This window comes from Gorilla gorilla, chromosome 6, assembly GCF_029281585.2.
Source record: "Gorilla gorilla gorilla isolate KB3781 chromosome 6, NHGRI_mGorGor1-v2.1_pri, whole genome shotgun sequence".
Classification (NCBI taxonomy): Eukaryota; Metazoa; Chordata; class Mammalia; order Primates; family Hominidae; genus Gorilla; species Gorilla gorilla.
In genome coordinates, this window is record NC_073230.2 from 139,346,172 (window position 1) to 139,462,038 (window position 115,867).

Below are 115,867 nucleotides of genomic sequence, written 5' to 3' on the forward strand. Positions count from 1 at the left end.
CCTGTTTGGGAAATTGCCTGTTATCTCTTTCTCCTGATTTCTGAGGTCAGTTAACAACCTATCTTGGGTCCTTAGCATGGGTGGCTCTGCTTTGATTTTTAATCTGGTCTGCTGGGGTCTGGTATGGAAGCTTAGTCCAAAACAATGGCCTTCTATAATTTTTATTTGACACATCCATCCAGGGAATGTTTATTTTTCTCACTCAGGCATCATCTTTGAGTCCTTTGGACTCAGGAGTGATGTGGGGGCGAGGCATCTTTTGGACCCCCATTATAGCTCTAGGCTCAACACCCCCTTCCATTGTTCTTCCCAGCAAGGAAAGAGAGCTATCATGTTCCTAGCACTGAGAGTGGATTCAATCATTGAGTAGCACTTCTCAGCAGAAATTCCTTTTTGAAAGCTTAACAGTAGGGGAGATAATCAAAACAAATTCTTACAGTGGAACTTCACCCAGTGTCACAATGGATGGGGAGATGTTGTGGGGGCAGCCATGGAGGTGGCTACCTGTCCCTCCTTTAACACGGGCTGGAACTTCCTTTCCCCACCTTCTCCTTCTATATCCAGTCATGCACCAATTACTCACCACAGGCTTGTGTTTCTTCTGCTGAAATCTCTCTTCAAGCCCATCTCAGACATTTCCTCTGCCATCCACAAGTCCAGATGTATCATCCTAAATCTCGGTTTCCCCAAGAGGCTCATATTTGGCTCCCTGCTTAGAGGATCTCTGCCAGGCACCATCCTGCAAGGTTCACCATTTTCAGCATTGCCCTCATCAATCAGTTACCTGCTTAGAAACCTTCCAAGGCTCTCCATATCATCTGGTGTGTACTCCTCTGTTTGGATTGTGAGATCCTTTGCCCTCTAGCCCACCTTCTGGTATTTTACCTTCCCCACCACTCCCAGGGTCAAGTCTCTGCTCTGCTGGGCTAAGTTTCCTCCTTAACCCAGCTGTGTATCATGTGCTCTCCCCTGGTTCCCTGTCTAGCTTATATTTTCTTACCACCAGAAATCCAGGCTCTTTTCACATTTGCCTTGGCACAAAGGCTCAGCTCAAACTCCATTTTTTTTTTTTTTTTGAGACGGAGTCTCACTCTGTTGCCTAGGCTGGAGCGCAGTGGTGCTATCTGGGCTCACTGCAAGCTCTGCCTCCCGGGTTCACACCATTCTCCTGCCTCAGCCTCCTGAGTAGCTGGGACTACACGCTCCCACCACCACACCCGGCTAATTTTTTGTATTTTTAGTAGAGACGGAGTTTCACCATGCTAGCCAGGATGGTCTCGATCTCCTGACCTCGTGATCCACCTGCCTTGGCCTCCCAAAGTGCTGGGATTACAGGCGTGAGCCACTGCGCCCAGCCTGAAACTTGATTTTTTCCAGGAAGCTTTTATTGATTCTCCAAGTACATACTTCCAGTTTATTGAACTACTGTTTATTTCATAGGTGCTGGAGACATGAGGATGAATTATGGCCTCTGCCTTTTGGTTTCTGTCTTCTCTCTGACTCCCAGGAGAATGAAAAACCAAGTTAATCCAGTCATTCTTAAAATCAGAAACACTGTGTATATACCTTTCCCCTTAAAGCAGATATCTGAGAATGCGAACCCAGAGATTTCAAGTGTGTGCTGATAAATTTGACACACAAAGGACAGACGAAAATTTCCTTGCTGCTTGTTGTGGTTGAGGTTTTCTAGGCTTAATATAACATGTATGAACAACTAAAATTAAATAAACTATGGTTTCTAAAAATAAGCAGTTATATTTTCTTCTTAAGCAATGAAGAACAAAGTCAGATTAATGTAGATCTATGTTTATGAACAAGAAAAGATCACCTTTTTTTAAAGAACAGTATAGGCGATATGGTCTAATCTTTGTTTAAGAAAAAAACTCGAAAGCAGAGAAAGAAATTTGGAAATACATATGCCAAATGGTTTTCTTTGGATGGAAGAATTATTGATGGTTAAAGAAAACACTTTCTTTTAATTCACACTTTTTATAACAAGCAACTTCATTGTTGCTTGTTATAGGAAATGTCATCAGAAAGACATTTTCATTTTGGGAAAAAGCACAGAAAGAGGGATATCAATTTGGTGTAAATGCAGATGGATCACTTTCGAGACAGTGCAAAATTGAATATTAAAAGGCCTTCTGTTTTGTTTTAATATAGAGTGAGGATTGGAATGGGCCACATCTACAGGGACACTCAGCAGATGTGGACTGAGTGATTGCAGTGTTTCAAGGTAAACATTATAAAAATAAACAAATGAGCAAACTAATGGAATGTGATAGACAGGATGCCTGAGTAATTACTATAAATGCTCTGGCCTTTTTTTTGTGTGTGTGTCAGAGACCCAGAAAAGACTTTAACCTCTAGGTCTATTAATCTGGCTTCTATCACAGGGTAGCTAGTGGCGTTTTATGGTCTCAGTCATAACTATACTGCCCTTGGTATGCTCTAGCAATTTTGTTCTCTTTCCATCAAAGTTTGTTATCTTATCCTAGGAATGGAACATGTACACATTGGTGATATCACACAGGTGGATGTCTACAACCTTGAGAATTTCACATGCAGGTGGGAATTTTCCCATGTGGGAATTCACGTGAGTTCTCAGAGGGCCAGCAGATCACCCTCAGCTGCCATCCCTACAAATAAAGTTCAGGAAGGACTCTGAATTCTGGACTCCAGGAAAACCCATGGCCATGAGGTTGATCCTGTTTTTTGGTGCCCTTTTTGGGCATATCTACTGTCTAGAAACATTTGTGGGGTAAGTTATGCTTTCTGGTGCTTCTTTGAATTTTACTTACCTGATTGATGGAGGCTTTGATTGTTACAGAGTAAATGGGTATAAGTGTTCAGTGTTTTCAGAGAAGTTCTCTTAGATTTGGGGATAAGTCAATAGTGTGAAAAAAGGAGTGGATGATCAAAAAGGAGGTGAATGACATTTAAAGGAAAAGACAAAAGTGAAAACTGAACACACATAACCCTATTTCTCTCTGTCCTTACTCATTTTTCCCTCCAGTGATCAGACTGTAGGGATGATAGACATCAGGGAAAATACAGCTGTGTGGCCATTTGTTTCAGGCAACTCAGCGGGTGTCAATGCTACTCTCCCACCTCCTCCTGCTCTTCTGGGCTTTACCATCCACGTTAGCCCTTGTGCCCTAACCCCCGATCTTTAGATTCAGCACCTAGGTGGTGGAACCTCATGAAGTAGAAAGGCCAGGGCTATAGATTTCAGCTCAACTCCTCCTCTCCTGGCTTTGGAGGACTCATCTTTGCTCCAAAGTACTTTGCTTCATGATTCTATGAAGGGTTTCAGGCAGCATTTTTTGAAGAGTGGTCCAGGGAACTAAGAAAGCAGTCAAATAAGTTTGGTCCCAAAAAGCCACTGGTCAAATAAATGTGGGAGTCAGAGGATTAAACAAACTATAGGATTTCTAGGAGCCTTGGCTAAATCAGTGTGCATTATAAATCTATAAGAGGGGATCTAGGTTGCAGCATGTACTCTTTTTTTTAATCATAAACTACCTACTGCTCCCAGCTTGCCCTTTCTTTCTTTCTCTTTCTTTCTTTCTTTCTTTCTTTCTTTCTTTCTTTCTTTCTTTCTTTCTTTCTTTCTTTCTTTCTCTTTCTTTCTCTTTCTTTCTTTCTTTCTTTCTTTCTTTCTTTCTTTCTTTCTTTCTTTCTTTCTTTCTTTCTTTCTTTCTCTGAGTAACTCAAAGAACTACTGTTCTTTAGAACACACACCAGGAAATATGACCCTGTTGTATTACTTTTCTCAGTGCCTTCCCATTTTAAAGGAGGACTCCTGGGAGTCCATGCATTAACCAAAAATAATGAGACTTAAATGGAAGAATTTTCAGACCATTTGTGGCAGGTGAGCCTCGAAGAGCTCACATTCCATCACTTCTGTATTCCACTGGAGTTCGTAGGAAATTGCACGGAGCTTGGTTTCAGAAGACCCATATTCTGGTCCCTGTACATGGCTCATTGTATTGATTCCTTCCCCACTGCACAGACAGTTGGGGCAGTGACTTAGGAAGTCTGCCTACCTGGAGAAAGGCTAGAAGGGGAAACTCTGTCACCAAGGGAACTCTTCCTAAAGAGATGTGCTTGATTGTTTTGAGATTTCTCTTTCCTGTTCATCCTTCATTCCCTATTAAGGGTGTGTGTGTGTGTGTGTGTGTGTGTGTGTGTGTGTGTGTTTGTAAAGAGAGGCACGGCACATAATTTGTCAGGGTCCCAACTATCTCTGGCCATGCCCCATGTTTGGGCCCCATGAATGGGGTCTGGGGATAGAACCTTGACACATTTTCGGTTGACAAAAACAAAGAACAAACAAAACCCCCAAAACCATTAAAAACAAAATCTTAGGTCTACCCACATATGAATTGTTTCCTCTTACAAGCACCAAATTATTCCACTTTTTAAAAACTTACTTCTGAACAACAGGAACAGGCAAGTATTAAAAGCTATAACACTCCACAAGCAGCAGGTGTTATTTGACTCATTAGCTACGGGAAAGGTAACTTTAATGGCAGGCTTCCTGCTAGGAGCAGGTACACCTATTCATTATTGTTTAGATAACATTTCCTGGGAGGAAATAACGCCATTCTGTCACCTTCTCATTCTGGCGATGTGGGTTTAGTGTACTATTTATTAGTTTCTGGATTGTCACAGAGATTATTGACTGTTGCATTAATCTGTTATACGCAGAGACTAACAGGTGCAGAAAGCAGCAGGAAACAGTGTCCAGGTTTTGCATTTAAGGTCATATTTGTGGTTAATTTTCTTTAGAGACCAAGTTCTTGAGATTATACCAAGCAATGAAGAACAAATTAAAAATCTGCTACGATTGGAGGCTCAAGAACATCTCCAGGTATTTGATCTAGTGGGAGTTGCTGTTCCCAGAACGAATACAGTTAAACATGATTGAGCTCTATTTTCGACTGTATTCTGACTCCCATGACATAGTGTGAAATGCTAACTCATGCAGCTGGGTTTCTGAAAACCTGGGCTCTAGTCCCAACTACAGGACATTGGGCAAGCCACCTACCTTCCCTGTGTCTCATTTTCTCACTCAGAGTAATGGCGATAAATATGCCGTTCTTCTATCTCTCAGGTTTATTGTAAGAATGAAAAGAGATATCAAATGTGAAAGTTACTTTCAAAAATTAAACACCTTTAGTGCATATTTCCCTTATAAAATAATTTATAGCATTTATATCCCATTATTAAATGAATTGGATTGCTAGAATCCCAGCTTAAAAAAACTGCCATTGTTTTAATAATCTTTTCCTTCTGCCAGTTTTAGTATCTAGCCATAGGGGCAGGGGAAACAATATAATGGATTTGCTGACACATGGATATGTAAAAGCCCTTGTTGCAATATCATAGTGATTCCACAATGATTCCAAAACTTGTGGGCTCAAGATAAAGTGGATGCAAATTGATTTCTAGAAATCTATCAGTGCTGAACTGTCCATTCCCCAGAACAGCCCATTCATTTCCTTGGCTTGGACTTTTATCCCTTTCAGCTTGATTTTTGGAAATCACCCACCACCCCAGGGGAGACAGCCCACGTCCGAGTTCCCTTCGTCAACGTCCAGGCAGTCAAAGTGTTCTTGGAGTCCCAGGGAATTGCCTATTCCATCATGATTGAAGACGTGCAGGTAATTATGCCATGGACTCGCCTTCCTGCAGCTTGCTGGGCCACACAAACGTCAGTTCAGTTCCATGTTCTTTTATGCTTGAGTACTCTCTGCAGGGAAGGGACCTGTGGGTGCCACTAGGACCTTCCAGCAGTCTGGGCTCCCCTTGCAAGGTGGGTAGGAGGGCACTGTCTCTCTCTCTTTTGCATTTGGCACATGCAGAATATGGTAACAAAGAATTTAAGGGAAAGGGCAAAAGACAGGCTACAGCATGAAATATAAAGTGCAAACCAAAGGGTGTTAGGCAGAAGAAGGAGGAGAAGGAGTCTCACTGTGTTGCCCAGGCTGGAATGCAGTGGCACGATCTTGGCTCACTGCAACCTCTGTCTCCCAGGCTCAAGCGATTCTCCAGCCTCAGCCTCTCCAGTAGCTGGGACTACAGGCACGCACCATCACGCCCAGCTAGTTTTTGTATTTTTAGTAGAGGCGGGGTTTCACCTTGTTGCCCAGGCTGATCTCAAACTCCTGGCCTCAAGTGATCTGCCCGCCTCGGCCTCCCAAAGTGCTGGGATTACAGTTGTGAGCCACCAACTCTGGCCTGATTTAGTTTTTGTTTAGAGGTTAACTCTTAACACAGGCCCTGAGCTCCCAGAAAGGTAGGATGAGCCATAAGACTGTGCCTGCAAACCTACCCTGGCACACCTGCAGCATCTGGCTGGTAGGAAGTCCCCATGAATGCTCCATCCCCTTTCACAGTGGGGCCAGAATAAGGGAAAGTCATGACCTCAAAGCCTACAGGACAAGAAGAGGAAAGCTTGGTACTGGGGCCCGAGTGTTACCCTTTCCTTCACAATTACAGACTGAAATGCATTGTTGTAAATCAGTCATAGATAGAATTGTTTTATCTTAGGTCCTGTTGGACAAAGAGAATGAAGAAATGCTTTTTAATAGGAGAAGAGAACGGAGTGGTAACTTCAATTTTGGGGCCTACCATACCCTGGAAGAGGTAGGTGTTTCAAAATGAACATCACGGAGACGGGCCATTCTCTCCTCTAAGGACAAAGCTCATACTTCCACGTGGTGATTTAATGGCCTAGAAATTATTCTATTATTTTCTAACTTCTCCAAGTTTCCTTAGGATTTCACAGCCAGTACCAGTGTCATTGGCTTCACACCTACTCCTGCTTCATGTAGGACCTGAAGTCCACTTGCCCATCTCAACAGCCACCCACTGTGGAGTGTCTAAAGGGTACCCACAAGCAGCCCCCTCAGGCTGGTGCTCTTGCCCTAAGCCGCCTTGCTAACTTCTGACCTGTGCTGCCCACAAAGCCAGGGAAGCCATCATGGCTGCCACTGACGATGCAATCGGGGCACAGAGCCAGGTGAGAGATGTGCTTCCGGGCTGCCACTGATGATGGAATCAGGGACCACCTTGACGCCTCTGACTTCCATCCAAGTGTTACTGGTGGAGGGTGTCCAGGTTCTTGGCGTCTTGAACAAATAATTGGACAAAATGCACAAACAAAACAAGGAAGGAATGAAGCAACAAAAGCATATATTTATTGAAAACAAAAGTACGCTCCACAGGTTGGGAGCAGCCCGAGCATAGGGGCCCGAGAGCCTATTACAGAATTTTCTGGGATTTAAATACCCTTTAGAGGTTTCCCATTGGTTACTTGGTGTACACCCTACGTAAATGAAGCAGTAGCCTGCAATCAGTGTGATTGGTTGCAGAAAGTGGCCAGTCAGAGGCTGAAGTGAAGTTACAAAAGTATACTCCTATGCAAATGAAGACTTGGCTTGCAACCAATCTGATTGGTTGCAGGAGGGGACCAATCAGAGGTACTTTCAATTTTTCATCTGCCATGCCAAAAAGCAGGGGTTGGTGCAAAGGGAGTAGCCTCTGGTCCTTTTGTTACTTGGGAGTGAAAAGTTGGGGTTTTCTTTTTGATTTAGTACTAGGGAGTCAGCCTGAATTGGCCTTGGGTTCCCTGCCTCCAGACCCTTTTCTTCTGCCTCACAGGGATGTGCTCTCTAAGACCTCATGGCAGCAAAGCCTCATGAAGTCTCTGCTGTCTTTTCTGGGCTTTGTTGTTTCTGTGGAGACTATCCCCTTCCTGCATCTGCTACTCCATGCTGCTGTGGGGATCCTGGGCAGTGCTGCATTTACTTCTGTGGCACAGAGCTCTTCTCCAGGCCCACGGGAATCTATCTGCACTGACTTAAGAGTCGAGGGATGGAAAGGGGCCGGAGGGGATGGAGGTTGTAGGGCCAAGGGGTGGCATGGGGAGTACGAAAGAGCCAGAGAAGAGGTATCTGGTAGGCACCAAGTCTCCAAGTTGGCAGTTTTTAAATGCAAAAAGCTTTAAACATTTTTTTCTCCTAATTTATTTGATGGGAAAACCTGATTTGACCTAAACTCATTTGGGAGCAAAATCTGACCTGAATTGCCTCACTGCTCATTTGTTTCACTGCCAGAAATAATATTAATGTGCTTGAATACGGAGCAATGTCCCGTGTGTAATACATAATATATACTTCCTATTACCTTTCTAAAATTCTCCCCTGAAAAAAATATCTTATTTGAAATATATATGGCCTCAAGGGTTTCAGATAGGGGACTGTGGACCAGCACAGAGAATAAGAAAGAAAAGGAAGTGAAGCAAACAAGACGCCCTCCTGCTCTCCCAGACAAACTGATGTCTGTCTCCTACAGAGTGCAAATACTGGCAACAGCTGGAGGGACTGACTTCCTCCCGCTAGCTCTCCAGACGCGCCCGGACACGTCTCAATCCCAGCAATGGACACAGCTTGGGTTCTCCAGATGCACAAAATTTCAATCGCCTTGAAAATAGGAGCTGGAGTAGCCGGTGGCCTTAGTGCGTCTGCAGCAGAAACCCCATTGTCCCTGGGCCTGATTTAGCCGGGAGACATTTTGTAGCGATCGCCTCTACATCCATTTTGGGGTTGAGGGGGCACTACCGTTTGTGTTCCTCTGCTAACAAGGGCGAGAAACCCCACCTCAGGGCTGGGGTCTCCAAAAGCCACAAGTACCTCAGGGAAGTGTGCCATTTTGCTTTGCACAAAACTGCAAAGAGCCGGCTGGGCTGCAGCCCCTGCAGACACCGACGGACTCAGCAGCACTCAGCTGGATCCAAACCCTTCGACCCTACAGCTCGGGCCGCGCTGCCCCCTCCGCTGTGTCCCAAGGGAATGGGGAAAATCACCAGGGGATCAGATCTCATGCAACAGATGGTTCACTCGCAAATGTCTATTTATTCACTTGAAACATTTCAGATTTCCCAAGAAATGGATAACCTCGTGGCTGAGCACCCTGGTCTAGTGAGCAAAGTGAATATTGGCTCTTCTTTTGAGAACCGGCCTATGAACGTGCTCAAGGTACACGGTGCAGGGACGGTTCTTCCTCTCGATGTTTCTAGAATCTCCCTCCTCCCAGGCTAGCCGGCAGTCCCAGCTTGTGCTACAGAGAGGCTCCTTTTTATTACTTTTTTTTTTCTTTTCCTCCTAACCGGTCCTTGCTGGTTTTGAGTATCCACTCCCCCACCCCCGCCCCCTTCTTTTTCTTTCTCTCTGTTCCTGAGCAAGCTGACGCAGGTCTGCAGGAGTGAATTAATGCTCGCGTCCTGAGAGATGAGCTCCTGGGGAACCGGGGCAAATGCGCCAATAGGAGCCGAGGAAGGGGGAGGTGCGGGCCGGGGGAGGTTGGGGGCTGGGGGCTGTAATTCATCAAGCTGGGAGTTCTCTGCCTCCCCTCCCCTTCTCTTTTTTTTCTTTCCTCTTTAAACACACACACACACAAACACACACACATACACGCGCACACACACACGCACACCAGTTAAAAAAGAAAAAGCACTAATTGCCTAAGCTGCATTTTTTTTCTTTTTCTTTTTTCTTTTTTGTTTTTTAAAGAAGAGTTCTGGTCGTATGCAGAAGGATGATGGACAACTAAACCCTAAACCGCAAAGACAAACGCCCTGAACGAAGATCTTTTGAAAAAGGATATAGATGAAAAAAGGTTAGGGTTTTACGCCATCTCGTAACCTCTGACAGTCTTTGTGCACATAATTTCAAGCTTTGCACTTTGTCCTCAAAAACAGTGAAAATTATTTCCCCAGATTTCCTAGAAAGAGTTTGTTAAGAGAAAAAAAAAATCAAAAAGAGGTAATGTCACAACTCCTCGCTAAATTTGGAAACATTATGGCTGGGAACCAACTGACTAACTGGGACAGATGGATTTCTCCAGAGCGTTTTTCCCAAAGCAGGCCTGAGAGGAGTGATTTGCCTACTTTATACCACTAGGATACATTTGCTAATGTTTACCTCCCTTCTTTCTTTTTATTTCCTCTACCCGCACCCCCCCTCCCCGCGTCGAGTTGGATCAGAAAACCCCAGATTCTCTTCCACCTTGGTCTTCCCTGGCCTTCCCTTTTCCTGCGTGGTTCGGCGGTGGAGGATGTTGTGTTTTTGAAAGTTCCCTGCTTTTTACATCTGAGCTCTTTGGAGGAAAAGGCACAAAACATTTTTAACTAAAACTCCTACAACCCATGAACTGTAATTTTTAGCAAGGATCTGCATTTCTCATTTACCTTATCTGCTGTGTTTAGAATGCTGCACAGAGATAGAAGTTGATGGTGCAAAAATAATCTTTTCCTCTCCATTTACTGATCCAATTGGCAAAGCCACTGTTTCAAATAAAACTAAGTCACTTAGATCATAAAATTTAAACTCTGGAAAGTACCTCCAGAGGCTTGCTATCCTGTTTTTATGAAGGTCTCAAAAGGTTATCACAAGCATTTTTATAACAAAACACTATTATTGCATACATTTGGAAAATAGAGAAAAGAAAAAAGAAAAAAAAATCCTCATAATTCTAATTCCACAACTATAGGATAATAGCTATTAACAATCTGTTGTATATTTTTCTACTTTTTTCTCTTTTCTTTTTCCTTTTCTCTCTTCCTCCTTCTCCTTTTCCTTTTTTCTCATATGTATGTGTATGTATAAATGAACTAGTTTCTTTAAAAATAAAAATGAAATCTTGTAATCCATTTTTTTCCAATTTTCAGCATATGAAGATATTTTCATGTCATCATCTACAACAATTTTTTACAAACATCAGAGGAGAATTGTCTATGCCCCTCAGTCTGTGTTTACACTTGCATTCGAAGAAGGGGACAAAAGAAAATTCTCCTTAAATGAGAGTTAGTCGACAGCATCACTGTCTGTATTTCCTTCTCTGTCAGTCACATCAAGAATAGAGAGAGGGACAGAGAAGGATGGTCTAGGGTAGAAAGGAGGCAACCAGGTGCCACGGCAGTGGAGCCGTTCACATTGCCACACTTGCTTTTGCAGTTCAGCACCGGAGGAGACAAGCCAGCTATCTGGCTGGATGCTGGGATCCATGCTCGAGAGTGGGTTACACAAGCTACGGCACTTTGGACAGCAAATAAGGTCATTTTGCCTAATATTCCTTGCTTATTTTGCCTTTCTGGGGTCAGGCCCACCAAAATCCATGACAGTCCCAGTGGTCCTGATGGCTGGCGCTCTCAGCCAAAACCCTTCTCTTGTCACACGGGCTGGCAGTCAACCCATCCAGACTTTTTTGGTATTGCCCCATCCAGCACCCCAGGCTCCTCCCCCTGGGCAGGCCACTGTGCGCTGTGTTAAAAGACACCACGATGTGATGATTGCTGTTGAGTGAGAGAGAGGGAAAAAAAAAAAAAAGACTGAGTAAGCTAAAGAGATTGAACGGGTGGCCAGGGAGGACCCTTGGGAGCCAGATTTCAGCGTAAGAACCGACTAGAGAAAAATCACTTTGCTGCCTGGAACCCTGAGGGCTGAGGTGTGATATGCTAGAAATTTACAAAATCATGAAAGGGGGTCACCTGGAAAATACAAACAGGTGCAAGAAGAGTTAACTCACAGATCCAAAGTGGAGTTGGCTAAGGGTGTTTGGGTTGTTCTGAAAATTTCCCAAATTTGATTTTGAAGGTAGGGTGTAGTAAGATCTCTCTTCCACAAGTTTGTTGGCATTAGAGTCAGGACATGGGGCTGGGTATGACCTAGTCTGGTATTTCTTAGGTAATTCAAAAATGACATGCTATAAATCAGAATGTTAATTCACGAGCAGAGGAAATCAATCCACATCAGATCATTCAAGCATGTGCAACCACGTGCATACCGACTGATACATTTTTCCCTTCAATTAAAATGCGGTTACCTTTAGGGTATTATGAAATGGATATTTAACAGTTGAATAATAATGCCTTAGGATGGCTGAGCACAGGAAATGAATAAATTTTAATCCAGCAGAAACTTCAACTCAACTGCGGTTAATGGCAAGTAAAAATGTAATTCCCCAAATGGAATTTAACTTGTTCTCTGTGTCTTTAGCAATGTCTCTGCATATTTAAGTAATCTGATGTTGGTTGTGAGTTCTTTTGGAAAGTTATCTCATGTAGGGATTAAGGAATACCAAACAAAATTTCTTTGGTGCATAGGTCCACATAAGTCACATATATCACTGCTCACTATTGCAAAATGTCTCACTGGGATGGATAGGAAGAATGTTACTGCTTTTGAAAGAGTAGATATATGATATCTGATTTTTACTCAATAGAAGTAAATTATTCTGATTAGAAATAAAAGTATAGACGCTAGCATATTCAGCACATTAACATTGCAGGAGACCAGACTGCTGGATGCCTAGAAGACTTTCCTTGATCAATAGTGATCCCTGGTTCACATCTGGAAAAAACACACTACCTTACTATTCTGTCCTGTGTTCCCGACAAAAGCGGTGTGTGAGGTTGACATGTATCTTGTCTTTGCTCAGATTGTTTCTGATTATGCAAAGGACCCATCCATCACTTCCATTCTGGACACCCTGGATATCTTCCTCCTGCCAGTCACAAACCCTGATGGATACGTGTTCTCTCAAACCAAAGTAAGCCTGGATTTTGTTCCCTTCTTCAACGAGGACCTAAGGAGATGTGTAGGAACTTCAAAAGCAAAATAAAAGTACTCATTCTTTTCTTGATTTACTCTAAATGGAATGTCTAATTTCTCAGTAGTCACCCGGAAATGAGGGTTAGAGAAGTGGTTATAATCACTTCTTATTCCAACACATGATGTCTTTATATGTTGCCTCAGCCAGAGCCCATTTCAGCTGTTAGGCTGGGCTATTAGAGCTCAGTGTTCACCGTGAGTCATCTAGGAGATTTGTTCCAATTATCTCTGCATTTTTTTGTGGTAGGATTGATAGAAAAGAGGAGGCGGATGTTACCTGCTGACAATTAGATTGCAGTAGGATTTAGGTGGGCAGTACAGTGCATCTAGCATTTTACTTAAAATCTGTGGGAGAAATCCTCCATAATATCACTAAAAAGAGTTACATGTTTTTTTTTTCCCTTAAAATCTCATTACAATACACTATTGTAGCAACCATGACCCCACATATATTCAAGATGAATGACAGCTTCAAGTTTATTTTTAGAGAGAGCTAACTACGGTAGCGTTTTCAAAGACATTTTCAAAGAAACTGATACTAATACTAGTACTCATCCCATGAGATACCATATGAATCAAGGGTTCCATTGTCAAGACCAGGAAACACCGCCCACCATATCCGTTTCTTAGAGGTTTATAAAAAACAAGGCATTACCAATCCTTAGAAGTTCTGAAGTAAGTTTACCAAGTTAGCTCCATATTTTCCCCAAATAGTCTCATTGCAGAACCCTCTCTTCTGCTTTTGGTTCTTGCTGTTGGCCTTGGACAGAACTAGGGTTCCATGGCACGTGTTTGGCAGGCATTCATTTGAGGAGATGGGGGCGTATTCATGTCTCACTTTGGTGAGATGGCAGAGAAACTCCTAGCAGAACCTGTATGAGGACTGTCCAACACCTCCCCAAGCCAAGGGAAAGAAGTGTCCCAGAGAACTAGGGAAATTGACAGAATTCTAAAGGAACCTTCTGATCAGGCTGAATGACCCTCTTTCTTTTTTTCCATGTGCTTTTTTGGGTGGGATCTGAAAGAATCGTATGTGGCGGAAGACCCGGTCCAAGGTATCTGGAAGCCTCTGTGTTGGTGTGGATCCTAACCGGAACTGGGATGCAGGTTTTGGAGGTGAGCGCAGGGACTTGCCCCCAGGGATGGTCAGCCCGTGGTCTGGCCCACAAGCTGGTTCAAATGGCCCTGCAGTGCATCAGCTGGCTAAGCCCATCCAGGATTTAAGCCATTTAAAAACCTCTTTGAAAAACACTTAACTTAAATTCCCTTCACAGGAGCACAGTGCTGTCACAGAGCTCTGAGCAGCATTTAATATATTTTGTCTCACATCTTGGTTTTCCCACAAGCTGTCGCCCGGTTAGCCTTCTGTGCAGTGGGAGCAAGACTTTGCGCAGTGGCGGGAGGACTCGGGAAGCCCTGAGCCAGCCACTAGAGGGGGATAGGATCTATTCCAAGGAGAAGCATTACGTCATCTATGGATGCTTCGAGAAAGAAAACTAAAAAGAAGTACATACACACAGGATGGAGAAACTGACTTTCAAAACAGATTCAAATATAAAATGTGAGCTTGCTGCCCTGGCTTTGTGACAGTGCTTATGTTTTGGAGTTGCGTGTCAGGCTAGTTAGGGGCTCCTTTACGGCCTCAGCCACTGGTGAAAACCCCTTATGTTTCAGTAATCATAGAATTAAATTTTTTCCCCCTCACTAGGCTGTGATAAAATTGAGGTCAGGAGCTGTGTCTTTTTCACTGTAGTATTCCTAACACCTAGCACAGTGTCTGCAACGCAGAAGGTAATCACTATGTATTTGTAAGACAAATTAATTAATTAGAGTTATGGAACTAAGACAGGACTGTAGAGAACTGCTACAGGATATGGATGAGTGGCAACTTCATTCATTGCTTTTACAATTCTTCTTCTTTTTTTTTAGTGTAGTGGAAAAATAATTAAAGCACAATACTGAGCAATGGCCCACAGTTCAATGTCAATCCCCCCGATATTATTTTCATTAAATAATTTTAAAATAAGGTGACGTTTTGTCTGTATCACATGGGGAGACTAGGGAATCCTGACCCCTACTCATCCCCTGGAAGTTTCTCTAGCAGTGAGAGCCCTGGCCAGGCCTACAATGGACCCATTTCAGTGGTCTTGAGCCACTCTAGTTGCTGAGAAAATCAAGGCCAAAGGTGGCCTTGTTGTCAAATGTAGTCATGATTTCCTCACTGCAGAAAGGGTGTCAGAGGTTCCTTGCATTTGTGGCTTTGTGCCTTGGAATTACAGATGCATAGAATCTTCTACTGTTGGACTCTAAGAATTGGATGAGATCCCAGAAAATGAACTTGCTAAACTCCCACCCAATGCAGGAATTCCATCCATAATATTAAATCTAGCTTTTCTTCCAATAACTCCTACAGAGAGGAGATGATCTAATTAGATGGCTCTTTCTACTGTATAGAGGAACCATATTTTTTGAAGAAGAGATGTGTCCAGAATCACTTCAGTTAGGCTTTCTGACTAACCTTTGGAAGAGACTTGATCTAACACAATGACAATCTTGCCCCGACTTCCAGAGGAGAAAATTAGTGATGCATGGTGACCTCCTCCCTACAGTGTCTTCTTAGAGCTCACTGTCCTCACTGGGCTACTTCTGCATCTCCCCAGGACCTGGAGCCAGCAGCAACCCTTGCTCTGATTCATACCATGGACCCAGTGCCAACTCTGAAGTTGAAGTGAAATCCATAGTGGACTTCATCAAGAGTCATGGAAAAGTCAAGGCCTTCATTACCCTCCACAGCTATTCCCAGCTGCTGATGTTCCCCTTTGGGTACAAATGTACCAAGTTAGATGACTTTGATGAGCTGGTGAGTTTCTGAAACTTAATTTCAGCCCAGCAACAAACATCCGTTGTGTGGTCAAGTAAGTTTCAGGCATAAAGTCATGCCCTAAGGTGGAGGTGTACCATTACAGCAATGAATGAAACATAAGTTCAACCACCGAGAAGATTATGATGCAGCCAAAGGTTTGAAAGACTGATTTTGAACTTTCCTATATTAAGTTTCTTTGGGAAATAGAATTCATGAAGTTATTGTTACCTTAATCTAGATGAGCAGGAGCCTGGTTTGAGCATAAATTCCCAGAACATGCTTTTCTGTTGCATATGGGGGAAAAAACCCTTGGATTTGGATATGAGGCTCTTGGATTGGTAGTCAAACGCTCCAAGCTGAGCAATTCTGCTTCTCAGCAACTTGTCTTATACTTTTCTGGGATCTTTGGCTCTGTGATCTACCATGACGATGCACTGGTGTATGATGTTGGGGGTAAAACACTCACTTCCCTAACTTGATACCTTCTGTCACCCTTCCTGTTTCAGGAATAAGCCAACTGGCCCCAGCCTTAGATCAGATGGTGACATCTCAGGAGGCTGTTCACAACTGAGCAAGAGCTATCCCCAGCTAAAAAGAATGTGCAAATTATTTCCAATTTGGCTTTTAGGCTTGGTTTGTGAAACCCATATGTTAGAAATAAGCCCAGAGTTGGGATCTTTTCGTCAATTTACCTTCAAGTAGATTATTGTCAGCAGCCTCATGCAGAAATAGACTAGATTATTCCAATTCAAGTATGCCTTTCATCTCATCAGTTAGATTTGAGCGCTGTGAGGTTTTGATGGTGAGTATTACCATTCAAGGTCATATCAGGGAAAAAGAATGTTCTAAAATGTTCTTTTTTTAGACCTAGATGACCTTAAATTATCTAAACCTGGTGCTCAAACCTCTAGCAGATAGTCAATCTAGGCTATGATTAGATGGCTTCCTGCCTTCAGGGGAGCCTATTCTGTGTTGGGGAAGGTTGTTAGTGTTCTTTATAGAGAGCGAAATCTTTGTATGGTTTTCACCTATCAGCCCTGGTTTATCATCTGGTTCTACTGAGCAAGTTTATTTCCCTTTGAGAGGTGAATCCACTAATTACTTGAAGACCACCAGCCTGCTTCTCCTAGCTCTTACTCCTTCTAAATAACCTCAGTTCCTTCAAGCATTCATATTATGGGCTCAAGTTCCCTTTCTATTCGGTCGCTGTTTTCTGAATATGCTTCTTCAAGGGTAGTGTCTTAATCTGTTTGCATTGCTGTAAAGAAATACCTAAGACTAGGTAATTTATTAAGGAAAAAGTTTTATTTGGATTATGATTCTGCTGGCTGGAAGACTGGGCATCTGGTGAGAGCTTCAGGCTGCTTCCCACTCATGGAAGGCAAATGGGAGCTGGCGTGTGCAGAGATCACACGGTGAGAGAGGAAGCAAGAGAGAGAGTCGGGAGGTGCCGGACTCTTTAACAACCAGCTTTCGAGAGAACTAATAGAGCAAGTACTCACTCCTAACTGTGAGGACTGCACCAAGCCATTCATGAGGGATCTATTCCCATGATCCAGACACCTCCCATTAGGCCTCACCGCCAATCTTGGGGATCAGATTTCAACATGAGGCTTGAGGGGAATACATATCCAAACTATAGCAGGTAGCTCCCAGAAGTGAATGTGAAATGTGTATTGTGGGTTACCCAGCACAGAGCAGGGTGTGACCATAACTACCCTCAGCCAGACCGTGCACTTCTGCAAATTCAGTTGAGGATCACATTAGTTTTTTGGCAGTAGCCCTGTGATGTTGACTCATGTTGGGCTCATTGACAAGAGTAACCCCCAGGCTCTCCAAGGATTCTACCAAGCCAGGTTTCCCCCATCTGGTAATTGTACAGTTGTTTTCCTGGACCCAAGTTCAAGACCTTACATTTATCCCTGACAAGGACAGTAAAGCCTCAATCAGTCAAAATTGGAACCCTCAAATAATGGAAAATATTTTTCTGAGCTCTACTTCTTGGAAAAAGAGACAGCCATAGGGAAATAAGCCAATGTAGGGATCTAGTAAAAGAAAAGTCAACTTCCCACATATGTCCTGGGGTCAGTCCACATTCTCTTTAGACCCCTTAAATCTACCCTATTTCTAGCCACACCCCTGAACAAGGAGAACTGGTGGCAAAATAATGAATCCTTGAGTGTTGCAAACACCAGGATGATCAAATAGACAATGAGGACCTTCACGTTGTATTTTCAAAGCCAATAGAAGTGAACTTACTTCTATTGGAGAAGTAAGCTTACTTCACAGTGAAAATGGTTCAAATAAAAAGGGTATTGTGCCTTCACCTCAATTAACTAGACAGTCTAGTTAGAGCATTCTATGTTCTGCTGTTGGGCAACTGATCTCCCAAGAGACAAGTGTTATCTGTCTACCTTTCTTTGGTTCTCTTACTCTAGAGTGAAGTGGCCCAAAAGGCTGCCCAATCTCTGAGAAGCCTGCATGGCACCAAGTACAAAGTGGGACCAATCTGCTCTGTCATCTGTAAGTATCCAATGTGCTGGAAGTTTTTACAAATGACCCACTAAGATGGCAGGCACCATGTGAGTTTGAGCCAAAACTTTTAAATGCCTTTATTGAAAGGGATAGGTCTTCATGCATGGAACCCAACCTTCCCCAATTTCCCTCAGTGAATCTAGTCTCCTCCATGAGATACTTACTGTGTGATGGCCGGAACAAAGAACTCCCTAAGTATATGCTTTGTGCCCTCTCCTGTGCTTGTTCAGATCCTTACAGCTCACTCTCATTCTGTAGAATTTGTTTATCTAAAAATAAGCCTTTATCAAGACCTGGCTCTTTTTTTTTTCTTTGAGATGGAGTCTCGCTCTGTTGCCCAGGCTGGAATGCAGTGGCTTGATCTCAGCTCACTGCAACCTCCACCTCCTGGGTTCAAGCACTTCTCCTGTCTCAGCCTCCCAAGTAGCTGGGACTACAGGTGCGTGCCACCATGCCCAGCTAATTTTTGTATTTTTAATAGAGACGGAGTTTCACTACATTGGTCAGGCTGGTCTCGAACTTCTGACCTCAGGTGATCTGCCCACCTCGGCCTCCCAAAGTGCTGGGATTACAGGCATGAGCCGCTGTGCCTGGCCTAAGACCTGGCTCTTTTATTATCTTCCCGTTCCAGGCTAAGAGGGGCTCATGCCCTGAGAATTCCATGGACTGCGGGGGCAGAATGGGTGTGACTCTTGAAGAGGACCCACGTGGTTCCGTGGATAGACTCTGCTGCAGCCATGTGTTGATGCAGAGTATGTGGAGATGGAGAAGGAGAAGTCAGGAATAGCGGCAGTGTGAGGAATAAGTCTGGGGAGCCTGCCGTCAGACTTTCTAGGCCCTCCTCTTCCCCAGTTGATTTAGATAAAAACAAGAAACTACTACAGTGCTTTGGGAAATCCCAGTGCACCCTTGTGCAGGTTCTGAATCCTTCAAAGGCATGGTCCTTTCCTTATGGACAAAGCTGGAAACTCAGGACCACACAGTTCCATGCCCAGGAGTTCCCTAGTGCTTCCATGCCCAAGGATCCTTTGGAAACCAATGCCTTTAATAGGCACCCATTCTGTTTTTCTTTTTTTTTTCTTGGAAATGGAGTTTTGCTCTGTCACCCAGGTTGGAGTGCAGTAGCACCATCTCGGCTCACTGCAATCTCCAACTCCCAGGTTCAAGGGATTCTTGTGCCTTAGCCTCTGGAGTAGCTGGGATTACAGGTGCCCGCTACCACACCCAGCTTATTTATTTATTTATTTATTTATTTATTTATTTATTTATTTATTTGTATTTTTAGTAGAGAGAGGGTTTCACCACATTGGCCAGACTGGTCTCGAATTCCTGACCTCAAGTGATCTGTCCGCCTCTGCCTCCTAAAGTGCCGGGATTACAGACGTGAGCCACCGTGCCTGGCCACCCATTCTAACAGACTTTTAAATTAAGTATCTATTATATGTTAAGCATTATGCCAAGCACTGGAGACATAATGTGCCCACACAGAACTCTTTAATGGAAGAGATGAACAGGAAGGCAAATGAACTTTTGTATGATGTGTGCAATAGTAGGCTATACATGGTACAGAAGTATTAGAAAGTCGGGGGATTCGATGGAAGTGGAGTCAGGAAAAACTTCATGTAAGAGGAGGGTAGGGTTGTAAAGACTGGTTGCCAGGTAGCTAGAGAAGGAGAAAAAGGATGGGGCATTCTCATAGCCAACAGCATATGCAAAGGCATAGAAGTATAAAATTGCATGATGGGTTCTGGGAGCTACAAGTAGGTTGAGATCGCTGAAATGAAAGAGGGAGAAAAGGGAGTTGGGGAAGTTCAGGGTTTTCTGTGCTGTGGTAAGGAGTTTAGGTTTAATCCAGAGGATTCTAAAAGCCATCGGGGGGTTTTCAGCAGGACGGTGAGGGAATTGAGGCATTTTGTTTAGCTAAAACATAGCAGCAGTGTGGATGGAGTGATGAGGGACTGCAGTAGAGACATCCCATAGGAAGAGGAGGAGGAGTTCAGGTGAGAGACAATGGCCCAAACTACAGCAGGGCCAGTGATGATGGAAGGGATTTAGGAGATAAAGCCAAGAAGCTTTGTCATTTATTGGATGGGGAGAGGTCCTCACTGAAAGTCATTGGTGCCACTCACTGAGGGAGAAGTCCAGGAAGGTGAAAGAGGGGTGAGGTTGCAAACATAATGAATTCAGCTGTGGACATATTGAGGCTGCGCTCGTTGTAGGGTATTCAAATGGAGATGGTCTGTAGGTTTTGGACTACATGCCCTGGGATTCTGTGCAGAGAGAGATTTGGGAAGAGCTGGCATAGAGTGGGTGGTTGGACCAGTAGAGCAGGGGGAACATTTGGAGTGAGAGGAACCCTGGGCAAAGCAGGGAGCAAGGTGTTAGGCAGCAGAAGGGGTTAGCAGCAAGGGCTAGGCAGAACGGCAGAGAACCCTGGATGTCAGAAACCAGGGGAGAAGTAATTATTAAAAAGGAGGCAGGCCGGGCGCGGTGGCTCACGCCTGTAATCCCAACACTTTGGGAGGCTGAGGCGGGTGGATCACGAGGTCAGGAGATCAAGACCATCCCGGCTAACACAGTGAAACCCCGTCTCTACTAAAAATACAAAAAATTAGCGGGGCGAGGTGGCGGGCGCCTGTAGTCCCAGCTACAGGCTGAGTTAGGAGAATGGCGGGAACCCCGGGGGGCGGAGCCTGCAGTGAGCCAAGATCGTACCACTGCACTCCAGCCTGGGCGACAGCGAGACTCCGTCTCAAAAAAAAAAAAATAAAAAGAAATAAAAAAAATAAAAAGGAGGCAGCGGTCAACAATGGTGAAGGCCATGAAAAGTCAACTAAGATAAGGACAAGACATTTTCCAGTGAATTTTCATCACTAGCTTATTGGTGACCTTAACCCAGAGCAGTTTCAGAAGAGTGGATAAGGGAAGGAGAGCAGAATGGAAGCCTTTTTTCTTTTTGAGATAAGAGATATATTTATTGACTGTGGGAAAGAACAAATAAAGAGGGAGAGGTGGAACATACAGGAGAGAGAAGAAATGACCAGTGCAGTGAGGGTCCAGAGCTGGGGACAGGAGGACGAGCAGAGGTGGGCAGAAGCTGTGGCTTAGGATGGAATGAGAGGAGCATGTCTTTGAAAGTGTTGTGGGCATGGATATAGCCACAGCCATAGGAGGGGTGATGGCGGGAATCACGGGAATGCACCCGTGCTAGTCATGATTTTCTTTTTTTGAGACTGAGTCTCACTCTGTCACCCAGGCTGGAGTGCAGTGGCGCAATCTTGGCTCACTGCCACCTCCGCCTCCTGGCTTCAAGAGATTCTCCTGCCTCAGATTCCCAAGTAGCTGAGATTACAGGTGTGTGCCACCACGCGAGGCTAATTTTTGTATTTTTAGTATAGATGGGGTTTTGCCATGCTGGCCAGGCTGGTGTTGAACTCCCGGCCTCAAGCGATCCACCCACCTCGGCCTCCCAGAGTGCTGGGATTACCGGTATGTTCAGCTTTTTAAAATTAACATCATTTCCTGTAAAGTTTTATGAATTTACATTCCAGTTTTTTGTTATTCCATGATGTTGCTATATCCCAGTTATTGAGTCTTTGGATTGTTTCATCTTTATGCTAAACAGTGCTACTATAAACATGTTTGTACCAAATCCTTTTTCTCTTAGATGATCTTTTTGGAATATATTCCTGAGGCAAGATTGTCAAGTTAAATGGAATGAACAGCTTTGGCGCTCATGTTGCTTTTTTTTTTTTTTGAGACGGAGTCTTGCTCTGTCGCCCGAGCTGGAGTGCAGTGGCGTGATCTTGGCTCACTGTAACCTCCGCCTCCTGGGTTCAAGCAGTTCTCCTGCCTCAGCCTCCCGAGTAGCTGGGATTACAGGCACGTGCCACCACGCCTGGCTAATTTTTGTATTTTTAGTAGAGGCAGGGTTTCACTATGTTGGTCAGGCTGGTCTCAAACTCCTGACCTTGTAATCTGCCCTCTTTGGCCTCCCGAAGTGCTGGGATTACAGGCATGAGGCACCGTGCCCGGCCTCTTGTTACATATTTTTTAGGCGGTTCTCTGGGAAGACTGATCTGCTCACAGTTGCTGAGACTTTTTAAACCACGTTCCACATGGGATTGTCCTCACTTTCATCAGGGATACCCCCAGGGAGAAGGGCCTTCTGAGTGGTGGCAGTGGGGACAGAGGATGGACCTAGCTTGAGACATGATGGCAGCTTAATACTGAGGAATGAATGCTTTTGCTTGGCAGCCTTTGAGTGGAGGCTCGAGTTCAGAGTGTCAGCCGAATAGCATTGTGTATCCCCGAGACCCCTGCATAGGTCTCAGCCATTTTAGTACAAGGAATCTAGCTTTTCATCCACCTTATCTGGAGGTATTTACTAGTAAGATAGACCTTGGAAGGCTGAGGTTTGGTATGTTTTCTTTGGTGAGGTCACAGAAATGGAAGAGATTTCCAATAAGCAGGTGTAGGATTTGCTGTACGATCTTTTGGAGCCCGACTGTGAATGGCCCACCAAGTCCTAGCCACATCATTGTCCACAGCTGACTCTTATCCTGGCCTCGTTCCAGCTTGGACAAGCTCTACCTCTAAGGACTAGTTTTAACTCAGCACTTTTTGCTTCCTGCCCCAGGTCAGTATGCAGCTCTGGGCAGAACACCTGCCTCACTCCACCCAAGAGATGGCTGTATGGTTGTAGTGGCTGAGACATTTCCTGGGCAGCTTCCCATCTGGAAAGGGCTTTGAGGAGCTGTGCTACAGTAGGTGTTTGGTTCAGAAGTTGTTCTTTTTTTTAAAAAAAAATTTTTTTTTTTTTGAAACAGAGTCTTGCTCTGTCACTAGGCTGGAGTGCAATGGGGCTATCTTGGCTCACTGCAACCTCCACCTCCCGGGTTCAAGCAGTTCTCCTGCCTCAGCCCCCTGAGTAGCCGGGATTACAGGTGCATGCCATCATGACTGGCTAATTTTTGTATTTTTAGTAGAGACGGGGTTTCACCATGTTGGCCGGGCTGGTCTTGAACTCCTAACCTCAGGTGATTCGCCCGCCTTGGCCTCCCTAAGTGCTGGGATTACAGGAATGAGCCACCACACCTGGCCCAGAAGTTAGTTATTCTTTGAATTCTTTCTCAGAGAGGCATAGGGGGGCAAAAAAAAAAAAACCCACAAAAAACAAAAAACAAAACAAAAAAAACCCACATAGCTTGGGTACAGAGCCCTGGGTTTGAGTTATAGCACTGCCACTTTGGAACCAAGTAGCCATGGTCCAGTCACTTATTCTCCCTTGGTTTCTTATATCTGTGAAATAGGTTGCTGAGAGGCTCAAAAGATATTATGTGGAATACAAGTGTTCCCTAATTCTAAAGCACTATATAAACGTTGATTGTTAGTTTCCTGGTGAATGCTCTTCCACAGATAACTCTAGTCCTTAACGTGGCCTAACTTTTTTTTATTGGATCCTGGTCATTTATTGACAATGATAGTTACAAACATAACTGACATTTATTGAATGCTTATTCTACATACATTATCCTAGCTCCTTCACTTAATATCCCTGTTTTTATTTTATTATTTTATTTAGTTTTTTAGAGACAGGGTCTCACTCTGCTGCCCAGGCTGGAGTACAGTGACAGGATCATGGCTCACTGTAGCCTGGACCTCCTGTGCTCCAGCAGCCCTCCCGCCTCAGCCTCCTGAGTAGCTGGGACCACAGGCATGTGCCACCACATCTAGTTCATTTAAAAAAAAATTTTTTTTGTAGCAACAGGGTCTCGCTATGTTGCCCAGGCTGGTCTCAAACTCCTGGGCTCAAGTGATCCTCCTGACTTGGTCCCCAAAGTGTTGGCAGAGAGCCACGATGCCTTGCCACTTAATCTCTTAATCTCAGTTTCCTCATCTGTAAAATGGGAATAATGCTAGTACCTACCTAGAGATTCACAACCAGTTTAACATAGTGCCTAGCACATTGACACAGCCAATAGTGTCATCACAACCATTATGCCATTTAATTCTCACTCCCCTGTGAAAAAAGTAGTAATATCATCCCTATGTGACAGGCGAAGCATCTGGAAATAAATGACTTGCTTTAGGTCACCCAGATAATGATTTATAGGGTTGGGATTCTATCTGAGACCAGTATTCTGTCTACAGTTGACCTCTTAGTGTGATTGGCTGTGTCATGTAGCCACACCAAAAGGTATGAGTTGGTAATTTTGGTCCAGGGAAGATTCAGTTCAAATCAGCAACCATTTAGTATTTATTATTTACCAGGCATTAATTTCCAAGCTGCTCTGCTGGGTGAAGGCAAAGACAAAAATCATGGGAGTTGACAATATTAATTCACAATATTAACCTCTAGCCCTACTCTTTTCTGGTACAACCTCCCTGGTCTTTCCAGCCCCATTCTTAGGGACTAGGTAGCTTCCGACATCTGTGCCTCAGCCGAGTCCTCCTGTGACTTCTAACTGCCCTTCCTGGGAGGGGCCACAGGGCTGGTCCATTGCTCGGCTTTTCTGAGTCATGACTGACTTGTAAGTTAATGCCATCTTCCTTCATCATCTGTCACATCAGCGGCCACACAGATCTCAGGTGCACATTACTGTGTTGGCTGAACCCACCGCACAGAGGTGCTGTACATGCAATTTGATAGCAGAGCAGAGAGTGCTCCACCCTTAATGCTCAAAGTCCCCTGAGGGTAGGGACCAAATCTCTTACTGCATTTGTAATCCCTCCACTCCCACTAGAGAAAACCATGTCTGTACCTTCTAAAGAAGGAAGTGGTGTGGCCTACCTAAGGTGGAGAAGAGGCCACTTAGGATGGCGTGGGCTCCTAAGAGCACCGAAGGAAGGCTCAGTTCAGTGTCCGCTGAATAATACCTTTTGCTTTTCAAATTATTGTGTTTTTTCATAAATGTGACCCTCTACTAAACTCTCCCCCCTCTTACAGTTCACACCTAGGGGCCTGGCTTACCTATGATAGTAGAATTTAATACAGAGGTTCCATTGCGTGAAGGCTAGTGGTAGTCGTGTAACCAAACTTTATTCTCATTTGCCCTTCAGACCAAGCCAGTGGAGGAAGCATTGACTGGTCCTATGATTATGGCATCAAGTACTCATTTGCCTTTGAACTGAGAGACACAGGGCGCTACGGCTTCCTCTTGCCAGCCCGTCTGATCCTGCCCACAGCCGAGGAGACCTGGCTTGGCTTGAAGGCAATCATGGAGCATGTGCAAGACCACCCCTATTAGGGCCCTGGGGAAGAAACAAGAGCCATTAAAATCTCTTTGGTTTGAAGCAAAGTTGGGTTGTGTTGTTTATTTTTCTAAGCCTGATCTGGCAGCACCGTTTCTCCAGTTTCTGCTGCCCTCAAACACAGCAAGTCATGGCATTGTACCCCTTCCTCTTTTAAAAAATCCATCCTGGGGCCAGGCGTGGTGGCTCACCTGAAATCCCAGCACTTTGGGAGGCTGAGGTGGGATGACTGCTTGAGCCCAGGAGTTTGAGATCAGCCTGGGCAACATGGGGAGACCCCATCTCTAAAAAGAATAATATTAAAAAAAAAAATCCATCCGGAGCAGAGTGCTCCCAACATCATTTGACAGTTTTTATTTTTGTTTTCCTTTTGAGACAGAGTCTCACTCTGTCACCCAGGCTGGAGTGCAATGGCGTGATCTCGGCTCACTGCAACTTCTGCCTCCCAGGTTCAAGCAATTCTCCTGCCTCAGCCTCTCAAGTAGCTGGGATTACAGGCACCTGCTACCATGCCTGGCTAATTTTTGTAGTTGTAGTAGAGACAGGGTTTCACCATTTTGGCCAGGCTGGTCTTGAACTCCTGACCTGAAATGATCCACTCGCCTCTGCCTCCCAAAGTGCTGGGATTACAGGCGTGAGCCACCATGCCTGGCCCCATTTGACAGTTTTTTATTGTGTTAAATTATACACAAAACTTACAATTTTGACCATTTTTAAGTGTACAATTCATTGGCATTAAGTACATTCACAACGTTATGCCACCATCACCATCATCCATCTCCAGAACTTTCCTATCATCCCAAACTGAAACTCTTCCCCATTAAACCATAACTCCCCATTCCTCTTGCCCTTCAGCCCCTGGCAACTACTAGCTACTTTCTGTCTCTATGAATTAGCCTATTCTAGGTATTTCATATAAGTGGAATTAAACAGTATTTGCCCTTTTGTGGCTAGCATTTTTTTTTTTAGTTAATATAATGTTTTCAAGGTTCATCCATGGTGTAGCATGTGTCACTGCTTCATCGTAAGAGTGCAGCATTTTAGGGCTAGCAATGGACTTTCAAGTTCATGTATTCAATAAATACTCATGAAGCAACTGCACTGTGCCAGGCCTCGTGCCAGGTGCTATACCTGGTTCCATTGTTGCCTTTGGTTTTTCTTTTCCTGGTGTGCTGCTTTATGAAGACTTGTGGGGCAGGGCATGGTGACTCAGGCCCGTGATCCCAGCACTTTGGGAGGCTGAGGTGGGAGGATCAGGAGTTTGAGATCAGCCTGAGCAACACAGTGAGACCCCGTCTGTACAAAAACAAAACAAAACACCTGTCATGGTGGCAAACATCTTTAGTCTCAGCTACTTGGGAGGCTAAGTTGGGAGGATGTTAGCCTCCCAAATTAGCCAAGAGTTTGAGACTTCAGTGAGCTATGATCGCACCACTGTACTGCAGCCTGGTCGACAGAGTGAAACTCTGTCTCAAAAAAACAAACACACAAATGGTGGGGACCCAAGCCAACGACATTCCTTTTTCCTGGTTGCCCTATCAAGCCTTGGTCTCAGGTTGCACACAGTTTCTCTTTAGATATTGACTCCCATTAGGGATTTAGGTTTTCTTCATGTGGATGATTTTCCCTGGGAGAAAAGGTAGGAACTAAATTTCAGCTTGCGTAGAATGCTGGGTCCTTGATTCTCCCACTTCACATGTCTTACAGATTGGGTCTCAGTTGTTCTTGTTGCTGACTTCAAAGCTGACATCGATCTCAGTGATGCTGAGCCCACGCTTTGTGGTGGACAGGGTGGGTGTAGGAATTCAGTTTAAGTGTTGAGAGGACAAAAGGACCCTGAGGGAGCAAGGGGAGATGATGGCCCCTAGCTCCACAGCTCCTAACAAAGGCTCTCTCTGGGACCACACTTGAGATTCTGCACCCTCCTTTTGACTAGGCTGGTTCTTGAGCCCTGGCTAAGCCAGCCTGAGCAAAGATCCTGCGAAGTCATCCCTCCCACCTTGATATCTGATCAAGTTCCTCATCCCCACCTTTGATGGGGACTTTGATGTATAAGTCCTTGGCCTGCTTTTAGCAAGAATCCCCCTACCTTGATGTCTTCTCTTAGTAATCCCACTGATCGTCTCTGTTTTCTTTGCCGTATTCAGTGTTAAGCACAGTAAGTCTTTCTTACTGAAATAGCCATGGTCCTAATCATAATAATCTTGAATTAGGTCTTACATTTTAACACGTGTCAGGATAGTTTTTCTTTAACTCTCTCAACTATGACCCTTGGTTGTGTCCACTCCCTTTGAGTGGGTGTGGAAAGCATGTAGACCGTAGGGAGGGTGGGATGGGAAAGGCTGTGGGAACTGGGGCTCCCAGGACAGACTCAAAGGTCCCAGAGCCCCTGAAGGCATTATGGAGATCATGAGTGTCTTCCATTTATTCAGCTGTGACTTGGCGGAAAGGACACCAGACCCACAGTCTAGGAAGTAAAAGAAAATCTTATTATTTATTTATTTATTTATTTGAGATGGAGTCTCACTCTGTTGCCCAGGCTGGAGTGCAGTGGTGCGATCTTGGCTCACTGCAAGCTCCGCCTCCCAGGTTCACGCCATTCTCCTGAGTAGCTGGGACTACAGGCGTCCGCCACCACGCCCGGCTAATTTTTTGTATTTTTAGTAGAGACGAGGTTTCACTGTGTTAGCCAGGATGGTCTCAATCTCCTGACCTCGTGATCCGCCCACCTCGGCCTCCCAAAGTGCTAGGATTACAGGCATGAGCCACCTCGCCCGGCTGAAAATCTTATTATTGATAAAACCATTAAGCCTTCCCCATAGATTAGACCCCAAGAAACACTGATAATTTATTCAGACTAAAACATCCTTTCTATATCATTTGCCTGATACATTTCTATTTCCTTACTGGAGTCAGAAGAATTAGGCTTCAGATACATAAAAGAGGCCCAAACCTCTTTCCTCATCCTGACCTGCCCCGGTGAAATTCTCTGGCAGGGCTTATCAAGCATGTGGTCTTGGAGCCAGCTCAGTCTTGCTTTGATAGTCTTAACTTTTTTATTATTATTCTAGAGGTAATTCTATGCCAGGTTTATAATCTGACCTCTCCTATCAGGATAAATTCCATTCAACACCGTGGAACTTTCTTATTCACTGAAAAAACACTATTTAAATGCCAAGTGATGAGCAATATGGTACCCTTGGCACAGACTTTTTCAGCTCCTGGAGCAAGTTCCTGACCTTGTAAATAGAGAGGCTCAACCTTTATCACTTGAAAGGAATGGGAGAGGCATTGGTAGGGCCTGCCTGTCACAGTCAGAGTTGCAAGGGTGCTTGGGAATCACATTAGCATTTTTGAGGACTTGAGTCACTCTCAGACTCTTTATAAATACAGCTTGACTCAGCCACTGTATGACTGACTCCCCGGGGACATGAGGTGGATACTGTTCATTGGGGCCCTTATTGGGTCCAGCATCTGTGGCCAAGAAAAATTTTTTGGGTAAGTTCCTTTTGGACTTCTTATTATTTGGTTATTTCAGAAATATGGGAGCCAAATGGAACTGAAAATGAATGGCTGATAATAGCTCATATGGAGGAAGGAGACCAGGCTGTTGTTCCAGCTTCGCCCCTGTGTCATCCTGGACAAGTCCACTCTCTTCTCTGAGACCCGATTTCATCTGTGAAATCAGGACTAGATGATCATTGCAGTCTCTCCCCAGCTCCCTCACCTCCTGCCAGTTCTTTTTCTGCCTAGTTCTTATTTATAAGGTCAGTTCCAGGCATCTACTTTCTTACTCCTACCTTATTAATTACTAAGAGTTACTGGTTACTAAGAGCTACGTTATTAATTACTAGGAGTTACTGGTTACCAGAAATGGTTTGTTTCCAATTTCCGCCATGCGTAAAGGGAAACCCTGGGTCTCAAGCTTGTTGGTTTCACTTCTTTGTTAATGGCGAAGGCTTTGCAGAGCTGGTGCCTTCTCTTGATCTGCAGTTTAATGCTCTACCCCTGAGCTATACCCTCTTCTGAGCTGGTGCTTTCTTACTGGCTTCTGGGACATGGAGATTTCACAGGTCTTGCCTAGACACAGCTATGAAAATGACATGCAGAGACACATGCCTGTACACCGTGTGTGTGTGCGCATGTGTGTGTGCACACTCACACGTGTTCAACACGCTCCATGCAGAATACTTTGAGGTTTGCAGGGGAGAGGACATTTGGGTGGTAGGAGAGATAAAAGGGATACCATGGTGCCCTGTTAGAAGACTGAATTATAATAACTCATTACTGCATAATACTTTACCATTTGCAAAGAGCTTTCATGTACATTATCTTTTTGATCACACAACAACTTTGCCAGGCAGGGGTGTTATTTTCTTCCACTTAAACATGAAAAAAATCAGCCTTAGAATGTTAAGGAACGCGCTCAAGGCCACTTAGCTGGGAAGCAGGGGAGCTGGAACTCTGAACGTAAAACTCGTACCCTTTTGCTATAACACAAGTTCATCTCCAAATAAAATCCTGTATCTCTTGGATCTATCTCTTAGTTTTCTTTCTATTTTACTATCTGGCTAATGAGACTTTGGGGTTGTTTTTTGAGGTAATTACTTATACGAGATTGACTAAGTTTTATGATGATGACTTCTGTTCACACCTGTGTCTCTGTTGCCAAATAGCTCAGAGGGGTTAGGCGTAGCAGGTGGCCAGGGAAGATTTTCCCACAGGCGGCTCAGCAGTAGGTGTGTAGTGACTAGACTTGCTGCCGTGTGGGCTGACGCATGGAACTGTCAGGCTCCCACTGCAGCTATTCATGTGGCTGAAAAATCTCTATTTTGCAAGATACAGACCTCTCTTGCAATGTGGTGGGCACCTGGGCTGTGACAGCTGGGCCAGGCCCTAGAATGCTCTCTGCAGGAATTTTGCACAGAAAAAGCTGTGTGCCTGAGCTGACTGCAGATGGTTTTAACTGATAGTGTCATTCTCATCCCCAAATCCATTCTCACGCCATAGTAGGAAACCTAGCAAAGGTAGTGGAATTCTTCCTGGGCTCTCTAGAGGTGTCCCAGACACGCAGCTTTTAGAGCAAGGGGAACGTTTAGAGCAAGGGGAAGCTGGCCTCTGAGCATTCAAGTGGTTGGGAAGCCAGGCTCTGGATTGGCTGCTGAAGATGAGGATGATGGTTTCTCCCCACCACCCACCACCCATTCCCCTCCCTTCCATCTGCCTCACCTATCTCCCCAGTCTCTCTTGCTCTACTGGAGTCCTCTGCCCTGGTCTTCAGAGATCTTCAGGATGGGACAATGGCCAGGATGCCTAGAGGCACCAGGCAGGCAGAGAACAGGAACCAGTTGCAGAGCTGGTTATAGCATCAACAGTAGCTGGCAGGCATCTAAGAGTTCTATGAAACCATCTCTTAATATTCTTTGTGGTGGCTGCTAAGCCTGGCTAGGGAGGCAGATGAGAAAGGCACAAAGGACGGGCCACTTGGCTGCCACCATGATGAAAGGGGAGGGATAGATGCTCAGTCACCAAAGTGGGTATTGACTGTCCAAAGCACAGATGCCTGTGAGGGTGAGGGAGTGGGAGTGCCAGCCATTGCAATGGCAGCAGCTGGACACCCTGGCTATTGGAGAGGATCAAGTTAAGAGGAGCTGTGAGAACACCTGTGTGGAGCAGGAGGGGCAGACATGGCCACCTGTAAATCCCAACACGTCCCCCTCCCAGGCCAATTTCCATCTTCAGAAAGAGCTCAAGGTCTTTGAGTGAATTTCTAGATAGTGGAGATAGGATGTGCTCCACCATCTTGAGTCTCATGAACTGATGAGGGCATTTTTCAAATACAGACAAGGACAGTGAGGGCAAGAAAAAGGCTGCCCTTCGCATCGCACCCCGCAATGTCCTCCCTGCTTTCGGGTGTTACCGTGCTTCTGTTCATAAGGATAATGCTACCGCTGGGTGCAGTGGCTCACACCTATAATCCTAGCACTTTGGGAGGCTGAGGCAGGTGGATTACCTGAGGTTGGGAGTTCGAGACCAGCCTGACCAACATAGAGAAACCCCGCCTCTACTAAAAATACAAAATTAGCTGGGCGTGGAGGTGCATGCCTGCAATCCCAGCTACTTGGGAGGCTGAGGCAGGAGAATCACTTGAACCCCGGAGGCGGAGATTGCAGTGAGCTGAGATCGTGCTATTGCACTCCAGCCTGGGCAACAAGAGCAAAAACTCCATCTGAAAAAAAAAGATAATGCTACCCACTACCACAACCGCCAATGTTCAGCACTATCTGAAGACTGTGAGGACTTTGCTTCCTCTGGTCAGGAAAAGCTTCATGGGTGATGTGAGTTGGTCCTAAAGATTAGATGGGACTAGATGGGCCTGACAGATGAGAAAAGGGATGGATTGCAGGCAGTGGGAACAGCGTGTACAAAAGCATACAAAAGTACACAGTGAGTTTGTGCTGGGTCCGAGATGGGGCAGAAGGGAGAGGTGAAGAAGAGACAGATGGAATGGGCTTCACTCTGCACCCGCTCTTCTGCCCTGCCGCTTTGCATGCTACAGATATTTCGTTGACCTCTGTAGCTTGGCTGATTAGAGCAGGATGAAATGGGTTTGTGGATTTAATCATCCTCAGGGCCAGTCAGAGACACGGTGTCCCATTGTCCTGGGACTGCGCCCAGGAATGTCCACAAGTTCTGTTGTGAAGTCACCACTTTGGAAAAACTAAAACGCGTGCGTTGGGTGAATGCGTAACATGATTTTCATACTCAAAGAGCTTCTTATTCTTATGTCCTTTTTTTCTCCTCCTGTCCCTTCTTCCTCCTTTTCCTCTTTGTGATTGCTGTAGCCAGTGCTGCATTTTACACACGCTGAACTGTGCTAATAAATATGTCACCACACAAGATCTTTCTAGAAGCTCCCCTCACTTTTTTTTTTTTTTTTTTTTTGAGACAGGGTCTTGTTCTGTCAACCAGACTGGAGTGCGGTGATGCAATCATAGCTCACTGCAGCTTTTGAACTCCTGGGCTCAGGCAATCCTCCTGCCTTAGCCTCCCAAGTATAGAATCCCCACTTTAAAGATACCCCCTCTTTGGAGTGTTGGAGGTAGGTTATGATAGGGCATGAGTTCAGCGGACGGGCCCTTGTCCCCATCCAGGAGTAAAGATTTCCTTTCTGTTTTTAAAATTTATTTATTTTTAATTTTAATTTTTTGAGATGGGAGTCTTGCTCTATTGCCCAGGTTAGAGTGCAGAGGTGTGATCATAGCTCACTGCAGCATTCAACTCCTGGGCTCCAGCGATCCTCCTGCCTCAGCCTCCTGAGTAGCTGGCCTACAGGTGTGAACCACCACACCCAGCTAATTGTTTTTCATTTTTTTGTAGAGGCGAAGTCTCACGATTTCGTCCAGGATGATCTTGACCTCCTGGCCTCAAGCAATCCTCTCACCTTGGTTTCCTGAAGCACTGGGATCACAAGTGTGAGCCACGGTGCCTGGCTCCATTCTGTCTTACATCGGTCCCTTTTTTTCAATGGTGCTTGCCAAGGTCAGGGAAAGATCAGGTTTGATGCCTCATCTTCCCAGGGCGGTAGGTCCAACTCTTGGCAAGCCTGTTGGGTTCAGACTGAGACCTGCCCACCCAGTGGTATCTCTTCAGGGCCCTCGGCAGTGCCCACAGGGTGCAGTTACCCACTGACCTCCAGGACCCTTTGGGGACCAGGTGGGTTGGGAGAAAGGGAACCTTCAGCACTGTCATCTCCTCCAGACCAGCCACCTGCAGCAGGAGTGGCTCTGCAGTGGACCTTGACTCCTTAAGGCTGGCCTAGACCCACTGGAGAGCCCCTAGAACCTTCCAGAACCCAGCAAAACCCTGAAGGGCCATCTGGATGAAACCAGTTTTCTGATGAGGAGCTGCCCCATGAGGCTGCACACTCAGCTCCCTGTGACAGCCATTCACTCTCAACAGGTCCTTGAGCCCACAGCAGCTCTCTTTGCATTCACTTGTGTCAAAGAGATGACGCAGTGACAACATCGAGTGCGGATTCTTTGGAGCTGTCACCTAGCAACAGCCTAATGGCTCCCATCTCCCCCAGCCAGCTGAGAGCATAAAGGCAGCATTTCAGGCCCTGCTTTCTCCCACCCACACACAGGACTTCGGGGGCCACTACCCCTGCTGCCGCTGCAGAAGCTAAATCACGTATATGAAGCAAGCTCAGGACAAACGACAAAGGGGACTGAGACTGGCCGGCCCCGTCTGTGTCCTTTAAGGGTCCCCTCTCACCCCGTGGGGAGGAGTGGATCCTACATCCAGCCTCAGCACCATGGGCCATAGTCAGTTTCCACCCAAACGAGCCTTTGTGTGGGGTTCTGGAGCTGGAAGGGACTGAGCAAGCACCCAGCCTCGCCTGTTTTAAGACGGCACAGCTCACCCTCCCAGCATGGAGATGCTGTTTTCTTTCCAGCACGGAGGTTCCGTCAGGGTTTCAGTCCTCAGCCCTGACAGTGAAGAAGTGCTTCTTTATGTCTTGAGTTAGCTTTGCGTGTAACTCAGGCACATTCCTTCCTGTAAAATATATGTGTTTTTCATTATAAAGTAATATGACCACATTACAGAAAACAGATACAAGGGGGAAAAAAGTAAGTCATCCATAATCCCATGACCCGAACATAAGGGCTGTCAGCATTTGGTATATTTCCGCTGTCTGTTTTTCTTCCAATGCATCTGCTTTTTCCATACTTATAATCATGGCATACATACAATTTTGTGTCCTGCTCTTTCACTTAATATTTCCCTTACAGTTATGCCATAAGCACTTTTTCATAGTTGCCATGTAGCCTCATTTTTAATGGCCATACATTAAAACCAAAGACTAGACCATTTCCTTTCTTTCGGCCTGGTTACATCTGGGATAGGAGGCTTGGGGGTTTCTTTGCCAGCTGAAAGCTCATCATTATCTTTTGCTCTTTTTTTCTTTTTGCTTCTTCCCCAGGGACCAAGTTTTTAGGATTAATGTCAGAAATGGAGACGAGATCAGCAAATTGAGTCAACTAGTGAATTCAAACAACTTGAAGGTACCTGGTTCTTTTTAGCTCTCCTGAGTGTTTTCTAACTTTGGTGGGAGAAGACTCTTGCTCAACTGGTATTATTATTTTTATTTCTGAGGAGTCTCTGAATATAATCCTGTGGGAGTCCACTTGCCATTTATACAATTGAGGGGGCCGATGGGACAGAGGGAGCACATCACAACAGCTGTGGTGTCCTGGGAGAGGGGATGCTTGAACAGTATAGGCTCCATCCTTCTAGCTGCCATCCACTTATGACTCTTGGTCTCTGCCAGATACTGCTTGCTGGGCAGGTCCAACCAGACACAATTGTGAAATGGGCAAACTTTGCCCTTGGGCAGAGCCTAGCCTCTCAGGGATCACTCTGGCTTTTGGCAGTGTTCTAGAAGAATAACCTCATTGTACATTTTGCCTGAACGGTCCTTTAACCTGGTTTCATTTCTGTTCCCTTCAGCTCAATTTCTGGAAATCTCCCTCCTCCTTCAATCGGCCTGTGGATGTCCTGGTCCCATCTGTCAGTCTGCAGGCATTTAAATCCTTCCTGAGATCCCAGGGCTTAGAGTACGCAGTGACAATTGAGGACCTGCAGGTAGGTAGACTATGCCCCCTGCCTCCTGGTCTTGCATAGGACCAGGCAGCCAGTCCAGAGGAGACCGGAGCGATTTGCAAGTTCTGGTTTTATCCTTTTCTATTTTATAGACCAGGAAATGGAGGCAAATGGAAATAAAGTGCAGTGACTTGTTAGAGGAACAACATTTTGTAGTAGAAAGGGCATAAATAGGCCAGGGAACCACACAGATTTGGATCCAAATCCTGATTTTGCTAACTACTAGTGCTGTGTGCTGTGTCTTTGGACAAATTACTAACCTGCTGAGCCTCCGTTTCTTCATCGGTAAAATGGTGATAGTGAGACCTTCGTCATGTGATTTGTTGAGAAGACTCAGGATTAAATGTATGTAAAATGTCTAACAGTGCCTGGCATATCCTACGTCTGCCATTAAGTCATAAGTCCCTCTTTCTTTCCTTCTTTGAAGTCCTTCCAGGTGGCAAGAGCAGAGCTGAGGGAGGGTGTTGGGGACCAGCCACAGAGGCACCCTTTGAGACAGGGGGAATGTCATGGATAGCCCCAGCAGAGGGAATGCCGTCCTCTGGCCTCACGACCTGTATCTGAACATCAGGACAGGGTCTGGCTCATGCTCTCTCCTTCACCGAGGTGGGTTATGGACTAACGGGTGATCTGGCCTTGGAGTTTTCTGACGGCGTTAGCAGCTATGAGCTTATTAATCATCCTCACATGTCACAGACATCTGCCAGGAACCTTCAAAGCATGAGTGGTTATAAGAATTTCTTTGTTTCTGAATGGTTTCCCAAGCTGTGTATTTCAGAGGCACTGGATACCAGATGCAGGCTGATGTCTACAGAGTTCATACTACAGGATAGCCAAAGAGCGCATATGTTGCTTCCAGGGAGTAAGTGGGTTTTGAATGAGGCCATGTAAATTGGGCCCCAAGAAGTAAACTTTTTTTTTTTTTTTTTGAGATGGAGTCTCTCTCTTTCGCCAGGCTACAGTATAATGGTGCAATCTCGGCTCACTGCAACCTCTGACTCCCTGGTTCAAGCGATTCTCCTGCCTCAGCCTCCCAAGTAGCTGGGACTACAGGCACGCACCACCATGCCCAGCAAATTTTTGTGTTTTTAGTAGAGACAGGGTCTCACCATGTTGGCCAGGATGGTCTCGATCTCCTGACCTCGTGATCCGCCCGCCTCAGCCTCCCAAAGTGCTGGGATTACAGACATGAGCCACCGTGCCCAGCCAAGAAATAAAATTGTATAAAGATATGAAAGAAATCTAACCCCCTTTTAAACCTTGACATTTGTGCTGCTTGATATGCTGAAAGGGCCGCCATCTTGGCTGACCCATATGCAAAGATATGGCAGAAAAAACATAAACCTGCGTCTGCGATGGATCACTTCACAACATTGCTGTGTGTTTTCAGGCCCTTTTAGACAATGAAGATGATGAAATGCAACAGAATGAAGGGCAAGAACGGAGCAGTAATAACTTCAACTACGGGGCTTACCATTCCCTGGAAGCTGTAAGTGTTTCAGAGTGGGTTAAGATCAAGGTTCTCTGCCTCCTGAATTTTGTAACCTCTCTCCTTACTTCCAGGAGACATTAGTCTTCAGCACAATATCCCCTCACTGAGGTGCTAAAATGTGTACACTTCAATTCCTTTCTAATTCTTGGATTGCTTAACTCCTACCAGCACCTCAGAGTGTCATGAAATACAGCCTGGCTATTTCCTCCCTCAACCATCCTTCTCTCCTTAAGCAACTCTTTCAGAATACCATGAAAATAATTGCAATCATTTCTAGTCTTTGTAATTCAACCTTCTTCTACCCTACCATAATCCCTCTATTTTACTCACCCAGAATAAAATGTTACTTATTCCAGGCAAGTAGACAAATGATGATTTCGAAGGTTAACCAAATATTTCCACTCATTTATCATGACTACTTATAATGTATATATTTGTTCCATCATGCATTTTGGTGCTGTGTTTAGCTAGAAACCACTTGATATAGATGGCTGACTTTCAAGGTAAGCCAAACCTTCAAATGAAAAACTTGAAGCAGAATAATTTCCTGGGATACTGGGACTTAAGAAATCAAGAGAGGCTGTAGAATAGAACTGTACCATGAATGCGGTACAGTTCTCTTACACCCCTCAGTGTCTCCTTCATTCATCTGCAGACAACTAGCTCAGGATCACTCCCCCACATCTAAATTAGTATCCCCCTGTGGTGTACCTTAATACATGTTGTTCTTGATATACAGACATGGTGTTGTTGGCATGCATTTCACAAGGCGTATACTTTGAGTTGTTTCTCTTCTTGAGGGAGGATTTCAAAGGTTGACTATTTCCACTTCTTTCCCATGTTTGTCGGTAGCTTTGTTTATTGTATATACTTCCAACAGCACTGCCCCTTGATCCCTCTTGTGACCAGTGACATACATCTGCAAAACAGCTGGATAAAGTTAGAAGTTCAGTCTCGGGCCATGGACGAAAGCAGAGCTCAGAGCCCACACAGGGATCAAGCCCATGAAATCAGCCTCATGAACATGGGGCCCTTGCCAGCTGAGCTAACCAGTTGCAAATGTCACCCAAGACCCTGGAGGGGCCATCCCCTCACCTGCCGTCTGCTGGAGCCTCACTGTCTCACTGGCTTACCACTGATTTCTCTGGTTTGAGGCACCCTTTGCAGCCTGGCTTACAGCAATCTTGTCCTCACTGTGACACCCTCCACTGTGGATTGGTGTGCCACCACCCTCCTAGCTCAGTCATATACAGTTCTTTCTAAAAACAGCTAAAGAACTCGTATTCTAGGCTGGGCATGGTGGCTCACACCTGTAATCCCAGAACTTTGGGAGGCCGAGGTGGGCAGATCACTTGAGGTCAGTAGTTCAGGACCAGCCTGGCTAACATGGTGAAACCCCGTCTCAACTGAAAAAATACAAAAATTAGCTGGGTGTGGTGGCAGGCACCTGTAGTCCCAGCTACTTGGGAAGCTGAGGCAGGAGAATCACTTGAAACCGGGAGGTGGAGGTTGCAGTGAGCCTAGATCGCACCACTGCACTCCAGCCTGGGCGACTGAGTGAGACTCTGTCTCAAAAAAAAAAAAAAAAAAAAAGAGCGCTCATATTGGCTCATATAACCACTTAGGCTTTCTTGGGTCTCTAGTGGGAATTTCATGTTTGTCTCTGCCAGAGTTTCTGGTTCCAAAGCCGTTGTCTGTGTTGTGGTAGTGGTGGGCAGTGTGAATTTGCACTCCACACCTGGACACAGCTTGGTGTTTTAACTTTTCCTGGATGACTCTCTTTTCTCTCAAAGCTCAAGGCAGCTATCCTGCTTTTCCTCCACTCTCTAGGGTCAGTGGGTAGAGTGGGTAGGATTTCCAGGCCCTTTTTGTGGCCCAAATTGCCCATTCCTAGCTCTCAAGTTCCAGCGCCTTGTGCCATGCTGGGTCCTATGGCTCTCCTCCTAGTCCAGGTTTGCCTAAGCCTGTAGCACCCAAGGCAGAGATGGGGCTCTGTGGCATCATCTCCCACCCTCTACCCTCCTAGTTAGTTCCTTCTTTGTTTCTGGCACCTACAATTTCCTCTTGTTTAGCTTTTAAACTTGGCTGTGAATCATTTTCCTTGTATTTTACTTGGTTTGCCTATGTATTTGGAGGTGGTTTCTTGCTTCTGTTCGGTCTACCATATTGACGGCAAGTCTGATAAACCCTTTAAGCTTGACTTTGTTCTATATTAATTACACATTTTCCTCCTCTGTATAGTTCCTTCTTCCAGTCTTAAGGCCGAAACAAATACATTTGTTTATTTTCTTTTGGCCCTCAAGTGGTTTGAAAACTAAGATGGATAAATTCTATTTAAATCGAACTTTTTTCCTGAAAGCAAATAAGGGTATTCTTAGCCGTTTATTTACCTTTCTTCACTTGCACTCACAAAGCCTTTAGAGAAATTATCTCCAAAGTGGGGCACATGTATCCACAGGATGTAAGCAAGATAGTCCACTGGGATGAAGGAAGAAACAATTACAACTTCTATTTATATTTCTACATATATTTCTGTTTATTATTAACACAACCATTTCAATTGTTTAATAATGTACACAATATATTTGTATCATTGTGTGTGTGTCTGTGTGTGTGTGTACATGTATGTGGTGCATGCTAATTTTTTATTATTTTTGAGTAGAGAAAGTCATCACAGAATTTTGGAGAGTACTGTTTTAAGAGGCTTGGAGCTGTTTCTTTTTATTTTTTATTTTTCAGACAGGGTCTCACTTGTTGCCCAGGCTGGAGTGCAGTGGTGCATTCGTGGCTCACTGTAGCCTAAACCTCCCAGGCTTGAACAATTCTCCCACCTCAGCTTCCTGAGTAGCTGGGACCAGAGGTACATGCCATCACAGCTGCCTATTTTTTTTTTGTTTCATTATTTGTATAGCTGGGGAGTCTCCTTACGTTGCCCAGGCTGGTCTCGAACTCCTGGGCTCAAGTGATTCTCCCACCTTGGCCTTCCAAAGTGTTGGGATTATAGGCATGAGCCACTGCACCTGGCTTGTTTTTATTTTATTTTATTATTATTATTCTTAAATTTTAAAATTTCTTTCTTTCCTTCCCTCTTCCATATTTTTTATGAACTATTTTTATTTTTAAATGTTTCTTGTAGAGATGGGGTCTCACTATGTTGCCCAGGCTGTCTCAAACTCCTGGCCTCAAGCAATCCTCCCGCCTCAGTCTCCCAAATTGCTGGGATCACAGGCATGAGTCACTGTGCCTGGCCGCTTGTCTTTGACTGTCCAGTCTAGTACAGTGACAAAGGACACAGTGTTAGAGCAATATTGCAAAAGCCTCTCTACTCTAGTTTAGTGGACTACAATTTTGTGAACAAACAAGTGTGCTACTCTCCAGAAAATTGTAGAAAAGGACTATTCAGGCAGGTCTCATAATCAGCGTTTCCATGCCAATAATATGGTCAATTCCAAGATTAGGGTCCCGGAAGTGATAGTTAAGATCAACAAAGTAAATCACAGATATCCAGCCATAGCTGAGCAGATTTTTAAAATGTCCCTGGATTCACTCTTTCATGCTTCAGATTTACCACGAGATGGACAACATTGCTGCAGACTTTCCTGACCTGGCAAGGAGGGTGAAGATCGGACATTCGTTTGAAAACCGGCCGATGTACGTACTGAAGGTGAGGCCACATGCACTTGGAAGGGTCTCCTGGGTCCTCATGCCCAGGACCCAGCCTCAGACCTCTGAAAAGGGCAGCTTTTTGAACTCCTTGACTTCAGGGAGGAAAGCGAGGTCAGGACACATTGTACCTGGGCTGGAACTTGGTCTGACAGAGTCCCTTGCTTTTGTCTAATGTAGGGGGAGTTAGAAGGAGCACATCCCATTCCAAGTTTTGGCTGAAAGACAGGATCAAAAGGAGGTGATTAGTATTCCAGAAAGCTCTCAGATGGGACAGTCTTTTACTTTCATTCTCACCTCTGTAAATAGCGGGACAAGTTGGGGTGGGCCTGACTTCTATTCTGCTTTCAGGGGGTACTTACTGGAAAATCAACCTAGGAAGTGAATTTGAGGGTTGGTGTAATTTTAAGCCCAGCCTCTGATCCTTGGTTGCACAAAGCCTAATTTCCAAATATTTCTAACAGATTCAAGACTGTATTGGCAAAGGAGGTAGACAGCTATGATAATGACATAAATTACATAAAAATCCAGTTGAATGAATAAGAAGGAATTTGGGCATATAACTCATGGAACACTGATGGTGCTAAGAATTTGCCAAACCCTCAGCTTCGTATAAGTCCCAAAGAACTCAGGCTTATAGCACTAAGCAAATTACCAGTGGGAGAGGAGACCTGCCACGGAGCTGGATAATTACATTTAAATATTTTTGCCAATCTGTTGGAGACCCTGGCTTCATTAGCACCAAGCTCTGACCCAAGGGGGCCCAACACTATGGCAAAGGCAGGAGCCAGGATTCATGGCTGCCATTTACAAAGAGCTATAGCGAGCCCCCCTTCGTCTTAGTTTAAAACCAAATTCATTTATCATGTCGACCGAAACAGCCTGGTTTGTGTACCCTTATGTCTCTCGCTGTTGGGATACCATTTGAGGTCTTTCAAGAGACATAACATTATCTCTAATGGCACCGGCATCATAAAACACAGTAACGGTTGTTTCCCCTCCCATTTGCTCCTAATGCTGGAGAGGTTCAGGCTGCCTGGAGCTGCAGCTTGGCCCCGCAGCCAACCAATTAAGCTTCCAGGTCACGGATAAGCTCGATAAATAGATGGTGCCCTTAGGAACATTTGGTCTCTGAATTATCTTAAATGAATTAAATGAATGGGAGAGAGCTGGAGAGAGGAGAAGTGAGCAGAGATGCGGGCAGGCGGTCATTTTCGAGCCTTTTCTCCCTTCTGCAGTTCAGCACTGGGAAAGGCGCGCGGCGGCCGGCGGTTTGGCTGAACGCAGGCATCCATTCCCGAGAGTGGATCTCCCAGGCCACTGCAATCTGGACGGCAAGGAAGGTCATGCCGCGTGGTATTAGCCAGGAATGCTGATGGTGCCGGGGTGCCCCTGCAGCATGCCATGTGGCTGGGCCTGGGGCACGAGGTGGGAGGGTTCTCTACTAAGACCCAGTCGGCTGGGGGGCCTTTTCAGATTGGAGAAGCAAATGGTCAAAACCCCTTGGTCAGCTCACTGCGGCCAAATTGATTGCGTTCCTGGTGGTGCACAAGCTGATATGCAGCAGAGGTGGACCTGAGCCTCTGAGAGCAGTCCACTCCGCAGAAAGGGAGCAGAGCAACACCCAGACGAGGCCCCATAGACCCTCGGGGACCTCACGCCATCTCCATCTCCTAGAAAGGCTGCTGGGAGGGCAGCAGGAGGCTGAGGCAGGGGAATCCCTTGAACCCAGGAGGCGGAGGTTGCGTTGAGCCAAGATCACGCCACTGCACTCCAGCCTGGGCAACAGAGCAAGACTCTGTCTTAAAAAAAGAAAGAAAGTCTGCTGGGAGGGGAGGAGGGGTGCATGTGGAGGACACATCTTCCCTCCCTCTTCATTGGAGGTTCAAATTCCTAAAAACTATTACAATGTGTGGCTCCCTCCTCCTGGAAGGAAGGAATAAAGCACGTACCCCAGGACTCACTGCAGTTGATGCCATTAGCAGCCATGTCCCCAAGCAGCCGTGTCTCTCCAGGCTTTGAAGGGCTCAGAGGGCTTTGCAGAGAGCAGAGCCTCTGAGGGTGGCAGGGAGGCTTTTGAGGGTGGATGCTGTTCTAGGAGCATTCATTCTAGCTGGTTGCCGGGCATCTTGAGAAGATACATGGTTCAGCCCTAATGGCCCATCCTGCTGTGGGGTAGCTGACAAACATATTGTCTCTGCTTAGATTGTATCTGATTACCAGAGGGATCCAGCTATCACCTCCATCTTGGAGAAAATGGATATTTTCTTGTTGCCTGTGGCCAATCCTGATGGATATGTGTATACTCAAACTCAAGTGAGTATTCCCAAATGGGCTGGGCTTGCAGACTGTTGAATTCCTTGCTTTGCCACTAATTGTCTGATCTTGGAGAGAATTTCCACAAATGTGCACCTTATGAGCTTCCTTGGGATTTCATCTTCTAGTCATCCTCAGAGCTGAGAATCACCAGGGGATATTTCTTCTTAGAGAAAATAGTCTAATGAACTCCCTATCATGGGTCTTAACAATGACCAACATTTTACCAATCTTTTCATCTCTTGCCCTCCCACACATTTTTTTCGTGACGTATTTAAAACATATTCAACACATTATGTTATTTCACCCTAAACTACTTTAGTACGCATCTCTGACGACAGAAAAAAAAAATTTAAAAACCCTATGGCACTACTATTACTTTTAAAGGAATAATGGAAGTTCTTTAATATCATCTAACACCCCCAATTACCTTAAAAATGGAGGCCGAGGCCAGGCGCGGTGGCTCACACCTGTAATCCCAGCACTTTGGGAGGCCGAGGTGGGCGGATCATGAGGTCAGGAGATCGAGACCGTCCTGGCTAACATGGTGAAACCACATCTCTATTAAAAATACAAACAAATTAGCTGGGTGTGGTGGCGGGTGCCTGTAGTCCCAGCTACTTGGGAAGCTGAGGCAGGAGAATGACGTGAACCCGGGAGGCGGAGCTTGCAGTGAGCCGAGATGGCGCCACTGCTCCAGCCTGGGCGACAGAGCAAGACTCCATCTCAAAAAAAAAAAAAGTGTTTTTAAGAGTCAATTTGTTCAAGTGAGGACTCAACAAGGTCTGCGCATGCACCTGGTGCTGTGTCTCTGCAGCCTCTTTTATTCTACAGCAGCACCCACACACACCTTTTAAAAGTCTCACTCATTTAGGGGAGAAGCCAAGTAATTTGTCTTGTACAGTGTCTCATTCTGAATTTGGCCGATGGCTTTTTTGTTATGCCATTTAGTTTGTTCCCTTATCCCCTGTATTTCCTGTTCATAGATTGCCAGGTCTAGAGCTTGATTGGATTCAGGGGAATTTTTTAGGCAAGCAAGAAACAGGGGCTGTGCGCTTCCAGCTACATCTATTATCATCGAGGCATATAGTGTCCATTTGCCCACTTCTGCCAAAGCCAAAAATTATTCAGTGGATTCAGGCGGTATCTGACTGGTTCTAGCATATAAAGGTCTCATCAGTACATTTAGAAGAAGTCCTTCTCTTAGAGCTGGAAGGGGAAATACTCCTCTCTCTGCGGGAGGAGAGACGACTGCTCAATGAGGACTAGGAGCCCCAGGGCCCTCCTGGCAGAACTGCAAGCAGCCTGCCCTGCCTGCGTGTCATCTCCACCCTAGCCCTCTTCGGTGATCTGATCTGCCTCTGGTTGTTTGTCCCCTCCTTGGTGGCTTTTTCAGAACCGATTATGGAGGAAGACGCGGTCCCGAAATCCTGGAAGCTCCTGCATTGGTGCTGACCCAAATAGAAACTGGAACGCTAGTTTTGCAGGTAGGTGATGGGGAGACAGTTCTCAAATCCTGCTGTCCCTGGGCTCGCCTGGTCTACCAGTGCTCTGAGCTGGCTGGGACGGAGCGCGTTTCCACTTTGGTTCCGTTGCTGCGTCACTGAGAGACTGAGGAGCACTCCTTAGGCTCTGACTTAGTGTTTTGTTTGTTGTTGCTGTTTTGAGATGGAATCTCGTTCTGTCACCCAGGCTGGAGTGCAGTGGCGTGATCTTGGCTCACCGCGACCTCTGCCTCCTGGGTTCAAGTGATTCTCCTGCCTTAGCCTCCTGAGTAGCTGGGACTGCAGGTGCACGCCACCACACCCGGCTATTTTTTTGTATTTTTTTTTTTTTCAGTAGAGATGGGGTTTCACCATGTTGGCCAGGATAGTTTTGGTCTCCTGACCTCATGATCCATCTGCTTCAGCCTTCCAAAGTGCTGGGAGTATAGCCATGAGCCACCTAGCCCAGGCTTTTTTTTTTTTTTTTTTTTTTTGAGACAGAGTCTTGCTCCATCGCCCAGGCTGGAGTGCAGTGGCAGGATCTTGGCTCACTCTGACTGCAACCTCCGCCTCCCGGGTTCAAGTGATTCTCCTGCCTCAGCCTCCTGGGATGACAGGTGCATGCCACCATGCCCAGCTAATTTTTGTATTTTTAGTAGAGACAGGGTTTTGCCGTGTTGGCCAGGCTGGTCTTGAACTCCTGAACTCAGGTCATCTGCCCACCTCAGCCTCCCAAAGTGCTGGGATTACAGGCATGAGCCATCACATCTGGACTGTTTGTTGTTTTTTAAAATATATTTTTGTGATTTTGAAAGGGAATGATAGTAATGTCTGTCTTCCCGAGAGAATGGTGGTACAGAGCATCTTACATTGAGATTGCCATCTACGCTAATATTTTAAAAACACTCTCTTCTAAGACATACAAAACGGGGAACCTTCATCCCTGACCCTACCAGCCCTGCCTGGGCAAGTTGTGAGCAGGCGAAAGGACTCCTGGCAGCAACTCAGAAGAGAGGAATTAGCGCTGTCACCCCAAAGTGCAAGACTGTGCTGTGAAAATTCCACTCCAGTACCCTTAGATGTGTAGATATGAACCTTAGCAGCCGGCTGTCATGGAAAGGGAAAGAGAATTAGGAGACCTGGGCTCTGAGTGCCAGCAATTTAAAAACCACCCTCCACAAAAGTGCCGACTGTGTACTAAGTACCTTCCGGTATTTATCATATTTATTCTTCTCACCTAGCGAGTGAATTTTATGATCTGAAATGAGACGGTGGAAGCTCAGAGACAATCTGAAGATGACGTGGGTGAACAGAGTTCTGATCTAAACTCAGCTTCCAATTTCAAATCCAGACAGTTCTCTTTCAGTGTCCCATGGCTGTATTGATGGGTTGTTTGTTTGTTTTGTTTTGTTGAGACACGGTCGTGCTCTGTCATCCAGGCTGGAGTGCAGTGGTGTGATCATGGCTCACTGCAGCCTCGACATCCTGGGTTTAAGCGATCCTCCCACCTCAGCCTCCCTGGTAGCTGGGACTATAGGCGCATGCCACAATGCTGAGCTAATTTTTGTATTTTTTTGTGAAGATGGGGTTTTGCCATGTTGCCCAGACTGGTCTTGAACTTCTGGGCTTAAGTGATCCCTCCACCTCAGCCTCTCAAAGTGCTGGGATTATAGACATGAGGCACTGTGCCCGGCCCTGATGGTTTGTTTTTAATGTACTTCTTTTACTTGTATAGAAATACCACACAAACCATTGGGGGAAAATAATGACTGTGGGAAAGGAACTGATACAAATGTGGGAACTCAGAGCTTCAAAGTTAAGTCAGATATTCCCACCACTGGGGTGGTTTCAGTCACACTCATACACACACACATGCACACACACACATATGCACATGTGCACACACACACCCTAGAAACCCGAGGGAACTATATTATGAAGTAATACAGAAGGCAGTGTTTCTAAATACCTGTCAAATAATCAAGAGATTTGAGCCACAACAATTGATTATTTCTGGCACACTTGGCCTTTAAGATCTGAGCCAGAGAATAAGTTGACACCAGAATAAATGGAGTCATTTTCATTATTTATTGGTATTCGTATTAATTATCTAGTCTACTTATTAATTACAACTCATTCTCAAGGGTGATATTAATTATTTATGACAACTGCTATTGGTACAAGGCAAGGTCAACTCCAACAGTTTTTCTCCTCAGCTGTAGCAGACCCAACACCCAACCCTCCCTCTTCCATGCCTTCTCTGCAGTCCACACCCACCGTGGACTAGGTGCTCTGGGCCGTCTCGCCATGGCCTGCCCATTCCCAATACCTTCGGCCCCTCTCTAGGTGGAGCGTCTTGCATTTCTGTGTTCTTGGACTATGAGTTAATGTTTGTTCTTGGGCTATCCCCAACAGGAAAGGGAGCCAGCGACAACCCTTGCTCCGAAGTGTACCATGGACCCCACGCCAATTCGGAAGTGGAGGTGAAATCAGTGGTAGATTTCATCCAAAAACATGGGAATTTCAAGTGCTTCATCGACCTGCACAGCTACTCACAGCTGCTGATGTATCCATATGGGTACTCAGTCAAAAAGGCCCCAGATGCCGAGGAACTCGTGAGTCACAGCTGCCTCCCACCCAGCCTGGGGCCCGCCTGACCCTCCTAGCGCTGCTAAGGTGGTAGCTCTGCAGCTTTATAGGGAGGGTCCAGGAGCCTAGGCATGTTTCATTGAAGGTCCAATCTTCTCTCCCTGCCCTTTGGGATATGTTGTCATCTGCTGGGGACAGGAAAAAGTGCCCTTTATTTCTGTGTCTGCTATGAGTTCCCAGAACCATGCCTGCCCCGCCTTTCCTTCTCCCTTGTTTTTCTGACTGCCATGTATTGTGGACCCACAGCTTGCCAAGGACTGTGGGTGGCACCTGGGTGGGCAAGGGGGAGAGATCCTCACTCTAGTGAAGGAAGAGTTTAAGGAGGGCGAAGGCCACAGCCTGGGGTGCTCTGTGTCTCATCCAGAACATGGGCCATCAGGAGCAGGCCTGGCATCTGGAGGGAGACTGCAGGTGGCTGCCCAGGCTCACAGCCAGCCCTTAAACCTCAGGCAGATGCAGCCCCTCCCAGGCTCATGGCAAAGTGCGGGCTTGATTCTGCTCCCCCACCCCCACCCGGCCTCTCAGGCAGGCACTCTACACAGGGATCATCCATCTATGGCGGTCCTTCTCCTCCTCCACTCTGCAACACCCAACTCTTTGAGAGCTTTCTCTTGAGCATACCTGGCCCTCCCTCATGTGTGCATGATGTCTCCCTTCTCAGGATAGGTGAAGATGGTGGTGCCTTTACTAGATTCCTAGTGAGTCAGTGAGCAGCCCCAGAACCCCCATCTCTTCCAATCTGAGTACATAATGCACAGGCTTCCACTTCCCTCCTCATCTCCTCCCCCAAACTGGGAGTCAAGAACTGGGGGTGTGGTGGGAGAAGGAGTTGAAGGAACCATGCCACCTCCCTCAGTTTACAGTTGGGCCTTGGAACTGGGCGAAGGGGAAACAAGGGACCAGAAAGGAAATCAGGGGAGGGGCTGAGAATCTTCCAAACCATCCCAGAGCAGAGCAGCTGAGGAAGGTCAAGCTTCAGGATCCATTTTTTCTCATTCCATGGATTCCCCCTTCCCAGGACAAGGTGGCGAAGCTTGCGGCCAAAGCTCTGGCTTCTGTGTCGGGCACTGAGTACCAAGTGGGTCCCACCTGCACCACTGTCTGTAAGTTGCTTATTTATGAGTTATTTAGAAAGCACTTTGAGAGGAAACTTGAAATGGAGTGGGAGGAGGGCTGTAAGTTAGACTTACTTATCATCTGATTGTTTTTGTTGTTGGTAATAGACTGAACTACATCACGCCTGTGTGGTGACAGCTGTTGCATGCAGTCCCCTTCATCAACATCATATCAAAAATTCCTCCTGCCCATCCCTTCATTTTCAAGGGAAACCCACCTTTCAGTTGGTAAACTGATGGTGGTAGTGGAGTTGGGGGAGACTCCCTCATCTTCCTAAAGGAGATGGAAAAACATTGAGCCTGGACAACATAGCAAGACCCCATCTGATATGGTTTGGCTGTGTCCCCACCCAGCTCTCATCTTGAATTCCTGCATGTTGTGGGAGGGACCTGGTGGGAGGTAATTGAATCATGGGGGCAGGTCTTTCCTGTGCTGTTCTCATGATAGTGAGTAAATCTCATGAGATCTGATGGTTATTATAAGGAGGAGTTTTCCAGCACAAGCCCTCTTCTTGTAAGAGTTAAAGAAAGAGGAAAGAAACACAAAAAGCAGCTTAGCAGTCAAAGACAGGTTTATTCTGGGAATAAACCTGAGAGGGGCTTCTGGCTGATTTCGGTCAGGAGTGTTCTGTCTTAGAGACTAAGGGTATTTAAGGGTTTAGGGATGGGGAGCTTATCGCAGGCTCGGAATGTTTCTGTGTGAAGGAGAGTTTTATTTCCTGGGTTGGAATATCTCTGATCAGAGGGGAGATTATCTTGGGGTTGGCATGTTTCTGGTTGGAGGGGAGGTTTATCTTAGAGTTGGAATGTTTCTGGTCATGCTGACATTACCCATTAGGCTGATGTTTGGGGCTAGTTTTTAATCAAGGGGAACTTAAAATGGCAGTGTTTGCCCAAGATGGTGATGTTCCTGCTCTGTCAATCCAGACCTTATAGTTATAAAAGGATGAAGGGCAGCATGTTCTTTTCGGCTACTTCCTGCTGAGGAGGGCACGGAGAGTTTTTTGGTCTCGGATTGACTGTAGGAGTAATGCTGTCTGTAGATGTTTTTGGGTAGTAGTCTGTGAGATGGGCAGGATTCTGTCAGTTAAATATCTTTGAAAAAGGTTGATTAGGCAGGGTAAGAACATTAGTCCTAGGCATATTATTAGGACAGAGCCCAGGAATGGGATGACCTGTGTTACGATTTTGTTTCCAAACCAAGAAGTTATTTGGTTGTTTTGCTATTCCTTTAGCTTTTTAGCCCTTTTTAAAAGTTTTTCAGCAGTGTTTCTTACTAGGCCTGATTCTTACCCAATGAGAGGCATAGGCCCCCTTTTTCAGCTGTTATAAGATTTAATCCCCATTTATTTTGGAGGACTGCAGCTGAGGAGTCTAGTTGGTCTTGGGCTTTTATAAGGCTTCGGGCTATATTTTTTAAAGAACGCTGTAGTTCTGTTGAAAGAGTTTTTTTAAAGTATGTTAAAGATGTGGCCAATCTGCCTGCTCCCAATCCAAGTATAGAGGTTACACCTAAGGCCTCCATCAAAGGAATGACGTGGACGGCCCTCCTTTTTAAAACAGATTGGACAGATGGAATGTGTAAAGGTTGATTAGGAGGAACTAGTTTAATGGAGGGAGAAAGATAAACTAGGACACAGGTTCCAGTTTAGTTGGTGCGGAGACAAAGATATGTGTTGGTGCCACACCAAAAGAACAAGACTTCGTTGTAAATACAGGTGGAGATATGGAAAGAAAACAAGTGAATTAAAGACAGGGTGTTTTTTCTTTCTTGTGGTTCATTACTCCAGGTGGACAAGGAGGAGGCCAGGGAGACACCCACTATGGTAGAGATATAGAAAGAGTTATTTTGTACACAATAATGCAGTCAGATGTTGCACTATTGATATCCAACCATGGAAAAAGGTGGGCACCAGGGACAACAAAAGTTGGGCCAGAGGCATTGGTTGAGGGAGAGGCTGTGAAAACAGCCAGTTGCAAAAATGCTCTGTTTGCTTCTGGTGATCCTTGGTAGTCAACTTTGTTAGTTTGGTGGTCAGAGGGGTGTTTAATAATAATGAGTGCGGTTGCATTGGTTAGGTGTTAAGGACCCTACAGGGAAATTTTCCTTAGAGGCTGAAAAGCAAAGTGAGGCTTGTTGTAAAATGGGGGTGTGTTTAGTTATGGGCCCTTTAATGGGAGGGCCTTGGGGCTTGAGGTGTTGTAGGGAGTCGTAATAGGTTTGAAATAATTTGTTGGCCTGATTGGCCCTCGAAGCAGGATAATCGCTGACCAGGGTGTCAGCTCTTTTAAAAAAGGAAGCTCCTTTCTGGAATTTATAAATTAGGGTTATGTTTCCTGTTAAAAGGTCATGAAGGGTTGTAGGAAGAGCTGCGTGAGCTGAGGAAGACAGCGATAAGCACATTCAGCATTCCGGAGCAAAGGAACAGTTAGCTTGCAGCAAGAGGGATCGTGTAAGGTTTACAGAGAGTTCTAGTTTGAGAGCAGTTAGGAGTGGTTGTATTGGTGAGGTTGATGTGATTAGGGAATTTATACTGAAAGAAACAAGAAAAAGAGAAAACAGTTATTTGGGTAGGAGTAAAGTCCTGGAAAGTTCCTCGAAGCCATAGGTCCCATAGCACAGTAAGGAGCTGTTCAGGATGTATAATGGGAATTCTGTAAGAGTACCACTGAAGGGCTGTAATGAGGTTGGTTAGGAAGCGATGAAAGTTTGGGAGAGAAAGACATGTAAGCGGCTTATGTGGATTTCTCTTCCTTTTTCTTCGGGATTCGGATGAGGTGAAGGGAAGTGGGTCCCATGGAGACACAAGAGAAGGCTGAGGGATTTTAGACTTGGTTGTTTGGGTATGTGGTGAAGGGAAGTCTGTTTTCTTGAGAGAAGTATAATGAAACCAGTTGGGGAGTCCTTGGAGTTTTGCTGCCGTGGGTGTGGTAAGGATGATCTGGTAAGGTCCCTTCCATTTAGGTGTGAGGGGGGAATTGGGGGTAGGACTGGGATCTTTTACCAGAACCCAGTCTCCTGGCTGTAGGAAGGGATTAGAGGAGTCAGTTACGGGTTGTGGCAGGCATTTGTTAGCATATTCCCAAATAAAATGGCGGATGGTATGTAGAAGAGGGGAAACGAGAGGGGTTGGTGGAGGCAGGGCTTGACTCTGAGGTGGAATAAAAGTTGTGAGTGGTCTTTCGGACGTGAGTTTAAAGGGGCTGAGCATTGGAGGTTTAGGTGGGAGTGCCTGAATTTTTAGAAGGGCCAAAGGTAAAAGTGTAACCCAGTTTGTATGTGTTTGGAGTGAGTACTTGGTGAGGGTGTTTTTTTAGAATGTTATTCATTTTTTTAACCTTTCCTGAAGATTGAGGGTGATAGGGGATGTGTGGCTTCCAGGTGATTAGTAGGGCCTGTGCAAGTGTTTGAGTAATTTGATAAATGAATTCAGGGCCATTATCAGATTGAAAAGAAAGAGGCACCCCGAACCTGGGGATGATTTATGTTATTAATTTGGAGGCGACAATAGAAATTCGATTGTTGGATGGAAAAAGCCTCCACCCATCCTGACAAGGTATTAGCCAGAACTAAAAGATATTGAACCTTGTTTACTGGGGCATATGGGTAAAATTAATTTGCCAGTCTTGTCCTGAAAGGTGTCCCCTGGCTCGAAAGATTGGGAAAGAAGGGGGTTTAGTGTTGGAATAAGGTGACACTTTGTGGCAAATAGAGCATTGATGGGAAATGGCTTTTAACTGTTCCTTTATATCTGGGGTTATGTGTATATGAGAACTTATGAAATGTTGTAGAGGTAAATGGCTACTGTGGAAGAGATTGTGAATATCTCATAAAAGAGTTGTTTTTTCAGGGTTAGGTGGGACTAATTTGTTTTGTATGAACCAGTATGGGGGTTTGAATTGTGCCCCCGCCATAACTAGTTGCTATATTTGGTGTTTAGGATAAAAGGAGGGGATATGTTGTATGAGGGGAAATAGGTATTGGGGAATTGGATGATTGGTTGAGACGTGTTTTGCTCAATAGTCAGCCTCACAGTTCCCTAAAGAAATGTGATTGATGTCCTTTGCAATGGATAACTGCAGCCTCTTCTGGAAGTAAAGCTGCCTTTAGATGATGGATTAGTTTTCCATTAATGATAGGAGTTCCCTCAGCTGTGAGATAGCCCTGCTCGCTCCAAATTTGGGCATTGGAATGGATGATATTATAGGCATATTTAGAATCGGTGTATAAATTGTGTGTTTTTTGCTAGGGTTAGGGCTCTTAGGGCAACTAATTCTGTTTGTTGGGAGGATGTGCCCAAAGGCAAGGGGGCAGCCTCTACAACTCTTTTAGGTGGGAGAGAGTGGGTATCATTATGATATCCCTTAAAGATGGCATATCCTGCTTGGAGGGGGAGTTTTTTGATGTGCTGCCATTTATAAACTAATTTGGGGCTCCTTTTATCTGAGTGGAAGTAAGGTGGTGAAACATGGTGAGAGAACTTTTAATTAGATCAGAGCATGAGTGTTGGTTGGGGTTTAAAATTGGTGTTGAGGCTGGGCGCGTTGGCTCACGCCTGTAATCCTCCCACTTTGGGAGGCCGAGGCGGGTGGATCACCTGAGGTCAGGAGTTTGAGACCAGCTTGGCCAACATGGTGAAACCCCGTCTCTACTAAAATACTTTAGCTGGGCGTTGTGGTGTGTGCCTGTAATCCCAGCTACTTGGAAGGCTGAATCAGGAGAATCGCTTGAACCCGGGAGGCAGAGGTTGCACTCCAGCCTGGGCTACAAGAGCGAAACTCTGTCTCAAAAAAAAAAAAAAAAAATTGAAGGTAAAAGACTGGTGGGATTTGGGGGGTAGCATATATGAAGAGAGATAGAAGGTTGAAAGAGTATTGAATATAGGGCTTGCATGCGAGAGGATGGAAAGGATGAGATGGAGGTGAGCGCCTTATGGCTGAGCATATCTTGTAGACTGTGAGAAGAAAATACCTGAAGGGATCTTTATCTGGGCTCAAGCAATCCTCTCTTGTCAGCTTCCCAAAGTGTTGAGATGACAGGCACGAGCCAGTGCACCTGGCCTATTGTACCTTTCGTATGTTTAGATTTGTTTAGACAGACAAATACTCACCATTGCGTTACAACTTTCAACAGCGTTCAGTACAGTAACATGCTGTGCAGGCTTGTAGCCTAGGAGCAATAGGCTATGCCATATAGTCTAGGTGTGCAGTAGGTTACACCATCTAGGTTTGTGTAAGTACATTGCACGATGATGAAAACATACCTCCATTGTGAAGTGATGCATGGCTGTATAAACATGGAAGGCACAACTCTGATCCCCCTTAGGGTGGTGCCCTCCTTTTATTTCTCTAAATTTTATGAGACAGGGTCTCACTCTCTGGTCCAGTCTGGAGTGCACTGGTGCAATCTCGGCTCACTGCAGCCTCGACTTCCCCAAACTCAGGTGATCCTTCCGCTTCAGCCTCCTGAGTAGCTGGTAGTACAGGCATACACCAACATGCCCAGCTAATTTTTTTTTTTTTTTTTTTTTTTTTGTAGAGAAAGGGTCTCATTCTGTTGCTCAGACTGGTCTCAAACTCCTGGGCTCAAGCAATCTGTCTGTCTCAGCCTCCCAAAGTGCTGGGATTACAGGCGTGAGCCACCTCGCCCTTCTTTCCCCTCTATTGGCTTTTCCATAATAGTGTCTCAATAGTTGATCCACCCTCAGAACCCCTGCAAACTGGCTGCCGTTTCTTTCCTCTTCAATTCTCTGCCCACTCTCCCCTCCAACTTGACTCACTCTCAACTGGCTTCACTTCAAACCCCCTCTTTTAGGAAGATTCTCCATCCACCCCCCGGGCCCTCCTCTGGACTCCATCTCAACAGTCTTGTCTCTGTTTCAGATGCCATCAGATGATGTTGGTGTTTGTGTTGCTAATTGCAGCAACAATCCATTAATAATTCATGGTTTCTTGATATTAGTGTTGCTAAGTGGGAACTCTTCAGACAACACACCTGGAGAGTTTCTGCATCCTCTGCTTAATTAGAACGGAGTGAGGGGCCAAAGACAGTTAAAAGAGACTTGGTAGGTGCCCTCTGAGGACGTCCTCTCCAAAGATCTTTGGGGGTCACCAGGGTCCTGGCCTGTGGGTCAAACACCAGCTTAAATAATGGCCTTGTCCTCCTGCATCAGACACATTCTTTTCTCTCCTCCACAGTATAAACTGCCAAAACCGGGAGATACTCATCAGATTGCTCCAACAGAAGAGGAGGAAGGCTCTCCTGAGGGCTGTCCAGGAGACATAAAATTTCTACCTTTTCTTTTCTTTTCTTTTTGAAATGGAGTTTCGTTTCGCTCTTGTTGCCCAGGCTGGAGTGCAATGGCGTGATCTCCACTCATCACAATCTCCGCCTCCCAGGTTCAAGCGATTCCCCGCCTCAGCCTCCCGAGTAACTGGGATTATAGGCATGTGCCCCACCCCCAGCTAATTTTTGTATTTCTAGTAGGGATGGGGTTTCTCCATGTTGGTCAGTCTGGTCTTGAACTCCCGACCTCAGGTGATCTGCCCGCCTTGGCCTCTCAAAGTGCTGGGATTACAGGCGTGAGCCACGGCGCCCGGCCAAAATGTCTACCTTTTCTAAGAGCCCATCTTCCATATTCTTTATAGGCCTTGTCTGTCCTCCTTGTTTTTTCAAAAAAAAGCAATCAATTTTTGTATAATAGCACTCTATCCAACGCCATAGGTTATGGTGTGTGCTACATACACAGTCGACGTTTGTCCTTTCAAGTGTTGGACCTTTTCCTAGATCGCCATTTTAGAGGAAAATAATTCTAAAATGGATTTTACACTTTTCTGCCTTCTAAAACAGAGCATGGAGAAGAGATTTAAGCCCCTTTTTTCATGGTTAAGTGTACTTCTCAACCCCAGTTCGTATATGCTAAAGGCCTACTCTGCCATCTTGTACTGTTTGGACCTTCTGCTAAATGGTCCCGGCCTGTTTTCCTTCTCTAATTCTTGTGTTTGCTTTGTAGAGTTTTGTGTCTCCTTTCTCCTGCCAGACTGTCAGCAGTAGCTTGTATTGCCTCGGGCCAACAGCCTCTAGCAACTCTTTCCCCTCCTCTTCACTGATTCTGCTCCAGGAAGGGCTTGGAAACAAGTTCTTTGGGTTCATCTGACTTGTGGATAAAGCAGTTTCATGTACTTTTTGTAGTTCATAAGCGTGGTGATTGGGTTTTCACGCTCATGTGTGACATATGCCTTCCTCCAATTTTGTTACAATGTTGGTGCATTACCCATCAGACATGGGGGAAGAAAGGGTGTTCATGACAGCATTATCTATAGTCACAAAAGACACGTATAGGGGCCAAGGGAAAACTTCCCCTTTGCCTTCTGAAGGTTCATTGAAAAATCAACTGACCAAAGGCAGATCGATAGGAGAAAAGGCATACAAAATTTTATTTTAGTGTGCATGGCACAGGGGAATCACAGGAGAATGATTTCCCAATAACCCAATGGGGCACAGAAGCTTGTATACCCTTTTTCATACAGGAGGGAGGAGATGTATGGACTGGGGAGGCGGGAGGCAGATATTACAGGAAGGTGAGGGGCGGAGCTGCACAGGAACAAAGGTTGTCTTATTAAGCAGATAAAGTCCTCCAGGCAATCTCTCGGAGCTGCCCTCAGAAGAATAGATGAAGTCTGTCTGGGTGTGGTGATGATTCCCAGTCTCATCTCTTCTGGTGGTTTATCTTTCTTGGTTATTTGATGAGACCTCTAGGGAGGATGTTTAAGACAATTGCATTTCTTTTGGAAAGATGCTTTCTTGGTCAGATGAGGAAATTTCCAAAGACAGACAGTCCCTCCCTGTGTTTGGTGGTGGGGCAGGTATGGGGAACAAGAAGTTAGAGGGACCTTGATTCGGGGGCGGCTTCTGAGGGCCCTCAGCATGTCAAAACATCAGCCTTTGGGATATCACTTTCTGAGCCCCAACCCTTGTAAGTGTCTAAAATGTCCACCTAGAGAATGCAGGATAAATACACATTTGGTGCATTCACACAATGCAGCACTACGCAGCCCTTAAGTGAATGAGGTAGATCTATGTGCGCTAAAAGGGAATACTCACCAATTGTTAATTGAAAAATACGTGTGCAGAACAGCGTTAATAGTGTGTTCCCATTTTTTGTTGTTGTTATTGTTTTTGAAGAGTAGGTAGACTTTCAGCAGGGACCCAAATAAAGTGAAGTTTACAAACTTCGTCATTTTGACTGCTCAGCAGAAGCCTTTTTGCCTCCTTCCTGAATCTCAAATGTGTTCTGAAATACTTGCACTTGCCATATAAGTAACTTCTAGAAACTTCTGGTACCATTGCTTTTCATTCAGCATTTTCTTGAGGTAAAGAAAGGCCATGGGAACCACACAGGGAGGGAGCACGGAGTCTCACTGGAAGCATCCCTAGAAAAATCACAAATGCTATTCAGGAATCACACAGCTCTCAGGAACCATGGAAAAGCCAAAGGACCCATATTTCCATGTAACAGGCTTGTTAATATACTCACTAGATCTGAGGTTGGTTGAGGAGAGCCTGGGCTTTATTATCAGATGGACCTGGGTTTAGATTGCAGCTCCGCCATTTTCCATCTGTATTTCCTTAGGTGAATTATCCATTCTGAGCTTGGATTTCCTCATCTGTAAAACAAGGACAATAAAACCTACTTCACTGAGTTTTTAAAGATTAGGAGATCATAAGTGTGAAGTGTCTGATATAATGCCCGGCTCATAGTAGCTGCTCAACAGATGGTAGCTGCTACTGACATCATTTTATTATTTAATGTCATCCAGGCCAGGCGTGGGATTCACACCTTTAATCCCAGCACCTTGGGAGGCTGACGTGGGATGATCACTTGAGTCCAGGAGTTTGACACCAGCTGGGCAACATAGTAAGACCCCATCTCTGCAAATAAATAAATTAGCCAGGCATAGTGCTATGTGCCTGTAGTCCCAGCTACTTGGGAGAGTGAGGTGGGAGGATCACTTGAGCCTAGGAGGTCAAAGCTGCAGTAAGCTGTGATTATGCCACTGCACTCCAGCCTGGGTGACAGACTGAGACCTTGTCTCAAAAAGAAAAAAGAAAAAATTATCTATGCTTTGTACTCTTAGGCAATTTCTGAGCTAGTAGAGTTTGACTGGTAAGAAGCAGAAAAATGGACCTCTTGCCCTTCATAAGCCTTTTGGCAAAGGTAAGTCCCAAGGGCTGTGCTCCCTTCTCCGTATCCATTATCTCTTGCCATGTTAAAAAAAAGTCCTAAAACTTAGCAGCTTAAAACAATCAACGTCCATTTTCTTACAGTTTCTGTAGGGCAGGAATTCTGTGGTTTAGCTAGATGGCTCTGGCTCAGGATCCTTCATGAGGCTGCAGTCAAGATGTCTTCCAGGGCCTCAGTCAACCTAAGGCTTGTATATTTGTCCATTTTCACACTGCTGATAAAGACATACCTGGGACTGGGTAATTTATAAAGAAAAAGAGGCTTAATGGATGCGCAGTTCCACGTGGCTGGTGAGGCCTCACAATCATGGCAGAAGGCAAAAGGCATGTCTTACATGGTAGCAGGGCAAAGAGCAAATGAGAACTAAGCAAAAGGGGTTTCCCCTTATAAAACCATCAGATCTCATGAGACTTATTCACTACCACAAGAATAGTATGGGGGAAACCACTCCCATGATTCAATTATCTCCCACTGGGTCCCTTCCACAACACATGAGAATTATGGGAGCTACAATTCAAGATGAGATTTGGGGGGGGACACAGCCAAACCATATCAGCTTGCATTTTTCATTCACTACCTCAGTTCCTCACTATCATGAATCTCTGTAGAGGCCTGCTTGAATGTCCTTACACCATGACAGCTGGCTTATCCAGAGTGAGTAATCCAAGAGACAGCAAGCCAGAAGCCACAGTGTCTTTTATGACCTGTCCTTGAAAGTCAGACGGCTTCATTTCTGCAGCATCCTGTCAGTTACACTAGTGAGGTCAGCCCTATTTAATGTAGGAGGGAGCTGCACAAAGACCTGACTTCTGGGATCCAAGTATCATTGGAGCTATCTTGGAGGCTGCCTACTATACTCTCTATAGAGATTGGTTTTGAGGGACTTACAGGACGGACACAGCGTTAGTAATAAGGTGGGAGTAGGGGTTTCAGATCTCTTGATTTGAGACCAGTGTGCACCTCAGGCCAATGCAGGATGTCCTGAGACATAGGGATCAGGCTGATGATTTTGTCATAGGACTGATGACTTGAGGAGCAAACTCTGGATTCCTTAAGGAACCCCAGGCAGGCAGAGCTCTTGGCCTCTTCCCATCTAACCCAGGAGGGAACTGGGCTTCAAGAGTGTTTTGTCCTCCGACTTACAGATCCAGCTAGTGGGAGCAGCATTGACTGGGCGTATGACAACGGCATCAAATTTGCATTCACATTTGAGCTGAGAGATACCGGGACCTATGGCTTCCTCCTGCCAGCTAACCAGATCATCCCCACTGCAAAGGAGACGTGGCTGGGGCTGAAGACCATCATGGAGCATGTGCGGGACAACCTCTACTAGGCAATGGCCCCGCTCTGTCTACATTTATTTGTACCCACACGTGCACGCACTGAGGCCATTGTTAAAGGAGCTCATTCCTTCCTGTGTGAGTCAGAGCCCTCTGGGTTTGTAGAGCACACAGGCCTGCCCCTCTCCAGCCAGCTCCCTGGAGTCGTGTGTCCTGGCGGTGTCCCTGCAAGAACTGGTTCTGCCAGCCTGCTCAATTTTGGTCCTGCTGTTTTTGATGAGCCTTTTGTCTGTTTCTCCTTCCACCCTGCTGGCTGGGCAGCTGCACTCAGCATAACCCCTTCCTGGGTGGCATGTCTCTCTCTACCTCATTTTTAGAACCAAAGAACATCTGAGATGATTCTCTACCCTCATCCACATCTAGCCAAGCCAGTGATCTTGCTCTGGTGGCACTGTGGGAGACACCGCTTGTCTTTAGGTGGGTCTCAAAGATGATGTAGAATTTCCTTTAATTTCTTGCAGTCTTCCTGGAAAATATTTTCCTTCAAGCAGCAAATCTTGTAGGGATATCAGTGAAGGTCTCTCCCTCCCTCCTCTCCTGTTTTTTTTTTTTTTTTTTTTTTTGAGACAGAGTTTCGCTCTTGTTGCCCAGGCTGGAGTGTGATGGCTCGATCTTGGCTCACCACAACCTCTGCCTCCTGGGTTCAAGCAATTCTCCTGCCTCAGCCTCTCGAGTAGCTCGGTTTACAGGCGCATGCCACCATGCCTGGCTAATTTTGTGTTTTTAGTAGAGACAGGGTTTCTCCATGTTGGTCAGGCTGGTCTCAAACTCCCAACCTCAGGTGATCTGCCCTCCTTGGCCTCCCAAAGTGCTGGGATTACAGGTGTGAGCCACTGTGCCGGGCCCCTCCCCTCCTTTTTTAGGCCTGAATACAAAGTAGAAGATCACTTTCCTTCACTGTGCTGAGAATTTCTAGATACTACAGTTCTTACTCCTCTCCTCCCTTTGTTATTCAGTGTGACCAGGATGGCGGGAGGGGATCTGTGTCACTATAGGTACTGTGCCCAGGAAGGCTGGGTGAAGTGACCATCTAAATTGCAGGATGGTGAAATTATCCCCATCTGTCCTAATGGGCTTACCTCCTCTTTGCCTTTTGAACTCACTTCAAAGATCTAGGCCTCATCTTACATGTCCTAAATCACTCATCTGGCCTGGATAATCTCACCACCCTGGCACATTCCCATTTGTGCTGTGGTGTATCCTGTGTTTCCTTGTCCTGGTTTTTGTGTGTGTGTGTGTGTGTGTTTGTGTGTGTGTGTCTGTCTATTTTGTATCCTGGACCACAAGTTCCTAAGTAGAGCAAGAATTCATCAACCAGCTGCCTCTTGTTTCATTTCACCTCAGCACGTACCATCTGTCCTTTTGTTGTTGTTGTTTTGTTTTTGTTTTTTTGCTTTTACCAAACATGTCTATAAATCTTAACCTCCTGCCTAGGATTTGTACAGCATCTGGTGTGTGCTTATAAGCCAATAAATATTCAATGTGAGTTTCATGATCATCTCCTATTCTTTGCCTTCACCTGAATGGAACCAAGCTATGGTTTTGAATATGCAACTCTTTATAATGTCAGAAGTCGACTTTAATCCCTGTCTGTATCGCATGACATGTAAGAAGTCCTCCTTCATCAGGCCAAGGGGCCTCCAGGGCAATGTTACCTTGGTGATTTCACTCTGGTCCTGGGTCTAATTCTTAGCTTTTCAGCTCAAAAGCTTGATAGTCTCAGTGTCCATGTTGATTAAACTAGGGGATGCTGACTCACGCCTACAGACCTCAGATGAGGCAGATGATAAAATCAGAATGCGAATTTATTAATTTACAACGTGGCATGTAACCGGTGAGTGGATTGGATCCTCACGTCGGCCTGAGCAGTACATTCTCTCCCTGTAGGCAAGATACATGGGAAGCCAAATTATAATCAGAAGGTTGCTTAGTGAGCGGGCGTCAGAGCAAGGAAAGTTAATTAAAGTCTATGATTAGAATTTTTAATAGCACCCAGCTCTAATAGCATGATATATCCAGTTCTATAGCCAGAGCACACCTGCCAGTCAGCCAGCTGGCCGCTTGTGCTGGCTGGTCAGGACTGCCTCAGATAGGGCTGTGCCTCGGTAAGCATAACCAAGCTTGCCTCTGTGACTGGCCTCTGACCTGGGCCTAATTGTGATCACTCCCCTCAGACTGAGATTATCCTTCAGATTCCTTAAGGGAAAGATTTGTTTTAAAATTTTATTATTGTTTCTTTCTATAGAGAGATGGGGCCTTGCTATGTTGCCCAGGCTGGTCTTGAACTCCTGGCCTCAAGCAATCCTCCAACCTTGGCCTCCCAAAGTGCTGGGATTACAGGTGTGAGCCACCACACCCGGCCAAGGGAAAGACTGCTTAAACGAGACATAGATGCCAGATACTGTAATGAAATTCGAGCTTTTGTTCATTAAAAGATATTATAGAAATGGAGAAAACAAGTTAAAGGCCAGGAGAGGATGTTCACCATATTTCTAATACAAACAACAGACAAAGAATGTATGAAGAACTTCAACAAATCAATAAAGAAAGCACAGATAACCCAATAGAAAAATGCACCAAAGGTATAACGAAGCATTTCACATAAGAGGAAGCACAGGTGGTGCATGGTGGCGCATGCCTGTAATCCCAACACTCTGGGAGGCCGAGGTGGGAAGATTGATTGCCTGAGCCCAGGAGTTAGAGACCAATCTGGGCACCAAAGTGAGACATTGTTTCAACAAAAATAAAAACAAAATAAAAATAAAAAATTAGCTGGGTGTGGTGGCAAGCACCTATAGTTTCAGCTACTCAGGAAGCTGAGGTGGAAGGATCACTTGAGCCCAGGAGTTTGAGACCAGCTTCAGCAACATAGTAAGACCCCGCCCCCAATGTCTCTATAAGAAAAGGAAAAAGATTATCTGGGTGTGGTGGTGTGCACCTGTAGTCCCAGCTACTTGGGAGGCTGAGGTGGGAGGATTGCTTGAGCCCAGGAGTTTGAGGCTGTAGTGAGTTATGGTCAAACCACTGCACTTCAGCCTTGGTGACAGACTAAGACCCTGTCTCCAAAAAAAAAAATAAAAAATAAAAAAATAAGAAGCAGATATATCTGATCAACATATGAAAGGATGATTAGTGATTGAGGACACGCAAATCAAGACTGCAATGAGATGCCATTTTATACTCATTCAATTTACAAAAATCAAAAAGTTGGAGAGGATGTGAATGGCAGAGTCTCATACCTTATTGGTGGGCAGCTGAATTAGTAAAACTACTTTACAAAACAGTTTGACATCTTCTCAAGTTTACACCTTATGATCCAGCTATTCCACCTTAGGCATGGCCTCAAGAAATTCTTGCAATTGTACAGCAGGAGACATAGGCAAGAATGTTCATAGCAACATTGTTCACAATAGTAAAAACCTAAAAATAACTCAGAATACCATCAGTGGGAGAATGGGTGAAAAAGGTGTGGTACATTCACATACTGAGATATTATACAACAGTCAAAACAAAATTTAGTATGATTTCCCTTCTAGGAAGATCCAAACACCTGAAAAAAAAATGTATGCATACCTTTATAGAAGATATACAAATTTTGATGAAACTATATAAAGAGAGAAGCAAGCCATAGTGGACATATCCAGACCCCGCTTCCTGGCTGAGTGCACAGATCCCAGTGGCTGTTAAGTATTGGCTGCCAATGTTCAGGGCTACATCCCTCTCTAAAGAATTGCTCTTGGCCAATTGGGGGTTGCCTCACCCAGGAGGCTGTGCACCTGTCTTTTCTTTTACCATCATCCCAAATGTCCGTCGAGGACAGACTGGCTCAGGCGTATACACAGCTAGCTCTTTGCTTCAAGATGGGATCAACACTTTGGCGCAACAAATGTTCCAGAGCTCCCATGGGGTCGGGCTAGAGCTCCAGATGATTTCAGGCAAGTCATCCTTGCTTAACTTTTTTTCCTGCCCCGCCTGTTTTCCTCACTCTCCTCCTGAGACCACTCCCGTTCATATCACTTGCATAAGAATCTCCATCTTGCGTTCTGCTTTTAGGGAGACTAAGACGACAGGAAATGGAGAACCTGGGATTCCTGAATGATGATTCCTTCAAATGGGGAGAGGTAGAGGATGAGAGAGGGACAGGGCCCTATGGTTAGAGGACAAACCTTAGCTTTTGTCTTAGATTCTGCTTTTTCAGGTGTTTATTATGTGATTTTTTTTTTTTTTTTTTTTTTTTTTTGAGACGGAGTCTCGCTTTGTCACCCAGGCTGGAGTGCAGTGGCGCAATCTCGGCTCACTGCAAGCTCCGCCTCCCAGGTTCACGCCATTCTCCTGCCTCAGCCTCCCGAGTAGCTGGGACTACAGGCGCCCGCCACCACGCCCGGCTAATTTTTTGTATTTTTAGTAGAGACGGGGTTTCACCGTGTTAGCCAGGATGGTCTTGATCTCTTGACCTCGTGATCCGCCCGCCTCGGCCTCCCAAAGTGCTGGGATTACAGGCGTGAGCCACTGCACTCAGCCTATTATATGATTTTTAAAAAAACCTAATTAAGTAGCTAAATAAATAATTAAAAGAGGACCATGTGGCTGGGCATGGTGGCTCATGCCTGTAATCCCAGCACTTTGGTAGGCCAAGGCAGGCAGATCACGAGGTCAGGAGATTGAGACCATCCTGGCTAACACGGTGAAACCCCGTCTCTACTAAAAAAATAGAAAAAAAATTAGCCAGGTGTGGTGGCGGGCACCTGTAGTCCCAGCTACTAGGGAGGCTGAGGCAGGAGAATGGCATGAACCTAGGAGGTGGAGCTTCCAGTAAGCGGAGATCACGCCACTGCACTCCAGACTGGGTGACTCAGCAAGACTCTGTCTCAAAAAAAAAAAAAAAAAAAAAGAGGACCATGCATACATCAATGATGAGTGTGCCACTAACCATGGATTGTAATTAATCTATTTCTATGGACTTGAAAACCAATTTTAAAAATGTTTACAAAGATACTAATTTTTTTTTTTTTTTTTTTTTTTTTTTTTTTTTGAGACGGAGTCTCGCTCTGTCGCCCAGGCTGGAGTGCAGTGGCGCGATCTCGGCTCACTGCAAGCTCCGCCTCCTGGGTTCACGCCATTCTCCTGCCTCAGCCTCCCGAGTAGCTGGGACTACAGGCGCCCGCCACCACGCCCGGCTAATTTTTAGTATTTTTAGTAGAGACGGGGTTTCACCGTGTTAGCCAGGATGGTCTCGATCTCCTGACCTCGTGATCCACCCGCCTCGGCCTCCCAAAGTGCTGGGATTACAGGCGTGAGCCACCGCGCCCGGCCCAAAGATACTAATTTTAAACAAAAATTGTACTATTCAACATGCATTTATTGAGTACCTACTATGTGCTAGAGACTTTTTTTTTTCTTTTTTTAGAGGCAGGATCTGGCTGTGTCACCAAGGCTGGAGTTCAGTGGGGCAATCATAGCTCACTGTAGCCTCAAACTCCTGGGCTCAAGCGATCCTCCTACCTCAGCATCCCAAAATGCTGGGATTACAGGCACGAGCCACCACACCTGGCTCTTGAGACAGTTTTATTATTTTATTATTGCAAAGAAGAAGACAAATCTTTTATTGCATGAAATTTCATTGTAGTTGGAAAGACCGGAAGTACTCAAGTAAACAACTAAATTAAGAAGTTAATTTGGGTGAGGAGAGCTGCAATAAATAAAAGAAAACAGACTGCTGTCAGGAGAGTGATGGGTGGTAGGGGAGCCCGTCTAGATTTGGAAAGCTAGGGAAGATAGTATTATAAACTATTCTTAACTTTATTCTCTGTATTCTTTGTTTACTTCCTCAAAACATGTAAAAAAGGTGGGCTAGACTTTTTATTTTGAGACAGGCTCTCCCCTCTGTCACTCAGACTGGAGCGCAGTGGCACAACCACAGCTCACTGCAGCCTTGACCTCCTAGGCTCAAGCAATTCTCCTACCTCAGCCTCTGGAGTAGCTAGACTAATTAAAAAAAAAAATCTTTTGTAGAGATGGGGCCTTTCCATGTTGCCCAGACTGGTCTCAAACTCCTGGGCTCAAGTGATCCTCCTGCCTTGGCCTCCCAAAGTGCTGGGATTACAGGCATGAGCCACCGTGCCTGGCAGCGACTTAAATTTCTGAAGCACATTTAAGTTTGAAAGGCTTTCATACCTCATCAAATCAGTCTGTAGGGAATTTTCCACCAGTAAGACATCAAGGAGGGTGGAAAAAGTATAATCTATCAATAATGGGGAAAAATGTCTTGAGTTCTCTTTTTTGCAGTAATGGAGAGGATGGGTTTCTCCAAGCCACCTCCAGGTGTTGCACCCAATTCTCTTGGGGCCCAGAAGAAGATCTTTGTGAAGTAGCTGACAGAATGAGGGATATATTTGGGGTTAGCTGTTGTCCAGTTGACACCAGAGCCCTTCATTGGACTGTAACCCCCTGGAGGCAGGGAGCAGACCATAGCCACTTCTGTATTCTGGGTCACAGGTGGTGGAAAGCCGTGGAATGGACCAACTTTTTCACCGACACATATGACTTTGGCCCATGAGATAACCTCTGGGCTCCTCAGTTTCTCACCTTTAAAAGAATAACGATAGTATCTGCAATGACTTATCAAGAGAGTTAACTAAGAGACTATTAAAGCATTCAGTTATTTACCTGGCAGTAGAAGCTCTTGATACGTGTTAGAATTATTTTCAGCTGGCACACGTTTACCTATGCAACAAACCTGAACATTCTGCACATGTATCCTGGAACTTAAAGTGAAATTAAAAAAATAAAAATAAACAAATAAAAGAATTATTCTCAGCTGGGCCTGGTGGTTCACACACCTGTAAGCCCAGCATTTGGGGAGGCCAAGGTGGGCAGTCTGCTTGAGCCCAGGAGTTTGAGACCAGCCTGAGCAAAAGGGCAAGACCCCATTTCTACAAAAAAATACAAACATTAGCCAGGTGTGGTGGCATGTGCCTACAGTCCTAGCTACTTAAGAGGCTGAGATGGGAAGATGGTTTGAGCCCAGGAGGTTGAGGCTGCAATGAGCCACGATCACACCACTGCACTCCAGCCTGGGTGACAGACTGAGACCCTGTCTCAAAAACAAACAAGCAAGCAAACAAAAAAGAATTATTCTCACTGAGTGGTGGAAATTCATTTATAAATCAAGTCTTCAGCATTTTCCCTAAAGTGATAGACTTATTTGCTTCAGATTGTTCATGAAACGTAATAACAAAGATCTCAACAGATCACAGAAAAACACTAGCTGGATGTTAAGTAATTTTTATTATTATTTGGGTTTGGAAATATTGGGGTTCTTTCTCTGGGAGCTTTCCCAGGTTCTATAGGTATCGAGTTTCCTTTACGAAATTAAGACAAAGGATCACTGCCTGAAACCTTCGTAGGTCCAGCTTCCAAACACAACCACATCAAACATAGGGGGTCACTGGGTTTTACAGGTCTTGGAAAGGCCCTGTTGTAAATCAGTTTTGGGTAATGTTGACGGCCTGTTCCAACTCTGGAATGTCCTATGTAGATTGCACTTCTTTTGTGTTACTATAGAAAGACTATGCAGAATCATTTTTATCATTATCATCATCATCCTTATCTTTCTGTTTGATGAATTCTGGAATTTTGCCAACCCAGGCAGCTTGTAAAATAAATTCTCTCTGCTATTTGTACTGAGCCTTAAATCACGAACACCAGCTGTTTCTTGTATTTGAAGTAAAGCTTCAGGTATATTGGGGGCATCCAGGGAGCACAGGCGGTTTTTTCCTCCTCTAGAATACACAGGTTCTGTGGTTCAGCTGGGCAATTTGCTCCTTCAGTGTAGAAAGTGAATCTCATGCTTTTTTGTATCTCCTACAAGGCTTAGCTCAGCAGCTAGTAAATATTTGTTGATATGATTTGCTGCAGGGCAGCTGGGTAACAATTGCAGAAGCCGTACTCTCAACAAGTCAGAGCAACAGGAAAAAAGTACTTTTTCCAACCAATATTATCAGTGGAAGTTTGGAAAATATATTGGAATGTACATCCCTAAGTTCTAAGACAGACAGAGCATAAATTAAATATTCAGAGATAAGGAAGGCTTGATATTGGTTAAATTGCTTACAGCTTTGTAGTGATTTATAGTTTTAAAGTACTTTATAGCTATTGGATAATTAAATTATCCCAATCACCTGGCGATAGATGCAGGCTGAGTATTATAATCCTTATTTAACTGTTGAGGCAGTTGAAGTGCTGAAGAGGCAAAGGAACATGCCCAGACTTAAGGCGATGGAAATGACGAAGCAGATTGTCAAGAGCAGCTCTATGGATTGTTGCTAAGGTAGCAAGAGGCCAGGAGATGCTTTGCTGACTTTGGTTTTGAATTTGAATGTCTTTAAAATACACATAGCTCTTGCAGTCCTTCTGGTCTCATACTTTTGAATTTTGTGCCTGGCTCCTGAAACCTTTTAATTTTCAATTGTGCACTCATGAGGGGGAATTTAGGGAGCAAAAGCCAGGTCTCCCTCACTGGTTGAGGGGCATCCTGCTGTTCCTACAGGCTCTCCCACTACGGGTGTGGGCTCAGGATTGCCATCAGGACAGTTATGGCTAATATTTTAATGCAAAACACCTGGAATGGGCTGAAGACTCTATTTCCAACCTTTAGGGACTTTACGTCTTTTTTTTTTTTTTGAGATGGAGTCTCACTCTGTCGCCAGGGTGGAGTGCAATGGCGTGATCTCGGTTCACTGCAACCTCTGCCTCCTGGATTCAAGTGATTCTCCTGCCTCAGCCTCCTGAGTAGCTGGGAGTACAGGTGCTCACCACCATGCCCGGCTAATTTTTGCATTTTTAGTAGAGACAGGGGTTTCACCATATTAGCCAGGGTGGTCTCAATCTCTTGACCTCGTGATCCCCCCGCTTTGGCCTCCCAAAGTGTTGGGATTACAGGCGTGAGCCACTGCGCCTGGCCAAGGGACTTTGTGTCTTTTTATAGGGATTCACAGCCCATAGAACCACCTATCCTCATCTTTATTTAGCCTCTCCCATCCTTGGATGACAAAATGTCCACTTCTCTCAACAAGCAAATAGATGTATTCTGTTTGAGTATTTAAGCAATTCAGCCTAGCTTTACCATTAACCTCGGCTTTGGGCTAATAAGCCCTTCATGGGCAGAGCCAAGGTTTTATTCATTTAGAATCCTCAGCACCTAAGGTGCATCATAAAGAGGTATTGAATGACTACCTGCAGCTGGACCAAGTCCACATCGGATCCCAAGGAAGCCCGGGATATTCTTTCCGCTTAGCTCACTGGCTGCAGCAATCTTCCTCCCTCAGCTCTGAGTACCTCGCCGTGGCATTGTTCTTTCTGATGGATGTGAGAAGCACAGAGGTCAGGAAAAGCAAAGACCTTCTGTTCCCATTTCAGCAAATCTGTATTAGAAAACTCAGAGACCCCAGGCCCGGTGGGAAAGGATAACCTGTTTACTCACTGTGAAGTGGTATTTCTAAAATGTTTCCAGAGGCAGCTGGTGGGTGGACAGGTATTAACTTGGTTAAAGAGACATTAAAGAAGAAGGCACTAGATCTTCCTCCCTCCCTCCTGCGCCAGGGCCACCAATACAATCAGTACTTAACAGGCATGTCTCTGTATGTCCTTATGGGCTCTCTGGAACCTGACTCCTATCTAGGAGTCTTCTGTTTACTTTGGAAAACAAATGAAGGACACATGTAGCTAGAAAGAGACTCATTCAAGCTGGAAAGTGGACATTTTGCTGGGCCACGGAAGGCCTGTTCATGAGCAGTGCTGGCCCTGGAAGAGGCCTTCCCTCTTGCTGCCAGCACTGCAGAGAGATGGGAAAGCCCAGACACCAGCTCTGCGGTCGTGGAGGCCAACTGTATCATAACCTTTGGAAATTAAATCAGGAGATCGGGAGGAGGATGGCCAGAGATGTTTCCCTTACTCCCAATGCAAGAAATAGGAACAACATTGATCAATGCTCTTCTGGGCCGCTCATACTGGAAACGGCTTTTACTCCAGCAATACTAAGATTTTACTTTTTATTTCTCTGATACTTGGATCCAAATACTCTTCCCCAACAGCTACCATTGATACTTGAGCAAGGTAAAGCTCAGAGGGAAGTTGTTGCTTAGGACTTGACGGCCCTGTGTTCTAAATCTTTGTTTTCAACATCCTGAAGCATCTCTCAACTTTCTCATGATCTCAATGCCCAGGGTATTTCTGTGGTCCCGGGAAAGGATAGGCCTTACTCTTTATTTATTTATTTATTATACTTTAAGTTCCAGGGTACATGTGCACAACGTGCAGGTTTGTTACATATGTATACATGTGGGCCTTACTCTTATTGCAAGAATCATCTTCCAGAGTCAGGCTACCTTCTTCCCTACATGATACATTCCTGAACATATCTATACATCTATCTATCTATCTACCTATCATTCATCTATCTGTATGTATGTATATACATCTATATAAAGCCTTAAGTATGCAAGTCTAGCAGTAGACACAGATTATAATGAGAAGTCTGTTTCCAGTGAGCCAAAATCCTGCTGCTCAAATAGAATGACAATATCAGGCAAAACCAGGGAGCTTGTCAGAAACAGAATCTCTGGCCCTCCTCCAGACCTTATTGCATCAGAATCTGCATTGAACATAATTCCAGGTAATTCACATGCACAGCAAAGCTTGGGAAGCACTGAGCTAAAAAATATATTATTAATTATATCTCACCTCATCAACTTTTAGACAGGTGGTCTCCACCTTGGCTATACATTAAAATCACACAGGGGCTTTTAAAAACTACTGACGCTTGGAGCTTTACCCCAGACCAATGGAAACTGTATCTCTGGGCACTGGTTTTATAAAAATCCATCCAGGTGGTGCTAACGGACTGCCAAGGTTGAGGACTACCATTTTAAACTTTATTTCCGGCACCATTTTCCCAATGTTTTATACATCCATTGGGAGACAGCTCTCCTTGGGCCTTTTATATTTCTGCATTTCTAGATTATTCCAGATGATCTTTTCAAGGATGTTAGAATAACAACCAACCTTGGAAGATAGACAATATCTCCCTCTGGAGTGAAGGGCAGATTTCTTTACTGTTCCTTATAATAAAAGTAATGTTCCTTCTAGAGCAAAGGGCAGTTAGGCTCACTGCCTATTATAAGAAGTTTGGGGACTTCTGGCTTTAGTGCTGACATGTAAAGAGCTTGGAAACTCTTGGAAACTCTTTCAACAAGAAATAAGCTGAATACGCTGAAACTTAATGACTTTTCTTGGACCCATCAGAGAACTGAACTCCCAAGGTACCTGCCACCCCCAAATCTGGAGAGACAGGCCAACCTTCGGAGAGCAGAAGCTGTTAAAGCCATAAGCTGGTAAAAACACTTACATGGTAATTTTGATGTAACTGGAGGCTGAGTGTGAACCTGCTTGAGAGTGAGAAACTCCTGGGGGCCTGTAGCCTTAGGGGCTCCTCCAATATGTTTATGGATCTTACCTCTAGGAACTCCACCAGGTTCTCATAATGAAGAACCAAGAAAAATTGTCTGGTGTTTCTGGCAGGGTGGAGGATAGGTAACCATTTTGAAATGCCCAGAGTGTTCTTCATAACAAAGACCTACTCTGCTAGGAGAAGACTTTACCAGAGCCTTATTTACTTGGGGGAAGGGAAATTATCGAAATCCAGTCCCCTCTAATATTCCTATCTCACCCTAGAGAGAGAGGAAAAAGCTAAGAAACACTTGTGAAAGTCACAGCCCAGAGACCTACTCATCTCATAATCATAAGACGATAGAACATTTTCTCTTCCCACATCTTAGCACCACACCAAGAGGTATAATGAAACTGGATTAAGCTGAAAGAACTGGAAGATGCTGACTTTCTCAGAGGAGGAGTACTTAGGGAAGCCAAAAGACAACTGGGGAGACAAAACCAAAGACCCCTGAGGAATTGGAAGCCTCTGGCACTAATAACTACAGAAAACATTAAGCACAGCCTAACTCCTAGCCAGCCTAATATAAAGTCCCACACTGAAAGCCTATTTACCTCAGTTTCTATTAGTCAATATATCATGTCCAGCTTTCAAAAAAAAAAAATTACAAGGTATGTTAAAAGGCAAAACAAAACAAAACCCAAAACCAAAATCAAAAACATTGTCTGTAAATGGGTGTGGTGGCACGTGCCTATAGTCCCAGCTACTCAGCTGGCTGCTGGGGAGGATCGCTTGAGCCCAAGAGTTCGAGGCTGCAGTGAGCTATGATAGTGCCGTTGCGCTCCAGCCTGGGCAACGGGACAAGACTTTGTCTCTGGAGAAACAAAACAAAACAAAGCAAAAGCTGTCTGAAGAGAAAAAGAAACCAAACTTGAACATGATATAGATTCTGGAATTATCACACAGAGAATTAAAAATAACAATGATTAGAGCTGAGTGTGGTGGTTCATGCCTAAGTTCCAGCTACTTGGGAGGCTGAGACAGGAAGATTGCTTGAGCCCAAGAGTTTGAGTCCAGTCTGGGCAACATAGTGAGACCCTGTCTCTAGAAAAAAAGTAAAATAAATAAAAAGAAAATAACAATGATTAATGTGTTAACTGTTCTAAGGGAAAAGACAGATGAGTAATGTAAGCAGCAGAAAGATGGAAACTCTAAGAAAGAATCAAAGGAAAGTGTTATAAATTAGAAACACTGTAACAGAAACAAAGAATGCCTTTGATGGGCTCATTATTGGTAAACTGGACACAGCCAAGGAAAGAATCAGTGAAACTGAAGGGGGAAAACAAACACTTCTCATATTGAAATGCAAAAGAGAAAAGATGAGAAAACCCAGAAGAGAACACCCAAGAACTGTAGGATGGTTTCAAAAGGTGTAATGTACAAGTAATTGGAATGCCAGAAGGAGAAGAGAGAACAGAGCCAAATAAATATTTGAAGTAATATGCTTGAGGATTTTCCAAAATTAATAGATACCAAACACATATCTAGGAAGTTCAGAGAAAACCAAGAAAGATAAATATCAGGAAACTATACCTAGGCACAACATAATCAAACTGAAAAAAAAAAAATAGAAGTCTGGAAAGAGCTGGAGGGAACACTTTACCTATAGAGAACAAGAATAAAAGCCGCAGCAGACTTCTTATCAGAAACTATGCATGCAAGTAGAAAGTGAGGGGAAATATTTAAAGTGGTGAAAGAAAAAAACCCACCAACCTATAATTGTATACCCAGTGACATTATCCTTCAAGAGTGAAGGCTCGGCTGGGTGCAGTGGCTCGCACCTGTAATCCCAGCACTTTGGGAGGCCGAGGCAGGAGGATCACCTGAGGTCAGGAGTTTGAGACCAGCCTGGCCAATATGCTGAAACCCTGTCTCTACCAAAAATACAAAAATTAGCTGGGCGGGGTGGTACATGCCTGTAATCCCAGCTACTCAGGAGGCTGAGGCAGGAGATTTGCTTGAACCCAGAAGGTGGAGGTTGCAGTGAGCCGAGATCACGCCACTGCACCGCTGCACCCCAGCCTGGGTGACAGAGCGAGACTCTGCTTCAAAAACAAAACAAAACAAAAGAGTAAAGGATAAATATTTTCTCAGACAGACAAATACTGAGGGAATTCATCACCAGCATATCTGCTCTACAAGAAATGTTAAAAGAAATATTTCAGTGAGTAGGAAAATAGTAAATCAGTAATTCAGATCTACATAAAGAAAGGGAAGAAGGAATAAATGAAAGTAAAATAAAATATCTTATTTTTCTTATTCTTAATTTATCTAAAAGATAACTATTTGTTAAAAGCAATAATAGTAGCAATGTATTGTGTGATTATAACATATGAATAAGTGAAATAAATTTCAGCGATGTCATAAGAGGCAGGAGAAAAAAATTGGGAATACTTTGTTATAAGGTACCTGCACTACACGTGAAATAGTCTAGTGTTATTTCAAAGTGAACTTTGGGCCAGGCGTGGTGGCTCATGCCTGTAATCCCAACACCGGGAGGCCGAGGCAGGCAGGATCACCTAAGGTCAGGAGTTCGTAGACCAGCCTGACCAACATGGAGAAACTCCGTCTCTACTAAAAAATACAAAATTAGCCAGGCGTGGTGGCGCATGCCTGTAATCCCAGCTACTCTGGACGCTGAGGCAGGAGAATCGCTTGAACCCGGGAGGCGGAGGTTGCGGTGAGCTGAGATCGCGTCATTGCACTCCAGCCTGGGCAACAAGAGCGAAACCCTATCTCAAAAAAAAAAAAAAAAAAAAAAAAAAAGTGAACTTTGATCAAAAAGTGGTAAAACTTTTGCCCACTTTTTCCCAGCCAGACATGAGGTTACAGAGGCAGAACCTTGCTCATAGTGGTGCTCAGTAAATAGCCTTTCGCTCCATAATACATAGCTTTCAAGGACAGTGAAATTCTGCAACATCTATCAACATGAATTTAAATAAATTTTAATTTTAAAAATCAGATTTTGCCATCCAGCACTATGTGAGAGAAGAGGTACTTATAGAAACAAAGGCACGGTGGTGTGCAAGTTTACAAAATAAACCGATGTAAGAACTCTAGGCAGAATTCTTCAGATTTTTTTATCCTGCACTCCTATAATTTTTTAAAAATCTGGCTTGTCACACCCAACATATGTAATTATATATTTATAAATTCTGTACAAATGCCACTGTACTCATATTATATATTTTATAAAACATAAAAATTAAAATAAAAAGGACGGAATAAAAATATAGCTTATAAGTCTTAATAGTTTCTTCCTTTACCCCCGGTAGGAATGAATGTCTCACTTTGGAAATCACTGGATTTGATTGAAAATGCTTCTAATTCTCGACTCCGACTTACCTTGAGCTGTCTAATAGATCTGAATAATCTCATAAATGAATGCCTGCCTCTTTAAGTAGACCGGATAGACAAACTATGGCCCACAGATCAAATCTAGCCTCCATAGCCTTCAAGCTAAGAATGGTTTTTACATTTTTAAATGTAAAAAGACTCTTTAGGCTGGGCACAGTGGCTCGTGCCTGTAACCCCAACACTTTGGAAGGCTGAGGTGGGAGATCGCTTGAGCCAGGAGTTCAAGACCAGCTTGGGCAACGTAGCAAGACCCTGTCTCTATGAATTTTTTTTTTTTTTTTTAATTAAAGAAAAAAACAGACTCTTCAGTGAGAACAGTTGCTCTATCTTACCTTCTGGACCCCAAAGCCTAAAATATTTGTTTTTTGGCCCTTTCCAGAAAAAAATTTTTTGGCCCCTGGACGGGGAAAGCGTGTGGGTCACCTTTACCTTTCCTCTACATGGTGAGGCCTTTGGAAGCTCTGCACAGGGCTGTAAATGTGGCTCTCCAGGCCCAAGGGGCTGGCCTTGGCTGCAGTTGCATCCCTTCCTTGGCCTGTAGGTTACCAACCTACTGTCTCACTGGGAGCAGGCCCTCAGCCTGTGTTCTTGGGCACCTCATGGTGGTCATTAGCTAGGTCCCAGATGACCAGGCATTAGACACCCACCCAGGGAGCCTGCAGCCCCAGCCCACTTCCTCCCAGTATCTCTGAGGTTTGGCAAATGACATGTCCTGGCCAGCCGTTCCATAGCTCTTGCTGCCCTATGGCTGGTCGGGGGGTGACTGGCCTCCATCCAGACACCCAGCTAGTGGGGAAGGGGTGGGTGTAGTACAGTTGAGAGGAGGCCAGCTGGGTGCCCGGATGGAGACAGCCAAGTGGCAGAGGGTTGCCCAAGAGTCTATCTTCAACTGCTGGGCCTACATCTAGGCAGGGACATACGTCCTGGGGGAGGGGGAGGCAAGATCTTGGTGTTAGAGGCCTGCATTTGAGGATGATGCCAGGGGAGGTAGGTCCTTGGTTGTGGGGCGTGAGAGTGAGGTCCAGTAACAAAACATGGGGAGCAGCTCAGAGCAAAGGTTTAGGAGCTCTGGGCTGACGGAGGCACAGCTGAGTGGAGCAGGCAAGGGTGAAGGTCCTGGATGTGAAGGATTGTTCCCCTAAGATTTGGGGAGTCATTGGAATGAGTAAATCAACAAATCAGTCAACAGATAGGTCCTGGGCAGTGGCCTGGCTATACAAAGGGTTTCTGGGATGGTGCAAATGAATATGACACAGCCCCAGCCCACGAAGACTTTGTTTTGTGTTTGCAGATGCCTGTAAAGAATTAGAATCTATGGTGTGTGATGGAGGCACAAGGCATGATTAGCTAAACTGGGGAGATGTGGTCAGTAGGCTCAGGTTCCCTGTGGTGGGTGGCCCCAGACTGGGATTTTGCATGAGAAAGTAAATTTCAAACCTCTAATCCAGAGCGGCATTAACCTACATTTTAGGCCTTCCATTGTTTTCTTGGATTTTTAATATTCCATTTCCTGAAAGCACCTGCTTGGCATATTTCTGAAAGGTGGGATAAGCCTGTTTTTTTGTTAATTAAATCACATTTTGAGTGCACTAGGGGAGATTTCATTTTAAGAAACAGTGGCAAATCCTCTCAATAATCAAAGAATCCTTTTAGAAAGGGAACGATGATGCTCCTGTTGTTCTTTTTTTAAAGATTACACTTGATGTATTTATTTTCCTAAAACACTCAAAGGGGACTTTTGGAGACTAAAACATAATTTAGTTTGGAAGTTTTGTTTGCAGATGTTGGAGCACCTCATTCGATCTCTGGAGACCCCCAGGGTGGTCCCCAGCCAGACATGGGAATTAATACCTTTAACGAGGAAGGGATTCAGGGCTAGAATCAGATTTCCTGCAATCTCCCCATCACGCTTTGTCGAGTTAACTCCTTCACATCTTACCTAACTCAGCTCAAATGTTACTGTTTGGCTGGGTTTTTTTTAGCTTTAATTTTGTGTATGTGATAAAATATACATAACATAAAATGTACCATTTTGTTTTTAAGTGTAGCGTTCAGTGGCATTAAGTATATCTACACTGCTGTGCAACCATTACCATCATCCATCTCCAGGACTTTTTCCTCTTCCTAAAATGAAACTATATCCTCATTAAATAACTTCCTGTTTGCCCATTGGCAACCACCATTCTGCTTGCTGTCTCTATAAGCTGGACTACTCTAGGTATTAAATGCCACTTTTACAACTTCTCTTTAATTTAAAGGGTTACACAGCACATCATATGAAGAGTCAGAGTTCTACAAGACTTGTTATAAAAAGCAACAGAGTCCTGCTCCTCCTCGCTTTCATGCCAGGTCTTGCTCTCTGGCAATAACCACACTGAGTTCTTCTAGCTTTGATGCTCAACATTCATAAGACTAGGTAAAGTGCTTACATTGCTACCTCTTGATTTTTCAGTTTTGGGCATTTTCGATTGATTCTCACTATAAAAAGTAAATTAACTGCCCCATATTTCCTTTAAAATATGTTTTATTGTGAAGTATATCATACGTACAAGATCCTGTATAAAACTTCAGTGGCTGTTAAAAATAAAATAAACAGCCAGGCGCGGTGGATCACGCCTGTAATCCTAGCACTTTGGGAGGCTGAGGCAGGCAGATCACTTGAGGTCAGGAGTTCAAGACCAGCCTAGCCAACATGGTGAAACCTCATCTCTACTAAAAATACAAAATTAGCCGGGTGTGGTGGCAGGTGCCTGTAATCCCAGCTACTAGGAGGCTGAGGCAGGAGAATCGCTTGAACTTGGGAGGCAGAGGTTGCAGTGAGCCAAGGTCACACCACTGCACTCCAGCCTGGGTGATGGAGTGAGATTCTGTCTCAAAAAAAGAAAAAAAATTAAATTAACACTCTTACCCTATCATTCAGCTTAAGAACAAGAATGTAACATTATTCGAGTAGCCTGCACAAGCCCCTCAAATGTACTCCCTTTCCTTTCCTTTTCTAGACAAAACCAGTAATCATGCTAATAATTTTCTTTCTTTTCCTTATAATTACCACATATGGACATATTCCTAAACAATATACTGTTTTGTGGATGTATATAAATGGAAACACAGTGCGTTCTGACTTGGCTTCTTTCGCTCAACATTGCATTTTTTGAGGTTCAACCATGTGGATGCATGGCGCTGTAGCTGACTCCTTTTCTCTGCTCTTTGTATTCCGTTGTATGACATCTCCATTCATTCAGCCAATCTTGTGCATATGTTCTGGTGACACGTGCAAGAGTTTCTCTCTTTTTTTTTTTTTTTTTGAGACAGGGTCTCACTCTGTCACCCAGGCTGGAGTACAGTGGTGCGATGACAGCTCACTGCAGCCTCTACCTCCCAGGTGCAGGTCATCCTCCCACCTCAGCCTCCCAAGTAGCTGGGACCACAGGCGCACACCGTCACACCTGGCTAATTTTAACTTTTTGTAGAGATGGGGTCTCACTCCGTCACCCAGGTTGGAACACAGTGGCGTGATGACATTGAGTTTTCTTATTTAAGAATAGAGTATACTGTTAGATTCGTTTGGAATGTTAGCATTTTCCAATAGTTTTATAATAGTCTCCAGGAAGTATGGAGGTGAAAGCAACTCCATCTTAGATGCTAATCTGCCATGTTGACTTCTGGTTGCCCCCCGATCGGGGAAGGCCTTGGGATTTCCAGTTCGTTGTTCCTTGAGTGGAGTATGTGCTTGCCATGAATCCTGCCCTGGGGTTGGTACAGGCTTGATGCTATCACCCTTCAAAGGTCCTACACATCCCTTTGGAGTTATCCTGTCCCTGTGGTGTATGGGCCATGGGTCTCGGCGGTAATGGTGCAGGAATCCACCAGCTTGTCTCACCAACACCTGAGACACAGACATGGCTTCTGCTTGTAAGTCCCTATTAAGTATTTCTTTCTAAAAAACAGATTTGTCGGCCTCTTTCTTGGACCTCTCAGCTTCCTAAGACTTTGGGGGCAGGTTTGCATATACCTGCTTACTTCAGAACAGGGAAGATTGCACATTGCTTGTTAGAATTATTCCTGATTTTTTTTTTAAGAAGGGGTGTCCCAAGTAGCTGAGACCACAGGTGCATGCCACCATGCCTGGCTAACTTATTTCTATTTTTTTGTAGGGACAGGGTCTCCCTATGTTGCCTGGGCTGGTCTTGAACTGCTGTCCTCAAGTGATCATCCCTCCTTGGCCTCCCAAATTGTTGGGATTACAGGCATGAGACACTGCACGTGGCTATATGCTTTCTTTTGTTAGTATTTACTTGGAATATCTTTTTTCCATCCTTGACTTTGAGTCTCTCTTTGTTCTTATGTTTTAAGAGTGCCTCTTGTGAAACCATATAGCTAGTATTTTTTTCTTTTTTTTTTTGAGACAGTCTTGCTCTGTCGCCCAGGTTGGAGTGCCGTGGCATGATCTTGGCTCACTGCAACCTCCTCCTCCTGGGTTCAAGCAATTCTCCCACCTCAGCCTCCGAGTAGCTGGGATGACTCCCACCATCATGCCCAGCTAATTTTTGTATTTTTAGTGGAGACGGGGTTTCACCATGTTGGCCAGGCTGGTCTTGAACTTCTGACCTCAGGTGATCCACCCACTTCAGCCTCCCAAAGTGCTGGGATTATAGGCCTGAGCCACCACGCCTGGCTATATAGCTAGTATTTTAAATAAATCATATTGATCATTTTTGCCCTTTATTGAAGCGTTAAATCCATTTACATTTAGTATTATTGGAAAGATATTTAGGCAAGTTTCTTCTTTTTATGCCCTTTCAAATTGTTCTACTTTTTTTTTTTCTAGGCTCTGGAGTATTTTTATGTTCTACTTTTTAAAATTCCTTTTTGTACACCTTTTTTCCTCATCTTTTTCTGGCTTATGTTTCCTCCTTCATCTCTTTTCATCTTTACCCTGTCTACCTGTTTGAAAGTTATGTGCACTGGGCCTATTCTTCTAGTTGTTGCTCTAGCTATTTGAACACGCATATTTACCAAAATCTAAAAAATTATCAATATCTCTCCTTTCTCCCAACAATTCCAGGACCTTAAAGACACTTTAACTCTGATGACCCACTTGCAGATAACATGCTATTCTTGTCCAGGACTTAAAACTTTGGTGTTAGATGATGCTGGGGAAAATATTTCCTGAGATTTCATAACCACAAGTAAGCCCCCGACATGAATTTGTGGTTTAAGTTTATGCTAACTATGCAGTTCCCCAAAAAAATCTTAAATTATTTAATTTAGAGTGGTCGCAGGTTGGTAGTGTCCCCAGCAACTTACAGAAGTAAACGCAAATCTTTTCTGGAAGAACCCACCTTCAACTCAGGCCTCAAGGGATTCTCACAGATAAATGTTCAAGGAAAATGATCGGTTCACAGGTACGTGGCATGAGAGAAAATGCACCATGAGTAAGAACCAGCGGAAAGAATATGCAGCAGAAACAGACTTAAAACATCTAGGAATTGTAATTATCTAACACAGAATATAAAATATCTGTCTTATATGTTTAAAGAAATAATCAAGAAATTCTAAAATAGATAAGAAATTCAAGTCATTTGGGCTTGAATCAGAAAAAGAGAATCAAATAGAACTTCCAAAAATGAAAAATGAATATCATATTGCGTTGACTATAAAACAGGATCGATTTTATAAGATGCACCATAATTTTATGTGCCACCTTAGCATTGCAAGATGCCACCAATTGTAAGATGTATCCTGATTTTAGCAGTCCTAAAAATGTGAAAAAAATAGGTTGCAGAATCAATGAACTGTAGCAATTGAAAGGTAAAACTTCACAGATCAATTAAATTGCAGATTAAACTCAGCCAATGAAGAATCAGGTAACTGGAATAAAGACACAAATATTTTTTACAAATAAATTATCCAGAATGTAGCCCAGAGAGACCACACAATGGAAATATAGCAGAATGTTTATGAGTCTTGGGGGCTAGAATGAGGAGGTCTAACATCTCTCCAGTCAAAAGTTCCAGATGAAGGTAATAGAGAGGAAAAGGGGCAACGTTTAAAAATATAATGGCTGAGAAATTTGGAAAATAATGGAAAGCGAGTGACACTCAGATACAGGAATTCAAATGATTCTCAAGCAAGACAAAACCAAAAAAATCCATACCTGGACTTATGATGATAAAACTGTGGAACATCAAAAGCAAAGAGAAGCTCTTCAAAGAAACCAGGAACAAAGAGAGGTCACCTTCTGAACAGTAAGTCAACAAACATTACCTTTTAGCAGCAAAAATGGAAGCCAGAAGACTGTGGGATAATATTTTCAATGTGTTGACAGGAAAACAGTAATCAACTTGGAATTTCTATCCCAAAAAACCCTTTCAAGAATGAAAGCAAAATAATTCTTTCTTTCTCTCTTTCTTTCTTTTTCTTTCTCTTTCTTTCTTCTTCTTTCTTTCTTTCTTCCTTCCTTCTTCTTTCTTCTTTCTTTCTTCTTTCTTTTTCTTTCCTTCTTTCTTTCTTCTTTTTCTTTCTTCCTTTCTTTCTTTCTCTTTTTTCTTTCTTCTTTCTTTCTTCCTTTCTTTTTTCCTTTCTTTCTCTTTCCCTGTCTTTCTCCTTTCTTTTTGTTTTTTTCTTTCTGTCCTTCCTTCCTTCCCTCCTTCCTTCCTTCCTCACTCCCTCCCTCTCTCCCTCCCTCCCTCCCTTCTTTATTTGTTTTCTTTTTCTTTTTTTCTTTTTTTTTTTTTTTGAGATAGGTTTTTGTTCTGTCACCCAGGCTGGAGTATGGTTCTCTGCAGCCTCAAAGTCCTGGGCTCAATTGATCTGCTTGCTTGCTTCCCGAGTAGCCAGGACTACAGATGCGTGCCTCACCATGCCCAGCTAATTTTATTTTATTTTTGCAGAGATAGGGTCTCCCTGACTTGCCCAGGCTGGTCTCGGACTCCTGGGCTCAAGCGAACTCCTGGGCTCCTCCTGCCTTGGCCTCCCAAAGCACTGGGATTACAGATGTGAGCTGCCATACCTGGCCAAAAATTTTCAAATAAGTAAAAACAGAAACCTTCACTAAAGGAAGGTTTGAAAAGATAGATTTGAAGCAGAGGGAAGATGATTCTAGATACACGGTACATGCATCCAGTAGGAAAATCAAGAACACCAGCATTCTGAGAAGTTCTCTGAGGCAAAACTTGCTTACCTCTTGGGTGTCTGTCTGGCTTTTCCTTCTTTTGGGGATCTATAGATTCTTATTTTTGTGCCAACCCAGCAATGGCTTTAGAAAGTTGTTACTAAAAATATTTTCTCCTGCATTTGAGTTCTTTCATTTGGGCAAGATTGCTTAGGTATCTAACCCACCCACCTGCAGGAAATAAAAGTCCTCCAAAAAAATTTCTAATTTAGGGAAACTCTCCTTCAGTCTATATGGAGCCCATGTTCCCTGTCCTCATGGTACAATGTGCCTTTCCCTTGTAACACAAACACCATCTATAGTTTTACACTTATCTGGAGTGAGATGGGCTACCATTATGTCTTGGGTTTACCAATTATCTGCATGCTATTTAAATTAATTTTCTACTTACGCCTTTAGAAATGTAAGGGCCAGATATGTGTCGTTTTCTATTTTGCTTCCAGACTTTAGGAAGTACCTGGAACATAGCAGGTATTCAGAGGACATTTGCTGAGTAAATGATTAGGTGAGTAATTAATTATAAGTGAAAAGCCAAAATGAGGTATTAGGTCAAGCATAGCTATGTGTCTCCGCTTCAAATCCAGCCATAAGCTGATAATTGCAGTTCATAAGTGTGATAATTGGGTGCTCACGCATGCGTGTGTGAGATGCGTCACCCTCAAACCTTGTTATGACGTCAGCACATTACCCATCTAACATGAACTTAGAAGAAGCAAAACCAAAAACAAATCCAGCCATTGGAGATGGTGCTTTCAGGGTTGGTGAATTCCCAGAGAACTCTGCTGTCCAGTATGGTAGCCAATAGCCACATGCGGCTATTTAAATTTTATTTAAATTAATTAAAGTTAAATACAACTCCAAAATCAATATTCAACCACAATAGCCACATTTCAAGAGGTTAGTGGCTATCCTATTGGGGGGTGTGGACATAGAATATTTCCATTATCACAGAAAGTTCTATTGGAAGCTGTGTCATAGGATTCTCAAAACTTCCTAACTGCTTCTCTCTCTGTCTTTACTCTTATTCTTTCTCCCTCACTCTCTCTCTTTTCCCACCCTTAAGCCAAGTACAGGTACAGGGATAGCTGTCTCATCATTGGTGGCTTAAAATGATGTTTTTGAACAAGAAGACGCTGGGTACTTTTGGTGACTAGCACTCTGTCTGTTTTTTTCCTTTTAAATTCCTGAGCTATTGTTAGCAGTACACCCTTTTATCTCCATTGCTACTGAAGCTGAATGTTACTTGGGTGGAAAGCATAACTGCTTTCTTTTCTATGTCCTTAAACCCTTTGATAATGTTACTGTTTGAGAGTCCCTGAAGCCAGGATACTAGGAGAGTCTGGCTTGTCTGAACAGCTGAACTACAAAATAATGGAGTAGGGCAGGTGGGTGGGGGAGCAGGGCGTTCTGTCGATAAAAGAGCTCCCTTCTTTGCACACATAGCCAGTTAATCGGCCATTCTGAGATAGTTTGGATGGGGAGGGGGAGCTTCTGAGAATTGCCAGTGACAGTTAAGTGGCCTATTGTTGACGTCCTCTGCTGAACGACTTGGTTGGATTCAGCTTCTGCCTTACCCCCACCCCCTGTGGATTTTCTGTTAGATTCATCATTTGCCATTCAGGCATCATCTTTCACTTTCTCCTTCCAACATGACTGCTTTGTGTGCTGGCCCCTGCTTTACTCCTGCTATTCCCAAACTATAAAGGGAACTGTGTGGGGCTTCAGCAGGACTGAGAAATTGACTCTGCTGTCTGTTGAGAACTCTAATAATGACTGCGGTGACCTTCATGTCTAGCAGAAAACCCACTATCTGTGCTAGCACAATGATGACCACCTGAAGACAGAGAAAAGGGAATCTAGATTGAATTCCTTCTCATACAATATATAGTTATTTCCTTTGTTCTCCTCTCCATTCTCTTCTCTTCCCCTTCTCCCCATCGCCACTGGAGGACTGATCTCAAATGCAGCTGTGACTAAAAGTTAATGCCTTTTGAATAATAATACATTGCATTTTGCAGGCTTTACCAAGCCAATTCACTCAAGTTGTCTCATCTATACCCCTTCAAACCCTGTGAGGTAGGGAGGGGAGGTATGATTAACCCCATTTGATGGATGAGTAAACTGAGATTTAGAGATTAGGGCAGCTGCCCCAGATATTTTAGACGGGAAGTGAGCACCCAGTCTCTGTCTCTAAGCCCAGCGGTGTTTCAATGGCATCCACACCTTATGTGTAAGGAGGATATGGCCCAGGGAAAGCATGAGTGGGCTGGGGGAGAAGAAGAGCGAAAGAGAAGATGCTGTAGAGGAGGGAGGAAAGGAGGGGTATCCCAGGGCTGCTGGCTACTCTGGTCTTTCTCCAGAGATGGAAGCTTTGATGCTCACAAGGGTCTGCCCTGGCAAACCTCCTGAGAGAAAAGAAAAGCTAAGGGCCTGTCTTCCTCCTCTCTTCCCTCTCCCCTTCCCAGGAGAGGATGTGCTGGGTTGGGGAGGGGCAGCCCTAGCTCTCCCAAGGCCTGGCATGTGGGAACCACATGCTGGGTGCCCCAGACAGCCTAATGCTCATTCTCAGGCCGGGCTTTCCAGCCTCTAGGTGCTCTGCTATCCTGAGGCCTGGGCCACGGTGCCCAAGGAAAGCCCCTGAAGCTCACCAGGAGGAAGAAGCATGCAGGGCACCCCTGGAGGCGGGACGCGCCCTGGGCCATCCCCCGTGGACAGGCGGATACTCCTGGTCTTCAGCTTTATCCTGGCAGCAGCTTTGGGCCAAATGAATTTCACAGGGTGAGTGGCTGCTCTGCAGTGGGAGGGAGGACTGGCTGGGAGGAGGGGACTGGATGTCCCAGCAGGAGGTGGCTGCCCCGCTGGTGCCTGATCAAGGTGGAGAGTCAGGATGTGGGTTCCTGTCCTGAACCCACTTCCAGCTCCACAGCCTCCCATTCTCATGCTCCGGGGCTGGCTCGTTGGTGGTCCTCCCCAAATCCAGAGTTCTTAATCCAGAGTCCAGGAGGAAGCCCCCGGGGCTCCAAGAATCCCCTGAAACCACATGCAACAGTTTTCCTATACAACAGGAGCTTCTTCGGGGAGGATGCATTCATAGCTTTCCTCCGATTCTCAGAGAAGTTGTAGCCCCCACAAGACTACATACCCCTACCAAAAATGGATGTGGGTGTCGTCCTCCTTCGAATGACAGGAAGTTCTAGTATTACACGCCAGGCCCTCTGTGGATGTACTTTGAGCCTCTCCAAGGTCCACAGGTGGATGCCCCACAGTCCTCCACAGTAGAGAAGAGGAGACACAGCGAGCGTAGAGACGGGTTTCCTCACCCACGGTCTCAGAGCCAGCCTGTGAGGGCACCAACCCCATCCCAGGTGTCGCACCCCAGAGCCCACACCACAGGCCTCTTGGATACGCAACCTCCACTCACCTCCATCGGGAAGGGAAGGAGCTCAGCTTCCTCCATGTCAGATGGGGTGAGGTTGTCTGATCTCACCTTCTGGGCGTCGAGACAGACCATGGCCTTGGGGCCCCCTCGCGAAGAGCCCTTGGGGCCACACTGGTTCCCCCAGCCCCTGTGTCTATTCCTTTCTCCCCTTCATTCCTTTCGTTTGACACATCGCCCCCCTCCCCATTCCTTTCCCTTCCTTCTTCCCCTGGCTTGGCCTTCAGTCCAGCAGTAGCACTGACAGGCTTTATTTAGCCCCCGGAGTGGTCTGTCCTTGGGGCTGGAGAGCCCACTGGCTCTAGACTGAAGGACCATGTGCTTCTCAGAGCTGCCTGCGAGTCCTGCCTGCTCAGGGCTCCTTCAGCCTCCACTCATGCGGTGCCTCCTGGCCTTCCCGCCTGGCCCTCAGCTGGGCCTCTGCTCCACTCTGCCCCTTCCAAGTGACACAGCCTTCCAGGGATCCTTCTCCACAGCTTCCTCCGCCCCTCCCTGTGTTTTTCTAGGGACCAGGTTCTTCGAGTCCTGGCCAAAGATGAGAAGCAGCTTTCACTTCTCAGGGATCTGGAGGGCCTGAAACCCCAGAAGGTGAGGACTCCTCAGGCTTGAGGACACCCCCCACCCCCTCCTCAGTGGCTCACACATTTAGCTCCTTGTCCTGTCCCCCTTTACCCCAAACCTGCCCTCCTGAGTTCTCTGCAAAGAGCACAGACCTGTGGGAAATCACATGTGGTTCCTCTTCAGGAAAAATCAGGGACACCTGCCCAGAAATTTGGGCTGCCTTTTTAGGCTGTGTCTCCTCTAGCCACCCACTCTCTCCTGGATAGGGAGCTGCTACGTGACCCATCAGGGCACCTATCTCCAAACAGCAGGAATTTCCTAAAGCCAAACGGGTGAGAGGGCACAATGTCTCTGGGTGGGATGCCACGTAGCATGGAGGTTGGATACATTGGCCTCCCAAGTGAAATGGCTTAGCTTGGCAAACCTGTATTTTATCTGGGTTCATCCCTGTCAGCCTGAGCATCTTTCCTGAGAACATTTGTCCTCTGAAGGTTTTCACAATGGAAAACATTTTCTTTAACTTTGACTATTACATAGAAGGGTTTTGTTAGGGGGCCATTGGAACTACCAGATATTCCTGGATGTGGTCAAAGCCCTTGCTCCTACTTGTCTGAGTGTCCCGTCGACTGGGACTCATGATGCTTTGTGATCATTCTCTCCATTTTACTAATTGAAAAATAGGCATCGCAAAAGGCTGACCTAGGGACCCAGATTCGGCCTCTCCTACTTCTGCGGGGATGGGAACAACGATGCCTCCCTTTCCTGACCAGGGTTCTTGTCTGTGTTCATGTCCCAGATGATGAGCGGCCTCACCTTGAGGACTCTTTAGGGCTCTCTGGATCCTGATGAAGTTGCAATGAGTATGAGTGAGGTGTGGAGGCAACAGGACTTGGAATTAGGGAAAGAACCTCAGTGCCTTGGGGATTTTGTTTGTCCCGGTCTTTCCGCTCAGCCTTAGGGTTTCATTACGGAACTGGGGCCTATTTAGGTGTACAGTAGTCCCTCCTGATTGGCAGTCAACCAAAAACATTAAATGGAAAATTCCAGAAAGAAACAACTCATAAGTTTTAAATTGCAAGCTGTTCTGAGTAGTGTGATGAAGTCTCGCACCTGCACGCTGTCCACACTCCCCTCCGCGAGTCACTTAGTGGCCATCTCGGTCATCAGACCGACTGTTGCGGTGTTGCAGTGCTTCTGTTCGTCTAACCCTTATTCGACTTAATAATGGCCCCAAAGCGCAAGAGTAGTGATGCTGGCATTTGTTATAATTGCTCTATTTTATTATTAAGCTATTGTTTTTAATCTTTAACTGTGCCTAATTTATAAGTTAGAGCCAGGTGTGGTGGCTCATGCCTGCAATCCCAGCACTTTGGGAGACCAAGGTGGGCGGATCATCTGAGGTCGGGAGTTCAAGACCAGCCTGGCCAACATGGTGAAACCCCTGTCTCTACTAAAATTACAAAAATTAGCTGGGCGTGGTGGTGCACACCTGTAGTTCCAGCTACTCAGGAGGCTGAGGTAAGAGAATGGCATGAACCCGGGAGGCAAATGTTGCGGTGAGCCGAGATCATGCCATTGCACCCCAGCCTGGGCGAAACTCCATCTCAAAAAAAAACAAAAATTATAAGTTAAACTTTATTATAGGTCTGTCAAAAACATAGAAAGAGTGAATAAAATCTAGTATTTAATAGCACAACAGGGTGACTATTGTCAATAATAATTTAATTGTATATTTAAAAATAACTAAAAGAGTGTACTTGGAGTACTTGGATTGTCTGTAACACAAAGAATACGTGCTTGAGTGATAGATACCTCATTTGCCCTGATGTGATCATTACACATTGTATACCTGTATCAAAATATCCCATATACCCCAGAAATATATACACCTACTATGTACCCACAAAAATTAAAAATTACAAAAAAACCTGTATCCCAAATCTGTATGTATAGGAAAGAGCATAGTCTAGGGTTCAGTACTATCTGCTGTTTCAGGCATCCGCTGAGGGGCTTTGGGACATCACACCCCCGTCCCCATCTCCTGAGTAGAAAGAGGGTCTCTACTGGCTGAGAGATTCTCTGGCTCTCTGTGGTCACCTACAGGATTGTGTGGAAGGACATGGAGTAATGCAGCTCTCTCTCTTTCCTTGGTGAACAAGGTGGACTTCTGGCGTGGCCCAGCCAGGACCAGCCTCCCTGTGGATATGAGAGTTCCTTTCTCCGAACTGAAAGACATCAAAGTTTATCTGGAGTCCCATGGCCTTGCTTACAGCATCATGATAAAGGACATCCAGGTGAAGCCCTGCCCCAGCTGGGACCCTGCCTTCCGCCTTCCTTTCTGGTTGGGGCCCAACATGGAGGAGATGTTCTCGGGGCTAAAAGTGGATATGTGGTTTCTGGGTCTCCACCAGCATGTTTGTGAACATGCTGTGGAAGGAAGTGAGCCGCACGCTTCTCAGAATCTGAAGCTAGGACAGGGTTCATGGGGGAAGCACTCACAGTGTGGGAGTGGAGAGGACGCCTGTGATGAGTCCTCCTGGGGAGGGATTTGCAGCTAATAAACAGCAAAGGCGCAGGGAGAAGGGAGACAGGAGGATGTAGCTGGGGTCTTCCCCAGGCACCGTGGGAAGGTGCCTCTGGATAGCTTCTTCCTTCGCTTATCTGACCACTCCCTCCTGTTCCCGCTGTGTCTCAGCCACCCAATGCCTGGGGGAACGGCTTTACTTCAGAGGATTGGGAAATGGTGAAACAGCATTGTGTGGTTCAGAGCACTGGTGTGGTTCACTTCCCCCAACCTCCACCGCTTGGCTCTCCGCACGGGGCATCCCCCCAGGCAGGATTCTCCCAGAGGAACCGCTTTGGGAGAAGCAGCTACAGACCTGCTCTTGGGTAGGACAAAGGTAGCCTTCATCCTGGACACCCCAGTCTCCCTGCTGCTTTCCCTGCGTCTTTTCTGAACATCATGAAATTCTATTTCAATTGTTCTATTTTCCAGTATATCCTAAAGAGCCCCTGAAAGGTGCTGGTAGCACAGTCTCCTTCCTAGAGATCTTTGTGGGTACCACTCATTGGTTAAGCCTCCCCGGCTGCATCTTTCTGCAGCTGCTGCTGCTGGCCGTGTACCTGTGGAACTGTATCCATAAAGATTCATTCCCAACCTTGTTGTATGGCGCTAATCTCCCCTAAGGGCTCCGACTGTGGGAACACAGAGCCTCCCGGAGCGCACACACTTGACACCGTATGTCAGGGGATCAACGCATCAGGCAGCATTCCGTTCCCATGCGAGCGCAGGGCTGGGGAACTTTGGTCCTTTCAAAGACCTTTATCCCTCATCAGGCACATCTGTTTCCCGCTCAACGTGTGGGGGTGGGATATTTCTCTAATGAAATCCCCCACAAACAAAAATGGGGAAACTCTCGCAGACAAAAGAGGCTACCACATCAAAAGAAGTAGAACTGAATTCTCATTTTTAGCCCAGGCCTCTATTTTGAAGTTTCCGTTTCCCTGTTTCAGCCCCACCCTGGGAACTCCGCAGCATTTGGCAAACAGACACACAGAGGTCTCTAAAAACTTTCTGTTGATTTCTGCACATCAGGGACGGCCCCAGAGTCCCCTCTGAGCCTCCCCCACTGGATTTAGCCTGTCCTCTCCCAACATCCGCAGCCCCGAGTCCCTCTAGGGCTTTGCCCTCCCTCTCAGGAAAATGCTCTGACCTCTTAGCCTTGATCCAGCCAGGCAGGATTTTCACCAACTCGCTCTTCCTGCAAGGATCAAGCACTCACTGCCATACTTGAGATCATATTTTGGCTTAGAGGGAGCTGGGGGTGGGGTGGCTGATGTGTTGATGTGTTGAGGGATTGATGATGGGGAGGGGTCCAGGAGGAGGGAAGCTGAGATTTGCTAACAGGACCGGAAGGGCTTTGCACTCCTTGGGTTGCTGGCATCTAGTCTTGTATTTCAGATACAGATGCACGGGCCGGATTGTCTCCCTGTCCTCTGGATCCCCTCAGCCAAGTACTTGGCAATGTCCCCTGCAGGGTGGGCCCTCTGCGGTTGTCTGCTGAATGACTTGCTCGGTTGGGGAGTTCAGGACAGGCACGACCTTATTCACATGCGGGTCTTTGTTCCTCTGGCCCCCTCCCCTCAGCCAAGGTTCAGCTCCACACTCCGTATCCATCTTCCTACCCCAGTACCTACCATAGGACCTGCTGCTTCGTTGGGGCTTGATAAATGTCAGTGGAACTAATAGACATTCATTAGGAGGAGGAAAGGAAAGAGGAGTGGTCGTGTTGGGTGGCTAGGACCAGGCTGGAAAAACCTCGATGCTGGTTTTCACTTTGGCCAGAGGCAGGGGAGATTTTGGAATCTCTCCCTCCCTCTGCCCTGTGATCAGAGGGATGCTTGAGAAACATGAGGCAGGGCCATTCATTCCACTCCCAGACACAGAGAGCCCTACTGTGTGCTGTGCATCGGGCAAGGGGCTGGAAACACAGAGATAAAAAACTTGGCCCTGTATCCAGGACAGCTGGAGGGTCGCGGGGGCCGGGGATGGAGGGGGGTAAATCGGTGGTTACAATGGAGTGGATGAGCGGCTGATGGAGTGAGGGCGGTTGCTATGGGAGCGCATACAAGAGGCACTGCACGCCGTGCTTCTGAGAAGGCGGTAATTACGGTGCGCTGAAGAGCAGGTGAGGGGGGGCTGGCCAGAGGAAGGGGGGCCCCCACCCCGATTGGTGATGAAGCCAGACCCCATCACAAAGAGTGCCCTCCACCATGTGACGAGGTCAGGATTTTATCCTGACAACTAGGGGGGAGTCATGGGAGGTGCTTTCACATGATCAGATTTGCATTTCAGAAAAACCACCCTGACAGTGAGAGTGTTGAGCTGGGGACGGGACCAGGGAGAGACTGACAGGCAGGAGGGTGGTGAGGAAATTGCAGTGGGCCAGGCAAGAAATTATCTGATTCCGAGCGAGCTCTATTTGCATTTAATTTTTCTTCACCTCCTCGTTCTTTTCAGCCCTTTGGTTTTTGTTTTTGTTTTTTTTTCCCTAGGATGAGTCACCATGGAAAAACTTCACTTGAGCAATCAGCTCTGTGGCTTTTAATGGCTTTTTTTCTGATTACAAAATTAATAAATATTCATGTTAGATAATTTGGAAAATAGTGGAAAGCACAAGGAGAAAACAAAAATCACCCATACTCTGACCACCTAGAGCAGAATACAATCGAGTGTAAATACTGCTTTGCCAATTTCCCTCGCCCTAGTGGATCACTCTCATCACCATGCAAATACAGTTATTTCTCCCATTTAAAAAAACCCTCTCTTGATCCCTTCCCTCTCCCCTCCAGCCATCACCCCATTTTTATGCTTCCCCATAGATTGAAACTCCTGAAAATACTGACTCTCCCTGTTATCTTCATCCCTGTCCGCCGGCAGGCTGCCCACCCCCTCACTTCACCAAAGCTTCCCTTGACAATGTCACACGCAACTTCCAGATCCAACCCGATGGCCGACTCTCAGTGTTCCTCTTCCAACAGCACAACTGGTCACTCTCTCCTTCCTGGAGCCTGTCTCTTCCCCTGGCATCCAGGACTTCTGTGTTCTGTCTCCAGCCAGCACCTCCTCTCCTGGATCCAACCGCCTACTCAGTGTTTCCACCTGGGGGTCCAATGGGCATCTCCAACTTTCCAGGTCCAGACCAAGCTCCCCTGGCCCTTCATCGGTGCCTCCACAGCCCTCTCTATCTCAGGAAATGGCAACAGCATCCTTCCAGTCACTCAGACCAGAAGCTGGGAGCCATTCTTGACCCCTTCCTCAAACCCCCCATCAACAACAGATTTATCGCTGCCTTCAGAATGGATCTTAGCACATCCCACACCACCCCCGAGGGCCCATGCGCCATCTCGTCCCTCACCTGGGTTCTTCCAGTTGCTTTCTAACTGCTCTCCCCCATTCTCCACCTTGATTCCTTATTACCTAGTCTCAAAACAGCAGCCAGAAGCGTCCTTTAAAACTATTGCAAATTCAAGCATGTTGTTCCTCTGCTTAAAACCCAACTAATTTGGAGTAGAAGCCAAAGCCCTTGCAATGGTCATAAGGCTTTTCATTTTATTGTATTTATTTATTTTGAGACAAGATCTCACTCTGTTGTCTAGGCTTAAGTGCAGTGGCACGATCATGGCTCACTGCAGCCTCGAACTCCCAGGCTCACTCCATCCTCTCGCCTCAGCCTTCTAAGTACAGGCCCTGGGACTACAGGCCCGTGTCACCATACCCAGCTAATTTTTGTATTTTTTGTAGAGATGGGGTCTGATTATGTTGCCCAGGCTGCTCTTGAACTCCTGGGCTCAGGCAACCCGCCAACCTCGAGCTCCCAAAGTGCTGAAATTACAGGTGTGAGCCACCACGCCAGACTGCTCATCTTATTTTAAATTGTACCCTTCTTCTTCCCCACTTCTCCAACTTCCTCTTTCTTTCCCATTTCCCTTTTGTTGACATTTACCATTTTCTCATTGCTTATATAATTTAATTCTTTACTTCTTTAAATTATTATCTTGCTAGCTGAAGAGTACAGTTTTTATTTGTTTATTTGTTTTCTTTTTGAGACAGGGTCTCACTCCCTCACCCAGGCTGGAGTACAGTGGCATGATCTCGGCTCACTGCAGCCTCCACCTCCCAGGCTCAAGCAATTCTCATGCCTCAGCCTCCCAAGTAGCTTGGATTACAGGCACACACCACCACCCCTGGCTAATTTTTGTATTATTATTATTTTTTTATTTTTATTTTTTATTTTTTTAAGTAGAGACAGGGTTTCACCATGTTGGCCAGGCTGGTCCCAAACTCCTGGCCTCAAGTGATCCACCTGCCTCAGCCTCCCAAAGTGCTGGAATCATAGGCGTGAACCACGAGAGGTTTTTTTTTTTTTTTAAGATGGGGTCTTGCTATATTGCCCAGGGTGGAGTAAAGTGGCTATTCACAGGCACAGTCATAGCGCACTGCAGCCTTGAACGCCTGGGCTCAAGAGATCCTCCTGCCTCAGCCTCCTGAATGGCTGGGACTGCAGGCGTGCACCACCATGCCTGGCTTGAATAGCAGAGTTTTAAAGGTAGAAATGCTGTTTGCTGGTCTCAGGGTGAGTGGCAGCTCCAGAGAGGAGAAGAAGACAACAGGAAAGATTGCAGGAGAAGCCAGGGAAGACAGCAGCAGTGATGGGCAAGACCCTAAGAGAGGTGGAGGCTGCCTGCATCATGGGGGTAGGGACAGAAGAGGACCCAGGCCCCTCTGTTGGGCCCCATGAAAGTCAGGTGCTGACTGACTCCCCCAGATGACCATTAATGGGTGCTTTCTGCCCTCCAAGTCCTACAGAAGCTATCCTACCTCTGGAGGAACCCAGACTTCCTGGTCATGCCTTGTAATGCTCCATCACAGAGCCCTGGAGTCACCCCAAACTTATCACCCTCCTTATCATTGTCACACTCTTCCTCATCATCATAGCTAACATTCACTAGCATTTACTACGTGCCTGGCAAAAGTCTAAGCATTTAGCATGTATTAACCCTTCTAATCCTCATGAGAACATTGGGGTGTGTGTGTGTGTGTGTGTGTGTGTGTGTGTGTGTTTGCGTGATGGAGTCTTGCTCTGTCGCCCAGGCTGGAGTGCAGTGGCACAATCGCCCCTAACTGCAACCTCCGCCTCCTGGGTTCAAGCAATTCTCCTGCCTCAGTTTCCCAAGTAGCTGGGATTACAGGCGCGCGCCACCACGCCTGGCTGATTTTTGTATTTTTAGTAGAGACAGGGTTTTGCCATGTTGGCCAGGCCAGTCTCAAACTCCGGAGGCCTCAAGTGATCCACCTGCCTTGGCATCCCAAAGTGCTGGGATTACAGGTGTCAGCCACTGCGCCTGGCTCTCATGAGAACGTTTTAAAGTATGTGATAAAGTATGTGATAACATGACCTCCATTTTACAAGGGGGAAACTGAGGCACAGAGAAGTTAGTAATTTGATGGAGTTGGTGGCAGCATCAGGGTTTAACCTGAGCTCCCGCACCCTCAGACTCCACTCTCAAGCCATCTGTCCCCTCAGTGGTCATCACTGTTGTCTGTGTGGCACTTTAACTTTGCCTTTTAGACGCGGAAGCCTTGTGGTTTGGCCTTGACCTCTGAGGGGGTCCATTCTGAAAACTTCAGATCAGCAGCCACCCCCCACATCCAGTGCCGCAGGACTGGAGTTGCTACTGGCCACATAGCTGCTACTGCAGATGTTAGACCTGGAAGAGAAGGCCAGGAACCTGGGAGGAAAGGCAGCGGCTGCTGTCCCAGAGCCCCCAACCCACTCTGTTTCCATGAGCTGCGTCCATTTTGCATCTGCGGCTGGAGTTCGGCTGTGAGAGATCCTGCTCTCCTCCGCCTCAGCTTCAGCACTGGGGCCCTGCTACCTCCTCCCCTGCCCAACCCAGGAGGACTGTTCTTCCCTTAGGGCCCCCATCCTTCCTTGACTCATCGTAAATTAATTCGCACCGAGGTATTACTTTCCCTGTCAGGTTATGGCTTCCAGGGAGGCAGATGGCTTACTTCTGAGTTGGTTGGTTTCTTTGTTTTGTTGTTTTTTCCTGAGAAGCCTGACAGGGCTGTCATTAGGCATTCCTCAGCCTGTGGCCTGACCGCATTCTTCCGTCACCCATCCCCTTCCCCCAGCCCCAGGAATGGAGCAAACGCTGGTGCATTTTCCAGGCCAAGGCAGATTCCTGTTCCTGGAAGTGGGGCCAGCTGTGAGGGCTGAGAATTCCCAGTTTGAAAGAAGGTGTCACCTCCATTCACAAGGCTGTGATGGTGTCTGGAAAGTTATTTGCAGTTTGGTGCTGACTTCCCATTTGCCTCCAAGCTCTTGTGTGGAACAAAGGACAGCCTCCTGGGTCCTGTCTTCCTGTGGGTGTCCCAGGCTGTGTGGGGAAAATTGAGTCTTCTAGTCCTTTTTTTTTCTGATTTCTCCTCCCTGTCCTCCACTTTCACCCCAACTTCAGGCTTCCACCAGATCCTTGGAGACCCTTTGCCTTGTCCTCATGGCTGGCAGGCTGCTGTCTTCCTTGCAGCTGCTCGTCACAGCTGATGGCACCAGGCACACAGTGGCTGGCACACATTGGTCATGGTAGGCTGTTGAGATTTGGGTCGGCTTCCTGGGAAGAAGAAAAATTCCTTTTGTTAGAGCTTCCCAGAAGTGTTTATGAAGGGCCAGAGAGGACCGGGGCTCCTCCGGCCATATCTAACTTACCCAGCAATCCCAGCTTTGCCCCTGGCCAGCCAGTGCAGCTGGAAAACATCACAACTGTAATTGCCTCGCATGGAGTTGGTGCTCAAAAATAAAGTGAGCCCCAAACATCAATTTCCACTCCCATTTTTAAATCTATGAACCTGAGCGTTGTGAGCAAGCCAACTAGGCCTCGGGGATGAGTGAGTCATTAGGCATTGCCTCATCTGTGGCAGGTGGGGCGGGGAGGGACACTGTTCTTCCTGACGGGGGTGGAAGACTCCGCAGCAGCCATTAGGGCTTTTGGTTTTGCTATTATTTATTCATTTAAAAGTTCTGGGCTGAGGTGGGTGCATCACCTGAGGTTGGGAGTTCAAGACCAGCCTGACCAACATGGAGAAACCCTGTTTCTACTAAAAATACAAAAAATTAGCCAGGCATGATGGTGCATACCTGTAATCCCAGCTACTCGGGAGGCAGAGGCAGGAGAATCACTTGAACCTGGGAGGCGGAGGTTGCGGTGAGGCGAGATCACACCACTGTACTCCAGCCTGGCCAAGAAGAGAGAAATTCCATCTCAAAAAAAAAAAAAAAATTCTTATTGAAGTAGTATAAGCACGTTGCCAAAATGTAAAAATAGAGGATAGAAAAAGTTTACTCCAAATCTGCCTTCTTCTATCTTAGCAGGCATTGTGAATATTTTGGTTTATATTTTTGGCATTTTAGTATCTTGCGTTCTTATGCTCAGGGGTCCTTGAGTTTTCATCATTGTAAAAATCTTTCAAATTGAAAGAATAGTACAATGGAGTTTTTAGCTGTTGTTAACACTTGCATGCTCTTTCTGTCCACACACATATGCATACACACAGACATAAACATATCTGTGTATGTGCGTGTTTTTGTGCCTCTGTGTGTGTGTGTGTGTGTGTGTGTGTGTGTCTGTGTGTTTAGAAATAGGGTGTCACTCTGTTGCCCAGGCTGGAGTACAGTGGTACGATCATAACTCACTCTCAATCATAGCTCACTCTATACTCCAACTCCCGGGCTCAAGCAGTCCTCCTGCCTCAGCTTAAGTAGCTGGGACTGCGGGCATGCGTCACCAAGCCTGGCTAATTTTTTAATTTTAATTTTTTGTAGAGATGGGGCCTTGCTTTGTTGCCCAGGCTGGTCTCAAACTCCTGGGCTCCAGCGACCCTTCTGCCTTGGACTCCCAAAGTGCTGCGTTTACAGATGTGAGCCACCGTGCCCAACCTGCATATGTGTTATTACTGATGGCCTTTAGTTTTGATAGTTGGCCTTAAGGAACCCAAGGGTACAGACTAGAATGCCTGGTTCTTATCTCACCTCCACCACTTGTTAGCTTTGCCATTAAGTCCCTTTACCACTCCAATCTGCTTTAGCTCTAAAACACAAATAGCTCATTTCTGTCCTGTTTTCAGGTCATCTGACCAGATCAAGTGAGATCATGAAGATAAAGAAGCTTGGTCAACTAACGCTCTAGCCCCAAATAAGTTATCAGCAAGACTTAGTTGTGGCCCAGTGCTGCAAACAAAGGGCAACTCGGGTTAATGAGGATGCTTTCTCAGCATCCTCTGTGGCAGAGGACCTGAGTACTTCCCACACTGGACAGTCTGTGCTGAATCCTGGGGTGCCTTGGCTCCTGGATGCCATTATAAGGGCATGAGCTTGGGTGAAGGACACTAGCTCATCTCACTGTGACCCAAGCGGAGAAAAATGTCCCAAGATTATGTAGGTGGTCTGAGCGGTGAGTGAGTGGTTAACCCAATCAGGCATTATACTGCCCTCTGTATGGGCAGCGGGAAGTACCATGTAAGGCTTGAATGCTTGACTCCACGTTGATACCCAAGGACATTGCTTTTGGCTCATCAAGACTTGTGTTTAGGAGATAAGTGAAAGACCATTGGCACATTAATCATATTGATTTGGACTGACTTTGGCCATGCCTGGCTTTCTGAATGGCTTGCATACCAGTTGTCTAGGCTGTTTCCTAGAAGTGGAGTTAATGTTGGGGGTCAGAGGAACCCTCTGCTTCCCCCAGGGGGGTCAGTGCACATGGTTCAGCTTGGGTCCTGACTCAACAGAGTGTTTATTAAGTGCAAAAGCAATGTTGGCAGTAGACTGTGAGCACCTTTTTCCCCCCAAAAACACCTTCAAATCCATTATTACATTTTATCCTATGAGGTGGCAAGGCAGATATTGCTTTCCCAATTTTCAAGCTGAGGAAACTAAGGCCACAGTAAATTCCACAGCCAGTTAGTGGCAGAGGCAGACCTAGAACCCAGCTCTCTGGATTCCTTGCCCTGTGATCATTTGGGAAATGGCAGCATGACTCCCAGCTTGCCAGGCAGAAGAATCAGCCAGCAACCTGGACCTTCCTTCTGTTGTGCAGTTCACACTCATGGTGGCTCATTCTCCTGTGTTGCTGCTGTCTTTATGCACAGCCAGTGGAGGCAGGGCTCAGAAGAGGCATAGCCAGCCCAGCTCTCCCCTTCCTTTCCAATATGTGTTCCCCATCACCCAGGTGCTGCTGGATGAGGAAAGAGAGGCCATGGCGAAATCCCGCCGGCTGGAGCGCAGCACCAACAGCTTCAGTTACTCCTCATACCACACCCTGGAGGAGGTAGGTCTGGCCGGGCAAGCTCTGGGCTCTCTTGTGTCTTTGGGCCCCTTAGGGTCTCCTGACTCAGTCAGAAACTAGTGAAGGACTCCAGGGTTTATGGGAAACTGTGACTGACACTTAGGGACTGTACAGCAGACATTAGGTTAAGGTCTGTTAGGCAGAGAGTCATATTCAAAGAGATCTGGAAGCCAGAATTCAGATAGAGGGGACAGTAGTTCAACTGTACAGCCCTAGACAGGTACAGAGCAGAGTAATGGGTCTACTAGGCAGAACACTAATGCAGGGACCCATTATGGGCCAGAATAGAGCAGGTAGAAGCTACCTTCATCTTGACAGAGCAGGAGCGTCGCCATCTTGAACAAACACCACCATTCTAAGTTCCCCTGGATTAAAAAACTGCCTAAATCCAGTCCTTATAGTTATAAAAAGGACAAAAATCAGCCAGAAGCCCCTCCTGGGTTTATTTCTCTAAAATAAACCTGTCCTTGACTGTGAAGCCACATTTTGTGTTTCTTTCCTCTTTCTTTAACGCTTACACATATCCAATCCTCCAGCTAGGGACCTAGGGCTCTCAGCCTCTCCGTGACCAGTCCTCGTGTTCAGTGGCCCCAGCCATGGGTGCTTGGGTATATAATATGAGGGGCAGGAAGCCAGGCACATTGGACAGCCATGTTTGTAGAATAAAAGGGAGGTGCCTTCACTTGGAGAAAGTTCATGACCACAGTTACAGCCAGCCAGGGTAAGTGACTTGTTTATAAAGGAGAATGTACACAGATGGTGCAGGGATGCCCACTCCAGAAAGGAACTCAAGGCACATGTCTCATTTTGCGTGTCAAAGGACAAGACATTCTTGATACCATCCATCTATTATCGTCATCGCTTTTCCCACTTCACAAGTCACGCAATGGAGCATCCATTTTCTTTCATATATTTGTTAATTCAATTACATGTATTGAAAGAACAAGAGAATGAAATAATACAGTCTGTCACTATTTATTGATGCCAAAGATAAGTAAAACAAGAACCCTGCCTTCAAGGGGCTTACAGTCTAAAAGGAGCGAGAAGATAAAAACAACACTACAAAGCCTGTCAGATCTGTCAAATGGATTGAATGGGCCAAAGAATGGAGACAAGAGAGAATTTCTAACCAGAGAGAGCCATGTGGGTCAAGCCTGGGGATTTGAGCAGGCTCAGCACACACTGTTCTTCCAGGCAAAGGCATAGCTCTGCACAGAGCAAGGAGCCTGGGAATCCAGCAAGATCACAACTCACTTCCTTTAGCTCTGAGGGAGTGCTCTATTTTTGCAATTCTTTATCTGGGTTCTTTTAGACCCTCGAGGGTCTAAATACCCAAAGCATTGAAGAGAGTGGGAAGGGGCAGGGAGAACATTCAGAGAGGCTCTGGTGTTCATCCCTCTTCCTGCTTAACTGCCAATCTTACACACTTCTTTCCTTTCAGATATATAGCTGGATTGACAACTTTGTAATGGAGCATTCCAATATTGTCTCAAAAATTCAGATTGGCAACAGCTTTGAAAACCAGTCCATTCTTGTCCTGAAGGTAAAAGCCCACAGTGTCAACCTGTAGACTCTACATTGAGGGCCTCTGGCATAAGATTGATCTCATATGGGGTAGTGGCCGGGCGGGAGTTTTGGGGAGAAGGACAATTTGTCTACTCCTGTCCCCAGGTGGCCCATAAACTTTGGGGTTGTGGCATTCAGAGATCCACCCTTGTAGTATGAGGAGGTGACAGTGTGGTGACCTAGCCTGTCCTTGGTCAGGAAGTAGGTGGGAGGATGGCTAAGGAGTTGGGGCTGCAGATTGGCAGTTGTCACCCTGGACTTGGGGTGTGAGTGTGGGTGAGCTGGCGTTCCATTACCTCAGTTGCTTCATCTGTTCAATGGGAAGAGAGGTACACAGAGGGCCCATTTGCTAATGAGGTCATCTGGCTTAGACAGCCCTACAGACATGCCTGAGTCTATAGAGAAGCCTCCCAGCCCTTCACAGGAGCCACTGGAACAGAATTCAAGCAAACTCAGGACCCTGCAGTTCCTTGGGTCATGAAGGAAGTAGGAGATGTGAATGCAGAGCCCATCAGAAAGCAATTCTTAGTTTGCGCCCAAAAGGGCACCCGGGAGTGTGGATCCTGCGGGGCGTTTAGCATCAGCTGTCAGGAAGGGCAGGTGCCTGCTGCTGCTCTCAACGATTCTCTGATGGGCTCCTCCGAGCAGCCAAGTGGACCCACCTAACTTGGGATTTGACTTAACCTGTCCCTGCTTCCATTTCTCCAGGGGCCGTGGTCTTCTCTCTCTAATGTTGTCTGAAGCCTTGCTATTCAAAGCACGGCCCCTGCATGGCAGCATCAACATCACCTGGGAGCTTATTAGAAATGCCAAACCTCAGACCCCTCCCCAGACCTACTAAGTCAGAATCTGCACTGGAATAAGATCCCCAGGAGACTCATGTGCCCATTAGAGTTTGAGAAACCCTGGTCTTAAGATACTTTCAACCCTGGGAAATTCTGTGCTTCTGGATGGATCACTTTGCTCCCCAATGGCACCACCATATTTTCAAAGGCCCTCACACGTGTGCACTTTTGGGCACATGGACAGGTACCTGCACACACACCCTCTTACCCAGTGCTTAAAGCTGCCCCAGGCACTGAGGATGCCTCAGGGACCTCCTTCCAGGTAGCCCAGAGACAGTAGCTATCTGAGTTCAAACCTCGGTTTGGGGCCCGATTCTTTTTCTCAGTTCAGCACTGGAGGTTCTCGGCACCCAGCTATCTGGATTGACACTGGAATTCACTCCCGGGAGTGGATCACCCATGCCACCGGCATCTGGACTGCCAATAAGGTCAGCATGAACCTGTAGCCAAGGTGCACCCATGATGAGGGCTGCAACTGGGGGCAGGGTCTTACTATTTAAGGGCACCTTCAGTTGAACAGTTACACTTAGGGTGCTGTCTCCATCCTGCCCTTTGGAGCGGCCACCGTGCACTCTTACCTTTTGCAGCACGGAGCCCACATTGATCCCCTGCCTTCTAGTTGTTTAAAATCCAAGCCTTTGGTTCTGCATAAAAGATATACCTCAGGGGTTTCATGCCACCCCTTCCTGCAGCCACTGGATGTGAAAATGTCCTGTGCCACCTCCCAGGAGACCCAGTAGGGCCTCCCATCCCTCCTCACTTTTTCTTGCAGATTGTCAGTGATTATGGCAAAGACCGTGTCCTGACAGACATACTGAATGCCATGGACATCTTCATAGAGCTCGTCACAAACCCTGATGGGTTTGCTTTTACCCACAGCATGGTGAGGGCACCTGGGAAGGATGGAAGGAGGGGGTCAGCTCTAGGGGGATGGAGAAAAGGTCACTGTGCTTTGGGAACCAGCCCCTTCAGAGCCTCTTTGCAGAAGCCCTCACCAAGGGCAGCAGGGCTGCTCAGGTACTGCACCTGCAGCCTCTTGCCCTCTGACCTCTTTCTTGCTGCCCAGGGAAGGCCTCTATTGGCAGCCTGTGCCCAGGCCTCTCCCTAGACCCTGACTTCAACTGCACAGTATCTGAGCTGCATCTTTGGCCCAGCCCCATGCCAGCCCCATCCTGTCCTGGCAATTCCTTCCCTTTGCTCCTCCCTGCCCCACTAGGGTCCCCTACCCCCATAGGCCAGGATATCAGAGGCTCCCATCCCTGGGAATGGGCCCAGCGAATGAGGTCACCTGTCCTGGGCTTTCCCAGAACCGCTTATGGCGGAAGAACAAGTCCATCAGACCTGGAATCTTCTGCATCGGCGTGGATCTCAACAGGAATTGGAAGTCGGGCTTTGGAGGTATGGCAACCTGCTGTCCTGCGGCAGGGTTGGAGAAGAGGTGTTGGCCCATGGCAGGTTCTCCCACTCAGTCAGATTATGTTGACTCAACTTGGGAGGCATGGGACAATGTAGTCAGCTAATATGCATGAGTCACAGCCAGGGACAGGCAAGCACATACCTCAGACTGGCTGTGGGTATGGGAGAGGTTGTGTGTGTGTGTGTTGAATGTACACATGTGCCAAACCTTCATGGGAAACAATTGGGGGAGCCCCAGCTCCTGAAATGAGGACTAACTGCATGAGTCAAATCCTAAATATGACGGAGAAAGGCTTAAAGGAGGTACAAAGTAGCCTTGCTTGTTGTTCAAAATCCAGAGTTTATGGTGCTCCTAAAACATCCCTAGCCCTGCCCTGAAGGGAGCACAACATGAAGAAATGCCTCTGAACTCTTTCCCTGAGAGCTAGGACCTGAAATCTGCCCTTTGGGGAGGCCAGGGCAATAGTTTCAAGTGTCCAATAGAATTAACCGCTTTTTTTTCTTGTTTTCTTTTTTTTGAGACAAGGTCTCACTCTGTCACCCAGGCTGGAGTGGAGTGGTGTGATCATGGCTCACTGCAGCCTTGACCTCCTGGGCTCAGGTGATCCTCCCACCTCAGCCTCCCAAGTAGCCGGGACCATAGGTGCACACCACCACACCCAGCTAATTTTTGTTTTTGTTTTGAGACTGAGTCTTGCTCCATTGCCCAGGCTGGAGTGCAGTGGCGTGATCTCGGCTCACTGCAATGTCTGCCTCCTGGGTTCAAATGATTCTCCTGTCTCAGCCTCCTGAGTAGCTGGGATTGCAGGTGCCCACCACCATGCTGGGCTAATTTTTGTATTTTTAGTAGAGATGGAATTTCCCCATATTGGTCAGGCTGGTCTCAAACTCCTGACTTCAGGTGATCCACTCACCTCGGCCTCCCAAAATGCTGGAATTACAGGCATGAGCCACTGCGCCCAGCCAATTTTTGTATTTTTAAAAAATTTTGTAGAGACGTGGTTTCACCATGTTCCCTCAGCTGATCTTGAACTTTTAGGCTCAAGTCAATCAGCCGACTCGGCCACCCAAAGTGCTGGGATTACAGGCATAAGCCACCACACCTGGCCTCGAGCCAATTCTTTATCATCAAGGCTGACTTGAGCCTGATTTTTATTTTTGACCCATTACTTTATGACCCTGGTGCATACCTGCAGAGCTGTCTGATCCCAGTGAGGGGGAGGGGGCAGCTTTCTCCTGAGTTCGTTGGTGTTCTTCCCTGATTATCTCCCTAACCATGCGAGGGGCACAGGGATTGGGAAATTGAGGCCTCCAGAAAGCTCAGAGACAGGTCCATGGACCCTGGAAATACAGCAATTTGATGGGCAGGACAATTTGATGGGTCCAGTCATGACAGAGATTCCAGAACAGACACAGCGCTCGGCCCCCAGACATGGCATCTGCACTTCACCGGGGGCTCAGGGTTTGGCTCCACAGGGGACGGTGTCATTGCTGTTGATAATCAGACCTATAGGCTGGTGTCCCAACCAATGAGATAGAACATTTTAGATCTGGATGCCCATTGCTTTTTAAAATCTGGCTTCTTGGGGTCTGTTCTCACTGAAAAATAAGGATGGCCCCAAAGCACTGAGAGTGAGGTCCCTGGCCCTAGCGTGGGGGTTGTAACTGCTTGTGTAATGGAACAAGACCATGCAAAATTAGGCATTTCCACCTCCAAATGAACAGACGCTTGCCTCAGTGGGGGCATCCATGTGGCCCCTCAGCACTGACTGGAGTGAGTACCCATAGATCCCAAGATAGGCTGGCTAGTAGAAAGATAAATTACCTCTTAAAGAAAATAACTTCTGTGGGTCTCACCACAGGAAAAAAATATCCATATACACACAATGTACAAAACAATTATGGAAAAAAGCCCAGAGGGGGCAAAAAGCTCCCATAATCCCACCACTCAAAGATCACTGCTTTTAATAATTTACCATGTCCTTCCAGAGATTTCCCCTTGCTACAAATTACATTTTTAGAGAAGGAAAAATAAATAGCTAATGAATCCATTAGCAGGTACTTGTGAAACAGGCGGACTCAGAGGACCTTGACTGTGAACGTCAGAGATGCAGGCAGCCAATTCCCATTCGGCCAGGGGAAGATTAGTTTATTCTGCTTAGCTCAAACCAGAACTAATGGCCTAAAGTGTTTCTCCATATTTGGGCAAAGCCACCTGGTCGTTGGCAGGGGAACCGCTTTCTGTGCGTGGGCCGCAAAGGCAGACAAAGCCTTCAACCTCCCCCCGCTCTGCGCATCTGTTGCTGTTTGTCATTCATCAAGTGGAGCAGGTGCAGGAGCTCCCGAGAGACATAACAAACAAGGCCACTGTTAGATGGGCTGATTCCAGCCTGGGGGCTGCCTTTCACCCCCTAGCTCTGCCGGCACGTCCCCTTCTAACCAGGGTCCCCATCCCAGGTGAGGACCACCAAACCAAGAAGGGGCGCACTCCCTGGGCCTCCCTGGGGCCAGCAAGAGTGTGTGTCTGGGTTGGTGACTCAGGCTGGATGATTTTGTTTATGGTTTTGTTATTGCCTTAATTGAATGGCTGTGTAATGAGTAACCTGTAGACCATCCCTCCCACCCGTGCCTGGCCTCCTGTGCATTCTTGGGGAGGACCTGTGTGCTGCATTCCTAGAGCATCATCTGAAGTGGTCCATGGGCCAGCCACCAGCCCCAGGAGTCAAGAGGAATGCTGTGGCCTCCTCAGGAGACTTCAGAAGTTGAGGCGATCCCTGATCTCTGGACGGTGCCAACATTCCAGGGAAGAGGAGAGAGAGGAGAAACTGGGATGACTCCTTCCAAGTGTGTCCTTAGCCTACAAAGTCTTGACCAGCTCAGCACAGCCCAACCCTCCCCTCAGGAATAAGGGAAAAGCAGAGGAGGAGCAGAGGAGGAAGACAGAGATGGGGCGAAGGCAAAGAGTCCAGGGGGAAATGGAAACAAATGAAACTTGGGAAAAGAATAAAAGCCCTGCTCCTCTTTGTTCTCTCCCTCATCTTAAGTCCCCAAGAAGAATTTTCAAAGACTTCTTTGCACCTCTGGCTCCCAGAACAGCCTCAGGCAACTATGGGGAACTATTCTCCCGTATTGGTTTCCCATATCCCCAGACCCCAAGTTCATGGCGCACCTGGGGCCATGGCTGCGGCAAAGCTTCAGCTGACACCGAGTCTGAGCCCTCAACTGATGGCACACCCAGGAAGGGTCAGCCTAAAGGCATTTGCTGCTCACTACGGGAAGCCGGGGTTGGGGCAGAGACTTACAGTTTCCTCTGGATGCAACTTCTGAGCCAGGCCCACCTTCCTAAAGGGACCACAGGACAAGCCGAGGGGGCTCCCTGCAGGGCTTCAGAACTGCGAGGTATGGTGAGGCTGCAGTCCTCTGACATATTAGATTAGAGGATGCAGCAGTAACAAATATCCATCCCAATCTCAGTGGTTTAACACAATAAAAGTTTTTCATGCACACAAAGTCCAACATGAACAGGTGACTCTCCTTGGCAGCTTTCTTCCGCAGTGAGAGAGGGATCCAGGAGGCTGTTTCTATCTAGAATTTTTTTTTTTTTTGCTTCCAGCCACACAGACAGAAAAGAGCATGGAGAAGTCACACTTGCTCTTAACAATCTCAACCCAGAAGTGCCATGTCATTTCTGCTCACCTTTCCATTGGTCAAAGTAGTCACATGACCTCAGTCATACTGCAAAGGAGGCTGGGAAATGTAGGGGAACACACAGGTATTTTGTGAGCGCCGTCTGTGTCGCACGCAGGGATTTGACTCTTTGGGTGGCTTTATTTTACTTCCAGGAAATGGTTCCAACAGCAACCCCTGCTCAGAAACTTATCACGGGCCCTCCCCTCAGTCGGAGCCAGAGGTGGCTGCCATAGTGAACTTCATCACAGCCCATGGCAACTTCAAGGCTCTGATCTCCATCCACAGCTACTCTCAGATGCTTATGTACCCTTATGGCCGATCGCTGGAGCCCGTTTCAAATCAGAGGGAGTTGGTGAGACTGGCTGCTTAGGGCCTGGGGAGAAGAGACCGCTTCTCAGGAAAATCCATATCTGTCATACTCCCAGAGGGCTCAGGTTGTTACTCTGAATGCAGGGGTCTGGACTGATAGACCCCATGGTGCGGGGGTGGGGTAGGGGGAGCTTGCTGTTCTCACGTGTGATCAAGTTCAAAGCTGGAGATGCTGTGCTCCCTTCTCACAAGGGCCATCTCCACCTTCAACTTCCAGGACTGCTAAATCCATGCTTCTCACCAGCTGGTGAGGGTGGGGGAGTGTGTGGGAGCCCCGGGGAGCCCCTGCCTTTCACCCCACCAATGTCATCTTGCAGTACGATCTTGCCAAGGATGCGGTGGAGGCCTTGTATAAGGTCCATGGGATCGAGTACATTTTTGGCAGCATCAGCACCACCCTCTGTGAGTGAGCCTCCCCTGGCCCTGCTTCAGACACCACATCTACCACTGCTGCAGGGCAGTGCCATGGATCTAGCTGGGCTGGCCCAAAGCTGCCTCCCACACTGGATAGAGGGGTGAACAGTGGTACCCAGGCAGCTGTTTCTTGGCAGTTTTTGTGCACAGCTCCCAGTGCCTGGCTTACTGCAAGGTTCCTAAGCCTAGTAGCCTGCAGGAGCTTTCTTTTTGCAGGAGTAGAGAATGGGCTGGGTGCACGGATGTGATCCCGTTTGAGGCCTGGGCAGGAAGCCTGGTGTGGCCTGGGGTGGGTGGGGGTTTGGCTCCCAGGGCTCACTTTCCACCCAGGATGCCTCTGTACCTTGCAGCCACATCCCCTTCTTCCTTTTGGGGGCACATTTTGGAACTTTTGTTTCTAGATGTGGCCAGTGGGATCACCATCGACTGGGCCTACGACAGTGGCATCAAGTATGCCTTCAGCTTTGAGCTCCGGGACACTGGGCAGTATGGCTTCCTGCTGCCAGCCACACAGATCATCCCCACGGCCCAGGAGACGTGGATGGCGCTTCGGACCATCATGGAGCACACACTGAATCACCCCTACTAGCAGCACAACTGAGGGCAGGAGGCTCCATCCTTCTCCCCAAGGTCTGTGGCTCCTCCCGAAACCCAAGTTATGCATCCCCGTCCCCATGCCCTCATCCCGACCTCTTAGAAAATAAATACAAGTTTGAACAGGCTTCACTGCCTCTCGTGTTGGCTACCACCCCTATGGGCTCAGCACTGACAAGGGGACGAGAGGCTGCTTCTCATTCCGCAGGGGAGCCTGAAATGTGGGGGAAGCCTCTGCACTCTCCAGGCTACCTTCAGGAAAATAAGGGGGTAGAGGCTGTAGCTTTTCTCCTCTTGCAGTGTTTTCAGGGCCCGGAACACAGAAGGCACACATTGTCCCAGCATATTTACATTTTAAGATGCTCCTGGAGGGGACAATGTTTGCTCTAAAAGAGCATTTCTGATGGGGGCATTTCTGCCACCTTGAGGGAAAGGTTGGCCCAGACAGGCCACCTCTGCCTCGGTTGGCTTCACTTCCCATGCAGGGAGGGAGCAGGAGCACATTTTGGAGGTTACCACTCACCCCACAACCCAACATGAATGAGTCATTGGCTTATGACCTGCTCCCCCCGAGGCGTCCTCAAAGGCTCCCTGGGTCTTGGGAACACAGGGTCAGAGCTAGTCAGAGCCAGCACATCAAAGCACCACATATCCAGGAAGAAGAGCTTCTCTTCCTCATCATCAGCGACACCATCCTGGTTGTCATCCCTGAGCTGTGTTAAGTAGGCACTTCCCCTAAGAGAGTTAAAGGGGCACTCGTGAGATACTAAGAAGACTCCTTCCCCCAGCCCCAGGCTTCCTTGTACCTTTTGCCTCTTCATTCTGTCTGCTGCCTTCTGGGAAATGATGGGACTGGCAGGCTGTACTGGGCAGCAGGGATAGCAGGGCTGTTTGCTCTGCCCTCAGGAAGGCAGATAACCCCTAGAAACAGGAAGAGCCAAATGAGGTTGTGTGAGTCTGAGGCAGAAACATTAGTCGTGAGAGCAAGACTTGCATTTGCAAGAGCCAGGCTGTGTGTGTGTTTGTGTGTGTGCATGTGTGTGTGTGCATGTGCGTGTGTGTGTCTGTGTGTGTGTGTGTGTGTGTGTAAAACTGGATGGCCAAGAGCCGACCCCTGGAGGGCACGGAGACAGGGAAGAAAACAGAGTGAAACAAAAATATTTGTGTAGAAGGCATAAAAGTTATAATCACAGACTCCACTGTGTAAAGGCATAACTTGCTTTATTTATCTCTAGTGTATATGAACTTAGCCTCCCTTTCCATTCAGCCTGTGAAAGGAGATAGTGCTTGGGCCATTTGGTAGAAGAAGGGGATGGGAGATGATCAAAACCCCAAGTAAGGTTCATATCCAATATGGTGTCTAAGCAGCAAATGACTAATGGCTGAAGAAGGAGACTAGACAGAGGATTAGAGGCAGCCATGGGGCTGGTGCAGCTGTGGAGAGCTCTGAGCAAAGAAACAAGGTTGGCAGGTGAGGAGGCCTAGGATAGAGGCCAGAAGGCCAAGCCTGGGGCTGTGCAGCCAGTGGCCATGGTGGCACAGCAGGCACTGGCTGGGCATTGGCTGGGCATGCAGATGCCCAAGGCCAGCTGTGCCACGTAGAAGCCCTGAGGAAGTGAGGGTAATTAACCCCTGAACAACCCAGATCATCTTCAGGGGAACAGCCAGCAGCAGAGGAGGAGAAAATCTTGACTTTGGCTGAAGTTTCCCACAGGAGACTTTTTTTTAAAGCTGGAATTGGTCTGAGTGAGCTAGAATTTCCAACCCAAAGTTTTCTGCTGCTAGTGGAAATTCGAGGTCATGGGCTAAGTTAATATAAGCTAGAGGTAAATAAAGCAAGTTATACCTTTGCACAGTGGAGTCTGTGATTATAACTTTTATGCTGTCGATACAAATATTTTTATTTTTATTTCATCCTCTTGGGGAGGGTATTCCTGGTATTAATAAGTTCATTTTTTTAGATAAGGAAAGCAAGGTTCGGAGATGTTTTAAAAGCCATACAAGGCCACAATGGAGAGAAAATTGTTGAGAAAGATTTGAACTTGGGTTTGTCAAACTCCAAAACCACTGTCACCATTTGTCCAAGTGCAGCCGGTGGCCCATCTGCAGCAGAATCCAAGGAGACTTGTTTAACAGGAAGGGATTTGGTTCCATCTCCAGACCGAATTAGAATATCTGGGGGTAGACACCCCAAATCTGCATTTTTACCAACTGCCCAAGGAGTTCTGAGGTATCTTCAAATACCCACTGATCCCTGTTCCCCTGCCTCCCGGGAAGAATATATTCCAGTCTTCCGGGGGGAGTTGGGCCTTGGGTCTCCCCACTCTGCCATTGTCCACTGGGGCTGGAGGTGGCTGCCACAGAGGGAGGCCAGTCATTCTCTAGATTACTTCCTGGGGGCTGCCTTGGCCCTAGCCTAAAGCAGTGTGGTCTGCAGACCACAGGCATCACATCACCTGGGAGCTTAGTCCCAGCCCTACTAAATCCAAGTCTCTGGGGGGTGGGGCCTAGGAGATTTGAATGCCAAATTGGACAAGAACTGGCCTAGGGGCAGGAGGCCTTGGGCTCTGATGAGCTTCCCAGTAACAGCCGAAATAAACTCTTTTCTAGCACTTACAATGTGCCAGGCACGGTGCCAAGTGCATTAGGGGTTTCAACATGTCGCCTCCTCACAGCTCTCAGAGGCAGGACTATTACTGTCCTTATTTTCAGCCAAGGAGGTGACTCGGGCTCAGACAGGATGGTTGCTGAAAGGCACACAGGTCCTGAGTGGCAGGGTTTGGGCTGACCTGCAGGCTGGTAGCTCATCATCTGCCTTCAGAACCTGAACCCAACTCACGGCCAAGGCTCTGCAGGATCGGGGATGAGGAACTTGTTCTCACAGCCAGCTTGGCCAGATCTCTGTACAGCCATCAAGCTCACAAAAGTTGAGGCTGAAACTGCTGTCCAGATGGAGGTCTTCTTTTTTTTTTTTTTTTTTGAGACGGAGTTTTGTTCTTGTTGCCCATGGTGCGATCTTGGCTCACCACAACCTCTGCCTCCCGGGTTCAAGCGATTCTCCTGCCTCAGCCTCCCGAGTAGCTGGGATTACAGGCATGTGCCACCACGCCTGGCTAATTTTGTATTTTTAGTAGAGACAGGGTTTCTCCATGTTGGTCAGGCTGATTTCGAACTCCTGACCTCATGTGATCTGCCTTCCTTGGCCTCCCAAAGTGCTGGGATTATAGGCATGAGCCACGGCACCTGGCCCCAGATGGAGGTCTTCTTAAAAGGCCCAAGGTGCTGCCCAGTGGCCCTGTCTACCTCTCCTGCCTTGTGCCAGTACCTCTTGCCTCCCTGCTCATCAGCTCCAACCTCACTGGCTCCTCTCAGTTCCCTCAACACCAATGTTCCTGCCCAGCGGCTTTGTGTGTGCTGCTTTCCTGGAACATTCTTTTCTCCCTCTCTCCCCCTTCAATATCCTTCTTCACAAGTCCTAGGACCACCCACTGAAAGTACATCTTCTCCTATTATTCTCTTTTCCAGAACTTCATTTATTTCCTTCAGAGCAATGCAATGATAATCAATAACTAATCGACTTCTTAGTCCATTGCTGTCTGTCGCCCCCATCATGTGCGAGCTACATGAGGGCAGGGGCCGTGTGTGCGTTGCTCACTCTCTCTGCACCTATCAGCACTGGGCACACAGAAGATTCTCTATATTTGTTAAAGGACTGTTTCTTCTCAGCCTAGTAAAATTAGGACTAGGTTTCACTCTATGTGGCAGAAGTCCACCTTACTGTGGCTTAACCAGATAGGGGTTTTATTTCTGTCATATAGCAAGTAGTCATCTGAGGTGGGCAGTCCAGGGCTGGACAGTGACTCCTGGGTATACTGGGGACCCAGACCCTTCTGATCTCTTCTGCTTCACCATTCTGCTCTATTTTGACCTCTGCTTTCAAGATGGCTGCTCTACCTTCCTTGTGACGAAATTCCAGGCAGGAAGAGCAAGGGGCAAACAAGTGAGCCAGCCGAGGTGGCGGGTCCAGAGACTTCGCCTTACACTATATTTGTGGAAACTGTGTCATGCGGCCATGCCTAGCTGCAAGGTAAGCTGGGAAATAGCTCTATAGCTGGGCGTATTGCTGCCCCAAAGAAAATTGGAGTTCTGTGGGCAAGGAGGAAGGGAAGAACGGATATTTGGAAGGAGCCAGCAGAGTCTGCAGCAGCTTCTCTGAGGGGCAGGGAGGATCTGAAGAGGCCTCAGAACCCATTTCTTGCTCTAGTTTATCAAGGACCTAATCCTAAAGCCATATAATTATCCAGATGTTTTAGCCCAACCCGCTCATTTTTGCAGTTATGAAGACAGGGGCCTCACGAGGCCCCACGTGAATTTAACAGCTGGGAGAAGACTAAGGCCAGGGGGGTGCTCTAGTCCCAGCCCCACCGCGGCTTCCTTCCATCATAGATTGAGGGTCCACCCCTCTGGGTCTCCTCAGCAAGCCCAGAGAGATGATGGCGGGGGTTTAAGTTTATCAAATAAAAGCTCAAGACGTAGACATGCAAGTTGTAGAGCTGTTACAGAAGAACCTCCTTTTTATAAACCCTGAACGTTTTTTCCCCCATTTTCTGAAGTATATAATGCTAAACAGCAGCTCCATTTTTCAACATACTGCTTGCTGGTGTTTTTTTTTTTTTTTCTTTTTCCAACAAACTGCTCTTTTTAGGTATGTTTTTTCATCCTTTACACCAGCAAAATTTATGAGCATCTATTTAAAAGAAAAAAAGCATTGGAAAAACTGAAGAGAGAAAGAGCAATTCTACATATGGAAAGCTATAAAGAACCACAGCGAATGTGCTGCAGTTATTGCTTTCTTAAAAAAACAAACCAGGCAGGCAGTTTGGAATGTGAGGGGCCTGTGTGAGGCCAGGCTGGCCGGGAGGCCGTGGGGGCTGGGCCCTGGCAGGGATCCAGGGAGTGCAGTGAGGGGCCCTTCACGCCCCGATCCTCCTCCATGGCCCCTCTGACCACTCCAGCGAGAAACAGGGCCAGACAGAAAACGACTTTACTGAGAACATTTAATTTAATGTAAAAATGCCCCTTTAGGAAAACAAGAAGGCCCAGGCAGCCGGTCAGCACAGGCTGGGAGAGAATGCAGTGAACATGGGGCCTGTCGGAGCTTCCCAGACTGGTGGTGGGAACCACACCAGCACAGAGTCAACAGCAGGCAGGGGAAGGCCTGCGGGGCCCCAGGGCCAGAGGCTAGGACGGGCAAGCCAGATCGGATTTGGGAAACGTGTTATCATTTCCAAGGACTATCCCAAGTACGTGGGGTAGGAGAACCTTGAAGGCCAAACAGGCTGCCTGGATTTGTCCTTCCGGACGCCACCCGCTCCCCCCCCGCCGCCCATTATTTATTGCTGTCACTTTGTTGATGTTCCAGAGCCAGGCCTGGCTGCTGCGGCTCCCAGACCCGGTCCCAGGCATGTTGGGACACGGGCCGGCTGTGCTCTGTGGAATGTTCCCAGGCAGCAGGTCCACTTCCTGGGTTGCAGCCCTGGATTCTGCTGATACCCCTTCTGTAGCAGACTTCTCCTGCCCTGTCCTCCAGCATGGCCTACCCGTGTGGGACAGGCCTGCCCCACATCTCAAACTCGGGGGACAAAAAATGTCCTTTTGTGGAGGGGGCCCCTGAAGGAGAACTCTAGCCTGCTTGGTTGACTGAGGTTCTTCTTCCCTGAGCTTCTAGGATGTCCTCAGAGTGGGAATCCGTTCCCTCTGGTCGTCCCTTACCAGGCTCTTGCTCTGGGGCCTGCAGTTCACCTCTTGCTCTCTTCTAACCAGCTCTGCCAAGCTCTGCAGCTCTCCCTCCACCTTCCTGCCCTGTCAGCCCACCTCTCTCAATTCCCCAAAGCATGGCTAGACCATGGGGTAACAGTTCCCACAACTTTACTTGGGATATGGAAGGAACATACAATATAGAAAATAAAACATGGAAGCTGGACGCTGGATGTCTCTGGTGTTGGAGCTGGTGGTTCATGTCCCACCATGGGTCACCCCAATAGGCCTTCACTCTCCTTGACCCTCAGCCGGCTCCCACGCTGCTGGGGTGGCCCATACTCCCTTTGACAGTGCAGACGCCCTCCAGGTGCTCCTGAAGCCTCTCAGCCTCCCGCCATCTTTCCTGGTACCTGAGGTGCACTCCTGCCCAGTTCCTCTTAGTGGCAGATCTCCATTCTGAGACTGTGGCTCTGTTCTCAACATTCCCTAAAGACCCTGGACACTGGGGGGCTTCTCTCTTCAGGGGACCTTTCTATCAGAGAAAAATTGGGCCTCTACTTCTAGAGAAAAAATACCATTAGCCACTTTAAAGTTTTGACAGCCCTGTAGCTTCAAAGCAAACACACCAATAGGCTCTGCTGGACACTCAGTTATAAAAGCAAAACTTAAGGAGGCCACTGACTGGACCTCATCCTCTCAGCCTCCCACAATGCCCCCAAGCCCTTGTGACCTCCCACTACCACAGCCTCAGCAGGATGGAGCCCCTGTCAACCCACACTGCCGTGGACATGCATACCCATTGCAAGCCCCAGGCCCTCCCTGGCTCAATCCTTACCTCCCTGCAAACATGGCATCTTCTCTCCACCCTTCCCAGACCTGTCACCATGGCTTGATTTGTTTTGGGGTAAAAAATTTAAGTGTGTCAGGTGCAGTGGATCATGACTGTAATCCCAGCATCTTGCGAGGCTGAGGTGGGAGGATTGCTTGGGCCCAGGAGTTTGAGACCAGCCTGGGTCACATGGTGAGACCTCATCTCTACAAAAAAAAAAAAAAAAAGTTAAAAAATTAGCAGGGTGTGGTGGCATGCACCTGTAGTCTCAGCTACCTGGGAGCCTGAGGCAGGAGGATCCCTTGAACTTAAGAATTCCAGGCAGCAATGAGTTATGATCACCCCACTGCACTGCAGCCTGGGCAACAGAGTAAGACCCCATCTCAAAAAAAGAAAAAAAGAAAACCCAAATATCCTAGCATCATAAAGTGTCACCACTGGAAGGGACCACGGAGATTATTCTGACCAACTCCCCCATTTAATAGATGAGGAAACCAAGGCCCAGGGATGTGAAGTGACCTGCCCAAAGTCCTATAACAAGTTTGCGGCAAACCACTTAGAAAGTATTCCTGTTTTATTTTGCTCTCTTCTGAAATTAAAGAATGTTTTTTTATCACCTGTGCACTGTCCCCAGTCACATGTAACAGAAAACCAACTTGAATTGAGGAAAAGAAGAAATTAATTCATTGGCCCATCCGGAGAACTGGGGTTGGGCTGGGATGTCTAAGTCCACCTGAATCATGTGGCCTCAGAGTGGGCAAGGAGTGGTCTCTAGGGGAAAATGGAGGTCCTGTTATCAGATGGAAGAGGCTACCAGGCAGGGTAATGAGAGATATACACTGCAGTCCCTGACTCGGCTGCTGCAGTTTCTCAGACTTCCCTTCCATCTGCACAACTGTGTCACGTCCAACCCTGAACACACCTGCCAAAGGGAGGCAGCTGAAGTCTCATATAGCTATTGCATCTGGCCCTTCTGACAGCTCCCATCATGTTCTCTACAGGGATCTTTCTCCACTGTCCCCTATTGATCCCTAACGTGGACACTGGGGACCAGTTCTCCTTTTGCTTCTTTGACAATCCATTTTCTAAGTTTCATTTTGGGGGCTTCTGAGCATTGCCTTAGAGCCTCTGTCTACCATGTTTGGGGATATTCTGGAAGCAGGGCTGTCATGGATAGTTGTCCAGTTTGTGCACTGCTCAAAGTCATCCTGCTGAGAGAGAAAGGGATTATACCTGCCCAGACAAGGAGGGGTGCTGATATGGTCTGGCTGTGTCCCCACCCAAATCTCATCTTGAATTCCCGCATGTTATGGGATAGACCAAGTGGGAGGTAATTGAATTATGGAGGCAGGTCTTTCCTGTGCTGTTCTTGTGATAGTGAATAAGTCTCATGAGATCTGATGGTTTTTAAAAAGGGGAGTTTCCCTGCACAAGCTCTCTCTCTTTGCCTGCTGCCATCCATGTAAGATGTGACTTGCTCCTCCTTGCCTTCTGCTATGATTGTGAGGCTTCCGCAGCCACGTGGAACTGTAAGTCCAATTAAACCTCTTTCATCTGTAAATTGCCCAGTCTCAGGTATATCTTTATCAGCAGTGTGAACATGGACCAAAACAGATGCCTTTCTGCATTTTACATAAAGGCTCTGATAGGCTAGAATTGGTCCCCTTTTCTGAAAATACAAACACTTTAAAAGCTTAATAGGTGCATCAATTAGAATGCTTTTTTCAACAACAGAAACTCCAACTAACAAAAAAGAAATGTATATTCTTTCATATATATATGACCTCTCTCTCTCTATATATAGACCTAAACATATACATAAACATATATATATACATATATGTATAAATATACATATATAGTCTGAAGGTGAGGCAACAGACCTGACAGTATCCAGAAAAAGGTGCCCTCTTTTGGGGAGTGGGGCAACCTTTTCTAGAAGCTTCCTCATGGGCCTCCTCTCATGTCTCATTGGTAAAGCTGGGTCATGTGCCCACCTTTAAACCAGTGACTTGCAAAAGCCAATGAGATTTCTTCAATTGTCTTAGACCAGTCAGAATTTGTCCCTGAGCTGGCAATGGCAGTGTTTCTGGGGGCGGATGCTGACATACAATCTGGTTTATTTAGCAGGGAAGAAACAGGGAGGGATGCTGTGGGCCACAGTCAGCGTGGCTGCTGCAGGCCTCCCACTGTTTGCGTTCTGGCACTTGCCCGTGACTCATTCTTGAATCTAGATCCCAGCCTGGTGGCTTCTTTCTCATGGCGATAGGTCCTGGTGCTCTATTTACCCAGCCCTCGGCCCAGTGGCCTCCATGTTTGCCCTTGCCTTGCTTGGACCAATGTGAAACCATCACATGGAGTGGGAAGGCCCTCTCACCTAGGTTACATTCTAGCAAATTGGCCTTTACCAAGAGGTACATTTTTGGCTTCCTGAGGTGGCCGGGAGGGGCCCGAAGCATGAGGCTTAGCCCGCACCTGAGACCCAAATTCCTCTGCCATGATGCTGCCCACTTTCTGCTGGTGCTGGCCCTGATGAACTTGTAGCATCGAATTCATCCTTTCCAGCCTCGCAAAAAAATATATTACATGACTCTTGGGCATCGTAAATTGCTGGCTGGAGGTACAAGAGGCTCCCTTGGTGAGTCTGCACCCTCTCCCCCAGGCCGCCCCCTTTTTCAGAGGTGTTGTCTTTTCTGGAAGGAATTCACAGAAGGCCCAAGAACCAGCCAACATCCCCCAACATGTGTAGTGTGAGCAAAAGAGATTCAAAATTATAGGACAGCTTCATATTTAGGAATAGAAAAAGAAATATTGTTTTTATAATGCAAACTAAATAAAGACCCTAGAAAACCTTCCTTCCCCGTGGGGAGCAGGGTAGAGAAGCCCGAGGACTCTGTGGGGCACCAGGAGATGAGGAGTAGGGAAGACATGGCTCCTGGCCTGGGGTAATTTAATTTTTTTTTAATGTTTGAATTTCCTTTTTAACTTTTTAGAGAGATGGGATCTCACTCTGTTGCCCAGCCTGGGGCAATCATGGCTAACTGCAGCCTTGGACTCCCAGGCTCAAGAGATCCTCCCGTCCCAGCCTCCCAAGTAGCTGGGACTACAGGCGCCACCACGCCCAGCTAAGGAAGTTTACAGTCTCCATGGAGAGACAAAAATAACATTTTAGGAGCAACGAAGAAGAAATCAATGTAAGTTTGTGTTCAAGCACTAAATAGTGTGATGAACACCCTTCCCCACCTGGCAAAATCCTATCATAAGAGCTAAGTTAAGCTGGGCATGGTGGCTCAAGCCTATAATCCCAACCAACACTTTGGGAGGCCAAGGTGGGAGGGTTGCATGAGCCCAGGAGTTCAAGACCAGCCTGAGCAACATAGTGAGACTCCATCTCTACAATAAAAATTTTAAAATTAGCCAAGTGTGGTGGTGCATACCTATAGTCTCAGCTACTCGGGAGGCTGAGGTGGGAGGACCGCTTAAGCCCAGGAGGTTGAGCCTACAGTGAGCCATGATGGTGCCACTGCTCTCCAGCCTGGGTGACAGAGCAAGAACTTGTCTTAAAAAAGAAAAAAAAAAGGCCTAGGTCAAATGTCACCTTCTTGGTAAAGTCTTCCCTGGACTTTGTGCCATAGTGTGTGTCCTTTTAGCCCTCATGGTACTTTTCATACCACATCACATCCCTGTTTAGGTCTCTTGCAGGGAGGAGAACAGTCCCCAAAAGTCCTTTGCACGTCTAATCCCTTATTGGTGACAGCTTCTTGGAGGACCTGTTAGAGGATCAACAAGTTAGTTGGTTACTTCTGTCTTCCCACCTAGACCGTGAGCTCCCTGAGGTCAGAGAACATCTGTATTGGGTGTCGTGTCCATGTGGAGCACAGTACTTGGCCCAGAAGAATAAGTATTGATTGAATAAATCGACAAAGGGGTGAGCATTTAGAGAAGGAGCAGACAGGTGAGCCAGGAAGCAGCCAGAGGAAGCTCCAGGGAGCACTGGAGCCCTGCCAGAGGTGGGTGGGGCCAGCAAGGCTGTACAGGGGAGAGCAGGAGCCGCCGCGTAGGCTCCACATCTGTTAAAAGCGGGTTTAGGGCTTTCTCACCTTCCTAGAGTTAGGTTTGGGAGATAGTTGTGGATAAATAT

General features: G+C 46.3%; 3 protein-coding genes, 1 long non-coding RNA gene and 2 other non-coding genes across 10 annotated transcripts; 5 read left to right on the top strand and 1 right to left on the bottom strand.

Moving 5' to 3' along the window:
- The first annotated feature begins 2,189 nt into the window (after window positions 1–2,189).
- CPA2 (carboxypeptidase A2) lies at window positions 2,190–25,377 on the top strand. Its single transcript, XM_004046213.5, has 12 exons — window positions 2,190–2,236; window positions 2,499–2,761; window positions 4,795–4,876; window positions 5,535–5,669; window positions 6,559–6,654; window positions 8,946–9,047; window positions 11,025–11,123; window positions 12,508–12,618; window positions 13,706–13,796; window positions 15,341–15,540; window positions 17,982–18,066; window positions 25,141–25,377. Exons 2-12 carry the CDS (start codon window positions 2,691–2,693, stop codon window positions 25,326–25,328), a joined length of 1,260 nt encoding a protein of 419 aa, XP_004046261.4. The 5' UTR covers window positions 2,190–2,236; window positions 2,499–2,690; the 3' UTR covers window positions 25,329–25,377.
- Window positions 25,378–28,736: 3,359 nt separating this feature from the next.
- On the top strand, window positions 28,737–59,794 carry CPA4 (carboxypeptidase A4). The gene is made up of 11 exons (XM_031013491.3): window positions 28,737–28,830; window positions 34,319–34,400; window positions 34,846–34,980; window positions 36,389–36,487; window positions 40,053–40,154; window positions 41,392–41,496; window positions 42,359–42,469; window positions 43,866–43,956; window positions 46,369–46,568; window positions 47,621–47,705; window positions 58,108–59,794. The coding sequence occupies exons 1-11, from the start codon at window positions 28,763–28,765 to the stop codon at window positions 58,293–58,295; spliced, it is 1,266 nt and encodes a 421-aa protein (XP_030869351.2). The 5' UTR covers window positions 28,737–28,762; the 3' UTR covers window positions 58,296–59,794.
- On the top strand, window positions 54,898–55,001 carry LOC115935509 (small nucleolar RNA U13). Its single transcript, XR_004071129.1, has one exon. It is a non-coding gene; the product is annotated as a small nucleolar RNA U13 (small nucleolar RNA).
- LOC129534632 (uncharacterized) lies at window positions 55,129–56,381 on the bottom strand. Its single transcript, XR_008681277.2, has 2 exons — window positions 56,255–56,381; window positions 55,129–56,150 (listed from the first exon to the last, which is right to left on the bottom strand). It is a non-coding gene; the product is annotated as an uncharacterized lncRNA (long non-coding RNA).
- A 21,139-nt stretch (window positions 59,795–80,933) lies between the features above and the next one.
- On the top strand, window positions 80,934–81,037 carry LOC115935507 (small nucleolar RNA U13). The gene has a single exon (XR_004071127.1). It is a non-coding gene; the product is annotated as a small nucleolar RNA U13 (small nucleolar RNA).
- Window positions 81,038–81,345: 308 nt separating this feature from the next.
- CPA5 (carboxypeptidase A5) lies at window positions 81,346–105,265 on the top strand. Of its 5 annotated transcripts, XM_019030586.4 has the most exons (13): window positions 81,346–81,724; window positions 82,358–82,415; window positions 82,923–83,117; window positions 84,282–84,363; window positions 86,496–86,630; window positions 96,127–96,225; window positions 97,685–97,786; window positions 98,981–99,082; window positions 99,427–99,537; window positions 99,962–100,052; window positions 103,913–104,112; window positions 104,447–104,531; window positions 104,945–105,259. In XM_019030586.4, the coding sequence occupies exons 3-13, from the start codon at window positions 83,002–83,004 to the stop codon at window positions 105,130–105,132; spliced, it is 1,311 nt and encodes a 436-aa protein (XP_018886131.3). In that variant the 5' UTR covers window positions 81,346–81,724; window positions 82,358–82,415; window positions 82,923–83,001; the 3' UTR covers window positions 105,133–105,259. The 5 variants fall into 5 exon arrangements, with proteins under 5 accessions (XP_018886131.3, XP_055248251.1, XP_055248253.1 ...); XM_055392276.2 differs by lacking the exon at window positions 82,358–82,415 and having other exon boundaries at window positions 81,346–82,318; window positions 104,945–105,265; XM_055392278.2 differs by lacking the exon at window positions 104,447–104,531 and having other exon boundaries at window positions 104,945–105,265.
- The last annotated feature ends 10,602 nt before the right edge of the window (window positions 105,266–115,867 follow it).

What these genes read in the sequence shown, in the direction of transcription:
- CPA2 (XM_004046213.5), top strand. Translation starts at nt 2,691, where the DNA reads ATGGCCATGAGGTTGATCCTGTTTTTTGGTGCCCTTTTTGGGCATATC. An exon ending in AGGCTCAAGAACATCTCCAG is followed by an intron (nt 4,877 to 5,534) that starts GTATTTGATCTA and finishes TATCCCTTTCAG; the next exon opens with CTTGATTTTTGGAAATCACC. An exon ending in TAGATGACTTTGATGAGCTG is followed by an intron (nt 15,541 to 17,981) that starts GTGAGTTTCTGA and finishes CTCTTACTCTAG; the next exon opens with AGTGAAGTGGCCCAAAAGGC.
- CPA4 (XM_031013491.3), top strand. Translation starts at nt 28,763, where the DNA reads ATGAGGTGGATACTGTTCATTGGGGCCCTTATTGGGTCCAGCATCTGT. An exon ending in GGCCGATGTACGTACTGAAG is followed by an intron (nt 40,155 to 41,391) that starts GTGAGGCCACAT and finishes TCCCTTCTGCAG; the next exon opens with TTCAGCACTGGGAAAGGCGC. An exon ending in CAATCTGGACGGCAAGGAAG is followed by an intron (nt 41,497 to 42,358) that starts GTCATGCCGCGT and finishes GTCTCTGCTTAG; the next exon opens with ATTGTATCTGATTACCAGAG.
- CPA5 (XM_055392276.2), top strand. Translation starts at nt 83,002, where the DNA reads ATGCAGGGCACCCCTGGAGGCGGGACGCGCCCTGGGCCATCCCCCGTG. An exon ending in TTTCAAATCAGAGGGAGTTG is followed by an intron (nt 104,113 to 104,446) that starts GTGAGACTGGCT and finishes GTCATCTTGCAG; the next exon opens with TACGATCTTGCCAAGGATGC. An exon ending in CAGCATCAGCACCACCCTCT is followed by an intron (nt 104,532 to 104,944) that starts GTGAGTGAGCCT and finishes TTTTGTTTCTAG; the next exon opens with ATGTGGCCAGTGGGATCACC.